This window comes from Gasterosteus aculeatus, chromosome 15 (assembly GCF_964276395.1).
Source record: "Gasterosteus aculeatus chromosome 15, fGasAcu3.hap1.1, whole genome shotgun sequence".
Classification (NCBI taxonomy): Eukaryota; Metazoa; Chordata; class Actinopteri; order Perciformes; family Gasterosteidae; genus Gasterosteus; species Gasterosteus aculeatus.
The window spans coordinates 8,695,158-8,839,336 of NC_135703.1; the positions used below are offsets into that span (position 1 = coordinate 8,695,158).

General features: G+C 44.3%; 6 protein-coding genes and 1 long non-coding RNA gene across 10 annotated transcripts; 3 read left to right on the top strand and 4 right to left on the bottom strand.

Moving 5' to 3' along the window:
- Positions 1-1,119: 1,119 nt before the first annotated feature.
- On the bottom strand, positions 1,120-10,902 carry e2f2 (E2F transcription factor 2). 2 transcript variants are annotated; one of them, XM_040200087.2, is made up of 7 exons: positions 10,063-10,902; positions 5,782-5,881; positions 4,586-4,805; positions 3,945-4,106; positions 3,677-3,791; positions 3,379-3,574; positions 1,120-2,987 (listed from the first exon to the last, which is right to left on the bottom strand). In XM_040200087.2, exons 1-7 carry the CDS (start codon positions 10,366-10,368, stop codon positions 2,734-2,736), a joined length of 1,353 nt encoding a protein of 450 aa, XP_040056021.2. In that variant the 5' UTR covers positions 10,369-10,902; the 3' UTR covers positions 1,120-2,733. The 2 variants fall into 2 exon arrangements, with proteins under 2 accessions (XP_040056021.2, XP_040056020.2); XM_040200086.2 differs by having other exon boundaries at positions 3,379-3,577; positions 10,063-10,895.
- Positions 10,903-14,664: 3,762 nt separating this feature from the next.
- On the bottom strand, positions 14,665-18,884 carry id3 (inhibitor of DNA binding 3). The gene is made up of 3 exons (XM_040199949.2): positions 16,233-18,884; positions 15,812-15,882; positions 14,665-15,417 (listed from the first exon to the last, which is right to left on the bottom strand). The coding sequence occupies exons 1-2, from the start codon at positions 16,530-16,532 to the stop codon at positions 15,829-15,831; spliced, it is 354 nt and encodes a 117-aa protein (XP_040055883.1). The 5' UTR covers positions 16,533-18,884; the 3' UTR covers positions 14,665-15,417; positions 15,812-15,828.
- A 17,498-nt stretch (positions 18,885-36,382) lies between these two features.
- Positions 36,383-62,490, bottom strand: msrab (methionine sulfoxide reductase Ab). Its single transcript, XM_040199849.2, is given in 6 exon segments — positions 36,383-37,277; positions 45,165-45,271; positions 53,813-53,917; positions 56,824-56,943; positions 57,112-57,180; positions 62,196-62,490. Coding segments are annotated over 6 exon segments (855 nt in total). The 5' UTR covers positions 62,476-62,490; the 3' UTR covers positions 36,383-37,103.
- LOC144388442 (uncharacterized) lies at positions 61,447-64,485 on the top strand. The gene is made up of 2 exons (XR_013452835.1): positions 61,447-61,719; positions 63,125-64,485. It is a non-coding gene; the product is annotated as an uncharacterized LOC144388442 (long non-coding RNA).
- Positions 64,486-78,316: 13,831 nt separating this feature from the next.
- Positions 78,317-85,158, bottom strand: ythdf2 (YTH N6-methyladenosine RNA binding protein F2). The gene is made up of 6 exons (XM_040199704.2): positions 84,866-85,158; positions 84,620-84,644; positions 83,351-83,430; positions 81,191-82,873; positions 79,873-79,938; positions 78,317-79,724 (listed from the first exon to the last, which is right to left on the bottom strand). Exons 1-6 carry the CDS (start codon positions 84,890-84,892, stop codon positions 79,701-79,703), a joined length of 1,905 nt encoding a protein of 634 aa, XP_040055638.1. The 5' UTR covers positions 84,893-85,158; the 3' UTR covers positions 78,317-79,700.
- Positions 85,159-87,248: 2,090 nt separating this feature from the next.
- Positions 87,249-96,816, top strand: vgll2b (vestigial-like family member 2b). Of its 2 annotated transcripts, none has more exons than XM_078090021.1 (5): positions 87,249-87,284; positions 92,137-92,249; positions 92,587-92,929; positions 94,697-95,143; positions 95,830-96,816. In XM_078090021.1, the coding sequence occupies exons 2-5, from the start codon at positions 92,163-92,165 to the stop codon at positions 95,871-95,873; spliced, it is 921 nt and encodes a 306-aa protein (XP_077946147.1). In that variant the 5' UTR covers positions 87,249-87,284; positions 92,137-92,162; the 3' UTR covers positions 95,874-96,816. The 2 variants fall into 2 exon arrangements, with proteins under 2 accessions (XP_077946147.1, XP_040056325.2); XM_040200391.2 differs by lacking the exon at positions 87,249-87,284 and adding an exon at positions 91,867-91,975.
- A 4,702-nt stretch (positions 96,817-101,518) lies between these two features.
- Positions 101,519-104,488, top strand: ctsl.1 (cathepsin L.1). Of its 2 annotated transcripts, none has more exons than XM_078090022.1 (9): positions 101,519-101,677; positions 101,929-102,035; positions 102,230-102,372; positions 102,553-102,750; positions 102,843-103,034; positions 103,494-103,659; positions 103,765-103,870; positions 104,042-104,145; positions 104,301-104,488. In XM_078090022.1, the coding sequence occupies exons 2-8, from the start codon at positions 101,930-101,932 to the stop codon at positions 104,139-104,141; spliced, it is 1,011 nt and encodes a 336-aa protein (XP_077946148.1). In that variant the 5' UTR covers positions 101,519-101,677; position 101,929; the 3' UTR covers positions 104,142-104,145; positions 104,301-104,488. The 2 variants fall into 2 exon arrangements, with proteins under 2 accessions (XP_077946148.1, XP_077946149.1); XM_078090023.1 differs by having other exon boundaries at positions 101,674-101,822.
- The last annotated feature ends 39,691 nt before the right edge of the window (positions 104,489-144,179 follow it).

Here is a 144,179-nt window from a genome sequence, read left to right on the forward strand (position 1 = left end):
CTTTTAAATTCATGACTAAATGAATAAACTCCTGATTTGACACCTCACAGGATTTTAAAAGGTTTGAGTGAACACAATCAGCCGCCTGTCAGTGCGTCCCAGTAGCACTAAATACCAACCATGGTCACTTAGTTCCCCCCCGCCCTTAACCACAATAATACTACCATTATGGGACCCTTCTGCAGCTCGTGGCTCTAAACACTGACATGCAGCGGTGTGGCCGCAGGTCGTCGCTGCTCAGTGACAAGCTGCCGCTTGCGAAACACAAAAGAGAGCGTGTTTTGTTTTGGCCGGTTTAAGAGCACAGCAGCTGGTGTCAAGGTGTTTGCTGTTTTTGATGGGATGCAAACCACCCAGTGAAAGGCAGCGTTTGTGCACCTCTCAGGTCACAGCCGCTCCTGAAAGCGTGAGCTGTTGTGCGCAACATCTGTTAATAGACCCAGAGCGGCAATAGAGGCCTGATGTTGGTTCAGAAGCGAGTTCTCAGCATCCTGGTGCACGAGGAGACAGACTTTCTTTGTGAGGGTTAGAAAGAAAAAGGCTTGTTGGGCTTCGGAGTGTTGGAAGCCTGTGTTTTACTATATTTCGCTGAACGCTTTAGGTGTTTCACATAAAATTTCTTCAGGAAAGAATTATCCTATTACGCCGTGCACAGTTTCTCACAGCGTTTGGTAATACGGGTTTAGTCGTTCCCAAAAAGCAGACAGCAAAGACGATGTCCTCCCTTTCATTTTGTGTGAAATATCAGCCAAAAAACCGGTGGGACATTTGTGATGCCTTTCATTGACAATGTCTTTACCCCCAGAACCCATTGGCACTATTCCGTCCCAGTGACCCACTGAACTTTGACCTCCAAGGTGCCCTCCTCCTTTCGTGAGCTTGTTTGCTAAGCAACCAACGAACAAAGAAGGATGTTTTTTGGTCTACCTGTCTGAATGTGTTCAGATTACTGGTTATCTCTCCTTTGGGACTGACACCTCTTATTGGGTCCACGCTGGATCGCAACAACGTTTGAAGATGAATGAAGTGCTGAGTGATGTATTTCAAATGTATTTTTCGTGGCAAAAAAAACGTTCCTGACATGACAAGCGAGGAAAAAAAATGAAAATGGCACACAGCTCCAAGTGTAAACCATGGCTTCAATATTTATTCAATCATTTCAAACAGACCACACAATATTACAAAATATTAAGTGCCACATGTCATTCAAGAAAAGTTTAGGCTTCTGTAAAAAAAAACAGTATCAACCTTACAAACAAACTCAGAAAAATAGGTATAAATACAAAACAAATTATGTACAAATACCAACAAAAAAAATCAACGTTCATTGGATAAAAACCCTACAAATTCTCAATTAACCTTCTCTAATTCTCTACATTGTAAAAACTCACACACACACAAACACACCATGACACCCATTTCCCAAGCTGCCAAATCCACACAAGCACACATTTTCAAGTTTTCTTAGGACAGGACAGTTAGCTTATCTCTGCAGTGTAGAGGGAAAGCCAAAAATACATCAGCATGAAAGTTACATTTCCAAATATCTAGAACTCTTTGAACAACAACAACAAAAAAAACTTTTAACAGATAGAAGTTGCAACTACTGTTTCCTCGGTTCCATGTCCTTGACATTTTAAGTCAGTAAGCGTTCACGGGCTGAAGATACAAATACCTTCTTGTTGCTGCTGGATCATTAGACATCATTCATTTCGGAACAGTAAACGCAAACCTCTAATCTAAGTAAACCTTAATTAAACCAATTGAAGCACCTCCCGCCACAACAGCAACACAGATGCTGCATATCATTTGATTTGGTTATTTCCTCAGAAATACAATAGTAGTTTCACACCACGGAATCTTATCAAAATCAGTCTCATAAATAGAGGAGCACTTGGATTTAAAATAAAGCTGCCAAACCAACAAGAGTGACTGTGATTCTCTTGCTCAGTCAAGAGCAAGAGCACTTTTTCACAAGTTATTAACTCTGGATCCGGGTCCACTTTTTTGGGGGGTCAGAAGCTGCCTTTCACGTTTGGGCAACACAACAACGCGGCACCAAACAGGTACGAGGCCCAACGCGAAGAGCCGACCTGGTCGCATACGAGCAACGCGAGCCAAAGAAACGGCAGCTCATGATCCGGTTTGTCGCCGTACTGCACAGAAAGCTGTAGGCGCTTGGATGCACCCACACACAGACCAGCGTTATTCACAGCTTCACATCTTGGTCAGTGTTGAAGATACATCCCCATCAAAAACATCCTGTGTGTGGTTCTTTATGGCTTCAGCTAGCGGCCACAAAACATCTCTGACTTTAGAAACACGGGAGAAAATGATTCCTGAGTTGACACACGGTGAAGACCGCCTGAAGAGGGAAGGCAACGGATTATATAACGGCTGTCTTTGTAGCCCAATCTGAAAAAGTGAATGGTCCAAATAAGTGTCTAACAGCACGTCCTAAAAGGGTGGAGAAGACACATATGTGTCAATCTCAGCCGATCTTCCAGTACCGTCATTCTTATGCGCAAATGATTTTTACTTGGTTAAAATGAACAAAGGGGAAAGCGCTTCCTTTGGAATCATTGACATTAAAACAGGCATGGTAAAAAAAAAAAAGAAGAGTTATGGCTTTATAGTGTAATATTCTCTACATCAAGAAGGCATTTAATCAAATACCCCGCCACCCTGAATCTCCCCACATTCCCTGCTGCCTCCTCCACCTCCACCTCCACCTCAGCTCTTCAACAGTTCTCCGAGGTCGTACGTGTCGAAGAAATCGGACACTCCCTCGCTGTCCTCCAGGCTCCACAGGTAGTCGTCGTGGTCCAACGGGGGAGAGAAGCTGACAAAGGGGGCGTTGGGGTCCGGTGCGAAGGAGGTGCACGGCAGTTGGTCGTCTGTGAGCTGGAGCAGGCTGGGGGGCAGACCCAGCAGGCGCTCCACGTCCAGCAGAGCCGAAGCGGAGGACGAGGAGGTGGCTGCAGCCGCTGTGGACATTAAGAATGTTAATATTTGTCTTGAACGTTAAAAGTTGTAACTATAAAAAACATACTTTTCATGCATCTGTTTTTCAATCGTATCAATTCAATCGTATCCCCTCTGATCGTTCATTTTTATTCATAGTTAGTAAATTATGAATAAAGTTTATCTTCATTTTCTTTGGTACAATCATCATTATAGTACAGTACGTTTAGTATTCTTTCTTTTCAATAAATACATAATATCCAATATTTACTGAGTTGACACTTAAAACCGCACTTGCGTGTGTCATAGATGGAGCAGAGTGGCAGAATCTCACACACACACACACACACACACACACACACACACAACTTAAATAAAGTGACTCCCAGTGAGACGTCATAAAACCCAGCTTACGTTCCGCGGGCTCCTCTTTGGCGCTGTAGCTCGGCGGCGCCATGGCGGTTGCAGTTGGGGGATCGAGGGGTTTAGAGAACTCCTTTATGGGGGTCGCACCACTTTTTCCTGGGCTGGCATCTTCAAGACCCTCCTCTGGACACAGGTACACTTCAATGGGGCCATTCTTACTTTTTAAATAGATTTGTAACGACCCCTGCTGTAAGATAAGATGATACAAACATATAGTTATAGTTTCATTGCATTTCTTCATCCGTGGGAGAGTTTTGTTGGTTTTTAAAAAAATCTGCGTTCTCACCCCTGCTGTGTCCGGCACTTCCAGTTTTGTGTCAGCAGGGGCCTTGACGGCGATGACCGTCTGGTCTCGGAGAGTTCCGATGGAGCGAATGTCCTGATAGGTGACATATCCCAACGTGCAGCCTGTGGTCAAGGCCGATAACGGCTGCAGAAATCTGAAAGTCTATTGGCACGTGTAACCAGGCCCAGTAGACAAAATATAGAATGATGCTGATCTTTCACACACACACACACACACACACACACACACAGCCTGATGTAAAGGATATTTCTTATTATCTTCATATTCAGTGAGCTGTTTGAGCTGCGCGGTGCTGGACTGGACTAAATCATCCAGAGATCTTTCTACTCTCTCCAGTTCTCCGAGTTCTTTCCTCAGGGCACAAGCCTTCTCTCCGCCAGACGCGCCGCCCTCAAATACGTCTCCAACCCTGCAAGGACACACGCGAACACGGAAATAATCAAAATGTGTGAGGACGTGATTGAAGTAAAAAATGTATTATCGGTCGGCGTGGTTCAGAGGTTGTTTGATGTTGTGTAGGGATGTTGTAAGGTCCTCTACCAGCCACTAGGGGGCAGGAGAGCCACGTGGAAACAGGATTAAAGCCAGTTGGAGAGTTGCACCACAAAAAACAACTGTTTTTGATCGTATTTTAATTTGGTGTTGATCAACTGTAAATACAAATCTGAGCCTCGTACGGGCTGTTTGACACGAGCCGATTAACTGTGCCCGACTGTGTTAGGAGACGTGTATAAAGGACTGAACCGAGGCTGTCATGTGGTCTATGACCACAAACATGTGGCTTACCATCCTTTTGGAGTCTGGAAATCCCGCCAATCATCAAATGTTTGGGCAACCTTTGGTTTGGGGGACTTTTTAATAAGGGTGGTCTTCTGCGCTGGTACTCACAGCCACTGTATGTTGTTCTTAGACTTCTTTCGGATGAGCTGCACTCCCTCCAGGACGTTGGTGATGTCATAGATGCGCCTCTTCTGGACCTCCAGGACCTCGGTGGCCCAGTTCAGGTCAAGAACTCCGTCGGGAGACTCTGCGATCAGACCCACAAACTTCTTGGTCAGCAGGCCCAAGGACGTGTCGTAGCGCGTCCTCTCCCCTGGAGACTTCGGAGCTGAGGGCAAAGATAGAGACACAGGGACACGAGGGGGACATTAAGAAACAAAAACAGCAACCATCGACAAATATATGTGGCAATTTCAGAAGAAGAAATGTGAGCAACCATGAAAAGGAAGACGAAACAAAGAATATTTAAACTGAACCTCGTTAGATTTATTAACACAAGACGTTGGAGCGGAGAGATATTATATGTTTTAAATCTCTCCCAAATGTTGGCCTCCTTCCAGTAAAAAGGTGTACGTGGCTAAACATGTTCAAGGTGCAAACATTTAATCAGACAAGTGTGTGAATGTGTGAATGTGGCTTGCGTTGCGCTGCGTGTTTACGATGCTAGTCGTTGATCGTAAACGATGCTCACACCACATCACAGAAGCACGGATGCTACCGTCTGCTCTGTGCACGAATCTGGCTCGGTCTTCCACATGTTTACCATTTGTGGGTAGAACTTGAATCCAAAAACAAGAGAGATTTAAATGTGTTTTTGGTTTAACAATTCAAGCGCCACGACTCCCTCTAAGAAACTCACTCATTTGGACTCGATCGGTTCCTCAGACGTCCCTCTTTGCACTTACAATCTCTTAATAAAGCTTTTCTTTGTGTTTAAATTAGCTATTCGTTATTGTGACTGAAAAACAGTGTAGCAAATACATAAAATCTCATTTAATGACTCCCTCTGCTGTAATGCAGTCCTTAAAACCAGCAAAAGAAAAACCCTTAAGCAATATCAAAATAGCCAAGACAATACCGTTATAGTGCCCCAACTATTATATTAATGTTACAACTCTATGCAGGCTGTTATGTCCATGTTTCTGCTTCTCGCCTCTCTTTGAATGGCCTCTCGCCATTTGCACTGCAAACTGGATGTTACTTGAACAGAAGCAGTGCAAAGATGTATCCACCACAGATGCCACTGCTATCAAACCACCTCTCTCCAGTCCGTCTATCCTTGGATTGGTAGTTGTTGTACTCACTCCTTGGACTTGGTATCCTGGCGGCGATGCTGCATTTGCCTTTTGGCGTGCGGAACTCTGGCAGGTAGAGCGGGTCCTCCAGATCCAGCTTCCTTTTAGCCTGGAGAGGAAGGAGTTGATGTTCATTAGTCATGAATCGATAAAAGCATTCACTTCGTGGTCAGCTTGAAACAAGCTTTTACTTCTTTTACTTGACAAGCTGCGGAGTTAAATCATGAGAATGAAGTGTATGAGGCACGTCCGGCCAATCCGTGAAACAATGACATCAATGCTGCAGGCTGATAAATAGGGGGAGTTGAAAGGTGTAGGAACTGTTCCAACAGCCCTCCAGGGCAGGAACAAAGCACCCCTGTAACACTTCCCGGAGCACAAGAGGGGCCAATCTCATGTGTATGTGTGTGTGTGTGTGCGCGCGCGTGTGCGTGCGTATGTGCTTGGGTGTGTTGATCGTCTCTCCGACTCAACTGCCTGTGAAATGCAATGAAATCCCTTAAATCACTCAATGACCTCTCCTCCCCCTCTCCAACCTCCCTGCGTTCCCTTTCTCCCACAAATCCACACCCAGGCTCTCTACACAAACACTAAAACACACACACACACGATTACTTGACTATCACTGCAATGCATCATAGGATATGACTTAAAGCGCACACACACCTTTGGACCACAATATAAACTAGAATATAATCTCTTCCACCACTTTCCCAGTGACCTACATCGGTCCCGTGTAGCAAAAAGTGAAAGTCACATGGACCCCGTGTTCCTCACGGGATTGACAAAGGACCAACTGTCTGAAAAAGGACAAGTTGCACAAGGTGGCGACACCCTGAGGCGCGGATTTCCTTCCGGTTCATCGTTAACTCAAACACCATAGACGATAGAGAGAGAGAGAGAGAGAGAGAGAGAGAGTTTGTGTTCACTGATGTTAGCATAAGGCGCCGCTGAGGCTGCTGGGTATTTGGCTGCATCTGGCCTGCATGAGGACCTCACCTCAGTCTTCCACTCTCATATCCTCCCAGGCGCCCGTGTCGTCTCAGCACTCTCACACTTCCCCCGGCTGTCCTCGGGAATACCGCTGAACCGCAGCGCGGTGCTTTTTTCAGAGACAGAATTTTTTTTTTTTTAAGTGCCGAATGGACTGACCCGCGCGTGGATGCGGCCTGTGCGAGGCCGGTGAAGGCCGCTATTGTCCCGGCGCTTCTGCCCCGACGCGTCCACCTGTCGCCCAGCGACATCTGGAGCCTCGCAGCGAGAGTGTGCGCGCGCTCGCTGCTTTTAATCCTCGCAGCGCTACGCTGACTTTAGTGGGAACACACAAGGTCGGGGGCGGCGACGAGCTCCTCGGGACCCCCCCCCTCTCCGGCAACTGTTAGCAGTAATTTGTGGGATTAACGGCGGCGTTTTCGTTGGCTCAGAGTCCTGACGGGAGCTGCCAACCACCATGGTTCACAGGGAGGACTCGGATGTCGTCAAGCGCAGAGAAAAGGCCGGTCTGGTTTTATCGTCGGTCCCGGTGGAGGTGGCGTATGAAAACAGAGGCCTTGACTTTAATTAACAGAAAGTGCACTACTGAGACCTAGATGTGCTTTTGTGGGGGGGGGGGGGGGGGAGGGGGGGGTTGGGGACGTTGCAGGCCTTTCAATTTTAAGTCGTAGGCGTGGCGACATGTTGTAAGCCATGTTGCCACCAACAGTTTCACCGCCCTTTTTATTTCTCTGGTGAGTCAACCATGTTACGCAAACAACATTTCAGGTGGTAGAGCGGCCAGCTGTTGGTGGATTTATAGGCCGGCGTTCAAGCACGTTGCCTGAGAAAAATCTCCCCCGAACACTAAAACTGGACCTTAGAAGCATCAATATTATCCACACTCGTTTGCTTTACGTTCTACGACTGATTCCTGCGGCTGCTGCAGGGGGGGGGATCACGCAGTGGCATCACGTGAAGGACTTGTGCAGTTGGGCCTCTCGTCAAACCGACAGACCTGGTCTGACAGGCTGCATGGGACTCAGAGCCCAACCCAGTTGTGGGCGAGTTACAGTGTGCCAACAAAGATCTACTCGTCTGTACCCAAATCCCTCCCTGCAACGCCCTCAGAGGGAAAAGAGAGCAGAACGCACAGCGCTGCCTACGCTGCTGATGGTCCACGGCGATGTTAAAGAGGTCAAAATGAAGGCCAACTTGGTCCGGGGTCAAAGGGGTCAAAAGCCTGAGGCCAGGGTAAAACAAGGTGAATGAGGCGCAGTAGAAAAGGGATTTTGGGGGTGAGTGCACGCGGGTTGGCTTGGCAGCCAATGAGAACGTGTGACATCACATATGACATAAGCAGGGAATAAGTGGGACATTGTTTCTGTGGGACGTTATGCTCATACATCTGTCAGACTGACATTTGGTTGTAGCATAATGTGTTTCTGTTGCATTTGAAACCGACAAAATGGATTGATTTGTTTGTTTTGAGGATGATATTTGATAAAAAAGCTGTGAATCACCATCAACCCGAAAGGAGAAAGAGACCCACCCTGTTTAAAAGCCGCGTGACAATCACTGCCTTTTACCACAGTATGATTAATAAGTTAACATACAGCTCAAGTTAGCTTAATGAAGCTAAACATTAACGCTTTATTTTTGTTGGTCGTCCTGCTGAGCGAAGCTAAAAAGGCCGTTGTTTTTCTATTTAAAATGAAGGAAGTGAGATATAAATGAAGAAGCAACACTTCCTGTAAACATAATACCCTTCACTGAACATGAAATGAAGCTTTTCCCCTCTCAGCATCTTTGCACCTATTGTCTTATAATTGCTGCTAATGTGAAGTGATAAGTGAACAACAGCAATTGCGAAACCACAAAGTGTATTTGTAGGTGCAGTGATGCTCTGTGGCTGAAATGTGAGTGCTGTGCTAAATATGAAATGTCTCTGTTTCTGTGAATAGGAGTGGTCGCCTCTCTCGCTCTATCTTCTAATGATTAGATAAGATTAAAAAAAGAGGTTTTCATGGTCACCGTAGCGATACGACGAAATGTTTTACTACTTTGCATCGTATGTGTAATAAACATCAGCGTCAACGCACGTCCAACACACACTCTGTAGCAGCGCGGGGCGATTAGAGGCAAACTATACCATCAGAAGCAAGCGAAATGGAGAATCCCAACATGCGGCATGTACAATCCCCCCCCCGTCCCCCCAAATACACCCTTTAACTGTGATTAAGTTCACCGCTGCATATGATAAGCCTATTTCTCACCTTACTTATGTCCACCTAATCCTCTTGAAGGGCCAATGAGTGAATACAGTCTCCAAGGGCAACCGGTTAACATGAGATTTGGAGACCCCGGCCTGCACACACGCTCGCCTCTTAGCGCCCTTTAGCCTCAGCGCAAATCACTGACCCGAAAAGTCCGCACGCCCGGGCCGTCTGCAGAGGAGAGGCCCTTTATAACAAGCCCCGGCAGGTGTGAAGCCCTAACAGATCATCATGAAGCTGTTCAATCAACCCTTCGGGAACAGGAGGCGTGCCAGTTACATGTCATACAATCAAAGGGACGAATCCGGTTTGCTGTTTGGAAGAGCTCATTTTACCTGAGCAGACACACCAGCAGGAAAACCCTGCATTCGTGCGGTTTTGACCTCTGACCTCAACCTGAACGGGTTACACAGGTGTAATGACAGGTGCAGTTTGAGCAGCTGATATAAGGGTAAAATTACAACAAAAAAAAGTTGTCCAACTGCAAGTGTCACTCAGCAGAGCGGCTTTTTGAGTAGAAGAAAAAAGAGCAGGCAGATGCCGTGTTTGCGTCATTGTCTGCCCACAGCGAGGTCACCGATGGTGTAAACGCCGGCCCTTCTATCTCCCACTGTGGAGGCCGCTCATCCTTTCTTTTCACAAGCATGGGGCCCCCTTAACACCGTGAAGGACACCCCCGTCTCCTCGCCAAACACACATTTATACACGCACTCACAGCCTGTGGTACAGCTGGCCTGCGGGAAAAGATGTCACACTTTAACGTGGCAGGCAAAGGGACCCACGCCATTCATCGCGCACACACACACACACACACACACACACACACACACACACACACACACAGCAGACAGTCACAGTGGCTCCTCTGTGGCTTATCACGTCAAAACATATTTGAATGGGCCCCTAGAACGCTGCGTGCCAACCCAAATCCAAGAATTTAGTCCGCCCACATAATTCACTCCAGTGGACGCGCTTTGTGTTTGTTGTCACCAAAGGTGCAATTGTTGTGTTTTTATTTCGCAGTGCGCGTTAGATTATTTACCGGCAGTCGGCCGCAGGATGATCTGATGGGTTTAGCCTCTGGTCCGTGGGGGGTTGAATACAGGCTGTTAGCTCTTTGTTCGGCCGCGGCGGTGTTGCAGATCTGGGTGAAGTAGCCCGGCGGCACGGTGCTCATCGGCGGGCTGGACAGTCCGGTGCTGAAGAACTCGTGCTTCCCTCCTGCGGTGGACACGACCTTTATCTTCTGCTGAGGGAAAGACATCAGCCCCACTGCTGCTGCTGGTGCTGCTGCTGGTGCTACTGGCCGACCCGGAGCCGGAGAGACGCCTTTCGGCATCCGCATCATTTTCCCGAGTGAACTCAATTTAACCGGATCGGTCAGGTCTGGCGGCTCCGCGCACACCGATCAATGCTGCGCTGCGATCGGGCCCCTTTGATGCGGAGAGCCGGTGCTGCTGGAGGCTCGGCGTGAATGTGTGTCTCTAACCCTGCCACCCCCCCTACCCCCAAAAAAAGTCAAGAGCAACTCAAACAGATGAAATCCATCTAGTAAAATGCTAAAAAAAAAATGCACGGGAAGCCGCCGACCCGTCGGTGTTGTTATCCTTTGTCCGATAACAAAGTGCAGAGGAAGACCTGCCCCACAGCTTACAAAATAAAGCTTGCCTGTTAAATCAATAAAAGATCCAGTATTTTAAAGCCCAGTAGCAGAAGGCTTCTACTGAGAGCAGGTTTTCCTCGGTGAGATTGGATTAGATTACAGTTTATGACGACGTCCTCCGCTGCAGAATCCGACCCGGTGCGTTACGCTGTTCCGTCCACCGCGCAGTTCCGCTTCGCATCAGAATAGGACAGGAGCCGAGGAAGAAGAGCGATTTTTAGCGCCAAACTTCGTCCCGCGAAATTCAGATCTCCCGCGGTTGGAAAGGGCATCTGATTGGCTCGCGGCACGTTCGGCTTGTCGTATTTGCATAAACCAGTTGTACGCGGATGTGACGGGTGACTTCTTAAAGAGACAGTAGCGTCATTTGGGGGACATACTGTTCGTTTGTGTATCAGGCTGGAGTTTAGAGACAATGACCACTTAATATTTGAATTGAATGAGTCCAGTCTACATAACCAGAAGGTGTCGTATACAATAAGAGGGTTGTTACTGTGATGTTACAGAACTTGTGCTTCTCACAGGCCGCGATACACATTGACTCATAAGTTACTCGTAACTTAGATCATATTACGCTTTAATTCAATTTCTAAAATTACAGGGGTATAATTTACAAATGAAATCGAATGTAAAAGTAAAAGTGCACAGTGATACTTAATGTATTTTACTATATATACATAAACTTGAGGTTTTGCGTGAGGCTGAAGACGGGGGGATTAGATACTGTGCATATGTTTTTCAAATAGTGGGGAATTGTCTTACTCTCGTTTTGGAGACACTCTGTTTACTCTGAAATACAGGGAAATATACATACATACAACAATATGATAAATAGGATGTTACTACGTATGAAAATAATTTAATGGGCCATTTATAAAATAAGAAAGAAGGCCTTTCAATTCCCATGGAAACCAAGATGTCCACTTGATGAAAGTATAGTGGCCTGTTGCAAGGTGTTGCTGGGGATGGTTTGTAGATTATAATTGGATTCATTTAGTACCACTCTTGCTTATTGGCTCAGAGGAGATATTGAAAGAAAACAACCCCTCCCCCACCAGCAGCAACCAGACCAAAGCCATGTGACATGACCCCATTGGCCCAGCAGAGCAGACTCCCATCCAAAGCCTACTCTATTGTCGTCTGTCGTTTTGGACCACATTTCATCATCATTTGAAATTAGTCAAATCTAACACTTTTCTGAGAGCAAGACATATTAGTTGTACTTTATTTGGTCAATATTGAACCCAATGACTTACATGGTAAACAAATGATACAGATACTAGAAATACTGACAGAATCGCCATTCAATATACTCAATAACTTCCTCTCGCATTTCAAACTACGAGAATTTGTACAATGCATTAGAGATGCCGTGCAGTCATAGTTGTTACATTTTATGATCCCTTTTTGTAAGACAATGTTCCCCGAGTTGCAAAATATCAATGAAAGAATGAGGAAACTTCCCCTCCCCTGTCTTAAGAGAGCATGTGCTAATGTTACTGCAAAGCTCAATGTTAAATTGGGGTAAAAAGGAATTGACTGACAACACAACAGCGTTTGCGTGAATCAAAATTAACAAAACCACACCATTAGCATTTCTGTACAATTAATTGTCATGAAACAATTTTCTAAACCTCTACAAGTTTGTTTACTTTAAAGTGTAAATGGAGGAAATAAAATGCGTTGTGTATGTTCAAAGTCATTGTGAGGTTGGTGTGAAGAACGTCACACTGGGGCCTGACAAACAAAGCGATGTTGCAACAACGTAAATAACAATGATGAGCTTTAGTTTGACCGATGCTGCAACGTGACACTGCTGCACCGAGTCGGTTGTTTGCGGTTCAAGTGGCTGATGAGTTACACGGATCGCAGTTAGGCCTAATGTCACGTCGGGGATTTCCAAACGAAAGTGCTTTAATCAAACGCCGACAGGGATCCGGGACTCACAAACAGGGTGACTGCTTAAATACGCTGGGAAGGTTGGACACAGGTGGAAACAAGCAGGGACACGGCAGACCATCACAGGGGGTGATACAACAGGGCAGGAAGGGAAGCTGAGGCAGGAAACTTTCAAATAAAACAGGAAACAAACACACACCTTGACTCCTGAGTCACTTTCTGCTCAGTAATATCTCGCTCATATCAAAACAATCTGGGTTTGTAACAAGGTCAAAGGGTTTCATTTACATGTCAAAGGAGCCCTTGACCTGCAGAAGTTCACTTTGACCTCCAAAGCATCAAGTTTATCTTGTGTTCCAAGTGCTTAAATTCCTGGGACATCAGAGGCCAGTTGTTGCTGCATCCTAATCCAACACCTCCACCTGGTGGTGTTAACGGGGATCTGGTTTTCAGCACTGAAGCCCGTTCTTTGAATTTGATGAATGAATAAAGGTGTGCCTGGTATATTGGATATACGTATTGCATACATGTGGTTTGCATTTGAAGTTAATGCCTTACAGCATAATTCAGCTGAACTTCACGCCTCAAATTCATATTCAACTTTGTTGCAATTGTGCAAGTATAAGTACTGATACAATGCAATGTAGTTCAAAATCAAACAATTAATAACAATAATCAGCAAGAGGTCTATAAGAATATACTAGATGTATACAGTTTAACAGTGAAATGAATAAGCTTTAATATGTGAATATGAGCAGCAATTAGCCAACAGATATAGTGCAGAAGCCAATAGTGTAGTAGTTTGTATACAAATACACTATAGGTGATAGTTAGGGAAGTTTGGCAAATACTTGTGAGGGCAAACACAGGTGTGAGTAAAGTGGCAAGATTCCATCCATCCATTGTCAAACCGTTTATCCTGCACACAGGCTCGCAGGGGGGCTGGAGTCCATCCAACCAACTTTGGGCAATAGACAGGGTACATCCTGGATTGGTCACCAGCCAATCGCAGGGCTACACAGAGACATACAACCATTCACACTCACACACCTACGGGCAATTTAAAGTCCCCAATTAACCTGATCCCCAGAGCATGTCTTTGGACTGTGGGAGGAAGCTGGAGACACAGGGAGAACATGCAGACTCCACACAGAAAGGGCGGAGTTGAACCCAGGACCTTCTTGCTGTGAGGCGACAGTGCTGACCACCACGCCACCGTGCCGCCCAACAATAAATCAATTTTAAAAACAGTGTAATGGAAGTAGTATTTGTTTCAAATTGCACTGTAGTTGATATCCTAAAACTCTCCACAATATATGAAGTGTGTTCTGTGTTTAGCTTGGAAATGTTGAACCAATAGCACGTTTTTAACACTAGATGGTGGTGCAACCGTATTATTTGCATGGTGAAGGTTTGGACTGGGTCAATTTATGCAACGCTTTGGCTCTAAAGTGGAATCTAGTGCTTTCCTGCAAGTCTCTTTGGTAGGAAAGATAATCTGATTTTTAATTGTTGCTAATGATCTAGGTTAGGCAATAGTATTATATGTCAACATCTAATGTCTGAAATTACAGATGAGTCCACAAGGTGGAGTAGTTAGGTAACCTTTGAGACCAGCTACAGTAATTGTAATAAGAGAGTTGTAATTTTTCCACCTAATTGATATTCCATAGGTGAAGCTGTCACATCAGTCATTTAATAAGGTCTTACAGTAGTTTCATTTGTAAAGATGATCCTCTTCAGCTCCATGGTCAAGGCAACACGTTGATCAGGCGCCATGAACATTCATTGCTTTCGAGATTCATGAATGATGGTTCCGATCACATAACATCCTCCCCGCTTACACCGTGAAGAGAGTTCAACTGCTCTAACTGAGTCTTTGGAAAATTAGACGCACTTCAAGGAAACTCCCCTTGTTTCATTTGCAACCACTGAACCTCAAGATTCATCTGAAGACATCCTGTTGTATCAGCATTTCATTGTCATCCACAGACACAAAAAGTCACATCAGCATTCCCTTTGTTTTCTGAAAAACGGCATCTACTTTTCACACTCAGGTGTTATGTATACCACAGAGGCCAATTTGTTTCACATCCTTTTTTTATTTCATTACATACATAGCAAACTTTATAATTAAGAGTTTATGAAACTCACAGCACATTGTCTGTAGAAATAACACAATCCCTACAAACATTTACAATTAACTCTAGTATAGAGTTCTGATTATACCTAATAAAACCCAAAGTCCCATTCAGAAAAAACAACAACATCCAAATTGACTCACGCCATACATACCCACAGCGGATATGCACACATTCGTAAAAAGTAGCAACAGTCTCCGGATCATTAGAAAGTCAGATTGGATGGGGGGAAATTACACAGGGGTTAATATGTGAGATGATGCGAGACGTGTTGAAGAGGGGGTTCTGGTTGGGTGAAGAATTTAACCCACGCGAAGAAGGTCTGGAATGCAACGCAAAAATGAAAATAAAACAATGTACCAATGGTTCTACTTCTACCTATAGGGGGGTTCCAGGTTTTTGGGAGGAGGGTATAACAAAGCTTGTTGCTTTCAATTTCCAATCCTGGCTTGCGCTTTGGTGTGTTGATTTGTCTGTCCCGGGGGCCAAAGAAGGAGTCTCTGTTTTCGTGCTCACGCACCACTGTTGATCCCCACTCATCGAGGAAAGGGTCCACTTTTTCTGTCTTTTCTTCTTTAGACCCTCCTCCTCCTCCTCCTTATTCTTCCTCTGCTCTCCCAAATACCTATCCCACCCTTTCTGCCCCTCTTGTCCTCTTGCCCGGAGTGAAGTGGAGACATGTGTTTCCCTGCACCTGCATGGAAAGAAAGGAAGAAAAGTGAAGTCAGATCTCTCCCTCTCACCCTCCCCTCCCTCCCTGCAGAGGGAGAGCAGACAGACTGGCGCCTAGCAGGGAACTTTCATTAACCCCAGGCAGATACCAATGAATCCGCTACACATTCACTGGCCTGTCTAATTGGCAACCCTAATGCGCAGGGCAAGGAGACCTTGGTCTTAACAAAGCGCGCACTATTCTCGCTCATGTTAAACGTTGCATTTCCAAATCATTTCAATTTGAAAATGAGAACACCACAACGTTGGAATTCGAGTGTCCCCAAATATATTCCGTGCGCGCACCCGCGTATCTCGTGATCACGGCGATTCCCGGAGGATACGTTAAGAATCGTTATCAAACAGTAGATACATACCATGATCTGCGGTCCTCCTAATGGCACAACCGCCCTTCTTCTTTGGAGAAATTGCGAGCAAGGTCCGCAGCCTGAACGGAGGGCAAAATAAAAGCAGTGTTAGAGACGCAGACAATCCTCTTAATCGTATTGCGTATAAATAAGCATAACTCAGTGAACGAGGTTGTAACACGTCTGCAACAACTTATCCACTTAAACGTAATCTTTTAAGACAGACTACAACGCAATACCAGCGCCGTGCATGCACGCGGACTACACATTACAAAACCCCAGATGGATTTATTCAAATCAAAACGCCATCTTTTTGCAGAGATCTCCAGAACTACCCCGGACCTGCTATAGGCAGTGTCCGCCAGTGTCTGGTATGTGATGTTGGGAGGACAAGCATCCGTCCAAGCTGCAACCTGCGCCCCCGCCTCACCTTTATTGACAAAACCATCTCCGGCGTGGCCGCGTCCTCCGCCTCCAGCGCGATCTGCAGGTCGAAGATGTAGTCGATGACGTGTTGCAGGATCTCCACCTGGCTGACCGACTTGTTCTGCGGGATGCTGGGCACCAGCTCCTTCAGCTTGGAGTAGCAGTCGTTCATGTCGCACAGGGCGCCCAGCGGCTCCTCCAGACACGAGTGTTTATTCCGGTTGATGGCGAGACTCTGCTCCGAAATGCAGCACACGGCCTTGTAGCAGCTCCTCACCGAGCGGACGGGACTGATGGCTTTCATGGCGATTAAAAAAAAATAGCAAAAACAGCAAAACAATAACAACACGACTCGGCTTGGTGATTAGTTTTCTGACGTGTTTTGTTCCTGCTCTTGAGTCTTGTTTTATCGCTGTCCTGAAACGCTGTAAATGCTGCGAAAGCGACGCACGCTAAGGTCTTTATACACTGCGCGCCCGCTGCCCGCCCCCTTTCTCGCATCGTGCTCTGATTGGCCCGCGACAAGAGCAATCCGATTCCCATTGGCTGATATCACCTTGTGGAAGGGTTGGAAAGAATGAGGAAATTAGGGCTGCGATGCCCCTGAAGGGGACTGTCAATCAATTAGTGGCCTCTTCCAGGTGGTGCTATTTGTTTGAAATAGACGGAAAGAAGTTGTCGAAGTGGGGCACGTTACAGGTTTTCAAGAACTGTCAGTAAAATGATGAATAATGTAGTTCACAACAAGCCTGTAGAAGATATCGCAAGGAGAAAAGTATGTTTTCATTTTAGATTTGACCACAGTTTCCATCTCACTTTTACTTTCACATCAGTATTAGCTCCGGAAGAATGCAAGCCGTCTGAAACAAAGATACCTTGTTATGATGATCTGTGTTACTATGATACGCATGACTGTTTGTATTGATTGCTGTAAACACTGACTGCAAAGGCTCTGAAAACTTAATCAATTAGAATGTGGAGAACAGAACGATGTAGACGGTTATTATGATATTGTACAATATGTATTAAATCAATGTATGTGCTTGTTTCAGGACTCACTGGACGGCAAAAATAAATATGAAAAAAATAGAATAAAATTGGTTAAAGGTCAGTGGGAGGACAAGTCATTTTCTACACAAGTAAATAAATCAGGTTATTTTGCTGATGGTCATTAGATGTGGATTTATGAACTGACTTATTTTTTGATAGTTGATAGTACTCTTACAGCCCATTTTCAATAATAACAATAACACAACCCGCAAAGAATAAGAGCATTTAATCCGTGCAGTCACTTAAACTGTTCTTTTGAGGGAAAACAGCTTCGTGAAACTGATATTTTAACAGCTCCAAAGTTGCTCCGTTTTAGTTTACATCAAAGCACGTCCCTTTCTGCTCCTATTTGGGTCTTATTTTCCCCCTTTTCTCACAATCCTGTTTTGTAGAGGAATGCAGGCCTGAGCCAGCTGTGTGTCCTATCCCGGCCCAGCTGTGTTGATCTAACGCGCCAGTCCCAGACATGCTGGCGCCAGCCTCCCGACGTCATCCATTCACCCCGACGCGCACTCCCCTCTTTGGCAGACGGCCCGCCCTCCCACGTCCCGCACCAGAGAGGGGAGGCGCACAGGCGCTCAGGGATCCGATTGGACGACCGGGTCTGTCACTCGCGGACACACGTTGACGCACCCACGCTTCCCTCCCTCCCTCCCTCCCATCCGCAGTTGTGCTCGGAGAAAGTTTAAGGAAAACCTTTTAAAATACCCCGTAATTTTGTGCAATGATGAATAATGCAACATGGCCGGGGGACGAATTTGGTGATGAAAATTAACAGGAAAGCAGTCAGCATGAGATGGTAATGACAGACGGGGCCAATCCATGTCTAACTTTACACTTTGAGGTAATGTCATTTTGCCTGTACAGTAGTTAGATAAAGTGGATGCTTTTCAGGATGTCGGCCTGGAAGACATTTCACAACCACCTGGGACGTCTTACCAACTATCAATTTTAGGTTAAATGGTAGGCTATTGTAATTACATCAAAGTTCCAATCAAGCAACCTTACATGCAACAAAAAAAGTTGATTAAACGCAGTCTGAGACAATGAGCCGTCACACAATCCGTTCTTATCTCTATTTTGGGCACATTTGTGAGCCAGTGGGCACGGCTGGAGATATCCTCCCCATTATGCAGGGGTTTAACAGATGTTCGAGTCACTGTCGTCCTCCTTTCAGTGAGCCCCCTAATCCCCCCAAAACCGTTGACCCTCTACGACGAGTCACTCACTTTAGAGCAGACCAAAATATTGAGCCGTGAGACAGGACTTCCAGTCCGGCGCTATTCTAAAGATATATTGTGTGAGCGGTGCAGAGTGTCCAAACAAGACTGACCTTAAATATCTTTTTTAAATATGTCAAGGAGAAGTCAAATATTGCACAAAATTTCCCAGGTCTGGTGGGAAAATAATTGCCCTTAGTTGCTGATTTAGAAAACTGGGCTAAATGTCCTGTTTGGGGATTAAAGCCTGTGTGGAGTTGACGCAAACATTTTCCAATGAAAGCACCACCCCTGATTCTGTAGTTATTTCTAGGAACAGTAGGAGCTATTTCTAGGATATCAAAAAGGCCCAAAGAGTATTTTTTTATCTCCCATGACAGCGTTTGTCTGCAGATTCCAGAGTTCTCGGTGCGTAAAATATGTGTGAAACACACACACACACACACACACACACACACACACACACACACACACACACACACACACACACACACACACACACACACACACACACACACACACACACACACACACACACACACACACACACACATCCACTTTCTCTCTCTCTCTCCCTCTCTCTCTCACACACGCACACACACGCAGTAGTGTGTCTGGGCAGGGATCAGGTGCTTGTCGGAAAGGCCCCGGACACAATCGGGTCTCTCTTTCAATGGATGGGAGAATTCCGAGCCTGGCGTCAGTGAGTCTGCCTCTCCCCGCCCTCCCTTCCCTCTCCCCTCTCCTCCGTGCAGCTGGACGCAGACAATCAAGCCATCAACAATCGCCATGCATAATTAGTAGCGCCCCTTCTCTCTCCCTACTTCTTCAATTCAATTTTCAATCGGATATATTTTATGGACAGTCAAGTACTACGGTAGTAAAAAAAAGTTATTGCATAATTGTAATACTAAACACCATTATGACTAAATGTCTTTCCACAGGATCTAGATTTTTAAATGTTCACTCAGCTTTACCTCTCAAGGTACCTTCTTTCAACGTAAACAAAGTAGCTCTTTCTACTTCTGGTAACAACGGAGCAGAGTGTAGAGTAATGAGGGTCATCTTGTGAGATGAGATAGAAGGGGGGAGGGAGGGAGGGAGGGAAACCACCATACTGCCATGTGGAGAGGCAGTGTTGTATACAGAAGGGTATCTTTTTCATCCATGAGTGCAGGCCCATCTTGGCAGGGATAATTAAGTGGCAGGAAACACACTGAAACTTAATTCTTTGTAACATTGGTGTGTGTCGTGCAGGATTCCTCCTCCTCCTCCTCCTCCTCCCCTGCTCTCTGTTTTCATTCTGTCCTTCATCAAAGACGCTACAGTCCTCCCCATCGGCTTTGAACAGCCTTCAAATCCAGAACTTTGGTCCCTAGTGACCCGGGCGGCGACATGACATTTAATGCACATTGTTGATTCGTGCTGGTCACACTTTGAGCCTCTTGTTCAAGCTTGTGCGTAATGATTTTTCCTAGTTTGTAGAAAGAAACGCACCCACGTGCATCATTCATGGATTCATTCGCTGAGTCCCCAATGTGCCCACTGGGGAAGTTAAGACGCACTGCAAACTCCATCCAACAGGGTCATGTCCATGACATTGGAGCTGTTTGGTTAACACCAAAATACAACGTATTAAGCCAGATTGAACAACAGCTTTGCTTGATTGCATTAAAATTTAAAACCTTTGGGGATCTAAAAAACAATCTGGTGTGGACTAGAAAAAGGAAAAGAACCACAAGTGTATTTTTTCTTTGCAGCAGTGGCAAAATCCCATGACATGTGGTCACTTATGACACCTTAAGGTCAGAGAAAAGCTGGTATAAAAAAAGTTGCATAATTAGCTGTGTCTGAAGTCTGGAGAAATAACCCTGCTTGGATTGGCTTTGGGGCCAGTTTTGCCAGACATGGAACATTTTAACAGAGATGCTGCATCATGGGAATTGTATAATTTAAGGCAAAAATCAGGATAGCCTCTGCCTCACCAATTTGGATTCAAAAAACATATTTTTCTCTCTCAAGACCCTTAACTTTATTGTAGTGGTAAACCATATCCCTAAGACATTCATTTAGGATACTCACAGGTGTGAACTACAGTCTGTCCTAACTGCATCTAAATACAACTTGGACGTGAACAAAAAGGGTGACAGAGACTTCTGTATCTTTCTTTTGCCACAAATTATTATCTTCAAATTTTGGGTAGAGTGAACAAAATCAATTTGCGCCATTAAACCTTTAAACCAGCCTATGCTGGAAGGTATAATGCACCTTACTCCATAATACTACAGTAGTCAGTGACAAAGGGGAATAGTTCAACTCCACTGGCACCGCCCTTTGTTGGAATTCTGCTGTTGTAATTATTGTGTTGTCAGTCTCTGTCCTTGAGTGGTACATTTGTTAAGTTATATGACCTCCATCTAGTTCTGAACTGAGGCCACGCGACTGAAATGCAGGTGGGACACAAGCCACAGATGGCCATAAAGCCCATGGCCACCAAATAGGGCGAAAACAACTTGACTGTAATGTTCAGTGAGGCTGCCAGCTGTTGGTCACACTATTGTTTTGTCGTTTTCATCGTCCCTGACTGGAACAGTCAGATTATTCCGCGGCCCTCCAATGAGGATAAACATCTGACCTTGTGTAAGCAAGGTATAGGCCAGTTGGGTGACGGTCATAACGCCGTACATCGCTCCTCTCAACTTTCAGAATCTGAATTGTATGTGATAAGATTGGATTAATGAATTTACTTATTCTGGGGAGACATCCCCAAATCAAGATCATCACGTTTTTGCAGATGGCTACCAGATGATAACCATGAGGATGAAATGCACTTGTGTAATTGCTGCTCTCGCTGTTGTTTCGCCACTGGGACATTTGTAGCGAACACACTTCAAACTCGCTTGAACTAAAACTTTGACCGTGCAATTACAGACTACCTCGGACAACTTTATTGCCCGGACCCCACACAGCGCGTGGCTCACAGATAAATACAGTGTTTGAGAGTCGGATCCAAATGCTTTCACGCCTTCATATTTCGTCTATTCTGGATGCTCAACTGTTCTTGGATATGATGCTGGGGGTAAATGTGAGTACTCTGGCTGCTGCTTGATGCAAAAACAGAAGATACATGGAGGAGAAGCCTCCAAGTTGCAGCTGAAAGAGACGACTGAAACAAAAGAAAAGTCATCCTAAATCCTTTTAGCAACTAGCCAACAACTGCGTTTTAAGTTGCTGTGACAGGTTCAGCTAGCCAGCCTGTGCTCGACGGGGCGATCGAGGCCCACTACAAATATTCAATTCATTCGCGGACCCCCCCTGCACCATGTTAGTTCATGCTTGTGTCTTGTGAGGATATGACATGATAGAAGATAGAGAGATACAAACAGGAAATTTGTATGGGTAATCAGGAAGCCCCATGAAGAGATCAAGCGGAGAGAGTTGAAGAACAGCAGTGTGGAAAATGACTGGCGGATAAACTTGAGGGTGAATAACAAAAAAGGAGAGACAGAGAGAGTCTTTGTTCCAAGTAGTACATGCTATTTACAATAAGTGCGGCGGAAAGTAGAGTATGCAGTACATTCATGCTGCATAGTGCGTGGTGATAGCAAGAAATGCCCAAATGTTTACTAGAATAAGCAAGGCGTGGGCCTGTTGGAAATACTCAACCAACCTAAAATGCACTGCGGCTCTTTCGATTGGGGCCTGCGAGGCATATGGTTTGAATAATTAACAGTTGGAAAAAATCAGTACGAATGATGGCGGGTGACGTTGATGGTCTGTCAGGAAGAAAAACGTGGGCGATAACACATAATGCACTCTGGCAAACACATTCAACATTACAACATTTATCATTTGAATTGGCCTTAATGTGACACCGTAAACGATCAAATTGAGTGGAACGGGTAGACTAGTGTCATTCAACGGTCAGATCGGACTGGTAACGGCGAATGCACTCATGTGATGCAGAGAAGACGCTTGGCTTGAGTATACTTGATAGTTGACAGTCTGCTGGTAGTTGTTCATTCGGTAAGTAGTCGGTCGTACAAACTGATTGAGCGTGTTAGCCTGCAGTAGATTAGCGTGCAATTTTGAACACAGAGATGAATTGAGAGAAAGAAAGACGCGGAGGAGCTTGACTATCGCTGCCGCTGCAGGGGTTCAGCTGGTCAGGCTTCACAAAGACACACAGACAGAGGCCATTAGGTCCCTGGTGGGTATCTCTGCACCTGTGTGTGCGCGCGTGTGTGCGTGTGTGTCTCACATGTTTCTAGGTCAAGTGGGTCGCTGACAAGATGTGCTGCAGCAGTGACTTTCTCCTTCTGTCACAGGCTTCGTGGTCTTTCAACACTCTCGTCTTTCTTTCTTCTGTCCCCACCCCTTACTCACACACACCCACACACACACCCACACACACACACACACACACACACACACACACACACACACACACGTACAATTACATGCATGCCGCTCCTCCTCATTTCTCCTATCTCCTTGTGCTGCTAATGACTTGAAACAGTGGGGACGGAGACATGTTACACAGAAGTCCCCCCCCTCTACACACACACACACACACACACCCTTACCCTTTCTTAATCTGGGTCAGTGGTGCCCCTCTTGGTCACCCCCGTAGGAGCCCTCCAGACGGAGGGGGCCGAGTGGGAGCAGAAAGGTCTGGGATCTCAGTGACCTGATTAAACGCTCTTACACAGACTACTGAGCTCCGTGACCAATCAAAAACAACACACTCCCTGGGCCTCGCTACCGGACCGTCCCTCACGCTGTCGTATATTCCTCCGCTTGTACGCTTTCTCATTTAGAGTGATTTATGTACGTTTTCTGTTCACTCCCCCCCCTCATCATCTTCTCCAAAACACGAACATACGCCCGCTTCCCCCGAAGTGGCTTTTCAAATCGTGGCGGTGTGACGTTCGCGGCCATGCGTGATGGTCCTATGGCTCCAGGGAAGATGGACACTCTGATAACTTGTCAGCTGTGCGTTGCCATATTCCGCTGAGCTTTATGTAGCAGGTCTAAATTTGGTTTTGTGTGTGAACCATTAAAAACACATCATGTCAGCAACGCTGTAGTGCTCCAGTGTGTTTGTTTTTCGGCGTGGGAGTTTTCTAAAACCGATTGCTGTTCTTGCTGTGTCCGTGAACCATTTTCGGCCATGACCCAGAGTTAAAGACACCATCAAGCCTCTATGGGAACCATTGCGCCTCATTTGCCGCTGCTGTTATGAGGAGCTCTATGCAAAAAACAAAAAAAGGAGAAATGTTAGAAAATCAAAGCATTGTTGCTGAGAATAAAAGCCGAAGTAACTGAATCACTACTAGGAGCTGCCCATATGTGTTTATCCATGTTGGGCCTGTGTGTTTGGTGTCATGGACGCATCCTGCTAACATTCTCTAGCTACTCTGTAATTTACTGAAAATATCCTCACACCACTAAGTTAAGAGTGGAGCGTCAAAGCAACATTTCTAAAAATGTTGCTTCCTCCAATTCCTCAGAATGGCCAACAGAGGAATATGGTCTGCAGAGGCACGAATGAATGAATCCAAACAAAAGTAATATTATTTGAAAACATATTTGAAAAGGTTGGTATACCAAAAAATATTTTTAATAAAAGAAGAGAAATCCCCCCAAAACAAAAGTCTACATTCTGTTGCATGGGTTGGATGCAGTGATCATAGAGAGGGTGTCTTGGTAGTTGACTTGTTGTTATCAATGCAGTGGATACGAACAAGTATTATCAACCTCAGCACTGGGCAGGTTTTTGGCCTCTAATAAGCTATTAAACTCGTAGATTTATTACTCAATCTGGCAGTCCCGGACCCTATTTTACTTTTCACTTCTTCTTCATGTTTGACAGTTCTATATTCAATTACCCTCTTAGAAACGTTTCCAGTTTGAAGCAGGAAACTACCATGTACGTACGTATGCTGTCACAACATCCTCACTCAAGGACAACAAACTGTCAATAATCTCTCTCAATGTCTCATAACATCCTTCAAATCTGTCTGTGCAGGGCGGTTATCAATTATTTTTTTGTTGTAATTTGGATTAATCAACCCTTTCGAAAGCAGAGGGAGCAGTGAAACAGTGAAGGGTAGAGATAGAGACCTCTGGGTCAGGCTGATGACCTCAACACAGTTGGCTCAGATAAAGACGAGCGCTTCAAACAGCACTGATAAGCTTCACAGTGAAGGACGCAGAGCAGCTCCTCTGGCCAAAACAAGAGATAGGTCTGACAGAGCCCAGCTTGTGAGAGGTGAGAATAGTGCGCAACTGATAGAAATGATTGCGTCTCTGCATCCACACAAAAACGTACAAGCGAAAATATATTTTTTGGTGGAGGATAAGAGTGTGGCGGATTCGGTCACATGGCACACCCCCCTTTTTCTTATCTAATCAGCGTTAATACATTCAAGAGTGGCCTTTTGCAACTGAATAGGCTTTGGTCTAACGTGACAAACAAACTACGACAACGTTAGTGGTCAATCGAACGTGTGTGTGTGTTCATTCACATCACAGCGGCCCTATAATGGCTGTTTAACAACTCGGGGCAGCGCTCACCTGTGTCAACGCGCAGAGTGACTGAGTTAATTATTGTCCTCCAGTCGTCTGCGAGCCCCCAAAGAGACGGAGAGATTACAGATGACCAACTGGCAATCAGATAAACAGAGAAGCTAACCTTTCTTCCCCCGCGGCGAAAAACGGAACATTTTGAGTTAAACTACATATCACAGATAGGCAAAAGCATCGGTGCATTTAAGATAATGCTCGTAAATATGTTTTTTTTTTTTGTTCAAGCCAGATGTGTGCCCCCCTCGTGTTGAAAGGGGGGGGGGGCAGTTGATTCCACCCTCCCCGACCAACAACAACAGTCCACTGTTAGGCTAACCTCCTGGTGACTTTATCGCAGCATCTGGCAAACGTTAAGCTTCACCTGAACCCACCGTTTATGCTGTAATATGAGCAGCGTTCTTACAGATGCGGCTTTGGTAGGCAAAGCTGTGTGTGTGTGTGTGTGTGTGCGATCATGTATGTACTCTTGCATCTGTGTGCTCTCCGGGGCTCAACTCCCCTCGCGAGGGTTTAAAAAGACAATTGCTTGGTTCAGGATGGGAACCAAATAAGCCGGTGCAGGCACGGCAGGGGAGCCCCTTTCACAGGGCCGCACAATAACCGCCCGAGCCCAGAGGACACGTCGCATGGCAGTGACAGTGCGCCGCGCACGTGGTTGAGACGGGTCTGTGTGTCCTTTTGTTAGCAGCGACTGATAAAACAGACAAGACCTATAGGACAATAATACCACACTCCCTGCACAGCTGGCATATTTTCTGAGAAGAGATTTCCTGTAAAATATTCTGACACGGGAATAATGATGGCTTTGATTGGGCCCCAGTTAACGGGAGGCACTTCCTGTTCTTTTGTACTGGTCTCATTGTGAGGCGATGGGTTGGGAGGGGGGAGGAGGGGGTGAGGCAGGGTTTGAGGGAAACAGCTGCTGGAGATGACACAGTCAAGAACATCCCTGTGACCCCCCACCCCTACGCTCACTCACACACACACACACACACACACACACACACACACACACACACACACACACACACACACACACACACACACACACACACACACACGCACGCGCGCACACTATCACCTCTTGCATTGTTTGGTTTCAACCTGATTTCCCAACTGTTGACCCAGTTAAATCTTCTCTTAACCAACAGTGCGAGTGGAGCGAGTTGAAACATCGTTTTCACAAAGGCAGGAAGTGACCGTAAAAACCTTTGCTAAATTAGCAAAAGAAATGTTACCCAGTGATTAGGTTACGCGCCATCACGGCATTGTAAAGTTGAAGTCGCTATCATCTCTGTTCTCAAACCCCTGGCCGACGCCGATATGTAGTTTGGTGTGGCTCTTAAAATGTTTAAATGCAGCAGCGATCAGATGACTGGCAGACAATTGTCAAATACCAATTTGCCACAAAACACACTGCCCACAAATGTGGGTTAAACAGCAGTGATGAGAAAAAAAGAAATAAAATACAATCGTAGTAGTAGTTCAACTACATGTATAGTGTATATTTGCGAAACACATAAAATTTGTTATGAAATGCCATAAAAAGGTTACAATTTGTCAGTTTTGGGCATTTCTCAGAGAAGTCTCTTATCACTTAAGGAAAGTCTGCGGTTCTCGAGTTAAATACTGCAGAGCGCAGGTGTACGTTGCATTTATTAATCTTTAAGAAGAACAAGCGCGATAACACACTTGCGCGTACACACCCACATTTACCATCCGGGTGAGATTTTCCATTAGTCTTCTGCAGCGATCAGAAGTTGTTCTGTTTCCTGCCACACAGTGTTTCGCCACAGAAGCTAACCAGTGTTCATGCTCTCTGTGCTCTGCATTAAGCATGATCACTGGAAAATCATCAGCACAACGACAACCGCTTACCACAAACACAGATGCACGAGCACAAGCCCTGTTACTGTTCTGCTTTGTTTCGCAATGACTTATTTGTTCATGCTAACTTTATACCTTTGTAGTATTATATATGAGCTGTCCCTTCCCTATGTACTATTCTTCTCCTTTTTCCTATTTTCTCTGTCACCCCAGTGCCAGTCTCTGAGGAGGGCTGATGTGAGCTCCAGATGTTGAAGTAGACTGGCTGGAGACAGAGAGGGCAGAGGGCTCCCCTATACCCCCTTCTTTTTTTCCTCTTCTCAAGCTGGATGTATTATGTTGTTTTTGTATTTTGCAGGTTCACTTCTGTGCTTTCATGCTCTCATGCTCTCGCTTCAGCCTTAATATACTAATTTAAGAACACCTCAGTTTGAGGACATATACTGTACATGTTTCAATATCAATCAACCAGCAAAACTATACCTTTATTTGTGTTCATACAAACTGCATCCACTGCATGACTTGCTAAATAACGCCATTTCCTATAAGATATATTGTACAGTTTTTATTTGTTTATTTGGATATCACCAGCACAACAGCTCCCCTTCCTGTCGTTCATTTATGTTTTTATTACAACCCCATCATGTGATTTTAATAAAACACACTTCACCTCAACCTTTGTTCTGACACATCTCTGCCTCATGACCTCTCTCTCTCTCTCTCTCTCTCTCTCCCTCTCTCCCTCTCTCCCTCTCTCTCTCTCTCTCTCTCTCTCTCTCTCTCCCTCTATCTCTCTCTCTCTCTCTCTCTCTCTGTCTGTCCATTTCAAAACAAATGTTATTGTCTTCTTATGGTTTAGGTCAGGGGTCACGCAGCCTCTACAGACACTATCTCTCTGTATGTGAACATCCATCCATCACCGCGGGTACAACATCACCTTCCTCACCTCTTGTCCCGTGCTAAATCTCTCCTCCTCATCACCCCCACGCGCTTTCATTCGTTTGTGTCCCGCGTTCACTCCCCCCCGGTCCCCTCCCTCGCCGGACTCGCTGTTTTTTTCCTTCAAAGCAATTGTTGATCACCGGCAGACCCAGATAGGCATTTAAAAGAGTTGTAATTTGTGTCTGTGCAGCAGCAGCAGGGGTCGCACAGGGAATTAGGCTGCATGCCGGGACTAATTGAACTCAGCGGTCACTAACGCGCATCGTTGACCACGCACGTTGCTTAGCATATCTTAAACCGCTGATAAGATCCGCTGTGTGTGAGTTGCAGGTAATTTGGGGTAAAAACAACAAGGTGACCGTTGAGTTGAGTGAAGCAAAGTGTGAGTTCAGTCGTTTAAAGCGTTTTTTATTGCTTTACGCTACGGGAAAGGAGTCAAGCTTTCCGTTTGCTGCCATAAAATAAAAACTGAAACACGTTGGTTCTATTTAATTAGACCAAAGCGGGACACCCATGTTGCAGTTTGCCATTAAACAAACCCTAGCTCATACAAATACATCAAGGAGCTGGGCAGTGTTAAAAAGATAGAAGAAGATAGAAGCTAGAAATGCTACATTAAAAGCCACACAAATCTCTCAAGCTACTTTGTCCTCTTGACCTCTTGGCTATTTTCCTCACGAAGGAGACCACAAATCTTCTGTTACTCAACTCGCATAGGTAGCAAATGGGCATTTTGAAACGGCTGCTTGATCCACTTTGCTGTAGTTAGAGCACTTACCAGCTCACCGAAGTGTAATGCATCAGTCCGGTCACTTCTAGGAAAGACTTTTTTCATTGGACCTGCTGTGACCCGACATCTGAATATTATTAAGAAGCAGGTATCCTGTGAGAATTAAGAAACACAGACTGAGGCACTTTTAGTAGTTCATACAGCACTAAACCGCTTTCACACTTGAGACCATGGAACCGAACCGAACAGCCGTCATAGTGGCTTCAAATCCCCATTCCAGGAAATGGGTTAATGCTAAAACTGTTTCAATAACTGTAACACAACGAAAAGAAAACTCCTAAAGTCAGCAAAGGCATTTGGTAGTGTCAGTCACACGGTTATGTGAAAAATATGCTAACATTAGCCGCCATTAGCATCGGTCAGAGAACGGTTGACACTTGAAGCGCATTTGGAACTGATCCACGGCCTTCATTTAAAAAAAAAAAACTTGAATTTGATTGACACGCTGATGGGGGATCGGTACGTGCGTCCGGGCTTTTACTTCTGCCCGAATTACCTCCCGACATGCGGTCAGACAGGCATTCTCAGCCGCCTTTGCACATCTAGAGCAAAGGCTCGGGAGTTGCAACAGTGTCGTTGATGACTGTAATCAATGTGTGTGCATGCATGGCCTGCTTGATGCCCCATCGCTCCCCCTTTCCTCTATTGCATTTCTCTGTGCCTCGACCTTTGACCTGGTCATCTGACCTTCCCGGTGCTGACTGCTCCTTGGTCGTCCAGCTGTGAAATAGACCCTGTGTGTGCGTGAGCACATCTGTGCTGTCCCTGCATACTGAAGGAGCTCTGTGCACTTGAATGAAATTGCCTTATAGACCCATTTGTTTGTCTCTTTATAGAGAGCGTTCCATTGCTGTTGGCCTGGTTGCTCACACTTGAATCTGCGCTGTAAAAAGTATTTATATCATTGCTCTTTTCCATTTTTTTTAATTACCTCCCACAGATTCCTTGCCCCCCCTGCAGAAGGACAAAGGAACTACATACGGGTATGGACAAACAATTTCCAGTTAGGTGTATGATTCTGTGGATTGGAGAGAGGCGACTGGGCAGACAAACCACAACAGAGATTTATGTCTAAATGTTGTAGTAAACCACACGTTTTTCATTTATTTCCTTCCCTGTAAAAGAGTATCAAAATTTGACACAGTCTTATATAATGATATTAAACAGTGTTGATGTCTTTGTAGAGTGAGAGGATTGTTTAAACTCATTGTCAAACATGATTCCACGTGTGGCTGATGCAGAAATTGTAGCTCACAGATCTGTCTTCAACAGAATAACACCCTTTTAAACTTTGTTGATACACTGTAAGCCCTCGGATGCTAAGCCGCTGTGCCTGGAAATCCTGTCCCTCCGCTTCTCCTCACATCCTTCTTTCAATTTGAACTCGTCGGGTCCCCAGTACAGCACACAGGGCCCCCTTTTCGTCTCCTCCCATCCCTTGCTCTTTCTCTCCTTCCTCTATCTTTCTCTCTCTCTCTCTCCCCCCTGCTAGGATCCCACAGCTGCGCGGACCAGGTGCGTTCCGCCCCGACACGCGCACGTTGAGACACACATACACATATATGTAGAGGGATGCGTGCGTGCGTACGCGCACACACACACACACACACACACACACACACACACACACACACACACACACACACGTACCCTTACACTCGCCAACGGACGCAGCAGGAAATGCCTAATACCAGTTTTAGAATGATGCCACTATGCCAGCTTGACAGGGAGGCTGCAGGATCTGTCACCGGAGACAAAGTGAGAAAGAGAGTAGTATCTCGCAGCTGATTGGAAACAGAGAGACTGAAGCGGTTACTTCACGTCTGAACATTATGTTCCAGTTTGAACTCCGGACGGATGAAAAAACTCATAGTTTCTGCCGATAAACAGCATCTACCCGTGGCCTACTTCACTCTCCATGCAGGTCCATTTTGCAAACTCCATCTCTCTCCCGTGACGGTGAAAAAACATCCGACAGCACTTATCTTCAGGGATCCTCAACTTGAAGGGATTGCTCTCTGTGTATGTGACTTTGCACACATGTGTGACTATGTGTGGGTGGATGCACATGTGTTCATATGAAGAAGAAGAAGAAAAAAAAAAAAAAAGAAGTACCGGTTATTTTGGTCTGTGGCTCACCACAGCTTACACTCTCCCCTTGTGCTCATCTCACACAGCCCCCGAGAGATGAGGGAGCAGAAGAGTGTGACAGACAAAGACGCAGGTAAGCAAGGCAAGGACAAATAAGTGAAAGTAGAGGAGAAGAAGAGAGTGCCGACGAGGAAGAAGAGGTATTTGTCATCAAAGGTTATGGTTTTATTTGGGGAGTTGAGCGCCCGCGTTTCCTCTCAAGCCGCTGTCAAAATGTATTCTACCATTTACATATTAGGGAATTTAAGTTACTGAATGTTATCTACACTCAGCAATTATAATAAAATCAAATGTGAATATGTTATTTCATTTATTAATCTCTAGATTAGTTTCTTTACTTAAAGTCATGTAGAATATATGTAATTTGTGAAATTGCCCATCAAGAAATCCTAAAGTTTACAACATTTACAAAGCACTCTTCTACATTCATCTCAAATTAATAATTTGCGGTCCATTGACAACTTTTTGTCAGCTGTATTAATGATGTCACCAATAGTTGAGACCTGACAACAAGGAAGGTTTAGAAAATAATCAAAATTTCAACTACTAGTAGAATGGAATTAATAAGTTTTATTAAATAAACCTCTGAAACAGGGTTATTGTCTGAGAACAAAACATCTTGGGGGCAAATCCTGTTTCATCCTGCCAGAAACTCCAATTTCCTTCAATAACAGCAATCCACTTGGAACAGCACCGCTGTAGTGTAACAGTCTATTACAACATGTGCTGTTCCCCCCATCATTACGCAGCCTGAAGCAGATGTACTGTATCCTCTCCAGCACTCAGCTGGTGTGTATGGGAGCACTTCTGGACCCACATATCAGGAACAATTCAAAGACATCATATCATCCCGCTCCAATTTCATACCTCAAAAGTTGTGCAACATTTGATCAGTGAACGTAACGGCTGTGGTCAACATGTTTGGATACGCTGTGAGAGTCAAGCTGATGATGTAACCCTCGTGACAAATGTGTGTTTAGTTTGGTTCAATTACATTTCGTTGATCTGCCAGAAACTACATCACTAATAATACATTACATGTCATTTGGCTGACGCTTTTATCCAAAGCGACTTATAATAAGTGTATTTCACCCATAAGAATACAAACTCAAAAGAACAAGAAAGTGCAATTTGATTAAATAAGCCGATTTACAACTTGCTATGGATAAGAGCCATTATAAGTACAATTTAAGTGCTACAATTTGTCAGTCAAAGATCTTTTTAGTTAAGGTAGAGTCATTTTGCATCTGAAGATGTGAAGGCTTTAATATAGAATTTTTTCCACAACATCTGATTTTTTACCTAAGATCAGGTATAATTCCTTTTCTATTATTATGCTACCGCACATTCTTTCAATGTTAAGTATTTACCCTTTAGCATCCAAAAAATATTATGAAGGAAAAATCTCTACATGATACTAATAGAAAGTACAGCTAAAAATGGAACGGTCCACCTGAACAGATACAAAGGTGCATCAAAAATGCATTTCTTTGTGACGGAAACCTAAGATAGGCCACCACATACGTTCACAAAACTGCATGACAATCACACCCCTCCACGTGGTCACATTCTCACCGCATTTCCATTCTCTCACTGGCGGGCCACTGTTTCCAGCAACGGATGTTTTTTGAGGCCAGTGTTTCTTTGAAAAGATACGGAGGGCACAAGACCGGCTGGAGAGAAACGCACCAGCTATTTTAGAATTGCGACTTGAAGTTTCACCTTGCTAGAACTCTTTTGATGAGGGAGAGTTCTTTTAAAAAAAAAAATTCTTCACAACGCAATGTCTCAAATGTATTTCATTTCTCTTCAGAAAGGATCCAATACAGAGAGAGACTACTTGAATAGTGGCTGTAACTCCAATGGGTATTCATTACGATGTGTAGTTTGGTTAAAAGTAAAATAACAAAAATGCACTTAATCTCTACACAAAAAGCAAACGCACACGTGCGCACTCCAACAGGAAGTGTGGGTGTTTGGGAGCAGCTGCATGGAGAAGCATCAGACCCAGCTTCCTCCTAGTGCAGCCAGCATCGCATCTCTTTTCTCTTCTATTTACTCATTTCCTTCACATCACTAACACGGACCGAAACCCATATCCAGTCAGAGACGGACAACACCGCCATCCCGTTCCATCCCGTTCCATCCCGCTCCATCCCGTTCCATCCCGTTCCATCCCGCTCCATCCCACTCCATCCCGCTCCATCTCGTTCCATCTCGTTCCATCTCGTTCCATCTCGTTCCAAAAAACACCAGCACATCACTACCCGAAAGTCAAAATATTGCACAACACTTCCCTGCGTTTAACTCTAATCTAAGGCTCAGTGGTAACGATAAAACTTGACCCCACCCTCACACCTGCGCCACACGAGGCTCAGCTTACTTAAGGCGCTGATGGACACGAGATAACGACAGAAAACCGACGTATGAAAGACGTGTTTTGGAAACGTAACAGTTACATTGGAGTGTCAGCTGCGGATTGTTGATCTTTCGCGTTGCGCAATGATCTTTGTCGGGGCTTGATTTTAAAAATGAGATGATCAACAGGATACGCTGCATCTGCCAGTGAGTATGTAAATGTCCCATATAGTTGAATATAGTGTCGCAATCGAGGCCGGCGGGGCCGTCCTCCAGCGCAGGTGCAACTGCCTCACCGCCGTTTTGTTTCCCTTTCCCTTTTCTATTTCTTAATTCCAATTCTAAACCAGTGTGCTATCACCTCGTCCCATTCCAACCAGCATCCATCTGTCTTCTACTACCACTTCCTTTAACCCCTCTCCCCAGCTCCGTTCTCGTCAGCAGCCCCCCCCCCCCAGTTAAGTGGTTACTGAGCTGGAGACACTGAGCAGTTATTTCTGTGTTTCCTGTGTGTCATGTGGTGGTAGCTCGAGCTAGCTAGCATGGCTGACAACACACAGGGGCCCAGGTGCAGAGCGTCACAGCAAGGGCCGTCAGCCAGAAAGCCAGTGGGTCAGTCAGCAAGCCAACTGGGCCCTGCAAGCACATGCTGCCCCTCCACCCGCACCCGTAACCCATTGCCATTCCCAGGCGGGAAAAGGCTTGAGACATTTTGAACTTGGTCTTTTTCCATCATTTTATTGCACCAAGCAAATTATCTGAAGTTTTTTTTTTTTCATGTGTTGTCAACCTGTGGAACTGATGACACTCTTTTTTTTGTGCAGTTCTACCGTATTTGAAATAAGTTTTCAGGGGTCAGACTGCGCCAACAGAGAACACCCTTAGTTAAGGCGGCATGCAGGGGCAGCAGGGTTCACCCTTTTCCCCCGGGGGTTGCAGATGCATCGATCCAGACAAGGCTGCACTTCTCTGGGCAGCACAGAGGGACTGCTGTGCTCCGGTTTGTGGAGCCCCGATGCTCCGTCGAGACCCTGCGCCCATGCAGGAACCAGTGGGAGGGGAAGGGGGAGAGCAAGAGAGGGGATGCAAACACATCTGGCATCTGCAAAAACCCTGCACACAACTTTCATATCATCACGAGAGAAATGTAAAGGCTGCACAGAAAGGTGGGCTCAGTGTTTGCCCTCCTGCTATCACACATGAAGACAGACGATGCACCCACCCACACATGTATCCAATTGGGTGCCTACTACCTCTGCAATCTAGAAAAGTAATTATGTGAGGAACGGAACAATAAGTCACAACAATTCTCCAGCATCAGAATACACCACTCCTTGCTGTTGTTCTATTCATACAGCTCACTAAAACAATGCCGCGTTGGTGTCTGAAGAAGAAGAAGTTATTCAGCTGCATTTCAGGCAAAGAGGAATTAAACAATGCTACTTGCAATGATGTTTACATACCCGGTACTTCATATGCATATGGCAAGATCTATTAAAGCCGCCAAAGGGAAGATAGATGAAAGGCTGCGAAAGGAGGACACAATCGAGAGCGTATCAGAGTGCAAGAAATTTGTGTGGGTGCACGTCTGTGCAAGGTGTCTTTTCGCGTGGGCGAGGCCTTTTGCATTAGGCGGCAGTACAGGACGGAGTTAGAGGTTGTGGTGGTTAGGACGTGTCTTTGTTTGTGCGTGCGTAAATGTGCGAGTGAGAGTGCACAGATCTTCTAGCTAAACAGCGCACACTTCTTTCTCCATTTCAGCCGGCACGTGTCTCTGGAGCCTGTTCTCGCGCAGTCGGCCGAGAATTTTGACGAGGACAAGAACGCACGCTTGTAAGGGAAGAACATAATGAGAAAAATGCAAATACACAGTGGCGTTGGTGTGCCTGTGTGCTGCCTCCTCTTCAGGGTGACTGAGTAAAGGCCAATGGGAGGCATAGCAGCGAGCTGGAGCGGTATGGTCTTTGTGGCCAGCTGTGGGGCCATTAAAGGCCCATCTGCAGACAATAGGCTCTGTCTGAAGGACACACACAGCCTGGTTCCTGTCCTGCCCTGCCTCACTGTGTTTGTGTATGGATGCGTATACGAGTACCATGCATTTCCATGCCCCATTTTAATCTATCACAAAGGAAGACACAGAAAACATACTTAGTCATAGAGCGGCTGCTTAATGTCATTTGAATGGGTCTGCATTAAAATGTAGAATTTCCACAGCACTTACAAATAATGGACATGTTGTTATTGTTCTCTGTGGAAAACGTATAGAATCATGCTGTGGTTCACTGTGAGGCTTCAAGACATAAACAGATTACCGCGTGCAAATCAAGCTTTCATACCAGCTTCTCTTCAAAGCTGAGGAAATGAAGGTCTCTTTATTAAAAGGTTATCTCGTCTCACACGCTCGCCCAAACACAACAGCGTGTCAAAATTTAGCTGGAAAACAGCTAGCTGGTCCAACCACATACCGCTCAAAGTGGTTCAAACTAGTAAGCCACAGCTTCAAATGCCCTGACACACACACACGCACACACACACACACACACACACACACACACACACACACAAAAGGCTGCTGCATGCAGACACATGCAAAAAATATCTGCCCCAATACTAAAATAAGCCTTGAGAGGTTGCACCTGCACCTGTGCCCTGGTCCACACCTACACACAGGTGTCAGGATGTGACACATACACACAGACAGAAAGAAAGATAGCAGAGAGGGAGGGGGAAAAACGAGAGCGGGGTGAATCACACTACTGCGGTCGACCAAAAAGCTTTTACTAGATATCATCTCTGTACTTTTGAGTTTAATGATGAGTGTGATTTCAATTTTAAAATAGACTTTCAGGCATTCGATAAAAAATAAAATGCACACAATTGGGTAATTCCTCAGTTCGCTCACACGTAATTTTATAATGTGTCACAGGACTTTTGTACATGATTATGGGTGTGCGGGTAGTGGAGTGAGGGCTTAAGCAAAGTGTGTATCATTTTGAACGCTTGAGTGCCTCAAGTGTCTCATTTCGCAGTCTAGAATGAGGGAAGTCTCTAATGGAACCAACTGTGTGTCACACCCATTTATCCTTAATTGGTACGGTCCTTTTTCAAAACGGGCAGAAAAGCATGAGCGATAATTCAAATAATTTAAATAATTTAAATAAATAAATAACCTCCATGGGCAGAAACATGCATGTTAGATCACACGGACTCACAAGCACCCAAAAATGGTTTGAGATACATTTATTATTTCAAGATTGAGAAAACAAAATAAAGTCACTTTTACTTTCTTTACATGTCTAATCGGCCTAAAATCCAAATACTTACGGAGGATGCAACGAAAGCATTCTGACACTCCGCTCTTTATGAAACGTTGCTACCTTGTGGACGCTGACGGATACTGCAGTCCAACCAGAAACCGCTCCGAGTGCACTACAACCTCAGGTTTAATTCCCCTTTCATTCATTTTCATTCCCTTTCTTTCCTCTTTTTAAAAAGTGTTTTAATGCATTTTACATCTTATGCAAAGAATTTTGTATTGCCTCTCTATTTCACAGTTCTCTCATATAGCAAATTATAGTCTTATATTGTCTTACAGTTTAAAAATCTTTACAAAGTTTTAATGAGTTGACCAATTCTAATATATGTAGATATTAGTATTACATAGTTTATTTGTATAAACTGTCTATTCTCTATTTTGTAAGTACATCGAGAGCAACAACAGCAGTAAAATGATGTTCATGTGCGCACACATTGGCCAATAATTCTGACATTGTTTTCACAGACGAATGTTTTAGCTCTGATAAAAACGTTCAATGAAGCTTAGTAATATATTTGCAATCTGACTGTATAGAAAACAAGTGCATCAAAAAGAATAGATTTGTATTAATCAATGCCCAAATAACAACCTTCCAAATTCCTCGTCCTTATCTCTCCCACCATTTATCCCTCACAGTTCATCCTTTCCGGCTCCGATGGGACAAGAGACTCCGGTTCCTTTGAGGCCACAATAGCCCTTAGGGACCTTCTTCAGATACTGCTGGTGATAGTCCTCAGCGTAGTAAAACCGCTGCCCCTCCCGGATCTCTGTGGTGATTTGACCGTAACCTTTTTTATCCAGCTCCTACAGATAAAAACAAAACCATGACATCACCTTTAAACCATTTTTTCATGCATTTCAAAACACGGTGAAATGAAAAAAGTTTGGAGGTTTGATTTAAGGTGTGTTCACTGAAACTACTGGCCTTCTAAATTGACAGCAATGCGGTTAAACTTAGAAATCCCTGAACTATGAAGAAGATGTCCTCCGTACGCAGCATCTGTATGTGCTCAGATTTTGTAGCCCGTCTCCAACACTTCAGCCCCGACACACAATCGGTACTACTTTGTTTTTCCCCTCAAAATTAGTAACAAGGGTACACGCCTCTTCAATCGGTTGTTCTACTCTGCAGTCTATGGGAAGCGCACTTTCAAGAACTCTCTAATACGGTAAAGAGTTTTTGCTCGGCAGCTGGAAAGCAGGGGGATTGACTGACAGAAGAAAGGAACACACTTTTCTCTCAGTAGTGCAGCTCGCCTTCGTGGCGCTCTCGGTGGGACAACGCATCAAAGAGGAGCCGCTCGCTTTGACAACTCTTTAAGACACTTTCATACGTACACTTTTCTAAGCACTTTGAGAAAAGGCTTTACGCACACACACGTGCACACAAAAAAGCACACTTGTACACAAACACACACATTAATACCTCTGATAGATAAATTAAATAACTGATGAGCTCAGTGGTTTTCTCAGTTTAATAATAAAAGTACTCAGTCGGCTAGATGGGGCGCGCTGGGAGTGTCTGAGGGTAACAAGTGACTCACATGTGGCACTTTATCTGCGTGCCGCACCGAGGAGCTTTGCTCAATGGGTTTAAAGCTTAGAGATGACGTTTTCGTCAATGGACAGGTTTCAGCCAGCTCCAATTCTTATCAGATTCAGCGTCCGTCCCGCTCTCATCAGGGCTGCTGGAGAACTTATGGATTCTTTGTTCATAAAACTTTAAAATGATGGGATTTATTTATTTCACGTGTGACTTATGAAAAAAAACAACCTGTGTTGCAATATGGATTTGACACTTTATATTTTTGACAACTTTGCGATCCTTCTGAGCGAGTATTTTTCTTTGCTCATAGTTTAGTATTGGGGACTTGCAATGTCATAGCCTTGGTTCACTCCCCCATTAACCCCATTTCCAGCAGCAGCAGGCGGCTAATTTCAGTGGTTAATCTCTGATACACCCACACTACGCAATGCACAGCTCCAGATAGAATACAAAAAACATTGAACATTTAGACATTTATTTTTTCAAAAAGTAATGGAATGGAGTTAATTAGCCAATACGCCAATAAAAAAGGCAGAAATTAGAAATAACTGCTTATCGGAAGTTTGTCATATTTCTTTTTTCTGGATAAACTTTTGCAGGCAAACTACCTTTTCATGCACTTCTATTTGCACTTCTATCCATGTGTGACTACGCATATTTTACTGGAATTGTAACTAAGCTAAATAATAAAATATGGACATTTTCTAATTGGTCCTTTCAGGTCATCTGGAAAGAGGAAGACATGTTTAACAAGCACCAATACCAATTTATAAAAAGGTAATTGTGCTTGTGACGGGCTGCAAGGCAGTGTACCATTTTGTCCACACGGAGGCAGTGTGGGACAAGCAGTGTGTGTGTGTCTGTGTGCATGTTTGCGCGAGTGTGTGCGTGCCAGTGGTGATACAGTGCAGTAAATCAAAGCTCGGCGCCCCGCAGACAGGCCGAGGCTGACCTCCCAGTCCGCCACACTGCGAGGGCTCTGATCCCCCCTGCAGGAAGGACCGGACGTCCACAAACCCAAACCACAGCCAGAACACCTCAACCTCACCGCCAAGGACACATCTACCTTTTTCATATGTCCACTGTGTGCAGTCCGACACGGAGGAACCCATTTGTGCTTCCCTGCATCCAACAGCATTGTCGTCAAGCGGCCAACGCAAGCATGGAGTCTTTGTACATCGTGGCCTAATTAATCAGTCATCACGACAGAACCACTGTAGTAGCAAAAACCCCTCCGGGGCGGAGGAGGTTTCATGCGAGCCGAGCACAACGTCCAAGGAAAGGTCTGCTACTGCGAGCAAACATAACCCCCCCCCCCCCTTACCCCCCTCCCGCCGCCCCCGACATCCCCGCACGATTCCCTCGCTCTCCATCCAGCCCTGTACAGCAGTCACAACACGGCGGCCATTTTAGATCTATAAATCAGAATGCATGGCGTCACACCGCTGTGTATAACCTTATGTGGCTTCGCTCTCTCTCTCTCTCACTGCAGCAGCAGCAGCAGAGGAATGGAGGTAAGGATGTGGACTGTAAAAAATGCCAAAGATGGAGGAAAGAAAATTCTAGGGAGGGAGGGCAAACGGGGCGGCCGGTAAATGATGCTGCACAGAGGGGGGGAAACGTTTTCCTACGCGTTTGTGTAGGTGCTTGTATACATGTGTGTGTGTGAGGATTGACGCAAACGGTAATGAATACAAAACCAGGAAGGTATAGTCTAGGGTGTGTGTGTGTATTCTCAGACATAATGGACAAATCCACGAGGTAAACCCTCACAGTGCGGGGGGGTTGAGACCTTTTGGTTATGGTTGGGATGAGTCATGGACTGCTTATAGTTAAATCGCCAGGGAATAAATGTCAATGCAATGTCCTCCTAAGTGACAAAACGTGTTTGTGTGTGTGTGAGTGTTTTAAGGGCTGAGCTCACTCAGCCCAGTCAGCCCTTCCTTTCTTCACGCCTGTCGGAAAGACTCCCCTGTCAAAGGCACGGCTGAACGGGTGCATCTCTCTCTCTCTACCTCCATTGTCGACTCTCTCTCTCTCTCTCTCTCTCTCTCTCTCCCCCATTTGAGCACAGACCACGGAGTCGTGCAACAAAGTCCTCCCTGCTCTCCAGCCAAGCGAGAGAGACCCCTCTCGCCATCACCATCGCCGGAGAGACGGCCTGGGGACACAAATAGGACGTGACACCCCAAGAGAGGGTGGAGGTGGAAGAGCAAGAGGGGGAGGAGGAGGAGGAGGAGGAAGAAGAAGTAAATGTGCTCTCTCCTCCCGTCCAACCCCACCGTCTTGTCTCTTCCCCTCGGAAGGCCCACGGCTGCAGAGCGCTCGGGAGGAGACGCACATTGACAGAGAGTTTGTGACACCAGATGACTCATGGTGAAGACATTTGAGGAGGAACATGACCTCAATTCAATGATTTATGTAATCATCCCATAGTCCATTTCTGTGACGGGTGTGTGGTTACTGCCACACGTTCCATCTTTTTACTTATTCTTTCTTGGGCAAAAGAAGAACGAAGATGGTTTTGTAAGTAAAATGGCAATGCCTCGATGTAAAAGCACCACATCCCAGATGTTGTGTTGTTACTATGTTAGAAGAACAAAATGAATTTCGCCTTTAACAACAGGCATCTCGTGGAATTATCGGAGAACATCATTGCTGATGCATGTGTGTGGAAACAGCCTTTAATGTTGTAGTTTTTCAAAATTAAGATATTTCTAATTAATACTGTTCTAATCCAGAATACAAAATTGTTAATAATCTGCTCATATGTATTATATATATATTATATTGTATTAACTGGCTACCTCTCTCAAAATAAATTAGAAAATTAAAAGATGGAAAATATTCTTTGGGAAATTTAGTATAGAATATAAAGAACAAAATGAATGAAATGTAATAGTTTAGATCAAGTACCGCAAGTTGTACTTAAATAAAGCACTTTAAAGAACTTAAATGTACAGACAAAAGACAGAAAAGGGTTTGTTACAATAAAGTCATAAGCACAGATCTATAAACAATGAATGTTTCGCTGCAGCTGCTCACCTGAACGTTACATTCAAAATGTAAATTTACTCTACTGCCAAAAGCAAAATTGCTCTGCGAAACAATGCGGCGGAAAACCCCCTGGAGTAGGCTGACACGATACTTATCGCCGAGTCACCGCGCTTGCCCTTGATGACCTCGCGGAGAGAGAAGGAACGATAGCGGTGGAGAGAAGACGAAGGACCAGGACAGACGGGGAGCGAAAGAGACGCAGGGACGCTGCGGGGACACGCAGGGCGATGTGGAGGAGAGTACAGGAGATCCCGGGGAGATTATCCAGAGGCCGACGGAGGCTATTCCGGAATATTTTTCATCATCTTACTCACGGAAAAATAGTGTGAAATAAGAGAGAAGATAACGAAGACGTACGTTGTGCTTCGTCTTTGTGAAATCCCATTTGTGTAAAACATTCATGTGCGTCCCTGCGAGTGAGAGCTAAAGGATGCGTATTCCCTCCGTGTGTTTGTCTGCACAGAGGATGAAGAGTTTTTTTTTTTTTTCCTGCCCTGCTCTGTCGTTCTCTTTTCCAGCGCGGGTCAGGCATCCATTTTAGCTGGGCTCTAATCTTCAGTGAGCGCGCCTACATTTTGTGAGCGAGGAAGCCAACACTCCTACATTTTGAGAGGGTGAGAGTCTCGGTCTAGAAGCACGGCGGCGTGTGCTGCTACGTCGTTATTTTTCTGGTTTATTTTATTTTTTTATCATCACATCTGAAGACTGAAAAATGCAAAGCGCATTCTTGTGAAAAGCGATCGCCTTTAAACATTTCAGCTGCACTCAATATCTCAACGTGGTATCTCGTAGTCAGGGATGGGCATTTACCCTGTGGCAATTAAAAACTAATTTGTGAACAATATAGATAAACGTTCCGTTATAAACTACTACCTCCTAGTTTTGTGAGAAAGGTTGAGATTGATTGATCAGTTCAGCAAAATATTTCTATGTAAAACCCGGGGAGACAAAATGAGGTTTGGGGAGTAGCAAGGGTAAATCGGACTTTTGAAGACTTTCCAAAATAAAAGCATGTCAGCTCGTATGACTCGAAGCCCCGATTACAAAACCTGCTGATGCTGGGCCCCGTTCCTAACAACCTCCGGGCTGCTCCTCAGGATTTTTAGCCCCTGACAATCCCCCCCCCCCCCCTTTACTGCCATCACCCCTGTAAACCCCCCTTTAGACCCCCTTTTCCAGCTCATTAAGTTAGGATGCCTTATCAGAGTGCACACTCACCCCTCCAAGGCCACACACACACACACACACACACACACACACACACACACACACACACACACACACACACACACACACACACACACACGTGAAATTCAAGCTGGCTTGATAAAAACTATTGTTCATACATGCACACATTCATCACTCTCGAACAAACACACACAAATATAAAATTGAGGAAGGGGTTCTCTACACACACACACACACACACACATTTTGCTATATATATATAATTTATATAAATAAAGATATATATTTAAATCCGATCCTCAATTTCTCTCCAAACCCTAAACCATCTCTAAGCGACCCCCTCAAACGCCCTGCACTCTCCTCCTAATCAACTCTTCCAACCCCCCCCCTCCACCGCTTCCCCCCCTCCAGCTCTGGGGAGACACATTTTAGAAAAGTGAAAAGGATGGAGGGAAAGAGAAGGGGAAAGGAAGAGAGAGACGGGGGAGACAGAGGGAGAGAAAGAGATGCACTCCTCCTCTCTGCTCTGCTGCCACAGCGGCTTGGCTGCAGAAGCCTTTGATGTTCTGCAAATTTCAAATTTCATTATAGAGAACCCCCGTCCCCCCCCCGCCTTTCCCTTTCCCTTCTCCCCCGCTCTGCTCTTGCGCTTAAACAAGCTTTTCTGCCTGACTCTCCCGCGCCCCCACCCCCAATGCCGAAGTTAAGAAACTGAAAGCCCTGCAGAAGAGACTCTTCATATGGGTTAATTATTCATTGGGCTCTGCTTGTATGGGCCAAATGCGCGTCTCTGTCTGCGTCTGTACGTACCAGTGAGAGTGTGTGTGAGTCACGGGCCGGCAGTGGGGCGGAATCTGGATTTTGCGATGGTCTCGGATCGCCTCCGCCCACGCTCTCTCGTCGCTCTACCGAAAACATGCTCTCACTTCTCCCGATAAGACGGCGACGGACTTTTTTTAGGATGAAAAACACAAACCCGACCTCACGAGCACAGACGGACGTACTGCAAGGCCTTCGAAAAGGAGACATGGTCCCCCCCGTTCTCGATACTCGGCATCGATGCGGCAAGGCGACCATTTCAGGGCAGGAAGCTGCCATTTTGGTTCAGAGCGTGTCAGCGGCTTTGAGAGGCAATGTGTCCCAGTGGCACTCGGATGAAACCGGGGTGCCACTGAAGTGGTTGACAGATCGCTGGTGTCAGCAGCGTTGGTGGGTTGAGAGGAGAGGTGAACCAGGGAAAAAAGCCTGTGGGCCGTTTTGGCTGTGGATGTTTGTAAATGGGTGTGTTTTTTTTTTGAGCGTGAACTCATTTACAGTTCTAACCCTTTTCTGGCGTGGCGGTGACAAGAAAAAATGCTTGTTTTGTAAGATTTATTGAGTATTCAGAGCTCAGGCTGTTGTCTTAGGGATGACCTACATTGTTATTTTCAGAAAAGGTTAGGTTACTAAATTGTAGTCAGTGAAACCCTAAATATTATAGAATAAAATTGTAATTTAAATGTTTTCAACACACAGTACATGACTGTATATGCATGCATTGATAGATGCTTTAAGCGGATTTAACACTGCATTATGGGTAAGTATCAACAGTGGGCGAATGAAAACGTGTTTTTAGTTTTGCGTTCGCAAAACAATCTCATCTCACGGACCATTTAGTGGCTTAAGGTTGAGTTGTAAAGTTCATCAAACGATAATTGTAACTTTGAATAGTTAAAGTATATCACATGGCGTATTATTAAGGTCAGTCGGGTCCCTCTGGCCTGATGTTCTCGTCTTCCTGTCTTTCCTCTGTTCCCCACCTTCCTGGTCTCAGCTGCCACTCCCCTTTCACCTCTAACCTCAGCCCAAGGCCAAGGCTGGGAGGTTGTAGCCATGGCAACATGAACAGCCCTCTGGGCCATGACTGCTTGACCCCGGGATCCCCCCCAAGTAGCCATGACGATCATAATTTGCCCCCCCGCTGCCAGCTTGTCCATGAATTCCATTCAGAGAGGGGAGGTGAACAAACGAAAGTGATGCAGGGATCAACGGATAGATGGACTAATGGATGGGCGGCCCCGACAGATGGACAAAAGAACAAAAAAGAGACGCGTGTGTCACTGAAAGGACAAAATTAGTTCTGATGACCTATTGACCCGCTCGCTCTCGTTCAGGTTAAGAAAGGGGGCGTTGCGCATTGGATGCAATTGGGGAACAACTCAACGGAGGAGGCCTCGCTTCACGAATCAGCGTCAAACTCCAAGAGGTCACCACTCCAGAGGCTTCCATTTCATTCTTATTCAAATAAATGGGACAACTTCAAACTATAGCTAAGTCCCGCCTAATGGCCAAAGAAAACGGTTACAATCTACTTTCATAAAGTGGAAACACACATTGAAAGATTTAACGTTGAAAAACTAACAAGGAGGAAAAGTCCCGGACCGGCCAACGTCAATCACAAAGTAGCTGCGCCTTAAAGCATATCAGGCTTTATGGTCTATTTTACTCTAAATGAGATGATCATTTACTAAATGACCACAATACTGTATTGAAAATTACTTGAAACTAGCAATTGAGTCATTAAACATGTTTACAATACTAACTGAGGTAATAAAGTAAAAACAATGGTGATGTCTATAAAATCTGAGCAATGCACTGTAAGAAACCGGGTTACATTTTCAGAACCAGAGTTTGAAATGTTGCATTGATCATTATTTTATATTCATATAATATCATATTATTTTAACATTCATCATTACCCTACACCGGTTTTGGTTATATGGAACACCGTGCTTGTAACATATGTTACTGTGTAACATGTGGCAATAAATGGCTTCTGATTCTGATTCTCAGTCAGTGTCGTGTCACCTTGTCACGTGTGTGTGAATGGGTTGGAGGGCGGGCGGGTGGGTGTATTATACCTGCTGGAAGGCAACTTTGCTCTTCAATGCAGCCTCCTGTTGATGTGGGTTGGACGTGTAAATGGCTGAACGATACTGAGTGCCGTGGTCATTCTGCTGCCTCATGCCTGCATGAACACACGTACATAAAAGGCACAATAAGACACCCTACAAATGCGCACAGCTACCACAATCACCAAGGAAACATCTGCATATAAAAAGGTTTTCAGAATTACGTCATTGTCTTGCATCTTGAACTTACGAAGCTAAATAAATTTAAAGATCACTGCAGATTTGGAGTTTCATTAGGGAGACCTGCGGTGTGTAGGTGCATGGGCTCATGTAGGTGGGTGTATTTTTTTCCCGCTTTATCATGCGGCACTGTCAGAATTTTCATCAGCTTTACATCAGTACGTTTGGTGGATGCCCGGGCCAAGTGCACCCGCACCAGCGGTTTTTGGGGGGGGGAGGCCAAACCGCTGCAGTCACTCCTCTGTAGAGCCTACAATGCGGAGCGCGTCCGGCATCCACTCAGCCTTTGGTTCTGCTCTTTACTGAGGAGCATCATTCTTTTCTAAATCCTTGGCCTTATCAATGTTTGGCCTAATGGGCTAGTGCGAGTGTCACACACACACACACACACACACACAAATAGAAGCTCAGGTGACATGACAGAAGAACAGAAACAGCATTATTACCTGAGGTGACTCTGCCATGCCTCTGTTTACCCCTCGCCACATTCAAAGGTCTCAAACAGGCTTTCCTCATGAGAGAACATCTGTTTGGCTGTTTTGTTCAACTACAGTCCGTCAGTGACAATGATATCTCTCTATGTTGTTTTCTATTTATAATGTGGGAGAAAACAGATTTCCCTAAACGTGCTGACAAGCTCGGGCCACAAGATGCTGACACCCTCCTGACACAGCATGTGTAGTTCTCTAGATGAAATGGTACCTTACATCATTGAGTGTCATAAGTACGTTCATGGCTATAAGTGTTCATCTGTTCTTCATTCAAATGACAGTAGACAAGCAGGCGTAGCCCGCTCTCCGACACACACTGGATGCCTCTGAGAATTAGCTTCACTGAAAGTAAACATTACACTATTCGTTGTTCCGGAGAGAGCTTAATATCTTTAATATCTTCTCTATCAAAATTAAAACATATTCTACAAATCGAAGAATTGGTCGGAGCTGGCATGGCTCACAGCGGAGCATTATGAAGACCACTGACATTAAGATCTCAGGGTGGTTCAAATATAGTTGTGATGGTGATTAGCTGATAAAAGAGAGGTAAACATACTCTGTTGCCAAGGTAACAAAAGTCATTTATTTTCTTGTGAGTTAGAGATGATACGGATATTAAAAAGGTCAAATTACCAGCCAAAAGTTTGGATACATTTTCTCGTTCAATGAGAAAAAAAAAACGAATGGAGCTCATTGTTACAATAACATGCTTCATTGGAGCCGCCCATTAGACATGCAACCCCGACCTTTTCCACTTTGAATAACGAGCCCGCCTCCAGCGCGAGTTGGGTTTGGGAGAATTATAGTAAAAAGAAAAGAAAAAAAAAGAAAAGAGAAAAACGACAACAAGGATCGTGAAAGCAGTGAAATGCATGGAGCGTCATTATCTATTTTGGCACAGTGGGGAAGGTTTGAACACAAACAATAATTGTTTTTTACTTTTACTTAACCTGAATAAAAAGAGGAGTCTACATTCACGTTGCTCTGTAAAGGAGTTTTTTGCACCAAAAGGCCAACATTTTTGGAACGTAATATTTTTTATTTAGCACTATCCTGAACCCACCAGAGTGGAAGCTAGCAGGAATGTCATTACTTTTGCATTTATTTGGTCATTAACAAAATTATTGAACAAAAAGCAGATTGGGTGAGCCTGCTCGATGAGATATAGAACAGTCTGAACCAAAGCGGCAGACCGGCCACGCAATCCGCAACAGTGCCGCGATGCTTGTGTTTCTAAAAACAGCCCTGATGTCATTTCATGAACAAACTTTTGTTAAAAGTACATTTTTTTCAATACAATTTTAGCCTTTATCATATCATTCACAAATCAACGCACTCTGATTTGTCGCCGTCTGCATCCATCTCTACGCTCACCCCCTTTTCCCTTCATTTCCGCAGTGTTGGATGTCGGCCATCTTGCCCCCAGGGCTGTTGTTCAGTGACGAGTTCAACGGAGGCCCCTCTATCAAAGGCCACCGAGCCACGATACCATTGGCCTTCCACCGGAGCCTTTGCTCTCATTGGCTGTCTGGAAAGGGGTCTTGTAGCTTTGCTGCTCCCGATGACCTTACACACTTCCCAGAGGTTCGGACCAGCTCTCTCACGCACGAGCGCAACGCACGCACTCGGCGCGTAATAATGAATTAAGAATCATCATCATCATCATCATAATCAAGACGTCCCTGTTCCATTCCACACGAGTTACTCCCTAATCAAAATATCAGCCTAGGTTTTGACTATACCAAGTCCAAATCCATGCCCACAAGCATGGAGTCCTCGGAGAACCAAGACAGACGCAAATACCACCCAAAAAATCCCCCCCCCCCCCCCCCAGCGCCTTTCTTGCGCTCTCCATTTTCAACAGCCCCCTCCATCATTTTCTCCATCCATCAAAGGCGGCAGTAATTATTAATGAGAGCCTCCCTGTTCTTTCTGCATTATGCATGAGAGCCTTGCCTCTGAAAGCAGAGGGTAATGGGGGGTGGACAGAAAGGGAGGGCTCTGGGTCACATACGTGCACACACGTGCACACACACACATACACACGTCGCCACTTCTCAGCGTCACTGACCTACGCCCGTAAAGACATAAATATTTATTATACTCTGTACACCCCTAAATAAGAAAATTTAAATGTAACCCCTATTTTACTAATCCCAAATCAGACAAAATGGGAGCGTGGTAGATGACGTTGATTCTTAGAGGGAGTAGATTTTCTTTCCAACAAACATTCATGGACAAACCTGTGGACACAAACGTACATGCAGACACTTTTTGGGCTTGTTGTGTCTAAACACACTGATATTTCTTGCAACTCTTTCAAATCCAAAAACAGCTCAGCTTGTCCCTGTTGGCCCCGGAGGAGAAAAGCAGGCAATTTCTCCAGTTCATCATCTCCTTCCACCTCCATTCACCTTTCATCTTTGACTCCTACCTTATTCTCAACTCATCCATTTGCCACTACCTTCCATTCCCTTATCTCTTTAACAAAGTTCAGCCCAAGTTAATAGATCTCACACGTGGTCCAAGGAGGGGTGAAGATGCAGCGGGCGTAGAGCCAGGCTTGTTTTCCCGCAAAAAAATGGAGATAATCAGATTAAAGGGCTGCTGGTGAAGAACTGGTAGGGAGGGAGGTGGTGTGTCTTTTTACACAACGATGCTTCATCCTTTAACCACGTCTGAGATTAGCCTCACCCTTCAACTTCCATCTTTCCTTCTTTTATCTCTTTCAGCTCCCTCACTCCGTCTGCATTTCAAGATCACTCAAATAGACTTAAAAGCAAGAAAGGATTCCAAATGAGGCCGAGAGAAAAACATTTAATTAGACAGACGAAAGAGTACATTTCACAAGTCAAGCTATTGTCAGAGTATGCAATTAAGAAATATTTCTGCGTAATTGGTGACTTTTCGCATCCTTCTGGGCAAGGAGAACAAACATTTGAAGTTAATTCTGGAATTATTGCACTTGGCAGTGTGTGCCAATTAGAGTACAGCGGAATGAGCACTAATTAACAATCTGATGTCTCTTCTTCCTATTTTACTTCTCCCCGGCTACCCCCTCCCCGCCTTTCCTTACGCTGTCACCCGATGTGATACTTCAGGTCTGGAGAGAGAACGCTGCCCTGTGCCCAAACTGAACCACCATGAAGGGATTATTTGCCGTTGATACTATTCGGTAAACCCCCCCAAAAAACGGTACATAGCAAATAAAAAAGAACAACTGTAGTCTTTCCCAGTGTGTGTGTGTGTGTGTGTGTGTGCGCGTGCGTGATAGCACTCAGAGTTGTGCCGTACCCCGCGGTCCCGCTACGACTGTGTGCGTGCCAGCAGAGCCCTCGCCTCCTCGCCTCCTCTCCTCCTCCTCCCCCCTCTCAGCTGCTATTTTTGCCCTATTCTTATGTAAGCTGCTCCTGACGCGCTGGAGACAGAGGCAGAGTACGGAGTTGGGATGGTGAGAGCAACCCCAGCGGACACACACACAGATTGTATATAGACACACACACACACACACACACACTAAAGGAACTGAATATGTGACACATGCAAACATACATGGCAAAACAGAAAGTGAAGCTCTGCTGGCTGTCAGATGGTGGCACTTCATATGCAGATGGAACATTAAACCAACGGTGTTTGCCTTGGCAATAGCGCGGTGTATATGCGTGCAGCTACGGCTCTGAGGCGGACATCATGTAAATTACTGCGGTAACTTTCGCCATGCCTTTTAAAAATCTGTTATCTCTCTTTCATTTTGTTTTCTCGACTGGAGCATTGCTTTGTGGTTCTGGGCATGTTGTCAGAGAACGCAGTTTATTTTCAGCAATATCTAAATCTAACAAGTTGAACTTGTACTGTTGTACTCAGTCAGTCAGTCGGAATAAGAGAATGAGTTACGTTCCACGTTACTTAAATCTTTGATTTCACAAAGGGGCTGTATGCCCGTTTTCTCTTAGTCCTTCCATGTTGTTTCAATTACAATCTTTTTGGTGGGAGTGAAGGTGAACAACAGCAAATGCACAGAATCCTGTTTAAAGAAAAACTAACCTATTACGACTTATCAAACATGACTATAGATACAACACATATTTACTCATCTTCAGCCTACTCAAATAGACACCCAGAACTCAACCCCCACATCGTGCACACACGTGCCGTAATCTCCATAAATTAGGACCGTCAATGTGCGTGAGGGTGTAATAACCGACATCTGGTAATGAGCACGCCATTTTCAGCCAACCAGTGGAGAGGCGTGGGGTTGCTTTAGAAGTGTGGGGGTGGCAGAGGTGGCAGGTCAGGGGTCAAGGTCACCTCCTGCAGGGTTTGGCTTTAGATGGCTGGGGTAACCCTAAATTGAGGGATGTGGGGACACTGGGGGGGGGTCCCCAACAGGGAATTGGCGTGTGTCGCAGCCAGCTGGGGTGAAGTTATTATATAAGGGAATATTCATGCTCATTCTAATTGTCAAGAGGTAACTGCCACTAGCGTGACTTGGCAGATGGAAGGCAGCTTGAACTATGTACATTTTTTCCCTTTCCATGCATGTTTGTTTGCGTGATAAGCCATATGATACTAGTTTCTATAGCTGAAGAGATGTATATGTGACTGCACACCTTATACAGCGGCAAGCGGATGGAAATCATCACAGATTTGTTTGCATGCCATGACTATAATATATTTATTTTATAGCGTGTGACTACGTTAAGACGTTATCAAACGAGGACAGCCTCCTCGGCCATCCTAGCTGTGCATTTGTGCTTTTGTGGCGATTGCTGTTCACTGAAGCAGCATCAGCATCAGCCCACACAATAAATACTACATGGCCTCAAAAAAATAAGAGAGGCTGGAAGGAACAGGGTAAGAGGAAGGAAAAGATAAGAAAAGAGATGAGGAGGAAACAAAGAGGAGGGGAAAAGCATTGGCCGTTAAGAAGAAGGGGCGGCGGAGGAGGGGATGGGAGAAACGAGAAAGTGTGTCTGCCTGTGTGGAGGGACGGGGGGGGGGGTGACTAAGAGATAAAAGTGGAGTGAGTGAACGCAAGTGTGTTTGTGTGATGAGCGGATGGCCTCGGGGAGCGGTCGACTTACTGCGCTACTCTGCGGATGTTGCCGACGGGCTCCAGGCCGTTTGCTCACTCGCCCTTTCACTCTGCAAAGAGTGACTGGGGGGGGGGGGGGGTAGCGGAGGTGCCCTTCTGTTTGAATAGGTTGAGGAGCAAAAATGTATGGTAATGCACTATGAAAGTAGCAGTATAATAAAAAGAGGGGCTGAGTCGACTAGGGTGAAGTAGTTGCCAGATAAGATGCTTCTTACAGGGATCAAAACGGGGCCTATATTCCCGAACGAGGGGGCATCCAATGAACCAACCGATACGCCGCGTGAAGCACTCGTGTGCACTCTTTTCAATGCATTCGCCGTGTGCGTTTCTGCCTTTTCACATGTGCGCACAAATGGAGAAAAGCTGTCTATGAGTAGGCATAATGAGCACTTGTGCATAATGTGAAGTGAACAGTATGCTTGAGTATGGAAATGTGTGCGCAATTGATCTGCAGTGTGTGAAAGAACAGCAAGATGCGTTTGCGTCTCATCCAGTGATCATTCTAGATACGTTAAATCATGTGTTCAAGCGCCAAAACAAAATATTGTTTTCTTACACGAAGGCGGGACTCTGACGGTTTAGATTTAATCCCAGTTTGAGTGAATCCACGCACACACACACACGTGTGTGAAGGTACGTTACTGAAGAGTTGCAGACCTAAGAAACTTATTATATGGATAGTGCGTTGAATGGGGGGTCTTTATGCAACATCCCACGGAAGCCGGCAGATTGAGACTAGTGTTGCTGAATATGGAAAGAGGGCACACAGCAAAGGTTTCTGATTGGCTGCTAATGTTGCTATCCAGGCTGGGATTGGTGGAGTTGACGCAGCCCGACATCACGTTGTCGGGACTAAACCCTTTTGAACTGAGGCAAAGCAGAGAGGCACAGATCTCAAAACACATACACACAAGTGCATACACACTTTCAGGTACACACCCACGCATTAAAAGGAAGTATTGCTTGCAACTGAATATGCATCTGTACATGATAATTCCGCAAGCATTCCAGCACAGAGTGTGCATCTATAAACCAGGATCGCGTTAGGAGAAAACAGAATTTGTAATGTTTCCGGGCTCGTCTCCTCGTATGAACATCTCTAGTGTGCAGTTAAAAGGGCGAAACTCCTTAATTTCTTCATTCTCTTTTAAGCCAGACTCTAAGGTGGACGGAATAAATTGGAGCTTAGGCATGCGTGAAGGCAGAGCCAGCGGGCCCCTTTCCACCACTCCACGCCACATTTGTCAAATCAGAGGAGTATCTGCTACGCGAGAACCCAGAAATTGGAAAATATGAACATGGCAGGGATTTACATTTAAGTCACGCACAGGGAGTAATGCTCCAAGAAAAAGTATACTCGAGTTTGTGGTCTATGGTCTTAACAGTAAAAAAAAAAAAAAGAAAATTCACCGTCAGTAGGCTGCATGCTATAAATAAAACATGAGATGAGACAGGGGAGTGAGTCAGGGGAAACGCATGACTACTATTCTGGCCTCACTGCGTTGCCCTGTGGCGTGTTGCCTCGACCTGTACCTTTGCCTGTAGTAAGACGTGTCAATGAACAGGAGAATCTACTCTGATAGGCACCAACCACAATAGTTATTTTCGCTGATGCCTCAGTACAGTCGACCCACTCGTGGTTGGCCAGGTGAATTGGAATGTGAAGAACATATGGGAACAGATAGAGATTTATAATGGTGGATGCACAAACGTGTCGGGCGTCTGAGAAAACAACGACGACGGATACAAAATAACTGACAGAACTGATTCGGTCAACGTCATTGAGCGTGCGCCTGTCGGAGCTTGTTTTAAGGCTGAAGGTCAGGCTTATGAATCCTTGATCCCTCGCTTTCCTACTTGTCATGCCCCTCCCTACATCCAATATGAGCAAACAGAGTACGTCTTTGCCTGTCTTCTCTACAGCGCTCACACACGCGCGCGCACACACACACACACACACACACACACACACACACACACACACACACACACACACACACACACACACACACACACACACACACACACACACACACACACACACACACACACACACACACACACACACACACACACACACACACACACACGCGCGCACACACACGCCCTCCTGATGCATTAATGTTCTAACATCACCTCCTCCAGTGAGCAGAGAAAACAAGAGAGCAAGAAACTCAAAGAGATGGAGTGATGCGTTGTGGGGGATGGGGTTCTTGTCACCGCTGGAAGGAGAGGTTGGGGGGTTGCCAGACGGGTGGGTGAAGTGTGTCATTAAAGAGGAGAGAGGTGGGGATAGCAGGGTTAAAATGCTCTGAAGTTAAACTGTCCGTGTTTTCGCCCCGCTGTCCGGAGTGTATCGTGGAGGAACATGGATCAAGGAGTTTTTGCAAAGAACCAACTATATTTTCCCTTGATGAAAATCTTGAAAACTTCTGTCAAGGAACATAAAGGGACGTAAAAGATTATTGCACGATCAAACAGAAATTCACAAAACCCTGTTCAAGTTAAAAAGAGACCATATTTAGCATCATAACCGCCTCGAGGTGCATGACAAATGGCTGGTTTTCACTAAAGTACGTACCATGAACACGGACTGCATTTCTTTTGCAGTTAGGGCTTGCACATGCATCACACTGGTGTTTCTCTCCATGGATGGCTGGATCTCAGACACATTAACACTGTCTGGCATTGACTTACACCCGGGAGACCTCCCCCCACCACACACAGGCCCACGTCTGGGCATCATCCTTCTGCTCTAATACACCCGTGGCCCTCGGGATGGGCCTTATTTGACGGTGAAGTTTAAGGGTTTGAGTGCGTGATGCTACCTTGTGTAGGATCGTGGTTTTCCCAAAAGCGCTTCAGCAGCTCCTCGAGGCTGACGTCTTCAGGGGAGAAGACCACCCTCACCACCTCAGTGTGACCGGTCAGGCCTGAAATCATAAACACAAACTTTCATGTTATTGAATGACATTTACACTTATTGCTTCTTCTCCTCCCCCTCGTTGAATCTGCACAATTGGACAGTATTAGAGAGAGAGAGAGAGAGAGAGAGAAGGCAGAGCACTGGTTAAGGCGTATGGTGGAAGTAGCCAAGCGCAGACGGACACTCGCTCCTGTTTGCCGCTACCAGGACCCCCAAAAAGGTTCCACGGCCTCCCTGCAGGCCTTTTCTATCTTGGGGAGGCAAGTGCGTACGGGCACAGACGCACAAACACACACACGCACAAAAGAAAAGGCCTACTTAAACACTTCCTCGCAAATATATAACTTTGTTCATTTAAATACAGAAGCATTGGGATTTCATCAAAAGCAGCCAATCTCGTCTCTCACACGTTATAAAGACACATGCACATGTGTGCACACATACAGTATAACATACACACAAAGACAAGCCCACACAAATGCATCAGCTGCATTGACCACAATAGGGGAAATGGTACCAAACTCATGCATCTGTCTGGAGACCCACTTTATGTCTCTAAATGACACAATTAGGAAATCACCAAAAGAGTTCACCTCTTTTAACAGTTACCAAAAATAAAGAACGGTCAACTTTAAGTGGATACGAGAAGTCTGTCAAAAGAATCTGACAAAGAACAAGTCAGTGTTTATCTGAGGTGTTTTTCAATACTACAAATGCAAACATATGATAATGGAGGACGTCTAGCGTCTGTTACTATGTACTGTATGTGTTTTCTCATAAACGAGCTCAAAGAATGTGGCAGGAAGGGTGTCCACACATGTGCAGGTCAGCTATATGTTCGCCCTAAAGTTATGCATGGATGTGTGGCTGGCAAGTGGGCTGTGGAGGGGCTCGAGAGGAGGTTGCAGGGTGGGCCTCAGCTGTAGGAGGGGGGGGGGGGGGGGTGATAAAAGGCAAGAGGAAGCGCATGTGTCACTTTAGGCAAAAGCCCAGGTGAGCTGTCAACCAATTGTCTAGAGAGGTTGGCGAGGACAGCCTTCAAAATACACACAATCTGACCATATGCATGCACGTTGCTATGGTTAAAGCCCCCATTGGGTCGGGCTCTACGCCAGCAGTCAAGCAAAATTACCAAGCACTGGGATTCTCCACACTTGTTCCATCTGAAGAGGGTGAAAGGCCCGAAGAAGTGATGCCACTAAAGCTGCAGGAGATTTAGAGTTTCTGCTGAGTGACACTTCAGCAGAGTTAACAGCCTTCTGGGCCAGAGGGGCCTCCCAAATCCCCATGACATCCTGTTGCCCTGTTTTATTTAATTGTTCTCTGCTGTTGTATTACTTGCTTTCATCTAGCCCGCTTGTTTTAATCTTTAAAACCTACCAATGGTCAAAGGTTTGATAAGAAGCTTCCTTTAGTGGATCCACTGCTGTTTTTCTACCGTCTGTGGGGTCAACAAAACGTCAAACGGGACTGCAATTCCAAACAAACTGGCGACAGTGGTTTCTTTTTAGTAGAAGACATAATTTGGGTTGTTATTGAACGGTTTTCACCAACCCTCCTTTGTCAATGAGGCGTGATGATTGTTGGATTTAAAAGCAGTGAAGAGCGTAAGCACAGAAGGTAACAGAGTCACCTCTTGATTCTATAGCGCAAACTCACTGCAAAAACGGTTCTGTAAATTAGTCGTGTACAAAATATGCCGATTGGTGAGAACATCTCCGTCACACAGCTGTCTGTGTTGTCTGTCTATCTGCCTGTCCTTCCATCCTCCCCTGGCTCTGCTGACAGTTCCATCAGCTCCTTCTTCCTGTGTCCGTACGTCCGTCCGTCCGTCCGTCTGTCTGTCTGTCCAGCTCTGTCCAGCTCTGTCCAGCTCTGTCCAGCTCTGTCCAGCTCTGTCCAGCTCTGTCCTGCCCCGGCCGCGCTGACAGCTCCTCGGTCTCATGCCGTCGCAGCGTTCTGCTCCGTCATGGCCACTGGAGCGACGCCTGCACTCTCTCAGCAGATGGACAGGGAACCGTTTTCTCTCCAGCTTTTTTTTTTTCTCAAACGTTCATTCCCCTCAAAAGTTTATTTTACCCACTTCTTCACTTGCTACAGCTCTCAGTCGCTTTCTTTTTCTCTCACTTGCCTCCATCTCTCTCCCTCCTTTATAGCCGAACGTCTTGTTGCTGGGGGGCAGAGGGACTTCGGGTAGGAAGTCCAAAGCGTCTCACCCCTCCTCTCTATGCCCCCGTGCAACACCTGCACCTAGCCTGCATGCCTGCATGTAACAAGGCTCCATCGGAAATGGAGGATTTAGCAAACGAACCCTTGCCGACTCGAGATACACGAGACAGGCAAGCAGAATATGAGCAAGCTCGACATCGTCCTCTGAATTATGCATCGCCCTGCATGAATTTATTTGAATCTGTCAATTATTCGAAAACAAACAGAAACTAACTTGGAAGAGCTTTGACAGCAAATTCACTGAATTCAAGCCCTTTTCTTCTTTCGACCCCATATTCGCCTTATCAAAGACGCCGTAATGGAAGCCGGTTTATGGCGCTTCACACGCAGCAACCTCCGTTGGAAGAAAAAAGAAAACGCCGCAGTACAGCACAGTACAGAGCCCAATCTTTACAAGTAGGTCATGGGGGGAGGGGCGGGGAGCGGGGAGTGGGGGAGGTGGGGGGGAGGCCCATCTGGAGCAGTGCATTCTGAGTAGTTGACTGCAGATGAAGGGAAGGCGGCGAGGGGATGAGAGCGCTGCACTTGAAAGACTGTGTCTTTTTCGGTTTCCCTTTGCAATTTTTGGTTCTCTTGAACTCTGACTGATTTTACAGAGGAATGTCCTGCCAACCCACACCAACTCCTACCTTCAGGTAAAATTTATCAAAGTGTTGAGGGCCCTCATATTAAAATGTGCATCACCTGAGCAGACCTAGTGGTAAGTGGGGTTGGGTGTGAAGCCGCCGGCGTAGCCCACCTGTGTGGTGTAGACTCCGGGAATTCGCCAGAAAAGTCTCTCCGCTCCCCAGAAACAGCCTAGACCTGGACACAAAGACAGCACGCAAATTAAAACACACACACAATTAATGCTTCTTGTCTGCCATACTATCGACACATTGGATCAAAATGTGTTAATAACTACAAAATAAGTTACAGGGTTCTATATTTGGTTCATTGCCATTACACAAATGTGTGATTATGCAGTCTCACCAAGCATGATGGTCTCCATGCGTTCTGGAAAAGGCTCCACGGTGGGATTCCCGTTGGCCGCGTGCTTTTCTGTAAATCAAAACCGTGGGTAAACGTGAAATTACATCTTGGCACCGTATTTCAACAGCAGAAATTATAGCATGTGTGCAGCGGCCCCTCTAGCGGCCTCGGCTTGGCCTCATAGCCCTGCCCTTCGTTATAGGCTCACCCGGGCCAGCGGATCAGAGGCCTCTGATGCTGGAAGACAGTTAAGAGATTACGCGGCTTTGACCGCCCTTCTACCCCTGCTGTCCTCTCCTCAATGGCCACAACTAAAACACTACCACACAGTTATTTCCTGATATCGCTCGTACGCGTATATACCTTCAAATGTGAGTGTATTAAGTGCTAAGCTTGGCCCCCTTGGGTGCCCGCAAAGAAAAAAAACAACGACGGCACTTCAGGGCCACGCGCCCGCGTAACCTCTCGAGCAGGGGAGGGCCTCGCCAAGTAGACCCGATGCTGTCCAAATCTCCACTGCGTTAAAAATACTCGATAAGTAAAACATACCCAAGTGCTGAGAGATGGCAGGGGGGGGAGAGGCACTCTCCTGCCAACTGTGGTGCATGGAATTAGAGCGCTAAAAAGGAAATTAGTGTGTGTGTGTGTGTGTAGCCCACAGATGTGTGAGGAGGATTAGGATTTAAGAAGACTGAGTTGACTTAGCGTGCAAATCTCCACTAAGCAAGGCTGGTTTGTACTGCAACTACTAATATTAGTCTACAGATAAACAGGCCACGGGGTACACTGGGAGCTTAGGGACATACTTACAATGGATGCTTGCTTTAAGTTCAGCATGTGATTGGTCTCTGGCCGCTGAGAGATGCGATGTGTGACATTGATCTGAATACCAACAATCTCTAATTTGATTGACAATAGTTTATTTGCTAGATAGGCCCGAGATGATCTAATGTTCACAGGCCAAGAACCAGCAGGCTGCAGTTCATAACAGACGGAGAGATTTCTGTGAAGCCGAGCAGAGAAGCACTGAAAAGAGTGCAACGCCTTGACCTTTAAGATGAACATACATTTACAAGAACACAGAAAGGAAAAGAAGCATCACTAGGGAGACTCCTTGATATTAGACGAAGCGCGTTGGTTTTTCCTGCACAGAAGCAGAGTGCAAGAGCACAGAGGCCTGGGCTGCCTTCATAGCAGTCACTTCCTGCACTCCCGTTGAGCAACAGTTCTGTGTTTTACCAGCAGGTCGTTTGACGCTGCCAGGTCACGTGCACAGTCAGCTGCAAAGAACATCCGTGTCGGTGACTGTACTAGCGACACATTCCCAGTCCACGTGGTCGGCAGAAGGGACAAATATGCATCGTTCTTCTGTGAATTTGATTACTCTTAATCCTCTGCTCGCTCACTCACCCCCTCTTGTCCTTCATATTTTGGCCACACTGACAAAAAGAAGTGAAGTTGCCAAATGACTGAGAGAGAAAATGTGAGAGAGAGACAAGTGTGCGATAGAGGAGGAGGAGTGGGAGGATGAGAGATCAGCCTGCCAAAACAATAAAGGAGTAAATAGCCAGTGAGAAGCAACAGATGAGGGTAGCAGAGAGAAAGAGAAAGAGAGAGAGCGGGAGAGTGAAGGATTCTTTTGGCTTTCGGACCCCCATGCCTTTGGGCACTGAATAAAAAGACCAAGCACTTCATCCAAGAGAGAACACAGAGAAAACAAACAAATAAACAATAAAAAGAGATAAAAGTTGAAGACAGCCAAGAACACGCCGACACAGCATTGGCCAGAGAAGCCAACTACGAGCCCCCCTCGCTCCACCCCTCCCTCCCTCCCGCCCCACTCCACTAACTCAGCTACTCTCCGTCTCCGGCTTCACACCCTCTTGCTCGCAACACCTTCCCATCATCCCTCACTCCAGCCTAACAAACACGCGGACACCCTCCTGCACGCCACACAAGCACGCCATCAGCTGCACAATCACTCGCACACAGACCTCTGCTGAGGGTATTCCTCCCATGGAGCAGCTGCCAGAGGTCCAGGTGGTGCCAGGCTGGCTCCTTTCACTCTGCCTAGCCCGGTACCCCCCCCCCCCTCCTTGCTAGCCCGGCGCCCACACCCCATTCTGACAGAATTACCCCACCTAACACAGAAAGAAAGAAAACTGGCTGAATACCCTCACTGCGCTGCCGCGCTATGCCAGCAAAAGAAAGAACAGAGGACGACCAAAAAAAAAAAAAAAAAGCAGGGAGGGTGACTGACTGGGTTTACAAAAGAAGAAGAAACAGGCTGAATATGGGGGAAGGATTCATGAAAAGGATTTTTTCCCCAAACTTGGATGAAATATGGGCGCAATTTGTTTTGTACTCGTTTTTGAGGATCTCTGGAAGGCGCTGTGCAGCCTATACAGTACGCCGGGATCGAAGCGCAATACTTTGGTCAGCTATTGATGCATTGAGCATGCCGGTTGTGTGCGGCAGGACCAGAAAGAAAACGCTGGACTAAACCCCTGACCCGCTCGTACCACGGTTACCACCAGTCAAGGGCACAACAATCCGTTGCTCAGCGGATAACAACGTCCAGTTTGAACTGTTTGGGATTGGTATTTAGTCTTTGTTACCCTTCGATCCTACCCGTGGTCCTGTGTTTCTCCCCGTAAAACCGAAGTCCAAGAGCTGCTGCACCCTCATGTAGAGACACAGGAGAGGTACTATCCCTGGATGCCAAAAACGGTGACGGAAAGGTTGATTTCCAGGCTGCTCAGTTTATTTCCTTCCAAAAATCCATTCTCCCCCCCCCCCCCCCCCCCCCCCCATCTCTCTCTTCCCTTTCCCCTCCCTCTCGCTACTCCTCTTTCTAGCTTCACACAGGTTGGCAGAGAGTCAGGCACGAGTTGTCGGAGGGGGCTGAAGCTTTATACCGGTGCCAACTAAATCTGCTGTATGGGAGCCTGGGTAGGGACTAGAAAGAGTGGGCAACATGAGGGGAGGGGAGGAAAGAGGCCAGGCTGGGGGGAACGTGGTTGATTTTAAAAACAGTAAGAGGGGAGTAAAGTAAATAATCTAGCTGTGGCCTAAAAACAACCCAACTCGGTAATAAGAACTCACACACATTGATAGTTGCCATAGTTGTTCAACTTTGAAGCCATCAATGCATTCCATACATACTGTATCCTAGCAACGGAAACAGTTGCTATGGAGAAGTCTACCTACTATAGCACTGGCTCCATTTTCCTCTGCAAGGAAGATGGAGGCACATCCTGTCGGCGCCTGCACAAATATGTTTACTCAAACATTGATCTGACGACGGACGACGAACTACTTAAAAAGTCAAAAGACATGAAACTGAAGACCGGGTTTTAAGTCTCTGTTTGCAGAGATTCCACAGAAAATCGAATTTTCTATATCATTTACAACCTCCAGTGTCGGAGGGGAGTCAAACCGGTCTGCAATGGCAAAGAGGCAGGATCCAGTATTCAGGGCCTCCAATTCACCTTAACTGACGGCAGTATGGAAAGTGCAGCTGAGAAAGGAAACCACCACAGACAGTGGGTGAACATACACAGTACAAAAACAATCAACATTTCAGGTTGGGTAACAATGTTTTTTCACTAAACCGTACTTATCATTTAGCAACAACGCCGTCCCAGCAGAGCAAACCCCTCTATCTATTTATCTACTGATTGTGTGCCTAAGTGGCACGCTTTCCAAATCTCTTACATCTTTTATTCCCCTCTGAGCTTATTGCAAAAGCCAAATAAACAAGGGCATCTTGAGGCAGCAGAGATAGGAAAGAACAAAGCGTCAACGCCAGAAATATATCTTCCCAATGAACCTGCTTTGAAGAGTTATAGCAAAGCATGTTACAGAGATTGATTTTGGTCAGCTGACCTCCCCCATCCTGTTTGGAAGAAATATTGGCAGTCTATCCTGCACTGACTCAAAATAATAGCGTCTGTGCCCCTACCATGTAGCAATCTGCCACTGGATCATTCTCGCCAAGGTCATAGAGTACGTCATACGGACTGCAGGGAGGGAGGGAACGCAGGACACCGGGACGTCTGAACAAGGAACTTCTTTAAAGATGGAAGAGGCGACTTTCAAAATGAGTGATCGCAAAGAAGAGACAGAGGACAAAGTTGTGCTCGCACACGAGGCTGGGACGACACAGGGCATATGTGGAGCCAGTCCTTGCTGTCCTTAAATTACTCATGCTTATTCCAACACACACACACACACACACACACAAGAACAAACCCCGTCCCAACCTAAGCTGCCCCCCATGGTGAAAGGGGAGGAACAGATTTCTGCCACGCGGCGTCTCCGAGCTGCTCCGACAGACGGAGCAAGAACTTACGGCGGGGTGGAGCCTTCATGCGCATAATGCCCAGATGGGCCCCTGGACGCTGCGGCACCACTTCCTCCTATGCAATCGCGCCCAGCTCCCACAATGCACTCTGTGGACGTCTCAGCCCCAAGAACCCCGGTTCAAATCGCACCATGTTTGGCCACGGCGGCATTCTCGAGGTGCGAGCCTCGCCGTCCCTAAATAGGATGATGGAAAGTTGAACGAAAGGCTGGAAGCAGAAATTACTCAGCGCCACATGACAGGTAATGATGAGAATTTAAAATGGGACTAAAAAAAGAGAAAGGGCGCACATGTGAAAATGCACTGAAACCCAGATATGACATTTTTTCTTAGGTTTTCTTAACTTTATAAATACTGAGCACCACTGTATGTCTTCGCAGTCACAGCATACAGTGGTACTTGGATAGACAAATGTTACATTTGAATAAAAAAACACTTGATAGTGTACATACGATGAATAACAGGCCTACACACTGCACACACGCAGTGTGCATTGTTTAGTGTAATGAGTTTTCAACTTGTCTTAAGAATAACAGCTCAACAACAACTGAACACGTTGACCAAAAACTACATTTCCTGCCATTTCCGTGTTCACGTTGGCTTCTCCCGAGGTCACTCGCTTGTGTTCATGACAAGCGCACAGTTTACCAGCTGTCAGCTCGGGCACATCTCCATCACGCCGGATACAACTTGTCAGTCGCGGCGTGGTGTCGTTTACCTGCCACGACCATTCTGTCCTCCCTCCCTTTCAGCGCCCGCTCTCTGCTGGGCGCCACGCTCTCACCTGCCATCGCGGCAGCGGCAGCGAGCCACGCGGACGCGACAAAGAGCCAAACGGCGCGTGTTTGGGGGAACAACCGTGAAAATGTCTTCCGGGACGCTTCCATCGGGTTTTTCCGGGTTTGGAGGGGGGGGGTGGGGATGTGGGTGGAGACGGGGCGGCGAAAGCGCCACCGATATGAATATTCATCGTGCGTGGGCGCCGTCGTGCGCTGCATATTAACTAATCGAGGGGTTAATATGACTTTGGCACAAAAGCCTACAGTGGCGCACCGTGTGCGGGAACGAAATTAAATTGAAATAAATATCCACGCCGTTCCGCATGCAAATGAGCCCGAGCCAATTATAAGCGCTCGCGCGGCGGGAGGCGCGCGTGGCTGACGGCGTTGGGAGTTTGGGTGGATGTATGGACGTGCGGATCACTTCAGGTTCATTTGACTTGTGTACGGTTAATCCGGAAGAGTAACAGCTGCATGAGTATACAAACTGTTAATTGCCTACAAAATGGCTCATATGGGTTAAAATGTGCAACAACAACAACAAAAAATAGAAAGCGCTCAGTCGGATCTGTTTATGACAGCTGCGTTTAAAGCTGAAAACTTTATCTGAATAAAAATAGTGTGCCTAGATACTATATAATGCAGCCCACATGTTCTACACACGAATCCATGCTGTTTCTTTACCTTCTGATTTATGTAACTTTATTATTTATTTATTGTTAACTGTGACTATGATGTGATATGACCAAACGGTGTAAAGGGCACATGTAGTATGTTTGGTGTTTTGTGAAGATGTTCTGTTCGTTGGTAATAATTTTCAGGTACATTAAACTATATCACTCCAATAATGTGATATTTTGTCCTTTAGGTTACCAAACGATATTATCTGCACTTACGGTAAGGCGTAACAATCGCATCGAGGTACAACATCACTACACGTCATGTCATCTTTGCTGCAAAAGTGTGAAGATTTACAAATTGCGATTCCAAAATCTTCAAGCAAGTAGGATTTTTGATGCCCCGGATTTGCCTCAGTCATCAAAAGCCAGATACGCTCTACATTTTGTCATTGATGGTGCCAGACCAGTAATGTGAAAGTAATGACGGCGGTTATTTATGTGTGGGAACTTCTTGTGCAAGCTTTGAACCAGCCAATTTACCAGTAACAAAGAATCCAGGGCATTGTTCCTGTATCCTGCAAGCAAGAATAAAATCACACCCTGCTGCAATACCCCGTTTCCTCTTCCCTCTTCCTCTCTCTTCCCCTTTTCTCTGTCATTTATCTGCTGGGGAAATGAACCTCAATCACCTGCGGAGGGGCTGAGGGCGGCACAGGGGACTTTGCAATGCAAATGCCAGGTAATTACCCAAAAGCTAGGAGAGTGGAAGCATGCAGACGAAAAAAGAGCACCCATAGGGAAAGACAGAGAGAGAGAGAGGGATGAACCAAACACTGGGTTCACATGCCTGTTGATGCAGGATGATTGGGGTGTTTTGGGGGATGTGTGGGGCTGTAGAAAGACGAAAGGGGAGATGGGAGGGGGGAGGAGGGTACGGAAAGGGGATGAGAGACACTTGGATGGATGCGAACCACGGTGTGTGTTATAAGTTCCTTTAACAATTGATCAATGAATGTCGTATTCCCCCGTGTCTCTGCGCTGTGCTGTGATTAAATAATTCAGAAGAATATCTAGGCTGAACAAAGTCTGTTTTTGCATGAGTGCGGCAGCAGTTTGAGTAGAAGGGTGTGTACTGTAGGATATTAGAAATAAACTGACGACCTGGTTCATAAAATTAATAAAATGCATATAGTGTACACCAGAATACAGCCATGATTCTGAAACTGTGTAATCAATAAAGTAATGACAATATTGTAAAACCACTGTAATATTGAAACTGTAATTGAATAACATCAATGTACAGTTATGATTGTATTTGATGTAATGTAATCAACTGGAATGCATGCATGTAATACTAGCACAAAAACTGATATTGACTGAGGCTCATTCGAAATCCGAGTTACATTGACACTTTCACACCTTTACGGATCGGTATAAATACCTGTAGGAACCATTGTTGTGGAGTTCGCTGGTGGAGGCAGCAGACGGGCACTATGGGGGGTCAAAGGACTGACCTGTGGCCTGTTAGTAGCAAAGACCAGCGGCTCCTCAGCTGAGATGTTCGTTTTACCACAACACCCTTTCTTTTATTAAATACATTTGATTTTAACCCTTCGATCTGCGATGTCCTTTGTCCGTCCGGCGTTTCTTCATTTTGAACAGTACGCTCGCATGCATAAGTGTTTGTGCCTGAGTGCTTGTGTACACGTGAGTCTGTGAACTTGTGGCCATCATTTTCTGCGTGCTTTTTAATGGGCCCGTGTGTATGTGGTGTATATGTGTGCATGTGGGGTGAGGGGGGTGGGGGGGGGGGGGGTTGCATATGTTTGTGTGCGTGTGTGTTTGTGGTTTGTGTGCTGTACCGGAGGATTTAGTGAGTATGCCAGCTTGCAGCTGTTTGATTGTCAGTGATTGAGAGCGAAGAGATGTGCAGATGTGAGTGAGTATCAAACAGATTATGAAATGACCTGGAATTAAACACAGCAGTATTTTTAACCCGGTATTGTGGCGCATTGAGCCCTCTGTGTGATTGAAGGACGGTTGGAAAGCTGTACATTTATGTCGGTTTAAACAGATGAATACAGTTTCATTTAATAGTTTTGTAGTTCCATGCTTTTGTTTGTTTGTGGAAGATATCACCCAGCAATAGTGTGACTCACAAGCAGTTTGCACCTTGACTCAATTGCTGCCTCTGATTACCATCTGAACAAAACCAGAATTTCTTTTCTGGTGATATAGTGTAATTGTGGCTTTGCTAAAGTCTTACTTTGTCTAATTAGAATAATAAATCATGCCGCCTCGTTGTTTGCAAAGGGCCCTCCATCGTCTCGCCGAAGCAGGTGGGATGGTGCAAAAAAAACAAAGGGTTTGATTACTCGGCTGAAGCGGCAGTTAGTTAAAAGCAACGTGACGCTCTTTGGTGATTCGTATTCAAAACTGAAATGTATCAATTCATAGACCTGAGTAGGAAAAGCCAACTTGACAAATTTTGATTCATATGCTGGCCCATGCTTGACTTCACTTGACATAAATCACTTGGCTCATTGGAAAATGGAGAGAGAAGATGGGGGGGGGGGGGGGGGGGGGGTTGTTTAAATGACATGGAAGGCTGCGATGGGATTTGCATGGTGGTACCTTTCCAAGACGATTGTTGTGTCTCTCAGTTTGCTCACCACAGGGATATAAATGCACATTCTGCTAAACCAATCAGAATGAATGTACAGTCGTATATAAAACAACCACTTAGGGGAATTTGTAACAAGAATACAGAAGGGCAGTGATTCTTAGAATGTATAAGAGAGTATATATGTAGTGTGTACAGCAGTGCATGGGCAATATCAAAGTACGAAATCAATAGCAATAAACACGATTGCCCCTGAATCATCTAATATATTCGCTCACATTTTAGAAGCTAGAATATACCTTTTTGCTTCAAAAGGGACTTCTAGATAGGTTGGTGATTTGAATAGCAGCAGATTTATTTTCTGTCAATTCGACTAATCGATTAATCCTTTAAGCTCTTGTGGCCTCAATATCTTTCTCATCTTATTATCAAAGAAACATACAGTACACCACGTGGAAACAAAACAAAAGATGTATTCGTAAAGGGTCTTATTCATTATATTCTTTTCGGCCACGGAAGTGCTTCTGTTTCTCAAACATTTCCTCTTCAGCGGCGATTACAAACGTCATGCACTCACTGTTTTGGCGTCTCTTTTCTATTGTCCTCCAAAATCATCATCATTTCTCATATGCATGTTAGTTGTTGTATTTGTTTTATGAAATCTTGTACATCACAGGTTGCTCTTTGCAGGTACGAGTATAAAGGCGAGGGAACGACACGGATGAACGCAATGAAAACAAGAGGTGATTAGAGCGAGCTAAGTGCTGCTATGTAACACCAGTCCACTTCCTCTCCCTCTCGTGCTCCAGCCGGGCTAAGAGTAGCATGGGCTAAGCCACTCTTGCCCTACATACAGCCTAAACAGCAGATTACTGACTGTCCCTCTAATCCCATGCACCAGGGCATGTGCCACTGCCACCATGCACCAACCACCCGATCACCCTGCAGCCACCGTCACAGGGGCCTGCTGTTCCGCTGTGCAACGGCCCCCGGCCCGATCACTAAAATATACCCTGTGTCTGATTTTTCTGGCCGGTAAGTTTTCGGTTTTAGTTCAATCCAAATAAAGCATGCCGGAAAGCCAAGTTATCGAAATACGCCTTTCGACTCACATCTCTTTATCCTTCTGTTTCTCTCGGTCTTCCCTAGCTACGGCCTTTCCTGTTATCATCCTCCCGGCCCCCCCACCCTTCCCAGTTTTAACCTCATCATGACCACCTGGCATGGGACAGCTTCCTCGGCCCCTCGGCCTCACCTAAACCACTAGGCCTGCGATTAGGGTTAATCTGGACCTTGTGTCATCCTGTATCTATCCACAACCCCCACAGTCCCATTCTTTCCCCCCTCCCTCCCTCCTCTTTACCAAAGAGGCTTTGGTTTAAAATCCTTTATTGTGAAACCCCCACTCCCCTTGCAGTGTCTTTCTGTCTGCTGCCAACTGCAACTTTTCCTCCCGCACCACAGCCTCAGCCAATCCCACAACACACGCTGGTAGGACCTGTCCCCGAGCCACGTTGGTTAAGAGATGGGCGAAAAGGATTTTTGCATTGTTTTTCTCTTTAGAATAAATTTGGGATTAGGCAGGCACAGGCACTATGATACAATGAAATGCTCGCTTGTACGTGTGGACACATGAGCATTGCTATACTTATGAAGTGGAACCTGACATACTGGTATTCTTGCTGATGGTTTGACGGTAAAATCAACCTCCACTAATTTGTCCCAATCATCCAACGCTAAGTGCATTTAGCCGGCCGGGCTCTTCCGCTCGCCTCACCCCTCGAGGACAAAGTAAAGGCACGGAGGCCCGAGTTGGATGAAGAACCTCCACAATGGTGAGGGAGCAAAGATGCTTAGAGAATGAAGACAAAAAGGGGGGAAAAGACACAAAGTGCTGGAGCCCCCTTTCATTTTTTTTTTTGTCTCTGGAAATAAATGGCAGATTCGCCCTCAAGCAAAGCCTCCTTTCTGGAGTTGAAAAGCCAGCAGAAAGCACTTGGCAGACAGAAACTGCTAGAATGGAGAGGTAGAAAGGCACGAGGGATGTAGGCCAGAAATGAAGTGTCTTATCGTAAGGAGCAGAGAGAGAGAGAGACCCTTGAGCATAAGAACCTGCATGAGTTCCGCGCTTTAATGAGAAAACGGCATAGAGGATCCGTTGAAATGATCACAAGATGCTGAGCTTATGATGTTAATGTCAAATTCCTTGCACAATCATAGTCAGCCAATTTGTTGCGCACTGTTTAATTTGTTCCGATTACACAGATAGTCTGTTCGCTTATTAAAAGTCTGAGTACATGTAACATAATGATTATTTATAGTGTTCAGTCATATGAATCCTCAAGCCTGCAACAAACACACCCACACAAACACAAATGCTCGTACTATCAACATTTTTGATTAATTGGCAGACCTTATGTCGGACGGAATGACAAAAATATTGTAACTGTGTTAGGGATGTGGGATGCCAGATGCAAAAAGAACAGCGAGGTTCAGGAACGACTGAGCAGGAGTGACTGATTAAAAGCGAGAAAGCCACACAACATGCTGAGAAAGGAAAAGGTGGGCAAAGGGGCAAAACCAAGACCGTTCATAGTGATTGCGCAAAATGTCCACAGAGCGAAATGTCCACAGAGAGCAGGAAAGAGAAGGAGAGAGTGATGCAGTTAATGGATGTAAATTAATTGCTGTCATGTGGATTCTGATCCCAATAAATCAGGGTCAGTGTGGTCTCCGGTGCCTTCACTGCATGGCTGGGAAAAAAGAGAAGGGAGTCCCGCGACACACTCACACATCCATACAGACACACACACACACACACACACACACACACACACACACACACACACACACACAGATATATTTATTTCAGTACAAATACATACGGTTATTCACATGTAAACATCATAGAATAAAAATGAGAAACAAGTGAAATCATGTCCCTTTTTTCCTCAGATGGAACTAGGTGCATGAATATGTGACATCAAATACAATTCTTTGAACCTCATAACACTTGTGTCATACATAAAATGGCGTAAAAATAAATAGATGCACAGCGGAATTAAACAGATTTACCGCAGCCCTTTTACGCCGCCGTATAATCTGCCAACGTAGGATGTTTTGGGGGGCAACGCGTCGTGCTATGAGATCGCCTTCATCGTGAGGCGCTTTGTAAAAATGCACCTGAAGTCCGAAACCAGAATACTGGATGTCGAGTAGTGCAGACTTAACTTTGTCATGAATGCTATGTGGTCCAATTAATTACCCATGCTTGTTTTGGAAAATTACCACTGCTCTTTCTGCTTAAGTAGTCTGCAAAATTGATTTACCGTATGTTCTCAGTCTATGACCATCACAGAGATATCTTGCTATTTTGAAGTCTTGTTGTATGTGTTAATCTGGAAATATGTAAAGCATATATTTTAATTACAAATCCTACATGGGTAATTAAAAACAAAACAAAAGCCTTTACAAAGAAAAACAAGACCACAAATTAAAAGAAGCTGCAACACCAAATTATATTTCTGGGTAAAAAAAAATCTGTCAATTCTGTAAATACATATTTTTTTAACATTTCATTTAATTCATTACACTACAGTACAGTATGCACCATATTGTATACACAGTGTTTTCTTTGATACTGTATTACCCCAAAGCAAATCACTCATGTTCAAACAATAATATCTGAACATGGCAGAAATGGTGCAAAATGAGAAGTAGGTCACATAGCAATTTATTTGACAAAAACGGGTGGGGGAGGGTAACTGGGGCATGGTGTATGCAGAGGCAGCAGCAAAGGAAAGGTTTTTGGGAACACAGATCAGATAGTGTGTGTGTGAGAGAAAGTGGGGGCTCAGATTTGACCTGGAAGGAAAGTTACTGGCTCATTCGAGGACTGCTCGGTCAGTGAGGAACGGGGAAAAAAATGTGTTCCTGCTGACACACGATCATGTCGGCTGCACTTATATTTTTTCGCTATTCAGTAAATACTACAAACCGCACACGGAGACTTACGCTGGTCAGAGGCCCCGTTGCCCACTCCAGTGAAATTGAAACTGATATTGCGGTCACTTGACTGTATCAGCACAGCTGACACAGAGAGTGTAGCAGCATTGATCAACTGTCAATGAACTGCCCAGCTGCCGACCTGACCTCCAACACAACACAAAACACACACACACACACACACACACACACACACACACACACACACACAGCACTGATATTTACAGAGTAGATACCCAAAATCCACATAACCTTCTGTAAATGCATGTTTTCCCCTGCACAGTCATCCCCCTGCTCGTAAGCTCTCTGGCTTCCTCCTGATCCTTTTTAAATCCCGTCATCACTGAGCATCACAGCTGTATGATTGTGCACGAGGACCTCAAATCTATGTACTCTCCACTGACCTACAGGGCCAAAAGCTACATTTAATTTGACTATTGTCAATAACATTGCCGATGCAGAGATTACTTCATTTTAATTTAACACAATGGCAAAATTGCTGAGAATCATGCAGCATTATCTGATTATAGGTGGTGAATGAAAAATTCTAAGAACAAAAGATAACAGATCTTCCAGTGAAAAATACATATAAATTGTATTAGATTCAGACATATAGCTTTTTTCCGTGCGATACAGAAAAATCCTGCTTCTTCCTCAACCAAATAAGGGAATATAAAAATACTTTCTTGTTTTTTTGAAAATAATTTAAAATGATATCAATAATTTAAAAAAAATAGAATATCGTTTATGAAAACGTGTGTATGTATGTCATATTCAGACTATACCTCATATGCTCTCAACACAATCTAGACAATCTGCGCAGACTGCACTGAGGATCTGTAAAGCCACATTAACACATGAGAGAGGCTCTGGAGCACCAGTCTTTTCTAATGACTCGATAATCCGACCCAAATGCTGCCTGTTTGCTAATCTCTCCACCAGATTACCGAAGTAGGGACGGGCACTGTCTATTTGTCTCGTCCTGTCTCTCTGCCTGTCTATCTCTCACGGCTTGTCTCTTTGTATGAGTCTTTCCCTGGTTTTTCTCTGTATGATAAAAGAAAAGGTCTTCGCTTGCCTCTGTGTCGTCGTCCTAGCCGGCTGCTAGGAGGGTTGCATGCCCGTCCGCCCGCTCTCATCCTCACATGTACAAGCTTTTTAAAATTGAGAATGGGGTAGCGGGACATCAAACTGCAGTCCCGATTCTCCATCCTGTTATCGCGCCGACGTGTGAAACGGTAAAGATAACTAAACCTAAACATACAAACAAATACGGGCTACAATGCATCCAATTCATGGCATGTAATTTATGCCCATAAATAATAAGGTTCCAGTCTTCTCTGAGAAATAGACAAAACAAATTGAAAGAGTGGACAAGTGTACTTTCTAAATACGGATAAAGGAAAAGGGAATCAACCGGCCTTCCATTGAAATCGCATCACTCACATTGTCTCTTAAAATCCATCTCTCTATCCGTCAGAAATGGAAGGCCAAGCAGTCTTTACTGTTCCCCCCTACAGCTCCGGAGCAATGTTATTGTTCGCTGCATGTAAACAGGTCTAAACTAATGTTATATTTGTCACACATCAACCCTGTATACAATGCTATTTTATGGCCTCGAGGCTGGACAAAATGTCCCTTTTATTTAACAGAAAGCACTCTATGTCTGCCCCTCGGTGTATGCGGGTGTGTGTGTGTGTGTTTGCATCTGTGGCATCTTGGCATGTGCACGCATGATTTTTCGTTTGTGTGCGTTTGGAATAAGCAGCCTCTCTGTCATATATACTGTAGCTCAAACTGCTGTTGACAGTCTGCAAAAACTTTTGACATTTAGCTTTTCACAAAATAACGCCTGACACAACTAATACTAAGTGAAAGCGTCTCCCGATTATCCAGCTGTACCTGCAGTTTTTGCAATTTGGAGACATACGAAAGACCTGTATTCCACCAAAAATATATAAAACTAGGACATTTTATTTAGTTATTTTTCAAGATTTATAATTCTGCATGATATTAAAATAGATGTTTTACACTTTTACCCAAATCGAGACTAAAGGGTGTGAAGTGGAACGTGTGTCAAATTGCTAGTGGGCAAACATGCAGCCGTTAAGCCTGCATAGTTCGATGACAGGAAGAAAATATCATACTACAAGCGGCGCCCGAACCACACGACTAAAACTTCCAATAGTGCTGCGTTATGAAAGATAAACTGAACATAACAAAATGATCAGTCTGTACAGAACACACAAAAAACACGTTACTAGTCTATTTTATATTACCGAACAAACCCACCGCAACAGCTGGCATGTTTGCTAAAATACGTTTTGAGTTTTCATGTTCATAAAATTATTACTACTACTACTATAATTACTACTAATTTTTAAGCACATGAATATATTCCTAATATTAATTTGAAAAATGGCATTACCCCAAATGGAAAATGTAGGAGAGATGTAAAATGGAAGAACTGTGGCATATTGTAGGTCTAAACATTAAAAAAAAAAAGGGTAAAACCTGACAAACAATATAAGCAAAGCATCTTGAATGAGATCAGTCAAAACATCAACGGATAAAAAAATACTCTCACACCGAATCTCTTCCTGCATAGATATTATAGTTGTGGATGTCACATTTCAAAATAATGAGAAAGGTTAGGAGCGGGGATGGAGGGACGAGCTAAGTGGTGAAGTGAGGCATGAGACGGGAAAGAGCAACGGAGGACTGGAGATAGAGAGATAGAAAGGATGGCGAAAAAAAATAAGAAAAAGGTGATTTGGGCCCCAATAGATTCCGAGCTGTTTGTAAACAAGTGTGTTTGCGTGTGTGTGTGTGTGTGTGTGTGTGTGTGCGTGTGTGTGTGCGTGCGTGGGCGTTCAAGAAGAAAAGAGAAGAGAAGTGGAGGGGGTGTCACTGCGGCTGTCCATTCCCCGGGATCAGCTGATGGCCTCGGATGATGGAGCGGAGAAGGGGTCAAGGGTCAGAGCCTTGCATTGTCAGCCTGGCCCCGCTCTCCCGGGGGGGTGGGGATGGGGACCCCCTCCACCATCCATCCCCCCGCTGCCTCCTGCACATTTACATACATTTATCATGCCTGCGTGTCACCGTGACCAGGATGCCGCGCACGCATTACTGCCCGGCTGCAGCTCGGGAAACCGTTGCATGACACGTATGTGCATCTGAAGCCCGTCCGTATGCAAAGGTGTATTCATGTGTGTGCCTACATGTACATCTGTGTGTGTGTGCGCAGGACAAGACACCCCCACCCTGTTTTAGGTCTACCCTCCTCACCCATCATCCACCCCCCCTCCAGTCCTCCGCCACTCACCTCCCCCACTTTGCCTGTGTAATCCCAGCCAGCTGGCCCCGTTGGCTAATCCCTCTGCACTGATCAGCTGGGCCACGCATCCAGCACGGGACAGGACAGGGACAGGGACAGATAGGGGCGGGACACTCCGTGTGCGCGTGTGTCTGCATGTGCGTGTGTGCGTGCGAGGTGGGGGGGTGGTGCAGACCAGAAAGCATAAATTGAAGCCCGAGCCTTCGCCTCGGCGCAGTGTGTCTGTGTGTGAGCCGGTTGCTTGTTCCTCCTCGTCCGTCCATCCCTTATCTCCCGTCCTTCTCCTCCTTCTCCCTTGGATCCTTATACATATATACCTTCACGGCTTATATATGTATGTTTTACATCTTGGGACATCTTTTTTTGTCTTCCTTTTTGGTTTTGTCTTGTGCAGATCCAAATGGATTTTTCTGATGGTGGTGACTGGGTAGAATTTAGCTGAGTTTTTATTTTTATCCCGCTACCCTCTCTCCTCTCTCCCCTGAACTGCATGCTTCCCGTCCCTCCAGCCCCCTTGTCCGCCATCCCCACTAACACCTGCGTGCCTGCTGCCCTCTTCCCAACACACAAGGACCTTGACAGGATGGAGCTGCGCAGTAACAGCTACAACTACGGCAACAATAACAACAGAACCAGGACCAAGGACCTGAAGGAGGAAATACTCCGCAGCTCCTCTGCTATTTTTTGCCTCGTCTCTAGAGAGGAATTGATAGATAGGATTCGAGCGCAGTCGGGCAGAATTGTAATCAGGTGCAATTTTCTTCTGGATGTAAGAATCTGTAATGGAAAAGAAGCAAAAATCCTTCTTTTTGTTGCTTTTTGTTTGAAATTAATTTTAATCAATACTTTTTTGCCTTATTATAATATAGTGTACACAGTTATTAATCAGACGATGGAGACTGTGGTTATTTCAATCCTGTTTTCAGACTCTTCATAGTTACATGCGCAGAGTGCACACAGAGAGAGAGAGAGAGAGCGCAGTAGAGAATAGATGGAGAGTAGGAGGGAGGGAGAGAGGGAGGGTAAGGGGGGAGATAACGACACAGCTTTACCAACTGTAATGAAGATCTGCTTGGTCGTATTAAACCGCACCAATCTCTTAACCAGGAAGAGCGGGAGCAGTTATGGTGAGGATGAGCGTAGCGACACGTCGCAGCGTGCACTCATACAGATCTGTTCGTCATCCTTTGTTTTGCTCTGAGGGGGAAGATGGTCTGCAGGAATGGTGGTAATCAGGTAGCCGGGCTGCTGCTCTCTTTATGGTGCAACAAAGGTAGCCTCGCACTCTTACTGTCTCACTCCCTGTTGTTATGTGCTCTTCCCTCTGTGTGGTGCTTTTTTTGGAACGATGTTATGTGTGTACAGAAAATGCCTTATTGGTGTGAACGCTGCTTTGAGTGTTAACTATATGCGTGTGTGTTTTTTTTGTTATTCACATTTTTTGTTCTTAAAGACAGGGGACTCCCACTGTCATTGGTTTGTATCATGTGCCTTCATTGCATGCCGGTGTGGGATGAGCATGCAATGTGTGAAAGAACCGCATTGAACCCACAGGGAGGACAGATCACAGGTGAGGCGAAAGGAACAAGAAAGTCAAACGGGGGGTGGCTGGGCGGACTGACGAAACACTACGTCAGGATGTACTTTTAAGATGAGAGAGATTAAGAAATGATGTTTCGTGTTGAAAATTGCTGTGGGACGTGAATACGGAGAAGGGGAAGTGTTGCTAAGTGCTGAGAAGAAAAGGATGTGGTGTGTCACTGGGAACATTTGGGGGAAGTTTTGGGTTTGAGCTCTTTGTGTTCACAGTGGACCTTGATTTAATTTCAATACAATTAAGGCACGCGGTGAATGCCAAGAGAGAAGCCACAGTCTTCGCTTACCCGAGAAAACCAGCAAAACAGCCGCCACGGGACAAGAGACGGGCTGTGACAACTACACGGATGCTGCAATTCCACGAGATTAACAAGCAGCGACATTAACAGTCACACAGACGCCGGGTGGGCGGAGGGGGGGGGGCAAAGAGGTTAAAGAGCCGTGACCTCGAGGCACGTCAATAGATCGGTTAATGCAAACCAGAGGAGAAAAAACAGAACCTGCAGAGGGAAATGCACCAGAGTCAGCGGGCACCGGTTCATAGTAATATACTGGTTTCCATAATGACAGAACAGCCTTCCGGTGTCGGGTCCTGTGGCCAAATGGACAGAGGGATCGCACCGGGGGATTTGCCATGTGGTGACAGAGGGCCGCTTCAAAGGTCTCTTCATGCATGAGAGTACACTTGCCCCGTTTTAAGGGGAAGAGGGGAAAAACAGGGGGAGTGCTATAATGGCACGATGAGCTGTTGTAAGATAATTATTTTCATCATGAAGGGGTTACTTTCAACATCGTTCTCATGCAGGATACTTTACAATATTCTATGCCCTTACATAGTCTGAAAGTAACGCTCTGCAGTTTATTTTTAAATCATGAATTAAATTAGGTTACATTTCGTTATTCCTGCCTGTGGGTTACAATATCATGCCTTTGTTTGTATTTATACTCTGCAAAACATAAATAAATAAAGAAGTAATATCACAGATTACATTTCTATTTGTATTTTTTTTGTCTCTTTTTTGAGTAAAAAGGCCCAAAGCACTTCATGTGCTTTAAATAATGAGCTTCATTTCTAGTCCTATAATCACAGGGCTGCATTGAATGCTTCAAGCTGTAAATCGCTGTAGGCGATAGAGATGTGAGTTGACCTACATTTCAGATGCTGCATGTTAAAAAAAAGGAAAAAGAAAATTGGGATTTTAGCTCCGATTTCTTTTGATGCAGCTATAATTCTGCATTACGGTTTAGGCTTCATAGTATAATAATATGAAGAATAAATTCACCACAAAAAAAAGAATGAGTACATTTAGAGATTTTAGGATAAAGGCATCTATAGATGGCTCAATATGAGGCCTGCAGGCTTCTTTATGTTTTGTTATCCCATTGGACGACATTTTATCATTGCCTGTCATCTCACACAATGAGAGTGTGCAGAGGGCAAGCGAGCCACATATGTTGAGACAGAGGTCATCAAGTCTTTTCAGCCTGTCTGCACATTATGCATTTTGCAAAACTGTCAATTCAATTGGCCCACTAGGAAAAATGAAGGGGGGGCGGGGGTAATACTCAATATGTCAACAGCGCTGGACCCCTGGTGATGGTGAGCAGGTGACCGCCCGCTTCGTGCCAAATGTCCGATTCCTAAAGAGCCCGTAGTTTTGTCGTAGAAATGGTGCTAAGAGCCTGGTGACAGCGATAGTTATATCCTTACAATTTTGTGAAGCCATTTTAGTCCATGTTCCATGTTGATTTGTAAATAAAAATATTTAAAAAAAACCATTGGGACACGTACATACACATATCAAACTTGTGAGAGCTGAAATAAAATGTAAGATTAAAGAAAAATATCCTAAAAGAACATATACATTATTATTATTATTAAAACTATAGCTTTCAAAAGCCTTTGTCATATAATTCTGGAGGCAGTCTTCCCGTAGAAGGAAAAAAAAGGCTGAAACAATGGAAGAAATCTAATTTAGTCATGTAAATGGAGGTCGGGACGGCGACATGGTGAAGCGTCACTAATGGAAGAAAGAGATGGATGCTTTATGATAATGAGCGTAAAATAAAGCAGAACCATGACCTTGCAGTGCAATATCAACCCGCACACACGGCGCAGCGACTGTGCAGCTCTGACTGAACAATACGAACAACCACAAGGAAATATTTATATTTTTACCTTATAAAATTTTAGATCTGCAAGGTTGCAGAGTGTAAAATTCAAATTGATAAACAAATTAAGTTAGATGATGCGAAAATACTATATGGCGTGGATACCATCAATTTGATATTTTTACTGTCAGAATTTTAGCCTGACTAAACACAATAAGGAAAAGAGTTGTCACAGTTGTGTGTGTACACACACACACACACACACACACACACACACACACACAGTAATGCTTAGGGAGGAATTTCTCCTGTCATCACTGCAGAGCAACTTATGTTGTTCCTCCATCTTTTCAGCTTGAGTTGCGCTCTGAGATGTGAGTGATGCCCTCCTCCTCCTCGCTTTCAACCCCCCCCCCCATCACCCCAAACCCCTTTCTTCTCCTCCATCGTCTCGTTGGCTGAATCTGCCTCGCTTTTATGGCCGTTCATTTGCATCCCAGGAGGGGCTGAAAGGCGTCCCCAGAGATGAGGGTCACCGGAGATCCCCTTGAGGCTGCGTGTTTGCCACCCAACGCACAGACGACGCGTGCCGTCCGTCCCTCCCCTCCATCCCTCCCTCCCCCTCACCTCTCGACAGCCGCACAAAGCAAGAAAACACACACACACACACACACACACACTTCTGCAAGGCCTGCAGCTCTTCAGCGCAACAGAGATCTCTACCGTCAGCACCTTAACGTTATGATTAAATAAAACAATAGTCCGCTCCTTGTTACATTAGGTCACGTTATTATATTAAGGTCACAGCGGTGCAGACAGGAGGCCTACAGCTTCGTCAAAGACGCACCGTCGTCCACACAAGGGCCTTCTGCTTTGAGACGACGAATCCTCAGTTTACAATGTCTTGTGAATACAAGTCATTTTTTCAATAGAATTCATGGTAATGGAATTACAGATGAAGCTTAGTTCTAGATATGACGTGTCAATTAAAAGCATGGGATGGAATTGTATTAATTTATAAATATATTGCCAAAGTTTTTTTTTTTTTTACTAAAATCAAATGAAAATTATTTCACTTTGTCGAAGTCGGGTTGTTGATATCGCTGGTTTGTAAATGGGATACAATTTTATTTCTTAGGCATATATTTGTGGTGCAATGCCTCTTTTTAAAGCCTACTCCGGCACTTTAAGGCCACACAGATCTAATAAAAATCCCAAGGAAGCAAAACCTTCATATCAAGTTTTAAAACTAAAATATGTGACCGATGAGGGGCAGCATTTATGGTATTTGACAACAGAATAGATGAAACATGCAGCCCTACTACATGTCCTTAATGCTGTGACCGCCTCTACCGACCCCGGACTGTCAATGAACGCGCTGCAGTAAATGGTGCGGTGTCGCCCCCTTGTGGCTGTTGCCTTTAGTGCAACGTGACGCACTGAGGAGAGAAAATGGCGGACAGCACTTCATTTCTAATAATCATTAACAGGCCTACACACGCAGGTGTACACGAATAGATATCAGATTTGGCTCTACAGAAATGTCCATAGCCAGAATATGAGCGTTAAAAAAAATATAGAAATTATAGTCCCTCATGCAAAAACAAGTTGAATTTCAGGAGTGGTGGACCGCCGCAAAACAAATGAAGTGAATCATAGTAAAAGCAGATTTCAGTGATTTGGAATTTCCTTTAAGGAAAAGGACACATCACACGAAGACATGTACAACAGGTCACCTATGGGACCACAGAAAAACCCACAAACCACTTTGTGGAGCATCTTTATTATGCCACAAATAAAAGCCAGTAGTTCTGAAAGAGGACCTTGCGGTTTTTTTGTTGTTTTTTTTAACTCACCAACAAGGACATTCTGAAAATGGTGGAAGCTGATTTTCATATCATAGTATGTAACGTTGGCTGAGCAGTCAGAAATGGGAGTGTGCAGGACAAGGTGGGTTAGGAAAATCGAGAGACAAAATGCGAGCGAAAGTCGGTTAGGATGGGGAGTGGACGGCTGAGTATTAAGGGTTAGGACCAAAAAACAAATAAAAAAAAAAAAAAAAAGTTAATTTATGCACCCATCAGGGAAAAGAAAAACAGATGAACGCACGGCCACGCTGCATGACTAAATTGCTTTACACAGTGAAACAAGGGGAATGCACACCAGTTCTGCTGAATATACCACATTTATTACTTTGGAACTGATTAATAGAACGAGTGGGGCGGAGCCACCCGCATCTCTGTCTTTAGAAAATGGAGGAAGGAAACAAAAAATGAAAGCAGGCCATAGCAACAATGAATAAACTTGTCCAAGATAAAGAAAAAAAGCGGTTAAACAAAGTCCAGTGAAGAGTTAACAGACGGCCCCCCTTCTCCATTTTTTTGACCATAAAATTATACACCGAGCATGGCTCATCAACTTAACATTTCTTCTGCTTCCAAACTCTTAACTTCCCCCCCCGCACACACACTCAGTCCAACACATGCGAAAAACAAAAGAAGGCCATTCTAAATCTGCAGTCCCCCCGCACAAGACATGGCAAGCATGTACGAAATAGAATGTGAGGGTAGGTAGAGAAAATCCATTGAGGTGAGGTGTGTGGGGGGGAGGGAGGGGAGAGACGGGACTCCACTGGGTCCTAGTTGAAGATGTGAGCATCCTCAGAAGACGGCTGTGAATGGGGCGGGGTTACAAAGAAAATGAGACAAACAGCCCACTGGTGACTTTGGGACTCTCTAAGCAAACACTACGATTTCTGTTGGATTCGTGTGTGTTTGAGAATTACAGACTTGCTCTTGGACCATAAAAACAGGAGATGATCCTTTCATTTTTTTTTTTTAAAAAAGAGGAAAAAAGCAGCATACAAAGGAAAAGCATATGTAGTGGAATGGGGTGGGGCAAAAAAGATGTCACCTAAGGATGCTATGCATTTAGTTGTAGTCCTATGAATAATCGTTTCCTTTTCACTACAAGTTTGAAGTAAGTCTTTAAAGTCAAAAGAAATCAAGAAAGTCTTCATTTTGTTTTTTTTTGTCCTTTGTTAATTCTTCACCCCTATTAGAATTTCTTAGAGATCTGGATGTAATGATGTAATGGGGCGGAGAGGGCTTTAGGGGAGGCCATTGCAGTCCTTTGACCAAAGCACCAACTGTTACTTGACCCGTCCTTGGCGCTCCTGGAACAAAAAGAAAAGAAAAGTTACACACGCGTTTTCAGGTTCTGTCATGAAATTGTGAAATAAAAACAACGTAATATGAATTTGGGGCGATTCAAGCAGTATACATAAACGGCTTGTGCATGAAGTGAAAGCGGAGGCGTGTTACCTGAAGCCTGTAATGACTCCTGCTGATGGGGTTGCTGGGATATGGCTCGGTGCCTTGGACCTCCACCTGTCACAGAGGAGTGAAAACTGAGCTTAGGTAGAACACACAAGGCATTTGACTTCAGTTAGATGTTTGTCAGAAATATTAGATCATTTTTTTCTAGTGTACACTTTTAAAACGTTGCGACAAGAGCAGAGGAGTTGAATACGAGTCTGGCATCTTTGTATCAGCCCCAGGACGCCATATCAAAGAGCGACAATGTTAGATTGCAGCCGTGTTCGGAGACGCAACACAGGCATCGGATCGAGATACAAATGCAAAACCGTCCAACCCTTACCGCAAAAATTAACCAATAAACAAAGTACGACTTAAGTGAACCACGTGCTGTCATTAGTTACTGGAAGATTGGTTGAGTGACAGACTGCAGAGTTTGTATAGTTTGAAATTTCTTGAATGAATACCTGAAAACAGAACTATACAACAAAAAGCCACAGATTCTTAAGTGGCATATGCAGTTCATTCCATCATGAACGGATGCCGTTCTTGCCTATAGCAAGCAGAAAGTTAGTGTTTAAATAAAGTCAGTAATGTGAACAACACTTCCGCATTGATTTTGAATGCACCTCTACAGAATAAACAGAGTTTGCTTGTTAACCTTAATTTCTATTTGACTTTTAGTGAGGGTAAAACAGGTCTTTGGCTCAGTTAAAAATATTATAGAATGTTTAATACAGATGTGAATCACCAGCAGCCCAATTATTAAAAGGAACGTGTTTTTCTAATAAATGCAAAAAGCATTGAGTCATTAAATTAATGAATCTGTTACTCATGTTGATGCCGACAAAAAACAGCAAACAGGTTTCACCAAACAACAAAATGTTTGTTCAGACATAAGGCATGAAAATACATTCCACATCTTCAGGCGGCTGCACCACTAAGACAAAAAAAGAATTCACATTGTCTGACATGTAATCCACTGCAAAGCTGCTTTCATTATATTAGTTTGAAGTGAATATCTGCAGGTAAAACCGGAAGTTTCTGGGATTCATTCTTTTATGTTTATTACTCCATTTCACAGTGAAAACCCAAAGAGAAAGAAAATCCCCTCAAGGTGTATGAATACCACCGAATTCTGTAAATCATTGATACTTCCAAATTATTTTCTAATGCAAGAGGAAAGGCTGTACATGTACATGGATCGATGGGAGCAAATGCACATCCAAACAATATTCTGCACCTATTTCAACACCTGTTAAAGAGCCCCATTCTTTGCATCCATTGTTATGCCATTCACTTTATTCAACTGTGACTTTGTTACCTTTTTCACACACTCTTCCTCCTCCTGACGCTTCTCGTAGTGAGAAAAGTCATCGAAGATGGACGTGGTGTGTTTATATCCAGCGATGATCTTCAGCACCTGCCTGGCTTTGTCCAGCGGTACCTCCTGTGTGTCCCGAGAGTTGGTCACTGGCTTGTTTTCGTTGTTCTCCAGCCGAATGTGCCGTAGCTGACTGTTTGGAACGTCCTTAACAAAGATCCAACGCACATCAAAACGACCCTTCCACTTGTCCTGCGACCACACGCCAGCGGACGTGTTGTAGTCCACGGGTGAGCGCATCTCCGCTACGCCACAGAAGTGACCGCTCCCATTGACACTGAACAGAAGATAGAGCGGACCTTTGGCGCCCAACGAGCGGTACGCCGCGTCGAGCCTCTTGTTGCCGTGCTCCGTACTGCACCAGATGTTGTACTTGATGGAGCGGTGGATGTCATCCTCGGAGTAGCTCTTGATGATGAACACCCTGCCCTGCTTGGGGTTCCAGTCAAAGTCCTTGGGGTTATAATTGTTGACCATGCGCAACTTCTCTAGGACTGGGTGAGGCTCGGAGGGGACTCCCGGAACCACACCCACACCAGATGAAGTCAGGGGTGACTGGCCCGTACCACTCCCACTGCCATCCCCAAATCCATTAGCACGATTACGCGGGGCGACCCAACGAGTAGGTTGAGAAGGTTGCTGTTGGCTTGGAGGAGGACCCTGGGAGAGAGGAGGCATCTGACCCATACCTGGTTGCCCACCGGGTAGAAGCTGATGCTGCCCCATCTGGGAAACCGGGGTCCCCAGCTGTCCATTGCTGAGGGGCATTTGCGGGTTCCCTACAGCAGTAGATGCGAGCTGTGGCGAAGCCTGGTTGGGCGGCTGCCCATTGCTGGGAATAGGGGGCACCTGCTGAGGGGTGGCAGCTTTAGGCATGGTGCCCTTGTTGTCCCAAGTGCCGATGTCCATGTTGTGTTTAATGGGCGGAGGTGGCAAATTGGCACCGGCCATGCCCCCCTTTGTTTTCAGCTTGGGTTGAGGCTTGGCTGGCTTGCTGGCAATATCGGCCCAGGAGGCAGGCTTGGGGGGGGCAATTGAGACGGAAGGCATGCTTGGAGGTCCTACAGATGTAACAGGGCCATGGGGACCCCCACCAGGCAACCCAGAGCCAACCACCTTAGGAGCCATGTCACCATTACCACCAGGAGCGGCACCGCCAATCTTGAGCCCTGCCATGCCCTGGTCAAGGCTGTTCATACCAGGTGCCTTGTTCAGTGGCTCGTTGGCCGCAGGTGCAAACGGCGACGGTCCATCGATCATGGCCCCCCCAAGTGAGCTAGGAGCGTAGGCGTAGCTGCTGCTATAGCCAGAGCTCTGCGGGGTACCCGACTGTCCCTGAGAGGTGTTATTGCCCCACGCAGAGAAGTCGATGCCACTGGGAAAGAAGTTGAAGCCGTGCTGGCCCATGAACGGATTGTTCCCCAGGGGGCCCGGCTGGCCAAACATAGCGTCCGGGAGGTAGTGGGGCTCCCCGTTGCTCAGCTGTCCATAAGAGGCCAGGTAAGGCATAGGAGGGTCCCCACCTGTGGACCATGCTGCCTCATTCAAGGAGTAGGAAAATCCTATGGAGGGGCTGTAGTAGCTGGGCATGTAGGAGTCCGACATGGCCGTATAGGCATTGCTCTACGGAGAAAAGAGAATTTGGTTTAGTGACAAGGGGTCAAATCTTTTTTTGCAACAACATACTTGAACGTTATTTTCTCTTATGTTAATACCCGAGTAACTAAAGAGTCAGAACAAGATGAATAATAATAATAATAATAATGCAGAGCACTGAACTCCAAGTATAATTTTCTTTAAACTTATAACAGAAGTGGAGAATCATCCACTAGATCTAAATAAATTCCAAAGCCACTGAAAAGCTGATAAACAATCAAAGCGCCAAATCCTGCTGCACATCCTTCAAGTTAACCTGTATTCCGTAATGCAAAAATTGCTTCCAAGTTCAGTTTGAAGTCATAACATGTTGATGTTACCGTTGAATCATTAAATTATTGCAGCTCTTGAATCAGTTCACAAGCACACACATGTGGGATAGTATATGAACTTTAACTGAAAAAACAACACCTGTTAAGAAAACACTGGTCAATATAAACGTACCTGTCTGGCCTGAGTATTCAGGTAAGGCTCAAACTCATCGTCATTCAAAGTATCCTTTTGGGTCACAGCTCCGTTTTGCACTGTAAAGAACAACAAGAGATTTTTTTAAAAGAAAATAAACATTTGTGTGTTCACCGATTAAATTTAAGCGCCGTTTTATCTGGCAATTTCACATAATCATTACCACTTGTTACACAATCAAACCACTCCTTGCTATTACCGATGAGTGACATAGGAAATGACACTAAGACGAGCATGATTAGACATCACACTGAACAATAACACTATAAATCCCCGCCGGAGAAGAGTCGGATCCGCTTGGCACGAACACAGCTTACATTCAGGCACCACACACTTCAAATTATTACAAAATCCCTTCAAAAATGTGACGACATTAGAGGCATTTCCGTATCAGACTTAACGCATTTGGAATGGCAATGGAACCGCGTCCTGTGGTTTGTTTCCATGAGTTCTCTGAACTTGGTTTATAACGTTAGTTGATATGAGGGCGACATGGGACACTTTGAGAGCTTCACCGGGCACAAAAAAACTACAACCGAATAGTGCATTTCACCCAGCATTACATGCTGTACAGCATAATGACTTGAACACGGACGGTTCATTCGACACGGGGAAAAGCATGTCGGCAAGACGTGTCAATTCTTGGGTTAAGTTAGCAGCCGGCTAACGTTAGCACGCTATGTGTGTGGTTAGCTGCGTGTGGTGCGCAGCGTCTCCATGTTAACGAGCGCCAAGAGTTGTTTCAACATGATGGACTTGGCTAACATTAGCCGAGCGGTCGGCGTGATAGGATTGCACCTGTAGCTTGACGTTAAATAACCGCTTTTCGAACGGCGATTTAAGGGTTTCCCGGGCTTTAAGAGGGCAGTATCGCACCTGTCAGTGCAATGAAAAGCGTTGCAAGTGCAACCAGGAAAAGGGGGCTGCTGTGTATCATGTTGCCATTTAACGTTAGCTAGCCAAGACGTGGCTAATGCTAGCTGTGGGAACCTGAAGGGAACCGTAGCAAATCCCGAGTTTAGGGGCACAAACACCTCGGAAACGCAATGTAGTTTCGCGTTTTCAGTTAAGTGACAAACTAAATGGAATATACGCGTACAGCTCTGACAGACAGGCCTAACCGTGAGTTAGCTAAGACGCAAGCTATCGCATCCGCGCACGTAAGATTTTTTTTCTCAAAGAGCACCGCACGTAAAAAGATCCGCATTCAGTCCAGGTCGATACTGTTGGGACAATATGAATTCTTACCTTTATTAGCTTGGCCTTTCGGTCTCTGGATTGGGTCCAGGTGATTCATGAAGGTTTGATTTATGAGAAGAGAGGAAGGGGAAAAATAGATGAAGAGATATATTTTCAGCAGTCAGTTTAGCAGGTGGTCAGGCCTACTGCACTACTGAGCCACAGCCGCTGCCTCGGAGCTAAGCTATCCTCGCTAGCCGTCGCGATGCTGAGAAATTTGGCCCTCGTAAATGTTCAGAAAATACCTCTCTTTACCTGGTCAAGGAGGCTGCTGGCTGACATGTCTTTCCCCCCCGGAGCCTGTATTAGTATATTTACTCCTAAATAAACGCGGCAGGGTGCGGAATTGTCTAACTATTTGGGATAGTTTCACCCAAGCGCCCCTATCTCTCTAAAGAGCCTGGTTTCTACACAATGGCGGGCTGCAGTTTGCTTGACAGACTCCTCAACATGGCTGGGCGGCCCTCGTCAACCCCGCGATGATATTTATTATCGCGGATACGCGCCCCCCAACGGCGCGGAGGAGCAAGGCCGTAACCTCGCGACCCGGCACGCACTGTTAAAAGGGATTTTATATCACATGTGAAATAAATACATATTTAAAAGAAGGTGATTGATCCAATAGATAAAAAGACCGTTTAATACCTTATTGAAACGTATTCTTTTTTGTTGTAAATTGGTTTTATTATTATTTTATTTAAATGTTGTTGGTCCTGTAGGTTGATACCAAACAGCTAATGTTCTGATTTTACAATTTAGGTATGAAATAAAAATGGACCCAGTAAGCATTATAATGAATCATTTATTTTTATTCATCATTTTCGTTTTCGTTTTCCAACAACGATGGCTTGGGATGTCCTTTAGGGTGGTGATACAAATTAGCGGAATCACAAGGAATTTCGAGGTGGCCTAACTAAAGTTTTTAGGGCTAAGCAATGTAGACAAGAACATCTTTAATCGAAAAGGAGTTCAATGTTTGTTTTTATCAACTCTCTTCCATGGGTATATTTTTTTGTCCATAAATTCACAGCTTGCTTCACACCTTGAATTTATTATTGGGGAAACATTACCGTTTACCATTACCGTAACAGTTCCCAACAAGAAAAAGTAATTGATTGTTTTCTTTCATCTTTGACGGAAAAATCCCTGTTTCAGATCAGTTAAGATTGTACGGTTTGTAAAACAATATTAATTACCACAATATGACGGTATTCCTCGTGCGACTATGTTAACCTATGTCCCCACATTCAAAACTTCATCAACGATTGCCGTTGTTGATAATCTTAATTTTAAGGAGCACTTTTTAAAAATAAAAATAGTTGTACCGGTAATTCCAGAGCCTTCCACGAGGTGGCCTCCAAGTCACTGACTTGAATTTGTGATTTAAGTAAGGCAGTGAGGTCACCATAAGCTTCTGCAGGTGGGCTATAATCTAATATGACCGATCAGGTCCTGTTCAATGTTCAGGTCCCATTCAATGAATCACACTAAAATCTTTTCAACTCACTCACGCATCCTTTCATGGGCGTTACATTTGGTTTTACGGACTATTCATTTGTGAAGTGCTCTGGTTGGTGTCAATGCAAGCTCAGTAGATTCTAACACTAATTAGAAGTATCTCTGTACAGTGTGATGTTGTCTGACTTTGTAAATCACCCTTTTATAAACGCACAAAGTCCACCCTGCCCATTAAAAAACCCTAAAATACATAAAACACTCTCTCAAGTCTCATTCAGTTTTGACATGGAGACCTCTCTGCAGGCTACAATCCTTTGATAGCTTTAATTCAACACTTTTCATATATTTAACTGTATTCCATTATTGTCAGTGTCTATTAATTTATGTGTTTATACCTTCAGTATAATTTAAAGCTCCCATAATTTGCTGATACACGGCAGTGTTTGCTTGCCAGAAAAAATAAATAGAAACATGTATTAGGCCTACACTAGATAGTTGTTTGTATGTGTTTAATTAGGAGACTCAGCAAAACTAATAAAGGGAAAATAGGTACACCAAAACAGTAGCACTGACAAGATATTTGACTTGCGAAACATGCAACAGTAGCACGAAATACACACATATAACGTTCCGCCTTTCAACTCTCAATCATTTTTAAGGTGCTGGACTTTTTTTTCCGAGGGGCTTGTTGACTTGTGCGGATTGGACAGGTGGCGTAGCATGGCAAAGAGCTGGCCATTTACCAGCCAATAAAAATAGCTGCGGTCTCCATGATGTCACCGGCGAATAAATCATAGTTCCGGACTGCAGAGAGCGAAAAGAAAAATAGGAGAAAGAAAACAAGTTTTCTGCATATCTTTATCTGCAGGTGCTCCGACCTATTTTGCTACATCTAATCTACACAGCCAAGAAGACGTAAAAGAGTAGACAAGGAGAGACCACGTTCCCCACACCAAACCCCAATAATGCCACCGTCTTCAGTTGCCGGAAGGAGTCTACAGTCTAAAGCCGGAGTCTGATCTCACTCCCATACCTGGCATTCTAAAGCCACAACACCATGCTGCCGATGTGGAACATGATCAGTCGTAAATCTTTTCTGTTTGACCATGTGACTTGCCAAAATTCTGATTCTGCCCTCTGGTCCTCCCCACACGTCTCTTTCCTTCCACCCACAGTCGCCCACCATCGAGCCCCCACCAGAACGCTGGAATGTCAGGTAGGAAGGTGGCAATCCCACACGCCCGGATTGGTGTTTCTGTGCTCATCTCTCATGTGTCTTGACATTTTCATTTGGCTTAATATCTGTGTGAGAATATGTGATTGTGTGCATAACTCCTCTGACCCAGTGGCAGCATGGCAGCAGGGCACTCTAGGTAATAAGATGACAGGAATGTGGCACTCGTCAGCCTCTCCAAGGATGCTGTTCACATTCTGTTCGTTTCAGAGGGTTTATAAACGGCCAACGTTCAGTATATCTACCTGTGAAAAAGCTCTGTGTATGTGTGTTTTCGTGTACGTAATTTAAGTGTTCATACTCCTTCCTTACATTAATTACATTTGGGGTTTTGTCAATGTGCTGCAACTGAAGTTTTTTCACACTTTCATAGTCACTTTGCATCTTCTGCAGCTAGAAGCAGAACCATTTTTGACCGATTCATTACAAAGCCACATATACTGTATACTGCAAACCTCTTTTAAAGCACTTGAGATTTGTGAGTGTTTTTAATAGGGCTGTCAAAATAAAAGTGTTAATATATGTGATTCACGTGGCCAAAATTAATGCAATAACATTTTTAACGCAACTTAGTTTACTTCTGGAGGGCCGGAAGTAGACAAAGTTGACTCCGAAAAACGAAACCTGCAGCTAGTCAGTTAGCAGTCATTTGGATGGGAGAGAGTGAGACCGTAGATGAAGATGGAGAGAGCTTTTTGCATTTAAAGAAAAACAAATAGAAGCGCAACATACAGCAGAGAACTGTGCAGAGAAATTACTCCTCGTGTCAAACAGTAAGGGGATGAATGGGAAACAGACCACTATATGCACTGATAGACTAAGCTAGCTGCTAGGCTACTTCCATCTCAACATCTACCCTGCAGAGGACCACCGCCGCGTCCCTAAAAGACAGTGGTTTGGAAAACGTCCTGGCTAGATATTGGTAGATTGTTGGCACTTCAAACACAGGCGTCAAATGATGGAGAGTTGCGAGCAAAGTGAACGAGGGCAGCAGGAAGAGTCGCTAGTTCAACATTTTCCCCCCGGTGGAATTCTGCCTTCAAGGTGATCAAATGTGTGAAGTTTGTGTTTAAATTACAATGAATGTGTGATTACTTATTAGTTGAAGATTTAGACTTCAGACGAAAAACACATCCCGATTAATGAATTCCAAAATGTGCTATTACTAATCTATTGACAGCCCTAGTTTTCCCTACAAAATGTTAATTACAGGCCAACATAAAAATTAACTTGCTGTAGATAATATTATACTACTAAAAATAAGTACATACTGTATAAATAGAAAATATGTATTCAGGGAGAATTTTGAAGTGTTCTCTGTACATATTTCAAAAAATATTTGAGAAAGGAAATTTGCTGCATTATCTGAACTTAGATTGAATGTACGGGGCCATAAAATTAAAAATTGATACATCACAATATTTGCAGCATCCGAAATCCCAATTAATCGGGTTTTCACAAAAATAATACATTGGTGTCATTATTTCTGTGATCCGTGTGGTTTTCAAACAATGCTGGAAAATAGTAAAAAGTGTAATGTAAAAGCTTTTCTCAGGAGAAAAACTATCATTAATGATGAAAACAAATATCTTCCTTATAATGATTTAATGATTTTGAATTGACTTTAAGACCGCAAGCTCTGGTATCCCGGTGGTCGGTGAAGACACAATGAGGGAGCTGTTCTGGGAAGAAAATAGCTACACACTTGTACATTCTATCACAGAAGATTTATCACCAACATTTTTGTAGATGGATGAATGAGCCAGACCTGTCCATACGTGGCCCTTTGTGTGTGTGTGTGTGTGTGTGTGTGTGTGTGTGTTTGTGTGTGTGTGTCCGAGTTTATATTCCAAAGTGTGTTTCCAATGACACTTGATGATTTTGAACAGCTGAGATGAGTTTGGGTGGAACTGGACAACGGGGCAGCTGTACATCTCCGTCTTGGACACATACACACAGAGACACTAGGGCATAAAACAACAGTGGAATCCTGAGGTCCGACCCCCTTGGGACCAGGCCTGACTGGGACCTTAATAAAGGTCTTGTTTTTTCAGGAGGTAGCTTATGCGGTTTCAGGTTCTCAACAGGCCTCGTTTTTACAGACATCTGCCATAATCTCCCTGATTGCATTGTCCTAAATTGCACTTACATGAATGATTGTAATATCTTGTACACTTTGACAATTTCATTTTAAATGTCTGTGTGTACGACCTGGCGACATCTAATGGACCAACTGAAATGTCTGTGCCAAGTGCATGGGAGAACAATATCGTTTGGTACAGCAACACGAATGGCCCCATCCAGAGCTTGTGTTTGATTTGTCTGTTCTGGGCTACTGTAGAAACATGTAATCAGTCTCCATGAACAGGATAAGCTTCATATGTAGACATAAACAGCTGATAGGGTAATAAAAACACAACAATAGATCCTCCCTAAAGGTTACACTCTGCAGCGCTGTATGTAAAGGGATCATACAAGGGCAAGTGTTTTCATTAATGTACTCATGGCATTCATAGCATAGGGTATAAACTATTAATAGTGTTGTGGCAATGTGAGTAGTCGTCTAAATAAAACAAGGTTGCCATTACTACCTCAACAGGCCCTGCAACATCTCAGCCAATGAGAGACTTTGCTTGGTCAGTCAGAGGAGGGGCTGGATGTGCTGCAGGGTCACAAGGAGTGATGTAACCTGTGTTTATTTTCAGCATATACACGTAAATGTAGACACACTGACACCTTCATGCACTTGCAGACACATGCACGCGCACACACGGCAACTCTAGACGCTTGCACATACTGTTCTTTGAATGCAAAGATTTTAGCGTGCACAAATGTACTGAATGACTTTGGGATGTCTGCCATGTTCCTGCAAGCTGGTCGTCTCTCCTCCCAGTTTGGTCACTCGATGACAACTGTTCTATATGCACACGGATTACCAGTTGTGTACACACACACATACCAAGGACACACACACACACTCAATTGAGTAGAGGTGGTTGTTCCAGGGGGAAAACAGGGCAATTAAATAGTGAAAGGTCTGTGTATCACTATGGACAAGAAGTTGGAAGGAGAGACCGAGACAGAAAGAGAGACAGAAACACAGAGAGAAATGGAGTCATAGCCATTAATAATAAGTTGCCTGCCTTTCACTCGGTCAGCTGCAGCTGTTGATCACGCTGGTGCAACGCCGAGCTCCTTGGCATTGCATCACTCTGTTTCTCTCTGACTCCAGTACTGTCCAGCGTTACCCGGCATGTAAAGGAATCAAGTACTGCAAAGCTAATGGACTGAAATATTGACCCCATGATATTAATTGAGATTGGTTCTATTAGTTGATATGCAAATTACAATCTATTCATTCATTTGATTTGATAAGTTCACAGTATTATATTGCAGTGCTAACTATTCAACCCTGTAATAAAAACGGTGATGCGAGACAAGGTCAAAGTGAAAACCTGAGTGTTACATGTCTGTTTTATCCGCTGCTATTTAAGAGCATGTTCAATTCATTAACATGCCGGGGACCTGCCACTAGTTATTCATACTATGTGTGATGTATGCATAGCGAGATGTTGCTCATGTTCTCCATCTAACGCTGCAGGGAGACGATGTAACTTCCTGAGGAGCTCGCCCACTCGCATACATCAGAGACATTCCACCTCATCTGACACTCGCACATGGAATTCTGCAAATTTTCCACACTATTCTACGAGGCATTCTAAAGTGCTCGTCAAAAAAGACTGGCATGCCCAAACATTGGGCACCTGTAACCCCTTAAAACAGGAGAAAGGGACTTCATTTTCTAGAGAAATGCATCCAACTTGTTTTGTCTTCGAGATGTATTTTTATTCATTTTGTACCATGGATTCATGATAAATAGTGTGCTCCTGCCTCTGTTTGCTATTGTCATTGTATGTTTGTGTGTGTGTGTTAAAATATGTTTTTGTTTGCACTGCTGATAGGTGATAATTTGTCATAGATTCGTGCACAGTCCCTTTCTCCTCCATGTTAGTATGGCCAGTGTATGCAACCTATAGTTGACACCTATGTGTCATTCTGGGAACACACTAAATACTTCCGATGACTTGAAGGTTCACTTGGCAACCGATGGCTGTTTTAAGACCACAGATAAACTTTCAGCTTGGACTGCGAGGTTTTAAAGGATACAGTGCATGGAAAAGAATAAAACGTCTCTTAATCACATGTATCATGTGGTCATTGTCGTGTGGCTGGTTAGAAAGCTCAATGACTTCATCCAACTCTATTTGTGTAACTGAATGACATTCTACTTAACCTCTATTTTACACCAGCCATTATTAGTTACAGGCTTGTTTCCAAATTGAATTGCATGTTTGAAGGGAAATGTCTCATTCACTGACTTTGCTATGATTTACACCCACACATTTCACACCCAAAATGCTTCCAACGTTTACAACTTTCGGCCAATTAATTGTTGGTATAAAAAGGAAGCTTTCACTTCACTCGTGTGGAACCAATGATCCGCTGGCAGAGGGAGTGTTGGTGTTGGTGGTGGTGGTGGTGGGGGGGCTGGTAAAGGTGGGAGGGGTTGACACAGAAATGTACAGGACAGGACACCCTCATGCTTAACTCCATAAACCTCACCGCATTTTGCTGCTGCCGCAGTTGTTGTGGCGCACACGGTGAACAGAGAGGTATGCTTCGTTTGGGGCGATTCTGTCGGGTCCGGTGACGTTTTTTTTTTTTACGCAGCGATCACCGAACGCGTTTCTCTTCAGGCAAAAAAACAAACAAAAAAACAAAAACTAAGCAAGAACCGGAATGTTATCACTCACCCTGTCGTCGGTTTCCACAGAGCAGTGAAGACGCTGCTCGTTTACCATGAGCTGTTTGGATGTTATGTACCCAGCCTATGGACATTACGCAGCGTACGCCCCGACTGTTCCTGCTTTAATCAACAGCTTACAGGTAAGAAGTGAGCAGACATTTATATTTTCATCCAAATAAATGAATGTTTCACCTTCAGTGTGAGCTGGGAAGGGGTGTTACTGATTGGAGGCTGTTTTGTGGGGAGGAGTGTTTGCAGCTCGTGCGTAAAAGCAAGTAACCCGATGGATCGTTTAGTGTTTGATTTGTCTGGGATGTAAATGGACGTTTGCCCCCACAAAATCTTAAAGCAAGTAAGAGTGCGTGCGTGCGCGCGCACATGACAGAGCTGCCACGCACAAAAAAAAAAGTCCAAATGTGTCATAGACAGTCCTGTGTAACACCTGTCTTAACCCACCCCTCCCCCTCCCACTGGCAGGCTCCCACAGGTCTGAGCAGCGCTTCTCTCTGCCGGGATTTTATGGACACTCCCAGGGGTCCTGAGGGGATGCCTGGGGGCCCAGGCACTGGAGGATCAACTTCCTCCTTATCTTCATCCAACTCTTCCTCTTCCTCCTACACGCCTGCAGCTTTAAGGCCAGAGGAGTGCCCCAAGGAGAAGCAGGAGGCCCCTGAGGCAGAATACCTGACTTCCCGCTGTGTCCTCTTCAGCTACTACCATGGAGATATCAGCAGCGTGGTGGACGAGCACTTCTCCAGGGCCCTCAGCTCCTACATGGACGGGGAGGGCAAACGGCGGGCACCAGACCAACAGGGCGCAGGTATACCACCTTGTAAAGACTAGCTATATCAGTTATAGCTATATCCACTTGTGTAAGGAATGCCAGACCTACTTAAATGTAGCAATAATAATAATAATAATTATTATTATATTCATAATTAAAGAATAGTACCAAACCCAAACAACTGAATTTGTCTGGCTCCTCCATGGAAAACACAAACTCCAGTAAATCCTATGCCAGTATGTCTTAATACTATAACACCATCCCCATTAAGCAATTATCTTTTCATGAAAACAATTTGGACCCAATCTGAATGTTATTGCACCAGTAAACTGAACAGTAGGGCAAACTGATTTAAGGTTGTTTTTTCCCTCCACTATATCCCTTTCCATTTATTTATTTAAGAATCATGCCGCAGTTGGCGGTGTGGTGTCTTCCACTTGTTTTCAAAGCCACACAGGGTGAGTGGACAGTTCTGCAGAGCGCAGCAGAGCGCCAAACAGGTGAAGCGATCAGGTGACAGGACTGAAAAGCTGCTTGTTTTGGACTGTTGTCCCTGCAGAGGTCGGGTTGTGGGGTTCAGAGGTCATGAGGGTCAGGAGATGTTGAGTGCCCAAAGGGGCCGCTTCTGCTTTACTTAAGGTAAAGATGAAAGAAGAAGCAAGAGAAAGCATGCACACTTTGTAAAGTTAGATCGTTTTTTAATTCAAATATTAATTGAGGCAGCTTTTCTATACCAGGGTAATAGTTTAGGCCTTACATGATTTTATTTTGATGGGAGTTATAAAGCTTTTTTTAATAGCAACATTATATTTGCTATGTTGGTTTTATGCACTAATGTGGATTGCACCAAAATGCAAAGTACCGCCGCCTTCCTATTTTCTTTTAGTATCCATAGAAGCCTGCTCTCTCTGGTGGTCTTTTTCTTCAGTTCAGTTGGACGTCTTCGTTTCGGCACTAACAGACGCTTCCTGCCTCACAACAGATGCTATGTTTATACATGGCCGTAAGCGCACAGCCTCGTCGCCGTATCCCCTTCAAACGTCTCTGCGGCTGCCATTCTGACTATCGCTCTTGCCCCACAATGGTTGCTTAGTCAGTTGCCTGCCTGCTGGTTAGATTTATATACGCTGTGGTCTGTCCGTTGGGGGCAGAGGGAAACATTACCTCTCAGAGCGCCGCGTGGTGTATTTTTTCAGAGGAATATATATATATATATATATAAGTATACTTCTAAAACCTATAATGGCTCGCTGACATTCTGTCAAGGGCGAGGAGAGGGGGGGGAGTAGAGAAAACAACAGGTGGGGGTGCAGGAGACCGGAGAGAGGGGCAGCGGGTGGTAGCACAGGGCCAGTTTTGCGTGTCCAAGTGTGTGTTTGCATGTGTGTGTGTGTGTGTTGCAAGACTTTTAGAAGTACTCGGCTGACATGAGAGTGAGAGATGTCACCGCACCGAGTGATTTAAGGCTCGGTGAGCCTTGGCTTCCCCCCGGGTCAGAGCGCCTACCGTATATAGAATCCTAGGACATCGGGACGTCTCTCTTTCCACGTTTCTCTCTGTGTCCGTTCCCCGGCCCCTGTCTTCTAGAGCGTGGTTGTGTTTATTTCGGTCTTGATTGGGCAGCTAGGGCTGCGTGACAGTATGATCCAATGGGGAAGATATCTGGGCCAGAGGGTGTAGTCATGTGAGTGACATCATTGTTTTAGCACAGGTTGCTCCTGTTGATTAATCAAGATTCAGGACTCTGCCTAAATCCCCCCTGCTCTCCCCCTATTTCCCCTCTCTGCCTCCCTCTCCCATTAGATACCCCTTCATCTAGCAGTCGACGGAGCTTCCCCCCATCCTTCTGGGACAGTAACTACTCTTCGCCACAGAGCCGCTCCCACTGCGAGACGAGTGCGCCCTCCTATTCCATGGACCCATACGCATCCGGGTTGCACCCCGGCCTGCCGCACCCACACGCTCACCCTCACCCCCACGCTCACGCCCACCCACACCCTCACCCACCAGAGGGCTGGGGATATCCCCAAGCGCCAGCCTACGGCCACCCACGGCCTCTCCACGAACTGTATTCACCGTCAGCTTTGGAGCCCCATTATGGGCCCCTGCTGATGCCCACAGTGAGGCCACCTCATCCCCTCGCCTTGCCGAGCCACTATGACATGAGCAAGCTGGAGCCCACTGCCTCCTGGCCCGGCCTGCTTCCGCCCGGAGACGTGAGCCAGGCGCTGACACTCAACATGGACGCAGGTAACCACTCAACCGGGTCAGGCTTTGGCAACTACTGTCCAGACAATGTGTTCTTCTATGTGAAGTTGAGAAAATGTCTCTAAATCAGACCAGGTAAGAAAATCAGAAAGTGTAAAGAAAGTCACTTAGACATCATGAAGACAAATGTAAATGACAAGTTCTGATTATATATGGCTATTAGAACAACTTTTTATCTATCAACTTGAGCAAATGAGAGCGCGCTTGAGATTCACATACACATACAATACATTTTTCATTTTTTGTGCTATTAAAATGTTACCTCAACATATATTTAATTTAAGGAACACAGAAGAAAACATAACCATTCACATAAACACATACAAACTCATGCACCATATATCTGTATCACATATCTGTCAACCTTCAACCCTCGTGATACCTGTGTAGGAAATGCATGCTAAGGTGACAGTATTTATGACTTCATGAATACATTAGCTACCGCCATACACACTTTCATGTGTGCTAAAATAAGCATGCACACGCACACATACACACACACACACCCGCCAACACAATACACAAACAATACACTATAATCATCACAGAGCGTTCTTTCCCTCCTCTTAAAATGGATGTTTAGCAAAAGTAGGCTCCATGACAACCTGTGTTCTGCTGTTCCCCCGTTGTCCTCCCCATTGTTCACTCGTCTTTTTTCTTCTTCTCAGGCCTCCAGCAGCACAAGAAAGGCAAGGAGCTGTACTGGTTCTAACGAGCCCTTCAGTCACATTGACCAGCCATTACCAGATCCAATTAGTCCCTGGACCTGCTCCGCTATTGAATCAGCGTGTCCCTTAACCCCCCCACACACACACACACACTCCATCCCCGTCTATCCACCCCCTTCTCCCGGCTCTTGGCCTCCCCTGCCAGCACACAGCCTTGCTCCAGGTCGACGTGTGTGCACCATGGAGATAAAGCAGGGAGAGAGACAGAGACGCCGAGTGTCACTGTTTGCAGTCTCTCTCTCTCTCTCTCTCTCTCTCTCTCTCTCTCCCTCTCTCTCTCTCTCTCTCCCCCCACGCTGCCGGTGCAGCACAGACCTTGGCAAGGTGTTGGCCACAGTGACCTGTTTGGACCGAGAGAGACCGGATCACAACAGACCAAGCAGGGATTCCCTCCAACGTCCCTGGTTATCTCTGCCTGGTTCTCTTTGTTGGTACAGCGGTTGTCATCATCCATTTATCTGCATTTCACAAATGCAGCATGCAGCGATAAACAGGAGCAGCAATTATGGTGGTTCATGCTTTGTGACTGTCATCGCGATGCCTTTTTGGTTGTTATTTAATGTTTCTGAAATAAAGTGTTTCTATTTATTGGTGTCCTAAAATGTTTGGTTAGGCCAGTGATCTCAAATGATTGTGATTCAGTTTGTTGTGTTTTATAAAAGGTAGAGGCGCTAGAGATGACCATACAATGTTTATTTTGGTGGATATTATCATCTATCTGGAAAAAAGTGTTCAGTTCAACAAGTACCTGTTTGCTGTGAACAGACTCAAATCTTGTGATCGTTCAATTTAATAATGTTCTATTGCCGAACTTTATATCTCTGTTTCATTATTAGATGTTTTGAATTTGGGCTTTCTAAATACTTCTGGCTTGGCCTTGTGTCCAAGAGGATTTTGATGTCAATAAATAGTTTTATGGTAAAATGGCACGGCACATAAATGTTTACTTTGCACTGCATTATGATGATTTAACTGTTTAAAGTATTTTTGTGTGGGTGGAAAAATAGAAACAAATACTTTCAAAGTATACATTTGAATATTTCATTTATTTTTTATATTTTATTTTTGGAAAGTCAACACTTGATGAAGTTAATGAGGTTTGATGAGGGCTTTTGGATCAGTTTCTGATTCCCCCCACTAATAAGTAGTGGGTTGATATTTTGCTGTGTGAATCCTGGAGACATCAGCAGAGCCAGATATGATCAAGGTTGCGCTGTGCGACTTGCCTTATTTAAAAGGCCATCCATTTGAATTCCTGCCTGCATTCACAGTTTGTCACCTATAGAGTGGGAACGAGTGGTGGACGCCAGCAATGTGCAACTAGAGATGAAGCCTGCCATTTCAGATATGCACCAAATGTTGCCGTGTTATTGATCCGATAATCGGATTATGTGCTGAGGTATGCCAGTCTGGGCCACTGTCACAATTTAACGGCTGTTATGTTTGACCCCCCCCCCCCCCCGCTAGAGAGCAGCCAACTATGTGATTGACTCTAAGCTGAGGATGCATGTAGAGTAATGAAATTAGAAGAGTTTACTGGGGGTGGTGTTCATCTCAGTTTCCCATGCCATGCATTTTATGGCATTTTCACACTAGTATTGTCACTGGGTCTCAGGGTCTCCTTTTCACACCGCATTCTCCCGGATCTACTCCATAGTTAGCATGCACCACCAGCTATTGTCCAATTATATTACTTAGATGGCGGTAAACACTACATAGCATTACAAATGTCCATCACACTTTTAACAGGCTGCATGAGAAAACCACTGCATATTTCTCCATTTGGGATACTGATGGTTGAAGTGTTAGTATAGTGAGTATTATTGACAATACAATTTGTGGAATCTGTATTTACTTACTGAAAAGGAACAATTAGTAAGCCTAGAAGAATGCTGCCCTCTTCTGGTGTAGTTATAAAACTGCAAATCAGCAAGAAAGTGAGTGAGGATTTTCAATCAAACAATCAGGAATCCGGAATCAGGAATCAGGAAACATTTATTGCCAAAATATGTCAAACATACAAGGAATTTGTCTTGGCGGATGGTTTATGACAGTAGACAGTGTAACAATAGACAACAAGACAGCAGTGCACAAGTAATAAAATAAAGTAAGATGAAATGCTAATGCAATGGGTTAGTAGAATAAGGCTATGGGTTAGTATAAAACAAGGGAATAAAGTTAAAGTTAAAAATGTAAAATATTTTAAAAAGTTAAAAAATATTAAGCATAAAGTGCACTAGCGAACAAGTAACAAAGTGACGAGTGACGACAAAGTGATAAATTACAATTAAAGTGACATGTGCAGTGTGAAGGGGAGTGACCGGTGGAGTGTTATAGTCAGTCCGTGGGGGACCGGGCTCTGTTGATCAGCCCGACTGCCGACGGGAAGAAACTGTTGGTGTGGCGGGAGGTCTTAGTCCTGATGGACCTCAGCCTCCTGCCAGATGGAAGGGGCACAACCATCTCCACTTTCTTCAGAGCCTTGAGCTCCAGGTTGTTCTGGCTGCACCACGACACCAGATGGTCAGACTCCCACCTGTAGGCGGACTCATCCCCACCAGAGATTAGTCCAATGAGGGTGGTGTCATCCGCAAACTTCAGGAGCTTTACGGACTGGAGGTGCAGCTGTTGGTGTACAGGGAGAAGAGCAGAGGGGAAAGAACGCAGCGCAGATGTTTCCCCAGCTTCACGTGCTGCTTCCTGTCAGACAGGAAGTCTGTGATCTACTTGCAGGTGGAGTCGGGCACGTGTAGCTGAGAGACTTTGTCCTGCAGCAGAGACGGGATGATGGTGTTGAAGGCAGAGCTGAAGTGCACAAACAGGATCCTGGCGTAGGTTCCTGGGGACTCCAGATGCTGGAGGATGTAGTGGAGGGCCATGTTGACAGCATCGACCACCTGTTGGCTCTGTAGGCGAACTTCAGGGGGTCCAGGAGGGGCTCGGTGAGGGACTTCAGGTGGGTCAGGACTAGCCGTTCAAAAGACTTCATGACTACAGAGGTCAGGGCGACGGGCCTGTGGTCATTGAGTCCTGTGATCCTGGCCTTCTTGGGAACAGGGATGATGGTGGAGGCCTTGAAGCAGGCTGGTACGTGGCATGTCTCCAGAGAGGTGTTGAAGATGTCAGTGAACACCAGAGACAGCTGGTCAGCACAATGCTTCAGGGAGTGAGGGGAAACGGAGTCCGGACCGGCTGCCTTACGGGGATTTAGTCTTTTAAAGAGCCGGTTAACGTCTCTCTCCAGAATAGAGAGGGTCGTTGCTGGTGGGGAAGGGGAAGGAGATATAGATGAAGAGGCGTGAGCACCTGATGGGCTGGGGGAGGGAGGGGAGGGGGACTGCAGCAGGTTGGTGGAGCTGTGGGGGATGGGATCAGGACATTGTCTTTCAAATCTGCAGTAGAACTCATTCAGCTCGTCTGCCAAGCAGAGGTCATTCATGGAGTGGGGGGTTTTTGGCTTGTAGTTAGTGAGGTGTTTGAGGCCTCTCCAAACCGAAGCAGAGTCACTTGCTGAGAACTGTTGTTGGAGTTTCTCAGAGTACAGTCGTTTAGCGTCTCTCACCGCCTTGCTAAACTTGTATTTTGACTCTGTACAAGTCTTTGTCCCCACTCCTAAATGCCTGATCCTTCTGCAGGCGTGTCGTCTTACTTGTGACTGACCGTCAATGCATCTGTGTGAGGAATACTGCTCTGCAGAGATTGGGAGCAGACGTACGAACGCACTCAAGTTTAGAAAAAGTAAGAAAGACGGGTCTGGCAGCTGCAAAACAGAAAGGTGGTAATGCATTTATTTTAACCTTTGGTTAAGGCTCATTATTTTACGCCCCAAAATGCACTTCTATAGAACACACTTATGACTGAGAAAATGAAGATACTGCCTATATTTCGATGATGTAATGCTCATAAAACACTTTGGGTGTGTGTTAGTTTCGACTAGTGTAGTTAGTTTCGACAAATCTTAAAAATGTTGAAAATGTTTGTTACAGTAATGTGGACCGTGTATTGCATCATATGTTGTGCAAAAGTAGTTTTGGAAAAACCCTCATGTGATTTAATCCATGTACTGTTCCTGGCTTGACTTTAAATAAGGGAAGTGAGTTTTAAGTATTTCCCAGACAGCTTGTTTAACTTGTGCTGTCCGTCACTTTGTCAGTTTCAGTTCATGTAAAGCTGCATTAGTGTCAGTGTTATATCCACTGAAATAAATGCACCAGAAAGAACTGATTTGCTCGATTCAGTTTCAGACATATCGCATACTGTGTAACTCTATCTACAAATCAATGAGCTCCTGCACACGCAACTGCCCATCTTGGAGGTGGGTTCTCCGTACAAAAACATCCACACAGGCTTTACTCTCACTTCTTTCTCGAGGTCGATCACACAAGCACTCAGAAACCTTGAGCTATGAACTTTGCGTTGTGCTGACCCGTGAACCATTATTGACTGTTGCTTTATAGTATGTGAGATAATAATAATAAAACTTGCTCTCTGCTCTTTTCAAACTGTGGGCCAGCATTTCCAAAGCTTTTTATAATGTGTGCTCGGGAGTACTACACATTATCCATGAATGTCGTGTATACATTAGTTATACGGGCCATATTTGTGAGTGATAAGTATTCTTTACTTTTGATACTTTTAATATAATTTTCAAAAGATTATTTGGTATTCTTATTCAAAAACTTTTATGAAGGCTTTCAAATTGCTAAAGAGGACATTGTGGTATTAAGTCAATTATCTGACTTGTTCCACAACTTTTTATGAGCACGTTTTGGAAGGTTGTAGGATTCAAACATCAACAACCTGCTATAATAGATACAAAAGCAGCAGCCCTGTTTCTGCTCCTATTAGTTTCGTGCAGGATTATTTTCATAGCTTTTATAAAAGAACCTCAATCATTTACACAAAACAGGACATCTTGCATATCTGAGAAACTGCAGACTAACTAAGTAGAAACAAGAGGCTGAGTTTACTGTTTAATCTGTAAACTTTGAGCTTAGCTTTGACTTTTTCAGCCTCTTTATGGTCTTAAGTCTTGTGACAGACATGCAGCCAAGCAAAGAGACAACAGGCAAGCAAAAACCCCTACCATGGAAAAATGAATATGAATACATTGTTGATACAAGATTTTATTCGACTTTCAACCCACACATTGTTTCCACCATGTATTGGAAGAGAAATCAATTTATGAAGTAAATTCCCAGCTTCTGTTTCTGTTTGTTTGTTCTTCACCTGGTCTCTTTTTTTGTGATTGACTGGAGAATAGTACTCATGCTCCTGACAATAACGGAAATGTGAAATTTGCTGAGCAATTCAATTCTTATGTTGAAAACAGGATGTGGAGACCGGAAAGGAAATTAAAAACAACTGTGTTTGAGTTTGGTTTTAAGTTGCAGAGCTTTCCAGTATAATTAGTGGGTGACGGCATGACAGGAATCACGAAGCGGTGTTTTTTTCACATGATGGCATCCCGATGACTGGCTGAGAAAACGATAACGAAAATGAATTAAAATGCACTGTAATGTAAGGTACTTCTTCTATGACCTCGATACACGTTTCCCAAAAGCATGGCATCACAAGACATGTTTTTTTATGCATCACTCACTTATTCCCTATTTCAATGATTTACTCTCTCTTCCTTCATATTTTATGAGCGGCTGACCGCCACCTGACGGGACGTAATGCATTTCATAACACGACGGCAGCTATAAAAGTATGTCTACCTAACGCAGCCCTGCATTACCCACAGGTGGATATACCTCTGCTCCCTTATCACACAACGTAGAAGCAGGTAAGCAAACATGCATCGACAGACAAGCAGGCTCTTCCTGTAATGCAAGCGCAGCCATCCAAACGAACAAACCGAAAGAATGTGAGGGAGGGATAGATGACAGATTCAAAGAAACGGGGAAACACGTCTGTTACTGTGGCAGAAGGCATGTGACGCCCAACGTCACGGCAGTTAGCGTTTGCTTAAAGTTCAGTCTCAACCTGTGTGGTTTCCTGCAAGTCACACTGTTTTTCTGCTTTCGTGTCGTTCAGGATGAAACTGTTGCTGGTTGCTGCTGCGCTGGCAGCGGCCAGCTGTGCCAGCTGTGCCAGCATTTCTCTGGAAGACCTGGAGTTTCACGCCTGGAAACTCAAGTTTGGTAAGATATTCTTATAAGAGTTTCTTTTATTGTAGTCCGTTGTCAAGTGTAGTAGATCATGTTCAGGTTTCCGTGAAAGTACTGCCTGTGTGTTCTCGGTTACACAGCCTACATTTCCTTTGTTAGCTAATACTGGGAGATCTGGAATAAGGATTAATAATTCATCACAGACTATTTCCTCCTCTGATTGGCAGGAAGGTCCTACAACTCTCCAGCAGAGGAGGCTCAACGCAGGGAAATCTGGCTCAGCAACCGCAAACTGGTGCTGGTGCACAACATGCTGGCAGATCAGGGCATCAAGTCCTATCGCCTCGGCATGACCTTCTTTGCTGACATGGTAAGCCCACGCGGACAAACATGTGGTTTCTGCCATTATTTGGCTTTTCACTTTCTACCTTTGTGATTATAAGGGTCATCAGTATCATTTGGTTGCAGTCAGCTTGTGAGGATACAGTACGTTTTGGATGAAGACCTAATCAAGTGACTGAATGAGGTACTGAATTTGATCCCTCTTCAGGAAAATGAAGAGTACAAAAGCCTGATTTCCATGGGCTGCTTAGGCACCTTCAACGCGTCTCTGCCTCGCCGGGGCTCCGCTTTCTTTCGGCTGACGAAAGGAGCTGATCTGCCCAAATCTGTTGACTGGAGGGACAAGGGATACGTCACTGATGTCAAGGATCAGAAACAGTGTGGCTCCTGCTGGGCCTTCAGTGCGGTATGTACTACAACAAGCGGGGGTCTTCTCTTTTGGGTAATGCGGGAAACACAACCGTCTTCTGATGTCAATCCCATGATGTTTTCATTCAGACTGGCTCGCTAGAGGGTCAGACCTTCAGGAAGACAGGGAAGCTGGTGTCTCTGAGCGAGCAGCAGCTGGTCGACTGCTCCAGCAGCTACGGCAACATGGGCTGCAATGGAGGCCTGATGGACTACGCATTCAAGTACATCCAAGACAACGGAGGGATAGACACAGAGGACTCATACCCGTATGAAGCTGAGGTAAATGGAAAGCAGTGTGATTGATACATCTTTATAATACAGCATCCAGTGTCACAGCTGCCGATGGAAATGAGTGCATTAAGACCACAGCCATCTGTATAATAGATATCCAACAGCGCCATCTTGTGGACAGAAGTAACGGTGGTAAGAGGCGTACTGTAATTGCAAGGCCTGTTCATTGACAAGTCCATCTCTCAAAAGACTTTACCATGAACACTCTTGAAACCTTTTCTTCCATTACTTGGGTATCTGGCATGTTACTAACCCTCAAACTGTGAAATAATACAACAGTCAGATAACATGCGGTTTAACAAGCCATTCAGAATCGTCTCCCCTTTCTATTTCCCATGCGGGCTTATTTCACATTTTTTAAATTCTTATTATTATTTTGTATGTCAAAACATTGTAAATATACTTAAAACAATGTTTAAATTGCTGGTAACATTTTCTCTCAATTAGGATGGTCAGTGTCGTTACAATCCCGCCAACAGCGGGGCCACGTGCACAGGCTACGTCGATGTGACACAAGGCGACGAGGATGCACTAAAGGAGGCCGTGGCCACCATTGGACCCGTGTCCGTCGCCATCGATGCTTCTCCGCCGTCCTTCCAGCTGTACGACTCAGGTGAACAGTTTAAAACACTGCGTTCTCGTCAAATGCAGAATAAAAGGAGTCTTGGGGGGGGGGGCTATCGTTATGCCTGTCTAATCCGTGGTTTCGTGTTACAAGGAGTGTATGATGAGCCACAGTGCAGCAGCTCAGAGCTGGACCACGGTGTTCTGGCTGTGGGTTACGGGAGTGACAACGGACGCGACTACTGGCTGGTAAAGAACAGGTAAACTACCACATCTTTTGCTCTTTGACTAAAGGAACGGAATTCCTGTCAAAACTCGTGGTCACAGGCAGCAGTAGGCGGACATCCTATTTATAACTCCACATTGCACGAGTTGTTACAGATCATTTTGTCCTTGCGTAGAGCCATTGCTTAATGAGTGTGTTCCTGTAGCTGGGGTCATGGATGGGGAGACAAGGGCTACATCATGATGACCAGGAACAAGCACAACCAGTGTGGAATCGCCACTGCATCGAGTTACCCCCTGGTGTGAGCAGGTGAGCGGAGACTTCCTTCCCTTGCAAACACATACTATTAAAACAAGTCAAAGAAGTCAAACTTCTAGGTGTCTGCACAGATGCACGTGAAAGAATGAACGTGCATTGCACTTTGATGGCAATGAACAGTTTTTTCTGTGCTTATTGTTTTTCAGGTCCAGGACGTTTCTCAGTGAGGAGGAGAAAAGGGAATTGTCTTTAATTGTATAACAAAACTGAGTTTATTTTATTGGTAGGATCTTTCTTCTGTATCTGCAATTGTTTTTGTTTGACTAAGACTGTAATCAAATGTAGATTTTTTACAATGAGAATTGCAAAAAAATAAACATGTAGGTTATTACGATTTTGTGGCTTTTCATTGTCCACAAAGTTGTTCTAAAGTGTTGCTCAAGAGACCTTTACAGTCTCGGGCCAAAGATAAAAGCTGTGGTGAGTTTCAGACGTTGAAAGGAATATCTCCTCTTCGGTCTCCTCTTTGAACTTTTTGCTCGATCAGATAGCATTTCCTTGCGGTATCGACAGTCACTTTCTGTGGTTTCTAAGAAGATCTTGCAAGTGAGAAATGATACACTTTTCTGGGGTTGAAAATCCTTTATGGCAAAAAAAAGGCCATTAGGAATGTTATGCTTTTTGGCATCTGTTACCGTCAATATATACTTTCAAGATCAGCCGTTCCTTTTATCTCATCTTCCTTCTGTGACACTCAAGCCACCCGAGGATCGGTTACCATTTAACCTGTGCTCTGAGAAATTAAATGAAAAAAAAAAGTTTCATTGTCATCTTTTGCAAACAGTGATGGAATACTAAAGGTGTTTTTTTCAATTCATCATGTGACTCCAGAGTGTGTGAATAAGTCATAAGCAATACACCCAGCACAAAATGCCAATCAAACTCAATCACTCAATATAACCACATTTTGTTGGCCTGGACAGTTTAGTGATGGCTGACTGTTTATTCCCAGCCAATATTCATTTTATTTTTCAGCAGAATCTTTACCTTTCAGAAAGTTATTTTATTTCACGTTTGTGACCACCAATAAATATGCGGCATAAACCTACAGTGGTTGATACTAATTTGCAAAAAGCACATTATAAAGTAATACGATAATTAAATTCTTCTTTAAACAGTATTTGTGATACTTTTTTTGGTTTTGCGTGTAATCCAACTAAACAGCGGTACTTAAGTCATTATTCCTAAATATCTATCGAACCATAAGCGGAGGAGGGTTGCTTCACTCAACTGTAATCCATAAAGTCTGCTATAAATAAACGCCTAATTTATTTTTCTTCATCTGTCCGGGGTTATTCACCCCAACTGCATTTAGTAGCACGGAATAAAGCTGAAGAAAGACGTGACTTTGCTTAGTTGCAAAGCACAGTGCAAATAACACAGACTCCTCAATCTGGCTTTGGGTATTTGCTGAAAAATAAATTACTTCTAAAAGTCATCAGTGAGAAAATTTTCACCTTTCCACAGATGACATCTGTTTTAGTCGCCCCCCCCCCAATGTAATTAATAGAATTCTATTAAGTGATTGAAATTTTACCCACGCTAAATGTCATATCATTTCTGGGTGTGATAATATTTGATGGGGAGGACGGACAAACATTCAGGCAGGTATGCAGAGGGTGGGGGGGGCATATTAGGGGATTTAATCAGCTTGTGTGACAAAATGTGACCTTGACATCTTACTTTTTCTTCCCCCGGTTGAGGCAAGCAGCAGCAGCAGCAGCAGCAAGAGCTGCGGTGTGGAAGCAAACACGCACAGCCAATTTAATTGAAAGAGAGATTTAAATTATCTCTTGTCAGGCTATTCTTGTAACAGTAGACCCGGGGAAGTAAACCTTTTATCAGCACCGGAATGTGACAGTTTTCCGCCAATTAGGCCTGAATGATTGTTATCGAGTTATGTTATCACCATCTTACCTTTTATTTTGACAAGTATGATGGACAGCATTAGAAAGGGGAAAAAGCAAAGACGGAAAAGCTCCCGGAACACGACAAAGAAGGAGGTTGTGTATGAGGTGAGGCAAGTTAATTAGTTTTGCTAAATCCTCCTCAAACAGCAGAAGCCAATGTGACTCTACAAAAGGCCATTACTGGTAATCAATTTGAATCTGTTTTACCCATCCCAAGCAAACCAATTAGGCAATTTAATTTGGCTTTTTTGATTCACAGCATATCCACTGCACAGGGACAGGGCGTCCAAATCGCATCCAGCAGGGAGGGACAAGTGAAAACACTAGGAGGTGATGTTGTAAGAAAACAAGGCCATTGATTTGAGCGAGCCAGAGAAAACGGAGGAAAAGAGAAAAAAATACAGAAAGCCTGGCAGGATGATAAATAAGATAAGATAATTAGTTTTATTTTGTTAAACGGATCAGTGATCCTGCTGTGTTAATTTAGAACTGCCTTTAATCTTTAATAGCTTTAAGCTAAATCTACACTCGAACTGTGACTGCATATATGCAATACGTATATAAATATATATATACATGTATATATATTTTTTGACAGAAGTTATTCTATAATGTCAGTAGATGGCAGTATTTGACTGCTGATGATCATCTGTGGAGTGAATCTTACAGTACATACAAACCTCCAAATATGCACATGTAGCACACATAAAGTACATACAAACCTCCAAATATGCACACAAAACACACATACTGCATTTCCCTGCACCACTGAAACAATTAAACGCCTACAAAGCTCACGCCACACTGCTTGATCAACAATGTCACCACACAATTTCAGCAGATTGGCCGTTGGGTCAGTATGCAGCAACGCGCCAGTGAGCCGTGTCACACGTCCTGGCAAAACAAACTATGGATACAGACGGGGACACTTTTCTGTGTTATCCACCCCCCATTATTATGCCTTCCTCTGTGCGTGCAGCCCCTTGCATGCGTGTGAGTGTGTGTTTGGGGGGGGGGGGGGGGGGGGGGGCGGAAGTCAGGTGGTCTGTCATGGTACAGTTGACATGTGAGGTTGTGACAGACAGAGTTCGGAATGAGCGGACACAGGGCTAATGCACATGCATCCACACAGGTCATTTTCTTCATTTTTCAAATGAAGAGCAAATAATTCATTCTCGCACATCCATCTTTGTCTTCTAAATCTTTCCTCATATTAATCCATTTTTTTCCCTTCTCCATCCTCTCCTAGCCAGCCGCCTTTTCGGTCTGAGAGAGGCGAGTGAAGCTAACCGCGTGAGAAAAACAGCTCTGGCAAGGCCAATTACACCCAGACAAAGCACTTTGCATGTTATTGTGTTAGGGATTCATGCTTGATTGACTGAATGGGTTCTAATGAGGCAGGGGAACGACGTGCAAGAAAAGGAAGAAGCACTCCTCAATCACCCACGCACTCACTCAGACAGACACACGCAGGTACAAACACACTTGCTGGTGCACATTTACAGCGCAAAGGTGAGCAATCACACCGCGCACATGGGAGCGCGCATACAGTGAAGATGCACGCAAGCCTGCACTAACGCAAGCGGTTCTCAGGTAACAGCTTTTAAGTATTGTGTGCATCTGTAAAGTGTGTGCAGTGGGTGGCAGATGAAGAGGAAATGGTGGAAAGGTAACTTGCTGGATTGCCTCTGCATATGCTCCAATGTGAAAACCTCACTCCCACAGGCACCCTTTTATAGTATCACTTCACTGGAGTTGGATATAGTAACAGATGGATTGGTAAAGCCTACAGCAGTGATAAAAAATGTCAGCCGTTATTCTTGTTGAGCCTGCGTAACAGATGTTGGTTTTATTTCTGTGTTGTGTTGTGTGCCGGGCTTTGACTCAACTAAGCTTCGCATCTTTGAAGTTCTTTTATTCTCCCGTCTCAGGGGAATGAAGGTTGAAACAGATACTGCTAGCCACAGGCTAATGACGATAACAAATGCCAGCTATGATGTTTGCAAGATCACTGTCAACAAAATGCAAATTGAAAGAGAAATGAGCAACAACCCAAGTCCAGTCTTTGAATTCTAATGGGCTGGTAGTCTGTGTGCACAAGCACTTACATATATCTACTGTAATATGCATCATATGTCAATGCATTTGATTTCCACTCTTCGCCATCACTGACGGGCACTTGCGTGAGATTGTGTGACCTCTGAGCATTATTTACAGCGGCCTTCTCCTTCTTTAATTATTTATTTCTGCGGGGACAATGCATACCAACCAACACTGTAAGTGAGCCAGCGTTAGCCAGAGAGGCTAAATTCCATCTACGGTCCTACGCCGGAGGTTTCAAGGCGGCCTGAATTTAAAAGTTCTCATATAGTAACGGATTTAAAATTCGTAGACAACAAATACCCAGCAAAAGGAAAAGGGCACGACAAACCAGAGCAGACATAACAGGCTGCAGAACAAACCCACCTACTGTACAAGCAGAGTGTAACAGTACAACAGTGAAGCACGTAACGTACACATAAAAAAGGGAAATAGCAACACGAAACAAGACAAATGCACATAAACAACCTTTTTCTTCTTTGTCCTGCCTTACCCCCCTCCCCTCTGCTTAGCCCTTTCTCTTCCGCAACCCTCTCGTTCATCATTTCTTGTCTCCCCTACTCTCCTCCCTCTCAGCTCCGCCTCGTCCATCTCCCCCCCCGCGCCGTAACGAGGTCAGGGCGAGGGGTCAATTGCCTGGGCGCACCGCAGAGCATGTTCTTGAAGGAGAAGTCATGTATCTGCGCTCCTTCTTATCTTTTTGTTTTATATCGCCTGACAACTCTTTCCCACAGGAGTCAGCCCCGCTCTAACCCTGCAGAGACCCCGCATACCTGCGCGTACGAGGTTTTTTTGCATGCATGCACGTGTGTTAGCGCGTGTGGGTGGATGCGTCTCCGCGTTCTCCAGTTCTTCACGCTCCCTTTTAGCCCAGCCTTGTTTATTTGCCCTTGCTATTTCTTCCTGACCCTTTTTTCTCCTTCTGGCTCTCCTCTATCGATAACCAAAGCTAATAAGGCAATTAAGTCCTAATTAAAGGAGTCTTCAGAGAGAGGGGAGGTCTCGGGCAACTTCATGAGAGCAATATGTTTACTCAAGTCTCTGGCGAGATCTCCCCCGCTGACTCCTGACATGCAAAAACAAAGTTCAACTAAATAATGAAAAGGGAGCGGAACGGTGCGCGCGCAGTCTGTTTCACTAATTCTTCAGATTTCTCTCTGTGTTTGCAGCCCCTGAAGAAGCAGGTGACACAAGGTAACTACCTAATTTGTTCAGCTCCAAGTGTATCCAACCAGCGTCAGCCCACTCATTGTTGTCAAATTTGCCAGCGCGGATCAAAGAGCGCTGTGCAGCGTGGCAGCCAGGTTGCCTCGGTTTGGCACGCGGAATCAAAGTCGTGGATTAAGGGAAAAGTGGGGGAGGGGGTTCAAGGCCATGTGACAGGCGCTCATCTTCTCTTTAGGATGTGAGCTGCTTGTCACAAGGGTTTGTGATGTCAGAGGTTCCCTTACATTCCGTTGCGTGCGATCACTGTTTGCACTTGTAGTCTGAAGCAAAATCTTTACCCCTGATTTAAAAGGCACTTACAATGCATTAGCCTTGTGGTAATTACTAGAAACTCAATTAGAAGAAACCGCTGTAGACCCAGACCAAACTGGAAGGCTTAAGTTGCAACGCTGGTAAATGGATTTGGAGTTAATTTAGTGAGTCAGAGGGTGAAACAGACATCAGTGATGTTTTAAGCTGCAACCTGAGCACTCGGAGCTCCGTACTGTGGGCTGATCTCCACTCCCAGTGTGACAATTTAAACTCTGGGAATTTGTTTTACACATCTATGTGCTGCGTTTTAGCACAGACAGCATGTCTGTGCATGTGACAATCCTAAGGTCAACCATTCGTTGTGTTTTTCGTCAGCGCTGTTTTTTCTGGTGTGTGTTGTAGACGTTACTGTCTACGCCTCCGGGCTTGTTCGGAATGGAAGTGATATATTTTATTCATGGCTCCTTGTATGTTCTCTAACATGCCTCCGGGCAATTTTATGAACTTAAGCACCGCCTGTCTCTTTTTAGTTAATGTCTATTTTTGCTGTTTTCCAGCGTCTTTTTGTTTCAGTTTCCAGTGATTTGTGCAGCGCAGATGATGATGAAAACAATTCATTTGAGACTGATTGAGATTGAAACAAAAAAAATGGAGTTATATCATATACAATTGTGACCAAAATAATTGTACTGGGCGTGACATTTTTCCAGTTAAAGAAAAAACTTTTTTACAATAATCCTAGAAAACGTTGCAGTAGCACTACCTCACCCCAACTTTCATTATCGATTGACGACTATTCTCGTGATTAATCAATTGATCCTGAAAAAATCCTCAAAAAAGCCTCCCAATTACTGTTGACTATTTCTATATATCCATAATCCAAATAGTTCCAGATTAATTTTCTATGAACCGTACGTTGGATTTCTGTGAAACAATTTGTTATGGTTTATTAGAGATAAATTAGATAAATTATTAAAATAATGTAATTATATATGAGCAAAACAAAAATCAGCCTATAATCTTATCCATGCTAGTGAATTGGCCGGCCTGTAGGGGTGTGTACCTGTGCGTTCAGTGACCGCAACGGACAGCACACTGGTAAGTCGTGGCACATTTTGGAAGAGAGATGCACAGTGAGCAGATGGACTGCACCTTGTGGAAAGTGTGGGTGGTAGAGCCTGCACATTGCTCAGATTGGTGCCAGCACGCTCGCTGGCATGTGTGTGTGTGTGTGTGTGTGTACACGTGTTTGTGTGTTCACGCATGTGCTGCTGCTCTTGGCTTCTGGCTTGGCGTAAAGTTGTGTATGCATGTGTGTGTGTGTCCTGTGGGCCGGCGAGTGGGTGTGCGTCGTGAGAGCGCCGCTGTGCCTCCCTCTTCTGGTGACCAGATGGCGATGAGGCCAATCGCAACCACCCGACGGTTTCTGACATCATCACTCAAAGACAGGAAAGACAGACAGAGCATTTTGGAAACAAAAACTTAATAAAATATATAAAAATATCAGTGTTGTGATTTTATACAACAATTAATTCCCCCTTTGAACGAACAAGACATCCTGTGTTTGTGGATCTTCTACCCACTGACACTGTCGAAGCTCTCATTCCTTAACGCTACCACAAGGACCTGCCATTTCTTTCTCAATCTTGGCGGCCCCTGTTAACCAAAAGGCTACCATAACTTCGCGTCAGATCAGCAATCGAAAAAAAAGGTTCTGTGTTGTTATTTTGCTACTGTCTAGTTTTTAAAAAATGTACTGATACCAAGTTACTAGACAAAGCAAACGTATGACAACAATAAGGTGAAATGGGAGTAAATGCACATCAGATGCTTCTGTTGGGCCTCACACGTCCCATTTTGCAGCGGGATCAGATTATTATTGCAAATTTCAGGATTACAACTCTACTTTTTCCTCTTTGTGCTTCCTTTTTTGTATTCTAAATGCAATTACAGCAGTCTGATATCCACAAAATGTTTCCAAAAAAAACAAAACATTTACTACATCAGACTTTTTGTAAAAGCTTCGTGGCCACAGTACGTGCTTGATTAAACTGATGGCAACTCGCTTTCCCCATTTCACTGCTCAAGCGCCTGCTGTGCAATATGATAGGGACAGGTGTGAAAATGACACAAAGGGAGCTAATCACCAGCCACCCTCATATGACAGGCCGATACTACTAATCTCCAGAGTGTCTAATTGTATGTGCAGGCAAAGTGCTCCACGGCAACACGTTACAGCAAGTAATGACAGCAGTAAAGCAAGAAATATGTAGTTGAAGTGATTATTGTTTTAACTGGCAACAACCATGTCATGTTTAATGTGGAGGAAGAAATACCTACTAATTGATCCAGTAACTAAGTCGATCTAGTTGTGAATGTATATGTGATGCTTAACATACGATACATCTCATGGTTTAGTGTTCCCAAAACAAACTGTTTTGCATTTTCTTCTCATGCCACTTGAACCTATCCAATTTTCCCACAATCCTTCAGGTCCAAAGTTACAGCCACGCCATAGCAGATTGGGGCTCAGATCGCATGTAAAGGTCATCCGGGGCTATTAATGAGTATCTTTGTCCCGAACTGGGTCTCTGGCGCTTGCTAATTGAGTGAGCATCTCTTTCCCTGCATCTCGTAGATGTTACGCGCAGGCACACGGACAGCGGCGCCGATAAAAGTCTTTTTCCTTTCCGACGCCGCTAACAGTGGTGGCGTTTAGCTAAATAAGGCTGGTTACGGACGCCGTGCCAAGCAGAGAAGTCCGAGCCCACCGATTCCCCTGCCGGCACTGCCTGGTGCGCCGAGCAAATGGCCAATCAACTGCTCACACAAAGCAGAAATTAGCATATTTCCTGGCACAAAATCGCTCCGTTAATTGCAGCTGCATTGAGCCCCTGTCCTCCACTCCACTGTCTCTGTTGTTTTTTTTGGGGGGGGGGGTTTGCACTCTCCCCATCAGCAGCCTCTCCAAGTCTGTATTTTTCTGTTATTCTTTTACATTTCCACTCCCCCCCCTCCAATCATTCAGTCTTCATCAGACGGCCATTGTGCGAGCACAGAGGGAGAACACTGAGTGGAAGATGGGGGCCGGGAATGTGCTTGGCAGGCTGTACAATGGGAACAAGGTTGTCAGTCTCAAATGATGCTTTCATAATCAACACATTGGAGCCGGGTTGCTGCACAGAATGAGAATATCAGCGGTATGTACATTTCTGTGGTCTCTCTTTTCGCCTGTCAGTCTTTCTTTATCGACGCTTACGGCTTCCTTTTCTATCACAACCGTTTTTGTTGCGTTTCTTTTTTTGATCCTTTCTGCATTTTTGTATTTTCTACTGCCCTCGTGCAAATTTCCTTGTGATTGTGCCTTGCTTTCCCTCCCTGGTGTTTCATTTCCTTAATTCGCTGCCGGATCCCCAGCGCCATGCCCCCGTGCCTCTGACTTTACCCATTTCCGGTTTTACCACTCGGTCTTGATCTATTTTTCTGCTGCTAATTGCAGGCAGAAAAAGAGTTGCTGGGTGTGCGATTAGCATATTGTGCTCTCAAGATCCCTATCCCCCAATTTGACACAACAAAAAAATACCCCGGGAACAGCGCGACACAAACCCTAGTTAAACTTTTTTCCAAGTCAACCCATTAGTCCCACTGTCGGTGCCTCTACCAACTAACACCTTTCAAAGTTTCCCCACCGACAGCTTCCCCCTGTACTGTCACAGTCATGTGAGCATTCTCTTCATACAATCATGCGCGTGAATCTGCCCCCTAACTCTGTTATCATCGCCGGGCTCACAAACCCATCTCGGCTAACACCCTCGCAGCTTTATCTCCCGTGCCGTGTGCTGTCACAGTTGTGGTGTGCCTGTCTACCTCTGTTGTTGCGTGTAGTTTGTCTCGCAGCCTTCTTGTTATGGTGGAAGTGTTTATTCTGCCAGTCAAAGATGAGGCAGCATCACTCATCCTTGTGTTGTGGAAAATGGCTGTGTGAGGAGGGTGGGGGCGGGGGACTGTTAAGAGTCCCAGATGATTTACAAATTTACAGATTTAGACTCGTGCCAGGGTGCAGCTTCACTTCCTCTGGTGTCTAGAACTGAAAAATAGAGCAAATAAAATTAATTTAATTTAGAAAAGGGGAAAGGTTAAGAGATAGGATCCTTCAGGAAAGTAAATGTTTATTCTCAAAATCAGAAACAGAAACAGAAACTCACATTTCAGGAAACTATTAAGAAACTGTAGATAGAGGTTTAAGGTTTATCAGATCAATTCAAAACTCATGAAAATCTATTAACATCATAAAGCAGTCCTGCTCATTGATTTGCAAAATATTTCAAATGTGCTGCAGAAACCACAATATAAAGAGAATAGCAACATCTGTGAACAATCTGCCATCTCATGGTTTACAGTATATCGTCATAGCCTCCATTCCTTGGTAGAATTAGATTTTTTGAATAAAATCCAAAGTTGGTACAGTGGAAACAGGATTTGAGAACTGAAAGCCACATATGAAGCCTTAAACGAAAAAAAATGGATTGGCACATCCAGGTGTTGATATTTTGTATTTACATATCTATATGTAAATATATGACGTCTACATATATACGATAGGCCTATATGTAGATTCTCTACATGATGTACGTATAAGGAAGGTAAAGTTGGGATGCGTATACTTAACTCTTAACTGTTAACTTGTTTGTTTGGCATTTGGTTTTAAATTGTTTTCAAAGCTTCTCTTCAAGCGTGGTGATGGTAGTTTCTTGATTCATCCACTTTTCCTTTTGATCAGTTCAAAGACTACACCAATTACTATAAAACTCACCTGTCACCAGTTGCTTTTGTTATTAGCGTATCAAGTCTTTTATGATTACTGTGCAATAGTCCACCACAAAGAATGGTATCCTAAAATTCTTCTTCTCTTTTCCCTCATAAACAATGAGTAATTCCACATGTCGATGCTCTTCCTTGTTCAAACTGACAGTTTAATAGTATAAAACAAAAGGTTTAAGAAAATGGGGGCAAAGCAATTGCAAAACAGCTGGAGCCTGTTTTAGATGCATAGAACATATTTCCGCTTGTGAAATTTGGCATATAGTTATTTGAGAATAACAGTTTAGGATATAACAACAAACGTTCATTTTCTAATAAAATTAAAAAACCCAAATGATGTAACTCAATGTAAGAACAAGTTTCTTTTTTACCTTTTTTGATCTGGCACTCTCCATCACATTCATGGATCTTGCAGATAAATCTCAATAAGCATGGCTCTCCGGTATTAACAGTGTTTAAACTGGAAGGCCTGAACAAATAGCCTCTTTATTAATAATGCTTGACAGGGCTTCTGGTTGGAAGCTAAAGGCTCATTAGAACACACTAACTAGTCCCTGGTAGCAGAGGCGCATGGCTGCTGCTGGTCCATGATAAAGAACGGCCTAATTGGCTAATTACATTCGCAGACAAAGCTCAAGAGTGCTTTGCTTATGGACCTCATTTCAAAAGGGCCAGTATTTAAAATGCGTGCCGTAAAACCGGGGTGGCTCTTAAGGAAGCTTGCTGAATAATGAACACGCAATTGCACACTGGCGAAGGCACGTGCACTCGCGCCAGCAGACACACTTTCACTCACCAACACGCTCAAGTTACTGCAACAAAGGGGAGCAGTGAATTCACATCATCGTATTAAGGAGAATGCATTCATTAACATGCTTTGTGTCTAAACCCTTGTTAGACTCAACCAATCTAGCTGATTGAAAAGGGAATTGCTTTGAATGATGTGATTTTTCTTCGTCTCTTCAATCAGTCTCTTTGTTCCGTGGATCAAAAGTTAGCAGGTTGACAACCCTTTCTGGGAAATTTTACATTCTGCTCCAACTTTTGAAATAGGTCCCGGCAGTGAGCTAAATAAAGCCGAGAGCTGGAAGATGAAGAGCTGAATAAAAAGAAGGGGGAGCGAGAGGGGGGGTATATAGCTGACCTGACAGGAAGTCTTTGACAGGGACCCACACGGCAGGTAGCAGAGGTGCACGCCTCAGACACTGAAACTGAGCGCACAGTCATCCATCACCGTGGCAACTCCGCCTGTCAGCATAGCAGGCCGGGGGACGACAAAAGGCGGTGCCGGGGCAGATGGGAAGGGAAAAACGCCCAACCAGAGGAACCACGGTCAGATAAGGAGACGAGACAGCAGCCCGATTTGCAATGACACACACACACACACACACGCACAAGTTAAACGTGGGGCTAAAGTGTGTGTTGACCGGTGGCCTTGGTTGTCCATATGTCCACACTGAAGACCGGCTGTCTGGAAGAAGTAGATACAATCCATCCATCATTACACTTCCCCCTGTCTCCGAGACCTCTACCCAGACCGTGGTAGACGTGCATTTGACACAGGGGGGGTTTTCTGCCTCTCTCCTCTGCGTGCTTTCCAGGAATACAATCACGTGGAGACAAAAGAAGGACCAAGAGCATGCATCTATTTGTGCTGATCTGTGTTAACAAGTATCGTAGTGCACGAGAACATTTATATAAGCATTGTTTACTTCTCAAGGCAATGATTAACATTTCATTTGACATCGTCTCTGGCGTGGTGGTGGGCGTTTATTTATGGTTGTCTGTGTCTTTGCGTAAAGAGAATCTCACGACCCGATCATGCGAATATTGAAGCCGATCAATAAACAACAAACCTGTATTTGGATAAGGCCGGAGCTCATCAGCTCTCCGGAGCTCACTCTTGGTCGCAATTTTAAAAAATCACATCCAATTCACAATTAAGGGCTGATTACAATCATCACCAGCTTGTTGTGGAGCGACTGTGGGTGAGTGGAGCACGCGGCTGTTCTCCAATCAGAGGGCGGGCGGTTTGATCCCAGGCCGCCTGTCGATGTGTCCTTGGACAAGACACTCAACCCCAACATTGTTCCTCATAGCCGTGACCATGGTGTGACTGTGTATGGCAGCTCCTGTCATCGGCGTGTGAATAGGTGAATGATGACATGCAGTGTTGAAGCACTTTGAGTGGTGGGAGGATAGAAAAGCGCTGTACAAATACAGGCCATCAAAGGATTATGGGAAAACAGACTATTCATGGTCAGATGAACAAGGATGAGCAACCAGCCTTAGGAAAGTTGCTAATTGTTTAGCAGTGATTAAAAAAAAAAGATTGAGTATAGTCCAAGTCTCTAAGGAGCAGATACGGTTGAATTGCTGGTAATTGTCAACTGTGGTTTGATTGTTGTGCAACCAAACCAAAGCTGGCTGGACGATACGGTTTCTGTGATACATTGTGAGTAATTACATTTATTTTATGCACACTGAACAACACGCCACAGAGCCCAAGTTTAATTTTCCACAATTACTCCTCTACCAGACCTGTTTCACTGTGTAAATGTTGAGGGAGCAGACTGCTTCATTTAATTTAGACACTGTAAATCATGGAGCTTAGATTCAACGGAAGATTAAAATGTAACTCGGTTTATTTTCTCTGAGGGAATAAAAAGGCAATCATCAGAGTATCTTGTAACTAGTTAAATTCCATGCGAGACAGATGTAGCGCTAACCGAGGTATTGATACTGCAGACCAACAGTCACATAATCCTCTGTGATGATGGCTGATGCTCGAGGTGCTACAGTCAAGGATCAACTCTGTTGCGAAATCTCCGGGGCCACAAGTCGAGATTAACCCCAATTTACAAAAGTAGAGGCTTGACACGAAACCGTGTCAGTGGAGATGATATATAAAAAGGGAAAATACCAGTGTAATAACAGTCGAAACAAAGAGGTTGTCATGATTCTCTTTCCATCTTTTTTTCTCACCTCTGATATTATAATTGGGAAGAAATGAAATCTTTTTTTTACAACTTTCCTCTGAACTTGGGGTGTTATAAATTAAAGGTCAGACCCTGACTGCATCATTACTCGGATTAATCTCTGTCGGAATATATATATATATTCCTACATTCCTATATATATATATGCACATATATTATGACACAGAATGGCTTCTACTCTGCACCTGTAAGTAAGTCGTTACTTTTTCTAATCAGTTGGATCTAATGTATGAGTGTATTACCTTGCAACAAATGAGTGTCCTAGGACAGAAAATTAATAGTAGCACAAGCACCAAATTAAATGTTGATATGTCAGAATTCTTTGCTTTGGAGATTGTGATCTGTGGAAGTGGAAGGAATCTTTAACTACAGCCGTTTATTGCTTGTGTGAGAATATTGGATGAGGGACAGATTACTCAAGAACTACAGTACCAGAAAAGGGAGGGTGGCGCTCTTCCGATCGATCCACTTCATCAATATTGAATCTGCTACACGAGTCTGCGGCACAGAGGGGAAATGGAGAATTAGGAGGGAAGCAAGACAAGAGGGGGTGGGGGGGTGGAGGAAGAAAAAAAGACTAGACTTTTAAAAGTCAAATGAACGGATGAGGTGGATTGTGAAGTTAAAAGGAGATACAAAAGAATCCGAGCTACTAATGCAGCCCTTGGGAGAGCTCCACAGAATTATCTATAACAGAGATGGAGGAAACATAGACTGAATCACCAGCCGTGGCTCTTTAAGAACATTGCTTGTAAAAGCACACTTGAACTGTCTTTAACTCCTGCATTAATGTGATTGTAGGCTTCAGACAACATAATTGTGCCTTTAAAAACAACTCGGAATCAAGACTCAGGACTGCACAGCAGTCGCCGGAGGCAGAGCTGCTCCTTACGCACATCTGCAGTCGCTTCCTTTTTTAACACGAAGCCACAGCGATTCTCTTGAAATCAGACCTGCTTAAAGGTGGTTTCGGGGCTCGTGTGTCAAACCCGCATGTGGGTGTATGAGACTACGTGATTGATGGATCCTGTTACGGCTCCCAAATTACTATCAGCCACAGTACCTGCTGTTCTCTTAAACAAGGAATTGTTTAGTCATTATTACTGTGCATAGAAAATTACAGCCATTCTCATGAAACAGTGTAGTGATCATCTCCCTGAATATTATCCTCATATATACATGTTCTACGCGGAATGTAATAGAAAGCCATCTGTGAGCGGGCCTCTTCGTAGCAATGCAATAAGTTACACAAAGCGCTGACACTAGGTAAGCACCATGGCAATAAGTGCTGCATGCCATGCAGGGAAGGGAGCGTGAAGACTTCAAAAAGAAACTACCGGTAATGAGATTGATTGATTGGATGCTCTCGTACCTAATTGGCTTGATGAAGAATTAATATCTTCGCTGAATATTTGCGGCAGTAATTATATTATGTTAACGTGTCGTGTTTGTATCAAAGGAAATGTGTATAGTAGGGGGAGTATGGTGTCAGCTACATGCTGTAGGATGAAAAAATGCTTAATGTCTGACACCAAAACCATTAAAACAGGACATTTATAAGAGTAATGTTTGCAAACAGGACACAGAATTGACACACCATCAGCTTAGAGGTGATGGATGATTCTTAGCAGCAGGAGAAGTACACTGTGCACAACGTATGGTCACACACAACTGCTAAAAAAACACAGATTTTCGCCAGCTCTTACCTTTTGCATTTTCTGAAAAAGCCTTTTGCCCTTTTCTAAATCAATGTGTGTGATGTTTCTTTTTTCTCCGACAAAAGGATACTTGCCGGAAAAAATATTTCAACAATAGCTCATCATAAACCTTCAAATGGGCTACATGTCTTGTTATGTAGGTGATAAATAGATGGGATAGAAAATAATAGAACACTTGGTTATGTTAGTGAAAAGATTATACTTTATTTTTCCTTAAATAAAAACTAATCATTTAAAAAAAAGTCATAGAATCTAGTGCTTTAAGGAAGAAATATATTTTTCAATAGTAAACCAGTTTTTCCTTAGCTCACATATAAACACACACACGCACACATAGAAACCCACATACGTACCCATACATTAACCTGAATTTACATCTCATCCGCCCCTTAACCTTAGAAATAAGGTATAATATAAAGTTACATTGTTGGTTGCCCTTTGTGGAGACGGCGTTTCAATTTCTTCTCCGGCTCAACGAGCGAGATGGTCGAGTGAGCTAGAGAGCGAAGGAAGAGAACGTCTTGCAATAGGGAGGAGGACTGCTGATTGTTTCACAAAGGTTCTGGTCTGAAGCACAAGTAAACACCTCTTCACAAACCTGCAGGAAGGTGCAGAAGTTTAAAAGAATGCAGCCGAAGGCGTACGTCAGCTTGTTGTGGCCTCTCTGCTCTGAGAGTGTTTACAGGCCAAAAAGATATAGTAGATAGATATAAAACTCAAACTGGTCCTTTGCAAAGAGGATTTCCAAGTACACAAACACACACTCATACAGAACGGAAAGAAAGACGACCCAAGTGTCGATAAGCACACTGAACCCACCCATGCTAACAAGACACAAGCCTCTGAGATTTACAAGCCAAAGGTTTGTTTTGTCCTCCTTTCTCTTCTTTCTCTTCGTAGGTCAGCTCATTCATCTCGAGGCCTGCTGAGACGTCGGAGCAGGGCACGGCTCAATCGATCAGGAAGCCCGACTGCCCTTTGTGTGCGTTTTCACATGCACGTGTGTACATACAAGAGGTCTGACCGGGGCATTTTGTTAGCGGCCAGGCAGTGGCCTCTGCCACTCGCACCACCTTCTCCCCTTCTCACGTCTCTTCCTGCACTTCAGATTTTCTCCCATCTTCTCGTTTTTCTCCTGCATTTATGTAGCTTTTAATCCTCCCTCCTAATTCGTTGCGCCTTCGGGGTTCTTCACTCTTTTACTGACCTCCAGACCGGATCTACCTTATTTCCAATCCTCCAGCTCGCATGGAAAAAAGTGATACAGCTGACAGCTTCATGGCTTTACAGTATCTGCCGTCCGTTTACCTTTCAATTTCTACTGTGACACCTAATTATCCAGTTGTCATAAGAGGAGGCCTGTTGAGGTGCCGCACGCCGGGGTTATTCCAGCGATAACAGGCCCCGCTTGTTGGTTGATGCAAGCGAGAATGCGCGTGCAGTGTGAAGGATTGAGGCAGGCGAAGGGTGAAGTGAGAATGACAGCCGGATTAAGTGGTGGGCAGGAGGAGCGGCGGAGATGGAGGCCGGATGATTTTGCAGAGCTGAAGCTCAGCATCCATAACGTCACAGTTGAGTTCACAGGTGAGATTCTTGTCATTAACCCGAGCGCGAGTTAATCCAAATTTACCATCATCATGATGTTCACCTCCCTCCCCCACACAAAAAAAGCTTAGTTACACTCTGTGATTTAGGAGACAGCTTAAGGATACCAAATACACATTCAGAATTATTTAAACTATTGGCAGAAGATCACTTGGTTTTTATTTCCGCGCGACATTTTCTGAGCGGCGTGCGTCTGTGTGCGTGTTTCTGCACATGCATATAAGAACACAGCCACCCTGTACCAGCTGCTTCCCACCACTTCTCGTGGATAAAGGATGAATGGCGGTAATTAGGCGAGCGGAGGTAGCTAATAGCTGGCGTGGGCGGAGAACATACTGTACATGAATTGGATTCTCCATCCGAAAGTGATGGAGGACATTCGACTCGAAGCGTCAGCTACATACATGAACTAATTAACTAACTAATCCTGTACAGGAAAAACTAAATAGGGAAACAATATGTACGTAACAAGATAGTAATTAGCGCTGCTGATTTTCCGGAAATATTTTCGATATTGAATTTTTAAGTGAGCTACTGAAAGTGCTTGGAACGTGACAATACATCATATACCCGATCAAGTGGTCCACGGGGAATCTCCATATGTCCGTTTGCCGGCTAAACGTAACATAATTCCCAAATTAAACACCAAAGACTTGTTTGAGGGACATAAGCATGTGATCACTCAACGGCAGACACACAAAGAAAAGGGATTCCAGGTGATCACACTGAGATAACGACAAACCTTCATGTTGCTCAAATCTTTCAGAGCAATACAAAGTTGATTCAGAGTAAAGTGAGAGGAGAGACTGTATTGAATGTGTGGGGAATGTAGATGGAAATGATGAGGCGCAGAGAGATCTTGACAAAATGTCCCATTGGGGATTTTTTTTTTTTGTCAAGATCTCGTCTCATTTGGAACGTGTATGTGTGACAGATACGTGTGAAGTGCATGTGAGTAGAGAAAGCAGGTGGGCACTGAGGTGAGAGATCTCATCAGTTTTACAGTATCGCAAGCCAAACACCTCCCTTATCCTGTTGTCTGATCACATCACAAGTGTTATTGTACTGTTCAGAGAGGGACGGTGTGGATTTCAGTTAACTAGAATGAAAACTGTGGCATTCACACAGTTCACACACAAAGCACTGTCAAAGCAGCACACGCATTCTATTTTCACCTTCGGTAAAACAAGACACTAACCTACAGATCAGCGATGACGAGGCCTCATTTATAAAAAAAAAAAATGAAACTATTGCTTAGTTTACAGTGTTATTAATGTTTGCAAAGGTAAGATATAGATAACCTGGTGTTATACACACAAACACACACCTGTGTTCCCCTTTCCTTTTAACTAACAGACGGATTCCTCATTGCTCCTCCTGCTCCCTTCTTCCCCTCTCCTCCTTCCCCATCGCCGTGGGAGGTAATGAATATGGATGGAGGCTGCTGCAGAGGGAGGAGGAACAGGCCACGGCCCACAACCTTACACGCACACACTACACATTCTATTTTTAGGAATATGCCTTGGCGTATTATTGTCCCTTTCCCTATTGGCATTGTGTGTGCATGAATTTGCCTTTACATGACTATTCAATATTTTGGACTGCGGCACATTGATTTTAGTACCGTAGACATTTGCTCTTAACCTATTTTTCCCTCTATTTTTGAGTTCATTTGTTTTCACTGCAGAGACTCCAGATTAGATGTCATGAGCCATTCATTCTGTGCAAAACAATCAATTACTAAAAGTGAAGCTATTCTGTGACAGCGATAGATGTTGAGGGTTATATCTGCGGTAAGATCAAAGGTTCATGTTTCACTTGGCCGACATTCTGGTGCCTGCTGCGTTTTCGCCTGCATTTGCGGATGCCCCCTTTAACGTAACAGAAAAGAGGAAATAACCCTAAAATGACTCAGGAGTAAAATACAGTATAACTATTGTCTTTTGGAGTAACCATTTTTAAAGGCAGAATTGCTACAAATGTAAGCTCCTGTCTCACCACAACTCTTTTTTTATGATAATAGGAGATAAAGCAAACAGTGAAACAGTGAAATGAACCCAGGAAGAAGGCAATAAAACCAGCTATTGGGTAATAAATCTAACAAACAAGTTTACAGATTGTCATGTAAATAACAGTACGGGTGGGGTAACAAATGCCGCAGCTCAATATTTAAAACCATTTCAAATGATTTTGTAACATAAACTGACTTTAAATGCTTCATTCGATTAAAGAGAAAAGAACCTGTGTATCTATTTGATGCAGATCCAGATACGTTTTTAAACGTTCCTTAAAATAACACATTTTGTGAAGTCAGGGGAGAATGTTTGAATTTTCCAAGTGATTTCTGCTCCACAAAACGGTCATCATCCTTCCGATAATTAGTGAAATCAGTGTGCGTTTGTCCCACTGTGCAAATCACAACTGCAAATTATGCCAGCCCAATAACCCGCATTGTGAATATTTACAATAACGGAAACACACAGAAGAGGGAAAGAGAGAGGAAGAGAGAAATATGAATCATTTTTTATCGCAGAGCCTGTAAATTAGGGATTCTGTAGACAGCTTGTTAGTTTCAACGCCTCGTCTTTCTTTTTTGGAGCAATTAAACCAGACAATTGCTCCCCTGGAATTGCCTGTCTGAAACAGGCTGGATGCCAGCTACTCAGGAGCCAATATCCCCCTCTTGCTTTTACTGCCGCAGGCTAGCCGAGCTCCTCAAACGTGATAACATGAGTGGCCAAACAATAGAACCACGTTTCTGCCAATCACGGTCACAGTCAAATACAATTGGCTTTCTGCCAAGATGGCTGCAGTAAGCACAAAGCCGTTATAAACTTTTAGGAAACAGGATTTCTGGCATCTGTTATTGTTGGGGAGAGATGGCAGCTTTTCAGTGTTGAGCACAAAGGCGGCAACATGAGAAAAACGGAGCCATTATAGAAAAACTGTTACTCTGGCTCTCAGCGCACTGTAGTATGTCATTTCTCCACGACACTGTCGCGTATATCGGATGAAGGCTCCAAAAAATGTGAAAGTTTAACCAGAATTCCGCTGACTCTCTCGGATTGAGGCATTTCCGCAGCTTTTGCTTTCTCTGCTCTACCTTCTGTTTATACACTCCTTGTTAGAGTGACTGAGACTGTGAATGAAAAAAAAGAAAAGAAAACAACACTTTTTGACAGGAGCCCACAACAGCTGTCAGGTGGATTCAGCAGTATAAACAAAATGCAGCATTGTTTCAAATAGGAGCGGATGGGGATCTTTTGTTTCTCGGTACCTGACTCAGGTTATGGATGAGATACAAAGCAGAAGCTGTGACAGAACTGGGGTGATTGAAGATTTGGGAAATAACATTCCCTGGGAAATCCTCAATGATTACAGAAAAATACTGTTTTTGAATGAACATAAAACACAGTGTTGAAAGAGTTTTAATAAGTCTGTTGACAACCCTTAACCCTTTGGTTTGTAAATGTCATCAAGTTTTCATCAACGATAGTTGTCAGCACAATAATCTCCCCACACAAGTCGACTCAGAAACTACTCTGTTTTTGGGTTGGATTGCACAGTTTTCCTTAGCAGTTTGAGCACATTTACAGAGAATTTACATTTCCTGTCAACTTAGTTGGTATGAGCTGCCACAGTGTGAACAAGGCAAAGTTTAGCATGTGTTTATGCCAACAATTGTGCAGGATGCAGCAAATCTACCGTCTGCCTGCAGACATGGTCTCATCATGATGGGAAATTTTGAGGACGCCTCTGTGTTGTTGCAATACTCCCAGTGATATTAAAAATAAACATTTTTTTAAATGAATTGGCGTGAATTGGCCATAATTTGCCAAAAATGTCTTCACAGACAGCCTGTAAGAGTTATCAGGGTCAGCTGAGCTTTTGTCTCCATTATAATCTATTGATTTCTAAACCCTGAACTGTCACAGGCTTGAATTGACATCACTCGATAAATGCCTGAATGAGAGACCATCAGATGGTATAAATAGGAAAGATCTTTAGATCTTTACAGGAACATGAGATCTTACCGAACGATGTTCAAACATCCATCCATCCATCTTCAACCGCTTCTTCTTCGAGACCGAGGCCACTTTTAATTTTATTTAGTTCTTGGTCTTCCTCGGGACCATTTGGGCGTGCCCGTGAAACCTCCAGTGAAATCTGTTTATATCCTTTGCATGCATGTGCTCATAGGAACCAATTTACACTTTTGTTAAGGAACTGTTTCTTTGTGAATAGAGGCTTACCAACACTGCATATACATGTCTCACAACTCCTTGTTTACTCTGATATCCTCATGTTTCCGGGTGACAACATCACTATGTCAGTAATTCCCTCAGGCAGGGTCTGCAGGAATACATTTTGAATTCAGGGTTTATCCCTTCACTTTATGCATAGAATAAGAGAAAATACACTGCGCCCAGGGACCCATTATAGCACATTGCAAATGTGGCCCCAATGCTTAAAATGAATATCATCTCATTGTTTGCACACTAACAAGCCTGAGGTTGAAGACAGGAAATAATTGCAAATCCCAATTGATTTTGCTGGTTAGAAGGATACAGAATGACTCCTGCACGACCAAACCGAGTGACATAATCTCTGGGAGCTACGCGGGAAGCGGAGAGATTTACCAGCGCTCCCCAGCGGGTCGAGCAGGTGACCGACAGATGGAGCCGGGCCGGCCGGCCTGCTGACCAGCTGGTTCTCCACTGCAGGGAGGCCGCTCTCTCCCTGTGCTGAGCCACTAATCCTCTCCCACCACTTGCAGTCACATCCCTGACCTCAGGATACCACGCTGGTGCCACAGTCACCTGCTCGTAATGGCATAGCTCTTCCTTGCAGAGAAACGCCGTGTCTGCATAGTGAGGAGGTAAAAACATTAGGGCGTGTCGAGGCTGGGTAGCAGAAGGTGGGCAGGTTCATCTGAACTGGGAGTTGGCGAGGTGACTTGCTACAGCGGGATACTCCCCGACATGATTTCCCCCCTCCACCGGCGTCTCGCTGTGACGACACTAAGCTCTCACGGTTCCATTGTAACATCTTGATCTCATGTGCACCACCTTGGCTCCTCGTCCTCCTGCTCATTGCTTCATGCTTCACTTCACTCACTTCACTTCGTCGTTCCTTTCACTCCCTTATTACTGCGTCTCAGAAAAGAGCAAATTCACTTTTTTCACATTATGTACTTCTGAAAAAGTTTGCCATCTGTGATATGTTTTTAAGATAACTCCAGTCAGATTGGATATAATTTTTTTGCCAATAAGGTTGTGTATCAAGTCTTTCTTGTTTGATCTATGAAATATCAGCACTAGCCTGTTTTCTCCACTAAGACCATATTTTGAAATTGCAATTTATTCCACAGGGATCGCGCCTTAACTAATAAAAGCAGCAGTCGTAGTAGTGGAAGATGAAAAACATATATAGTAAGAAGTGTGAGGAGGAAGAGAAATGAAACACGAGCCTGAGAGAGTCAGTACGTGATCTTTATATTGGCAGAAATATTCCACTTAAGACTTTTGGCTCTTGACTCCGGAGCAAAGAAGGAAATAAAAACAAACTTTGGAAGACGGCAGATGGGTTCGTAGCTTATGGGGAATGTTGACCCAGGTGTACAAAAATACACCTGGGTCATGACAGGCAGATATCTCTCGGGATAAATCTATGCAACGGGCCAGGATTGTTCTTGCAAACCAAATCACATTTAGTGGCAGATGCATGAAAGCTCGGAAATTATCTACCCCGCCCCAAAAGATGCTGACACCAGCAAACAACTTTTCTCGAGAATTCCAACTCACTGAAAGCAATTTTCCCCCGCTTCAGATCTTCCACAAGTAAAATTTTAATGGGGCTCTTTTCCTCTAAACCGCTCTATTGTAATTATCCAGCAAAATGAGAATTATTACTCCAGCCTGTTTTCTGGTTTCAAATGCCCTCAATGATTATTGCAGGAAAATCACATCCTCTCTGCTTCTCTCATAAAGCAACTGATTCAATTTTACAGAAACTTCACTGATCTGATACTGCAAGGTATTTGATGTGTCAAGTTAATAACTGCGAATAATCATAGCTTTTTCAGCCGTAACAGAGCTGGGCCAGTCTGTCGAGATTTGGATTTTTCATCAATGCAAAATAGGAGGCCACAGGACGGCAGCAATTATAGATATGGAAAGTGTTTTTTATTATTTTTTTTTTTTTATCAAGTCCCCTAAGCTGGACAACTGGAGAACAGTTGGCAACATGGAAAGCAGCACCAGCAACATGGAATCAAGCCGGGGCCGTAAAGTGTAACAATTTTTATTGAGGACCTTATTTTGCCAGGGGTCGACGTGACGCAGGGGTAAAGAGGGTGTGCCGGGAACTGCGAGGTTGGCGGTTGGAGCCCCAGATGCGCAATGTCCCATGTCCCTGTGTGTCCCTGAGCAAGATGTAAAAAGCAATGGGTTAAAAATGCAATGTAAGTCACTTTGGATAAAAGCGTCAGCTAAATGACCTGTAATGTTGAGACTCTTAAGAGGAAAACAATAGCGGCCACTTGGTCTTTGCATGTTGCTGCAGATGATGATTGTGGGTGAATGTGATCTTAAAGACCAGCAGACTTTGATCTCAAATTGACCACCTTAAAAAGTGGCAAAAAAAAAATCTGGCAAATTCAAAACCATCATGTTGGAAAAATCTGTCCACAGACATACTTTATATACGTCAGTTTGTCTGGGATCAAGGTGGTTGTCAAACCACGGAATGTGCAGTCATTAAACAGTAACCAAATTAGGCAGAGCTTTGCAAAGAATCGATATGCACGTCAGCAATCCTCCAATACGACAACGAAGCATCATTAAGTGATGCCATTACAACGTTGTCCATGAACAGCAGAGGGTGGCAACTTGTTAGCCGGAGGCCGATCTGTCTGAAATGCAACTAGAAGACCCACATCGGCTGACCAGCCTCGTTCAACCAACCGTGAATAAGAAGGCATCAGTACAGGCCTGAAGACCGACAGATGAATGTACTAATTTAGGATAATAATGATGCACATGCACATCTGCGCATACAAAGACAGCTGAGATGACCCATAGGCTCTGTCAGTCCAATGGTGGCAGGCACTCATTACTGTCTGCGTCTCTCCTCGTGCCCCTTGTCCCAGGGACAGCTTCATGGGAGGAGCTAGCGGGGTGTGTGCCGGCTGGGAACCGTTTTTGGTGGTAAAACAAACAAAACACCTTTTAGTTTTGATCTGTAAGATTGCCAAGAAAATGTTGGGCCTCTTAAACAAAAGGAAATAGTGGAGAGTTGGCAGGATGGGTTCCACAGTGCACAATCTCTGAGCTGTCCTCACTAGAGCCTCTCACACTATATCTCTGAATATGAAGCCCATGAACCAACAAGCCTCGCTGAGAAAATTAAAACGATTTCTGATCCGTCAGCTGTCATGTGTCATATTTAAGTCATAAGCTGTTTGAGGGATGTTTGTGTTATTTTGTTTACACCATTACTAGAGCAGATGCATCAAATTTGCCAGGGTTTAGTTTGGGTTTTTCTATATTGAATCATATAAATGGCCATGACATTGTCTCTCCTAATGGGGATAATACTCATTACAGAGAGTCTAATGTCTCTTGAGAAAATATAACCCTCTGAATGAACCGACTTATCCAGACAGACTGCATCTATAATTCACCCGGAGCAAACGCCTTGTCAAGGCCAAGTCTGGAGCCTTACCTTCAACACCAAAAGGAGGACTCTTACCACTCAATTTATGGAGTTCACATAAGCACTGGACTACTTCACCTTCAAGGTACAGAGAGTTTGAATGAAGGGCTTCTGAACCATGGCAGCATGCACTTCCACCCATAAAGAACTCCATTTTAATTCATAACACAGGCGAACACAAATGCACTTCTATTAAATTGTAAATGACATCGGGGGGAGGGGAGGGGGAAACAAAATCACACTTTGTCACAAGCCAAGAGGTAGATTAAGGAAAGTAAGTGAAGAACTCAGCTGAACAATTTAATTTCAATCCCTGAAGGCATCGGCAGTGGATGAGGGTTGCACACATAATAAGGAAAGAAATAAAAATAAAACTTGCATCATATTTTTCAGCTGGAACGTCATTTTTCACTCTTTTCACTCTTCAAAGGAAAAGGTCATTTGGCACCTGCAGTATTAATGTACCGCCATTTCTGATTGGTTTTCAATCATTCATTAAAACTTACCACGCTTCAAGGCACAAAGCTATGATTAAGAAAAATGCCCCCCCCCCCCCCCCCCCCCCCAAGTCTGGCCACCAGTCCTTTTTTCCTGCTTCAGGCTCACTAGTCCATTCTGTTTCATTATTTACTTTCTAATTAAAGCTCCTGCAGTAGCGCCCACTCTGTGTCCACATACACACTGTACTTTGTGTCCACGTGTGGTTGCAGACATCAACTAAATTAAACCGTGTGCTAAAAGCCAATCTCTGTAAACGCTGTTAACATGTTTTCTACCAGACTGTCTGGAATAGTCTCATGTCGCCTACTTCACACGCGTGCTCTCGCTGAGGACAGTTGCGTGTAAAGGTGGTGCAACGCCGAGAATACAGCCAGCTGCCACAAACTGTCAAAGCATTTGACCTTTTCATTAGCATGAGAACAATGTTTTGTTCTTTAAATAAACACAAATAAAGTCTGGTCACCCGCCCAGTGCTGTGAATCAAAAATGGATCCATAACCAGTTACCAGCAGATTGAATGGGCATTATTGGCGGTTGGAAGCCTCATCAGCGGTTAGCAACATAGTAGCAGGATCTGAAGGCCTTCTCGCCTATTGTCACCTGCCGTTACAATACCAATACAAGACGACAGCAACGGCCTCTATTGGCTGTAGTTATTATGGAATGATGTCAGGTGACGCTCTATAAAGAGCAACCAAACACTGCTTGGAGCACCAGGCTCTGAACTATATTTAACATGTTACATTTTGCCGAATGATGAGATCACAATTTCCACGATTGTCCCCTAATGCATTGGGGCCCAAAAAGACATTTTCCCACAGACTTCCATTGGGAAAGAGACGTCTGTAGCTTAGCAGATACAGAACACAGACACAGAAGTACTTTTGCTCCGAGGGCCCCATTGATGCGGAAGATCCAAGAAAAGCATTTAGCGTCCGTGAAATAGCGAGAACGACTTTAAATGCCCATTCAATCGGGAGATAACATTCAGAATGGACGCTCAATGTAGCTGTTGGGTTCTAGCTGAGGTTACTCAAAAGTGAAGTGTACACTCACAGATCACAGATGTAACTAAAAAAAAAAAAATATATATATATATATTTTTTTTTTATATATATATATATATATATATATATATATATATATATATATAAAAAATATATATATATATATTTTTTTTTTTATATATATTATATCAATAGAAATCTGTCAAATGTTGTATATGAAAGATGAGGTGCAGGTAAATTTAAATGGACACTTGCCATGTTCATTACGTCGGTCTCTCCCCCTGCAGAAAAGAGTCCCCGAAGAATACGCCAGCTTCAAATGTTCTTTTCATCAGTGCCTTTGCAAATGTGTATGGATTATAATATTGGGTTTTCTGTTATAATAAAATCATCTGTATGACACAGTGTGGTCTCTGGTTACAGCGTTGTTTGTAAACACGGGTTATCAGCAGGGGAAAAATAGGAGCCAAAGACCAATAATGGATCAATTAAATGTTTTCAATGGGTAGCACATGAGAGTTTTGTCCTTATCGTAGTTCAAACCCCTACAGCCCAACATTCTTTATGGATGTGCAGACAGACAGTATTTGCATTTGTAATCTTTAGAGGGGATTTATTTAGATAGTTTTATTACACTTCATTTAAACATGAACAAACACCAGGTTGTGCTCAGGTTCATGTTAGCAGTTAAATGTTGTGTCAGGCGTGCGTAGTTAATCATTAGTGAAACGTTTGGGGACCACCTAGGTGTTGACAATTCATCCTTTGGGGACTATAAATGTCATTAAGAAGGTTGCAACCAAACTGGTGGACTGACTGACCAACCGAACAAACAACCTCGCCATATCTGTCATTAACTTTAAAATGACCGTTGAAACATTGAGCTCCAGATAATAAACTACCAAGTTTATCGACAAGATTATTGGTTGTTGCGGGAACTTTTTTGCTGATGATTTGTAAATGTTATCAACAAATACAGAAAGCTATTTGCTTAATTGTTAGATTATCAGCCGTCTTAGAAAGCAAGGCAATTGCTGCGCTGATGAACTCATATAAAACCACAGAGACTTGACCGAACTCAGTAGTCTGCTGGTGAAATGATGCAGCGTGCGATAGCAGTGAGGTAAAAAGGTCAAACACCGTCCAAGATCTCTCAATAATGAGGCCGCTAACAGCCTGAATAATGCTGACTAGACAAAGTGCAGATCAAAATTTAAAATAAATAAATAAATCTGCACGCTTTCCTCTACTGTTCAACTCAATCCAATTTTACTTTGCAATACTTACTCCCACCCCTAATTCTCAATCATAGACTTCCAATTAAAGCTTAATATGGATCTTCATTTATCTGAAAAATACACATAAAATCACACTTTGCGTTTGCATGGGGCGCAGCAGTTTGTGGATAATGATGACGTATGATCTAATAACAGATTTCTGCTTCTGTCAAATCAGACGCTTACTAGCATTTCTGTGCTAGTCCAATTAACTCCTCTGATTAATGTGCCAATCACTTGAACTTCATGATTAGCGTTAAATAACAATGTTGCATAACACTGTTAAACCTCTTTTAAACAGCAGGAGATTCAGAGCTGTCAGACTAGTGCACAACAAACTGTTAAATGGGAAGGGAAATGGAAAAAACAGTTAATGAGGAGAAATGGTCAAAGGAGGTCAGAATTGAAGGGAGAGCTACGGGGTGCACCAAATTACGCACAGCACGGGACAAATGGAAAACGGAATAAGTAAAAGCAATTTTTTTTATTTACAACCAATATTTTGGAAAAATCACACTATGGTAAAAACTAAAAACGAAACCTGACTTCTCTTCCCTTTTAGTGTATCAGAAATACAAAGCATACAATATAGAGCTAACGTTTCAAAAGATATTGGTTGAAAAAGCATTTAAGCGTAACGCACCTCTGTGGGTTCATTTACACGGCGGCCATTGACTGACATCAGAGAGACGGCGTTATTCGAAGACACACACCGTTTGTTCACCGAGTACATCACAGCACCCAGCAGTCTGCGGCGGAAGACGTTTATCCCATTTCATGCCCATCCAACAGCGGTTATGTGAAATTAGAAATGAGAGGAATTTGTCACGTTCAAACATTTTTTTTGGAAGACAATCATGCTGATGTTTCTGTATTTCACTTGAAAGCTCCTTAACGAAGCCGTGGTAGCTTTCATTTCCACTTTTTTATTTTTGGAAGGAATAGTTTTGACTAAGTAAGAATACCAAAAAAAATCAAAATCTGTTTATGTTGAATTTCCTCATTTATTCATCTTGGAGTAAACATGTATAAACACCAATCACACAAACACCATGTAAGGAGACCTCACCGCGCCTTCATCATCCCACCCAACTCGAGACCTCCTCGACAAATCGTATGGGCACATTGGTTCATTTAATCTGATGGTACAAATTACTGCGGAAAAGCAAGTGTTCCGAACGGGTTCAGAAGGCTGGCGTAATGAACGAGATTCAACTTATTTTCAGGCACGCAGCGATAACAATAACCCCTCTGGCTGGATTCTTAATTAAGAGCAGTTTCTCTCTAGGAGGTTAACTGACTCACAAGCTTACAAGGTGCCATGTGGCCTTTGTCAATATTCAAATAATTCTCTGTTCAGTGTCCCTGCCAGGCGCACTGCACTGGTATGCGTTGTTTTGAATATTGAAATAATCCTGCTTCATCTAAGGATCCCAGTTAAATAACCGTCATGCCAGTGATCCTGAAATGCATAAAACGGTGGTAAAATGGTAATTTATGAAAAAAAGCATGGCTTTTTGCACCTTTGGACCAAGGCAATGTGATGGTGATATTTCTGAACTGACAGTAGTTTTGCTGGAGTCAGTGAATTTCAAATTATGTGACACAGTTAGTCACCGCAAAACAATAACTGGATGTCTGTGGCGATCAAAAAGAGTCAAAAACCTTCCTGGAGCAGATTTCATCTGACTCACAGAATAATTGAAATCACGCATTGGTTTTGGTTCAATACATCCTTTGACTGGGGGGTAACGAGCTGTTTGGGGTAACCACATTTTTCTATTACTTTCTTTTAATGTAATTTCCGTGCCGGTGGGGTTTTTGGTTTTTTTTGTCAGAGGGAAAGATGTTAATTGTATTTTAAGTTTGAAAGGGAAATAAAAAAAGACACTTGGTTGTTATTGCTATCTGTTCAACAATTCCAGAAGCAAATCACAAGAACGGAGGCCTGGGACATGGTGTAAAATATTTAAACATTAGATGAAAAAAGGACCCAATTTGCATTCTTTTAGGCATAGAAAAAAGAAAAGAAAGTAAAAACATTTCATGAATAATAGCCACATTAACTTGTGTTATTATAAAACTAAAGTATGTTCCTGTACTACTAATTATTATCTGAACACTGTCATTCAACACATTCACCATTTGTAGAATATTATATACTATATTTGCTGTAAAGCTATTGAACGTTGTAGAAATTGTGAATTGACACTTGCATAGAATTGTCACACAATTCTATGCAAGTGTCTCTTACTCCACAGTCTGTAGAGAAAATGTAATTGTTATATAAATATAGGGTAGTCAGAGTTAGATTAGCCAATTTGCTCTCGTGTTGCTGCCTAAAAACTCTGTTCAGTTCATCCGTGCCTCCATTATCCTGATACCATTTCCTCCGTCCACACCCCCCCCTGACCTCCTTCCATTCTTCCTCTTGGCTTGGACTCTGATCCGTGGTGTGAAAAGCCCCGACACCCTGGTGTTGGACAGGAAGAGAGACCCGGGACGATGGGACCGAATGTCTTGCCAACACACAATGTGAAGCGGCCGCCTGTGGAGGTTTGTATGGGCCCTCAGATGCGGAGAACAGAGAGACAGACCCCTCCATTAACCACGGCCCTCTGGTTCCAGACATCCTCACAGGGACTGCCGGTGATGGCCACCTGCCACACACACACATCCATCTATGCCTCATTCTTTTTAAATTTCCCAATTGATGGGACTCATTTGTGCACAAACACACACACACACACACACACACACACACACACACACACACTCTTCAGTGGTCCAGCCAAGACAGCAGTGTGAGTGATACACAGCACCATTGAAAGGCTTGCCCCAGCTGAGGCTCTGCATTTACGTCATTTGTGTGGTGCCGGAACAGATGTGCACCCTTACAAAGCACCAGCAGTTTAAAAATCAAGAAATTGTAATCACGCACGGACACACAGTAAAAACCCATTTTACTGCCTATAAATCCAGCAGTGAAGACTACGAAAACTCACTTGATTGAAACTAAATTTTATTGAAAGCCTTTATCCATTTCCTCAGCCAGGCTCAATGTGAAAAACATTGGTGATAGAAACAGGCATCTTTGATGAAAGGATTCTGGTAATCAACCATTATAAGACCAATGATTCATAAACAAAGCTTGACTTAAAGTCAACAAACACGACAACACCTCCGTCAGGCAAACACAGAGGTCTAAGTGGCTCCATTTACAGCCCTTATTTCCTGCCAGCACTCACTTTCTATTCACCAGTGAACGCTAATCATGCCACGCTCCTCTGAGTAGCTGGATGTGCCAAATTTTCATCCAGCGTAAAATTCTAAGTCGTTTGTATGTTTCAGAGCCGTGAAATCCTCCGTTATACGTCGCCTACTTTTTGGGGAGGGTGGGACAGTATTCCTGATCACCTTTACTATATGATAGGTTGGCGCATAGGCCGAGGGTCTGCAAGGACTATTCACTGTGTCTTATTGCGTCTTTATAACCGTGCATGTCACACCCTCTGTGGCGGGCGTGCAGGAGTTTTGTGTCATCGATCTTGTGCGCGTTCAGCGTGCGTCAGGTCCGTTGCGTTTTCTAAAAGCGCGGACTGAGAAGATTGATAGGGGTGATCGTTTCAGAAACATGTAATTCATCAGCACTTGACAAATCCATATCTGAAACAAACACCGTCCCCGGCAGCTATGCCCTCCTTGTATTCTTGTGTTTCACTCTTGATGAAATCCATGATGCGATATGAGCGTTTGTGTGTGTGTGTGTGTGTGTGTGTGTGTGTATCCATGTGTGGAGCAGAAAGGGGGGTATGATGGGGCCTCCATTTGAAAGCAGAGGGGGATTGACAGGGCAGGATTGGACAATATTTATCTACAACAGGGCAGAGGAAAATAGGTTTGTCCCTGATGACATTTTCATCGATTGAAACATGTACTGCCCCCCCTTCTCCCCCCTTCCCACCGAAAATGACTAATCTCAGGACGCAGGTAACGGTTGTGTTCTTGGGGGGTCAAGGTGCCATGTCTCCACAACACGTTGGGCTCTAGATGAATTCTGTCCTGACATGGATTTTTCAATCTCACCCCCAACTGGACTAAAAAGAAAGTGGGGTGGGGGAATGAACTTAAAAAAAAAGAATCTTAAATAGCTCCCGTAAAACGGCCACCTAGCAGTGAATGAATATCAAAAGAGGGCTTTTTTAATGCACCATCAAGCAGCCGTAAATGTCACAGAATAAGAACTTATTATTCACCACAATCAGAGTCTCTGTAGCTCCGCTCTGTTTAAATGCTTAACATTTCGTACATCTTTTGAGATCTGATTGACGTCTCGTGCAGTCATGTGCGTAGTGCCAACAGAGAAAGTGGCAGAAATCTACATGAATAGTCTTAAAATGTAACGATTGTGGCCATTGAATATTTTTCAGCATCACCGTTGTCTCACATTCACAGAATACAAATACTCCAAAAACTCAGTCACACTTCCTTAATTGTTTCAACCCTGTTTTCTCATTAGGTCCTCGCTCAGACACATCTGCTTTTTCACGGGCCCCCAGAGGGTTTTCCTCTCCGGTTGCACTCTCTCTGGTGACTGGAAGGTAAATTCCAACCCGATGAGGTCAGGCTTCGTTGAGCATGGAGCAGTGGTGCGGTGTGTGAGCAATGGTTCTGGGAGGTTTTTTTGGGTGAAATTCAGTTAACTTCCTCCAATTCCTCGAGCAGAGAAGCGAGCCCTGTGCACGGTGAGAAAGGCCGTGGCAGTTAGTGAGTCAAGGAAAACCTCACAGAGCTGCATATCTTCCCAGTAGATACGCAGGTCGGATGTGCTGTAATCATTCCAATATTTGCTTCCTCTGAAATTAATTTGAAACTCTTCTTTTTCCACTGATTTTGCATCGCTCTCTGCCAAAGACGCAATGCTTCTCCCTCGGTACTTGGGGGGGATAGTCGCCGACTCATTGAGTCATGTCATTAAACAGTGGGTTTGGAGGAGGTATTCAAATAAACACAGTTCCTTCATCTAAAATGGAGGCAGAGAATTCGGTGTTGTTTTTCCTGGGGATGCCAGGGGATTTTCAGCGCTGCCGCTGCAGGGCCCATCTGCTGTGGATCGAAGCGGCATCACGGAACCACTGACCCATAGCACCGCCGCCCTGTCACAATATTGTTTTTAAAGACACAGCAGCCATCTGCGCCTCATGGCGAGCGGCTCTCCAAATCTTCGGAGAACGGCGATGGTAAATATACGGTAATGCTGAAGCGCAAAGCGGCTGGAGTTCATCATCTACTCGTTATTGATCAGCTCAGTTGCCCCGGTGATCCGAGCAATGTGTCGGTTGGTTGTGTGGGACGTGCGATGGAGGCTTCAGCGCGGAGTCGCCTTTGATTGCGTTTAAGCTGTGTTCACTCAGTCAATATGATCAAAGACCACTTTACATTTTCATATGTAAAAATATATATATATTAAGTCAATGTGTAATCCTTTAAAACAACAGTTTGTGTAATATTTTTATCAACTCTATGAAATGGAGTGTTTATGTGGTAGTAAATCTTATTATTATTATTATTATATTTAAAAGAGACAACAATTTACTGGTGTAAGATGTCAAGCTTGTGAATGCTTTATTCAAAACTGAGCTGGTGCAACATTTTGTATTTCTATAAATTTAAATGAATCATAATTTCGCACTCGGGCGGCGCGGTGGCGTGGTGGTCAGCACTGTCGCCTCACAGCAAGAAGGTCCTGGGTTGGACTCCGCCCGGTGGCCTTTCTGTGTGGAGTCTGCATGTTCTCCCCGTGTCTGCGTGGGTTCTCTCCGGGTTCTCCGGCTTCCTCCCACAGTCCAAAGACATGCTCTGGGGATCAGGTTCATTGGGGACTTTAAATTGCCCGTAGATGTGTGAATGTGAGTGGTGGTTGTGTGTCTCTGTGTAGCCCTGCGATTGGTTGGCGAGCAATCCAGGTTGTACCCCGTCTATCGCCTGAAGTTGGCTGGGATGGACTCCAGCCCCCCCGCGAGCCTGTGTGCAGGATAAGCGGTTTGACAAAGGATGGATGGATGGATAATTTCGCACTCTTGCTACATGTTGCACAATCTACCATTTACAGTTCTCAAGGCTTTGAAACTATTTCTGCACTCATTTCAGATCCAACGTGTGCAGCAGAGTCTGAGATTTTACGGGTCAAGCTCCTGAACTCTGGATCCCATAATGCATCTGCATAGTGTCTCTTTGTCAAATATACAACGTCGTCTAAAATGTCCCTTTCTGGAAAAAGCCCCAAGGCTTCAAACTCCATGTTTGTGACAGAAACTGACCAACAAAAGATAACCCCAATAACATCATATTTCTGTATTCTCAGCACAAAATAGACTTTTAATTTCGTTGCTGGATGGTGTTTTATGATTTGTTATCACTTCTGCTGACAATATGAATTGAAGTGCATGAAGAATGATATTTATGTGTGTCTGACTGTACCCAATAGTCCGATTATTAAAATACTGATCGCAGTTAGTGGTCATAAATTTGCTTGTCATTGACATAATGGTTGGAAACAAAGGCCTCTGGTTCTTTTATCATTCTCAAACTGAGAGCCGAGGCACCCTGCGAGCAAACAAAGGCAAAGTGCTTCGTATAATGTTGTAATTCTTCTGTACTATTAACATTTCTCTATGTGCATTCTGTTGCTGAACAGTGTTGGAAACCCCTCGTCCTTCTTACATTTTTAATGACATACAATAAAAAGAAAATGCAATACTGAGGCAAAATGCAAAATATCTGCTATAGAGGCTTTTATAATGTGAAAGTTTTATTATGACTACAAAGAAGCAGATATGTGTGTTAGCAAAGAGCTTGAAACTCAACGTTTCCAACAATTTCCTCGTTCATTAAAGAATATAGAAAACATAGTGTCTTTGAAGCTATTTCCCATGCATGGCAATTCTTTCCATTACACCTACCAAACTGTTTCACGTTCTCGCACACTGCAGTATCGCGTGCGTCCCTCTACATCGCTGTCACCCCATCATTGTCTCTGCTTCCCTCGTCAGTGTGTAATTGAACAATAAACTGCGCTCTAAAAACTTTTTCTTTTTTTTTCTTCAAGCATTTTGATTGCTCAAGTTTGTCTCTGAGTAATCAGCGATGGGCACTCGCTCGCTGTTAGAGACGTCACACCTGCACCACACAGGATGTGTTATTTTTTCCTCCCTTTTACTGTCTGAGGCTGCGGCCATACCGTATTGACAGGCTAGCTGCGGTGAAGCCGGGCTGAAAGGCTATCAGGGCTTTTACTCGCGCCCTCGTTTGGACAGCTTGGCCTCCGTGGTTATTGCTGGCGCGTTAGAGGGAGAGAATATAGATTTTATCCTTCCCACCTCCCACCTCCTTTTATCTCCGTCCATCGCTCGCGTTTCCGCCTTTCTCCATCTCTCCCCCGTCCTTGCAATAATGACAGCAATTCATATCGAGTTTCTCTATTCTACGAAGGTGATAAAGATGAGGCATCGGAGGGCAGGATGCAAAAGTCGTGAGGTGGCAGTTCATGAAGAACAAAACAGCACCGGGGAAAATAGAGGATGAGCTCCAATGCGCTGGGCTTCCTGACCTGGAGACCTGCTGCCTGTGTGTTGTGTATGTGAATCCTTATTATATTGAGAGGATTTACTCAAGTCTTTCATTTTAACAATATTGTGCATGCTGTGTCTATTAAGGAACTTTTTTTTCTGAAACTTTATAATTTGTGACAACAAACCAATACATTGGTTCAATAGCAGCCAAGAAAACCTTCGCGGTCATCATTCTTGGAAGAGAATGTGTAAGACTTGGGAGACAGCGGGAAGATAAAACTGTCACAGGTAAATGACATACAGGGGAATGGGAGCAAAATTGAGAATGAATGGCAGAAGCAAATGTATAAAGCATGTGAATCTTTTGCCTGAGCTAACATGCTTCGCTCTGGGGAGCATCAATAACTCAGATGACTTGAGGACTTTTCGGTTCTCCTGCTCCAACAATTTTGTGGAAAAAGCTTCTTATGTGGTCAAATTAGGAACCCCAGCAAAATGTATACAACCGTCCCTCGTCAAGTATGAAGTGGGATCGCCTCTCCTTATTAATGTGCATGGTTAAAATATTGGGACATAAAAAGTGGAACGTTTAATTCCTTCATTATTGGATCCGGTTTTCTTATTTTAAAGTACAAACCTTTCACGCACTTAAATACGTTTGTTCAAGGAATCCATTGCAATTTCTTACCGATAATGCACCAGAAAATAAAGCTGTTGAAATATTGACTTACAAGCAATTAAAATAGTATCATCAACATTTAAAGATCAAATGATGGCTTATGATAAGAACTGCATTGCCACAATTCATAATCCCAAGAAGTTTGTCATCCATTTTTTACAATACTCTACATATGCCAGACTTTTCAGTCTAATAAATGAATGCCTGCACTAGTGATCTAAAATATACCTATTCCTTAATACTTTTCATTCTGCTGGAGAGATTAGCACATTGAAACTACAGTAGTTACAAAAAATATAGTTTGTTGTGGTCATCACTAATAGTATTTGTATTCTTTTGAAAATACGGTGGGTTAGATTTGCAGAACAATTTGTCAAAGCAGGCAATAGAAATGTAAGTGAACTTAAAATTATTTCATTTGAAGGTAACCTAGCAACAGCCAATACCAGGGAAGACTGGAAGACTGGAAGCGAGCACGACCAATAATGTTGAAGTGGATGTTGGTACTCAGCTGTGCTTTAATGGAACTTGTCAGTGGATAATTAGTTGAGCTTCTTCCAGCAAACAAAACAAATAGTCCCACAGCTTTGAAAGGCTTTTAAAATAGATGGTTAAATACTATTTAAAACATAAAAAACTGTGATCTCATTACAAAAGATTTGATGCACCAAATAGTCCCGTTTTGTCTCAATAATCAGATTAAACTGTGAATTGGGATTTACTTGTTGGCCAAAGCGTGGATAAATGCTTTGAAGAGATTGATAGGATGAATAAGGAAGATTTAAAAAAGGAAATGAGACAAGTCAACAAGCAACTTAACTAATCTTATGCATGCTTTCCAAACGTCTCGCTGTGTCTGTGTGTTCTTTTGCTAGATGTCAATGAAGAACTGCATCGCTGGGTGGGAGAAGAATTGCTGACACTTTAGGGTCAGTTTGCGTTTTAGGCAACTTCAAAACCACTGCTGTGAAAAACCTGTGGACGCCGCGCAGCACTCAAGCTTCACCCAACGCCTTTTCTCCAGAGTGCAGCGGATGCTGGCGGAGATAAAAACAGTGCAACCAAACACTGCAATTTTGCTGAAAGTATGTATTTAGTAAGAAGAATGTGTTTTGAGGGAAAAGAAAACATGGACCTCCCCTCCCCCCCCTAAAAGTAGACAAAGGAATACATAATTCTACAATATTATGCATTCTACAATAATTCACGTTTCATTAATGCACATGAGTAATTCAGCTTCTTTCCGGGAGTTTTTTTTGTGCTTTCTCCCCTGGCAGGTCTCCGTTGATCGTAGTTCCTTCTGGACCCTGGTCCTGACACCTGCCGTGGCCCTGCTGACGCCTGCTGCTGCCATCATCATCATCATTATTATTATTTTAGATATTAATCATATTACTGTACTCATAAACCGACATTACCCTCTCCTAAAGTCTCTGTGCTCTCCCTCCCCACACGTTTCTGTGGATGGTGGTTCTATCTGATGGTGGTTCTATCTGATGGTGGTTCTATCTGATGGTGGTTGCCCCTGCAGTGGTCCTGCTGTGCGCCTGGCTTACTACTCACAATTACTTGAATCCTTTCTGTCATAGGAATTGCATGTATTATACATTGTTCATTCTGTACACATGGCATCCATTGTAGTCTGTCCATCCCGGGAGTGGGATCCTCCTCTGACGTTCTCCCTAAGGTTTCTTCCCTTCTTTCCCTCTTGAAAGGGTCTTTTCATTTTTTTGGGAGTTTTTCCTGTGCCGATGGTGGGTTTCGGGACAGAGGATGTCGTATGTGTACAAACTGCAAAGCCCTCTGAGGCAAATTTGTGATTTTGGGCTATACAAAATAAAATGAATTGAATTGAATTGAATTGAATTGAACGATGGAAGCAGAAAATATAAGAAGGAAGATTCAAGATCAAGCAGGTCAACCTCAGGGCTACTGTGAAGATGTCACACACAAAACTATGGCGCAGAGATGAACACTTAACTTGACCGTACACAAACAGATTTATGTACGGATGTATGTAAAAGTATGCTTAAGTATGTACACGTGTTTGTATGTTTATATGGAAAGCACCAACGTCTGCTGCAACAATACGGCGCAATGCCGATGGTGACACCATGCGCACATACTAGCAGCAAGCATCTATATGGATAGATGCGCTCATGTCTGCAATTATGGAGATGTAGGAAAGTACCCCTGTACAGGCTTAGTGTAGACATATACACCAGTGAAGTATTGCATTTTGGTCTACGAAGCTGCTCATACACCATTTTCAAAGCAGATCTGAACTCAGTCAAAACTGCTTGGATGGGACTCATAACTAAAATAAGTACATGAATTTAGAGTAGCTCGTCTTTCTCTTTGTACTCGGGGCTGCAGTCACCTCCATTCACCCCCTCTCGTTCGGCGTGAGCCTTTATAGTGACTCTGATTAAATGCTTTAGGGTAATTCATTCATGGCGCAGCACAGTGTCATCCTAAAGTCCTCTTTAAGCAATTACAGCGTGTGGTCAACTTGTTATTCTTGTCTTGAGGCGGTGCTTCATATCCTAGAATACTTTCAGAAAAGTGGGTTCACAGCAACATTCAGATAGTGTGAGACGGGCTGTCGGCAGGAGCACCACAGGCCTGTGAGCCTTTAAGGTCAAAGGGCAGCCCGCCATGCCAAAACACGTCCACTGACACTTCAAAGTGACACAGCAAAAGCATAAGATGTGTTTGAAACAAATACCACACAAAGCCACAGAACTACACAGAGGTTTGGTCTCACAAAGCAACCAAAAGTAACCAGGCAGAGGATCCTTACCTCAAACAGCTCATTCTCCTCAAACTGGGTTAAAATATCCTCACAAATGTACCTTCTCGTTCATCAATTTTCTTCCTGTACTGCAGTTTTAGTTCACATCCACCGTGGGCAGCATTATGACTCCCCTTGCTTTGATTTCTATCTCACTCTTTTGGTTTCTGGTGTTGCGATTAGAGTGTTGCGACTCTTAGTAGACCAGCCCCCTTATTATTCACCTGGCCAGTTCATGTCCCGCCCACACAGGTGTTTTCCCTTTGCCTGGTTAGACCTCTCCTCAGGACTGTGTGTGCGCTAACCTGCAGACCGGCACCTCAACGTCTTTTCCCATGCAAATGAAAAAACTGCCTCGTGACATTTAAAATACAAACATTAAAAGGGTGAGTGCGCGTGGCCTCAAAAATACTCTTAGTGTTAATGGTGAGTGTTACGGTTGCACAACTGCGGCTTCTTCATTCCGCCAGTCTGCAGAGTTGCATGAGTTCAACTCTCATCATAATTGCCACTGTCGCTCCACCACCACCTCGCTCTCCTCTCATTCTTCTGCAGAGTTACAGGCGAGTGGCTTTGGCCCTGTTTGTCCTGCAGAGTGGCGGGAGCGAGGAGTGCTGTCCACAGACTTTGTGAGTTTTCGGTAATTAAAGCTGGATAGAGCCCTATCAAGTAAAGCTGCTTATGTTTAATACAGTCAGCCATGAAGACAGCGGCCGGTGGCACGCGGCCCGGCTCGGCAGGGGGAAGGCGCATAATCCCAGCCAATGCATCAGCATGAGAGCATGAGAGAGAGACTGGGGGGGTGGGGGAGGAGAGTAGCTGTTACGCTAGGTTCATTTTGCAAAGTTAAAGAGCATTTCATTGTGTATGTGAGAGAAAGAGAGAGAGGGGGGGGGGCGAGGGACATAAGGGGGACCGGGCAGTTGAGAGGGGACGGAGAGAGTTGCAGAGAGCGAGAGGGATTTAGTTTATGGCAGATAGACTTCACTGACTAACTCCATTGTGCTCCGGCTCTCTGGTGTGTGGATCAGAGACGCAGAGAGCGTCCGCTCCGCTTAAATCTGCTGGCATCTCCAGCCAGGCAGTCGGCCACTGAGTCAGTCCGTCACAGCGCGGTGAAATAGTGCTTTGAAAGCCTCGCGCTCAGACAAAGACACTGAAAACAACCCAGCAGCAGGAGCTGCACTTACACAGCTACACAATTAATGTTTTTCAATGAAGTGTAATGGGTCCGATACTATGCTGGGGCTTGTGTTTTTCACCTATAATGCTATAAGAGTCCAAAATCCTTTTTAATTTAAAAAAGGATCAAGGAATTCCACAAAAAGTAAAATCAAATAAACTGTTAGATCTCACAATGTTCAAAACAAATATTGTTCAATTTAATCCTTAGGGTTGCTTAATTGATTCTCATCCCTTTCACTGAAGAAATAGGACCCTTTGAAGTCGAAGTGACTCCTTCTATTTGTTGAACCTTTTCAGGTGAATATGCAAATTCAGGGCACCGTGTGCATGAATCAAAGACATTTGTGGAAAAAATGTAGATTTATGCTTTAGTGGTTTTCTGCTCCTATTTGGTTACCTGATGATAACAATAGACTGGAAGTTAAGCTTTTTCCCTCAGAACGCTAAAACATACACTCATTTTACACATTTGTTCCCGTTCGTGGAGAGCGAGTGAAGCCAATCAAATGCACTCCTCATCAGCAAAGTGAAAAGCTTTGCAGGTAAAAAGAAAGTGGCTGTTTGTTTGCTACTCCTTTACCAAAAATCTGAACCAATCAACAGGTGAAGAGTGAACAGCTGACTGTCTGGTTGCAGCCCACCGATCTCAACTCTTAATTCCTC

Coding starts and splice junctions, on each gene's coding strand:
- e2f2 (XM_040200086.2), bottom strand. CDS start 10,368: ATGATGCGGATGCCGAAAGGCGTCTCTCCGGCTCCGGGTCGGCCAGTA. Junction 5,882..10,062: donor CATCCTGCGGCCGACTGCCG/GTAAATAATCTA, acceptor CTTCCTCTCCAG/GCTAAAAGGAAGCTGGATCT. Junction 4,806..5,781: donor CAGGATACCAAGTCCAAGGA/GTGAGTACAACA, acceptor CTTTGCCCTCAG/CTCCGAAGTCTCCAGGGGAG.
- id3 (XM_040199949.2), bottom strand. CDS start 16,532: ATGAAAGCCATCAGTCCCGTCCGCTCGGTGAGGAGCTGCTACAAGGCC. Junction 15,883..16,232: donor AGATGGTTTTGTCAATAAAG/GTGAGGCGGGGG, acceptor CCCTCCGTTCAG/GCTGCGGACCTTGCTCGCAA.
- ythdf2 (XM_040199704.2), bottom strand. CDS start 84,892: ATGTCAGCCAGCAGCCTCCTTGACCAG. Junction 83,431..84,619: donor GAAAGGCCAAGCTAATAAAG/GTAAGAATTCAT, acceptor TGTTCTTTACAG/TGCAAAACGGAGCTGTGACC. Junction 82,874..83,350: donor TGAATACTCAGGCCAGACAG/GTACGTTTATAT, acceptor TTTTCTCCGTAG/AGCAATGCCTATACGGCCAT.
- vgll2b (XM_078090021.1), top strand. CDS start 92,163: ATGAGCTGTTTGGATGTTATGTACCCAGCCTATGGACATTACGCAGCG. Junction 92,930..94,696: donor ACCAGACCAACAGGGCGCAG/GTATACCACCTT, acceptor CTCTCCCATTAG/ATACCCCTTCATCTAGCAGT. Junction 95,144..95,829: donor GACACTCAACATGGACGCAG/GTAACCACTCAA, acceptor TCTTCTTCTCAG/GCCTCCAGCAGCACAAGAAA.
- ctsl.1 (XM_078090022.1), top strand. CDS start 101,930: ATGAAACTGTTGCTGGTTGCTGCTGCGCTGGCAGCGGCCAGCTGTGCC. Junction 103,035..103,493: donor CATACCCGTATGAAGCTGAG/GTAAATGGAAAG, acceptor TCTCTCAATTAG/GATGGTCAGTGTCGTTACAA. Junction 103,871..104,041: donor TACTGGCTGGTAAAGAACAG/GTAAACTACCAC, acceptor GTGTTCCTGTAG/CTGGGGTCATGGATGGGGAG.